At 40.8% G+C, this 126,091-nt stretch overlaps 8 protein-coding genes across 11 annotated transcripts; 1 reads left to right on the top strand and 7 right to left on the bottom strand.

Moving 5' to 3' along the window:
• Positions 1 to 4,392: 4,392 nt before the first annotated feature.
• rab38c (RAB38c, member of RAS oncogene family) lies at positions 4,393 to 7,852 on the bottom strand (the record flags this gene model as incomplete). Its single annotated transcript, XM_080436079.1, has 4 exons — positions 4,393 to 4,560; positions 6,453 to 6,590; positions 6,809 to 6,939; positions 7,660 to 7,852. 4 exons carry the CDS (start codon positions 7,850 to 7,852, stop codon positions 4,393 to 4,395), a joined length of 630 nt encoding a protein of 209 aa, XP_080292205.1.
• A 2,025-nt stretch (positions 7,853 to 9,877) lies between these two features.
• LOC308091062 (ras-related protein Rab-39B-like) lies at positions 9,878 to 19,624 on the top strand. The gene is made up of 4 exons (XM_080436369.1): positions 9,878 to 10,116; positions 12,395 to 12,623; positions 13,881 to 14,151; positions 16,630 to 19,624. Exons 2-4 carry the CDS (start codon positions 12,409 to 12,411, stop codon positions 16,783 to 16,785), a joined length of 642 nt encoding a protein of 213 aa, XP_080292495.1. The 5' UTR covers positions 9,878 to 10,116; positions 12,395 to 12,408; the 3' UTR covers positions 16,786 to 19,624.
• Positions 19,625 to 20,725: 1,101 nt separating this feature from the next.
• Positions 20,726 to 42,979, bottom strand: LOC308089706 (cationic amino acid transporter 3-like). Of its 3 annotated transcripts, none has more exons than XR_013933538.1 (13): positions 42,842 to 42,979; positions 33,338 to 33,944; positions 33,040 to 33,201; positions 31,854 to 32,034; positions 31,628 to 31,743; positions 29,884 to 30,106; positions 28,715 to 28,854; positions 26,824 to 26,926; positions 25,911 to 26,143; positions 25,578 to 25,744; positions 24,508 to 24,616; positions 23,034 to 24,058; positions 20,726 to 22,979 (listed from the first exon to the last, which is right to left on the bottom strand). XR_013933538.1 is itself a non-coding variant. In XM_080434575.1 (12 exons), exons 2-12 carry the CDS (start codon positions 33,702 to 33,704, stop codon positions 23,910 to 23,912), a joined length of 1,950 nt encoding a protein of 649 aa, XP_080290701.1. In that variant the 5' UTR covers positions 33,705 to 33,944; positions 42,842 to 42,979; the 3' UTR covers positions 20,726 to 23,909. The 3 variants fall into 3 exon arrangements, 1 of the variants encoding a protein (XP_080290701.1); XR_013933539.1 differs by having other exon boundaries at positions 23,042 to 24,058; XM_080434575.1 differs by having other exon boundaries at positions 20,726 to 24,058.
• A 9,791-nt stretch (positions 42,980 to 52,770) lies between these two features.
• LOC308091202 (sorting nexin-12) lies at positions 52,771 to 67,878 on the bottom strand. Its single transcript, XM_080436639.1, has 5 exons — positions 67,438 to 67,878; positions 63,940 to 64,035; positions 59,823 to 59,947; positions 58,224 to 58,314; positions 52,771 to 53,803 (listed from the first exon to the last, which is right to left on the bottom strand). The coding sequence occupies exons 1-5, from the start codon at positions 67,600 to 67,602 to the stop codon at positions 53,717 to 53,719; spliced, it is 564 nt and encodes a 187-aa protein (XP_080292765.1). The 5' UTR covers positions 67,603 to 67,878; the 3' UTR covers positions 52,771 to 53,716.
• A 1,118-nt stretch (positions 67,879 to 68,996) lies between these two features.
• LOC308091201 (cytokine receptor common subunit gamma-like) lies at positions 68,997 to 76,839 on the bottom strand. The gene is made up of 8 exons (XM_080436638.1): positions 76,743 to 76,839; positions 74,217 to 74,304; positions 73,658 to 73,833; positions 72,738 to 72,874; positions 72,333 to 72,492; positions 71,604 to 71,712; positions 70,621 to 70,699; positions 68,997 to 70,205 (listed from the first exon to the last, which is right to left on the bottom strand). The coding sequence occupies exons 1-8, from the start codon at positions 76,816 to 76,818 to the stop codon at positions 70,014 to 70,016; spliced, it is 1,017 nt and encodes a 338-aa protein (XP_080292764.1). The 5' UTR covers positions 76,819 to 76,839; the 3' UTR covers positions 68,997 to 70,013.
• A 3,005-nt stretch (positions 76,840 to 79,844) lies between these two features.
• On the bottom strand, positions 79,845 to 84,837 carry LOC308090805 (cytokine receptor common subunit gamma-like; the record flags this gene model as incomplete). Its single annotated transcript, XM_080436078.1, has 8 exons — positions 79,845 to 80,387; positions 80,721 to 80,800; positions 80,966 to 81,064; positions 82,019 to 82,187; positions 82,555 to 82,691; positions 82,996 to 83,168; positions 83,578 to 83,665; positions 84,771 to 84,837. The coding sequence occupies 8 exons, from the start codon at positions 84,835 to 84,837 to the stop codon at positions 80,214 to 80,216; spliced, it is 987 nt and encodes a 328-aa protein (XP_080292204.1). The 3' UTR covers positions 79,845 to 80,213.
• Positions 84,838 to 88,704: 3,867 nt separating this feature from the next.
• LOC308090804 (cytokine receptor common subunit gamma-like) lies at positions 88,705 to 98,951 on the bottom strand (the record flags this gene model as incomplete). Its single annotated transcript, XM_080436077.1, has 11 exons — positions 88,705 to 88,792; positions 89,665 to 89,821; positions 90,048 to 90,184; positions 91,086 to 91,173; positions 92,149 to 92,314; positions 92,634 to 92,702; positions 92,992 to 93,125; positions 93,253 to 93,428; positions 93,665 to 93,755; positions 95,621 to 95,914; positions 98,885 to 98,951. 9 exons carry the CDS (start codon positions 98,949 to 98,951, stop codon positions 90,082 to 90,084), a joined length of 1,188 nt encoding a protein of 395 aa, XP_080292203.1. The 3' UTR covers positions 88,705 to 88,792; positions 89,665 to 89,821; positions 90,048 to 90,081.
• A 10,612-nt stretch (positions 98,952 to 109,563) lies between these two features.
• Positions 109,564 to 123,240, bottom strand: LOC308091061 (protein-tyrosine sulfotransferase 1-like). 2 transcript variants are annotated; one of them, XM_080436368.1, is made up of 6 exons: positions 123,027 to 123,240; positions 119,510 to 120,255; positions 118,386 to 118,544; positions 117,333 to 117,589; positions 113,826 to 114,027; positions 109,564 to 111,573 (listed from the first exon to the last, which is right to left on the bottom strand). In XM_080436368.1, the coding sequence occupies exons 2-6, from the start codon at positions 119,918 to 119,920 to the stop codon at positions 111,562 to 111,564; spliced, it is 1,041 nt and encodes a 346-aa protein (XP_080292494.1). In that variant the 5' UTR covers positions 119,921 to 120,255; positions 123,027 to 123,240; the 3' UTR covers positions 109,564 to 111,561. The 2 variants fall into 2 exon arrangements, with proteins under 2 accessions (XP_080292494.1, XP_080292493.1); XM_080436367.1 differs by having other exon boundaries at positions 109,564 to 111,502.
• Positions 123,241 to 126,091: the final 2,851 nt, after the last annotated feature.

The raw sequence follows: 126,091 nt of genomic DNA, 5'->3' as shown, positions 1-126,091 counted from the left end.
CAGAATGCTGCTGTTACTTCAGTGGGTTTTCTCAACCCTTTTCATATCAAGGTCCATTATTTAATTCGGCATTTGAGCCACGGATCCACCGTTTGATGAGATTTTGACTCTCAGACTCAAGACTTGGAATATTTTGTTGTCGTTGGATACGATTTTGTCCACAATTCCATGCTGTATTGATGTGGTGCTATAGGAGTGATAACAGGCAAAATGTTGATTAAAACGAATACAAATTCTTCTACATTCTCTAATTGTGTGGACTTGTAAATTAAGTAATGCAGATGTTTAACAATTATTTAACTCTTGACTCTTGAGAGTTAAATATCTCCCTAATAGGCATATAGGTCCATTTGGTTTCATTTTGCTCAAGAGTTAAAAATCTATACCTAATAAGGGTCCATTTAGTTTCATTTTACGCTCTCAAGAGTTAAAGATCTACCTAATAAGGGTCCATTTAGTTTCATTTTACCCTCTCAAGAGTTAAAGATCTATAAGGGTCCATTTGGTTTAATTTCACGCTCTCGAGAGTTAAAGATCTATAAGGGTCCATTTGGTTTCATTGTACCCTCTCAAGAGTTAAAGATCTACCTAATAAGGGTCCATTTGGTTTCATTTTACACTCTCAAGAGTTAAAGATCTATAAGGGTCCATTTGGTTACCAACCGTTCCATCATTTAGCTGGGGACCACCTGGAACCTCCTCAAGGACCACTGGTGGTCTCCGGACCACTGGTTGAGAACCACTGTGCTGTTTGATGGAGGCAGCCTCACATTCAAAGTCTCTCTAATTGCCTGCTGTCCAATAAAACACAGACACATGTGGGGAGGAAAATCCATGCATAAAGGTCTATTACAATGTGATCAACGCATAATTCATGTCAAGGACCCCCTAAATTATATGTATTTGGCCGCCGACAAAATATGTTGTTCCAGGTACCCCCCAGAAGCAAAGATTCTAGTTAAAAATGTTCTCTTTAAAAAAATATAATACTCAAAGATTTGCACACATTTTCACGATTAAAAAAAAATAGCAGATCGACAAGCTCGTAGCTCTTATAAGCTTGTATATCTGCTATTTTTGAATAGCCAAAGTATAAAATAATGTCCAATTATGCTGTCCAATAAAATCCATGAATAAGGTCTATTACAATGTGATCAATGCATATAGGCTAATACCACGTTTTATGTTTTCTGATCATTATTCTGCTGAATAATAGAACCAATTATAGGGTGCTTTACAGGCTGAATGTTGCTGTCCTCTTATGTTACTTGATAGGCCACATCAAGGTCAAGGGTGATGTAAAGGGTGAGATGAGGCATGTTGGATGACAGGAGATGACATGCCCCATATACCGTCCCTGTGTCTCCTATTTTTTCATTCAAAATTCTCCCAGCCAGCAATATTCTTAAGGTATAAGACACTGATAGTAAAGAATGATAATAGGTAAGTGAAAAAAAACATAAAATAAAAAACAAAACATAGGGAATAAAAGAATAAATAGATAAAGTATAGCCAGTGTTGATCTAAAATAATACTATTATTATTATTATTATTATGAATTAGTTCATTTGTGGCACCAAATTGGAATGCAGTGCAACGTTGATTAGAGCCTGGATAGGTCAGACAATAGAACATTAGCCTTGTCATCTGACTGTGCATGGTTTACGACCCTGTTCAGGGGTGTTTTTAATATTAAGGAAGTAGAGTGTCACAAATAGCATTGAGCTTTTGAACAGAATGAAAGGATAACAGTCATAGAACACTGTCGTACCGTCACCTCCAGAATTATTGTCACCCGCACCATAGGAATTAGGAAACACCATAGAAGACAGCTGGATGCACCATAGGAAGCACCATAGAAGACAGGGAAGCACTACAGGAAGGAAGCACCATAGATGATAGGGGAGCACCATAGGACGCACCATATAAAGACAGGGAAGCACCATAGAAGACAGGGAAGCACCATATAAGACGCATATAATGACAGGGAAGCACCATAGGAAGCACCATAGAAGACAGGGAAGCACCATGGGAAGCACCATGGAAGACAGGGAAGCACCATAGGAAGCACCATGGAAGACAGGGAAGCACCATAGGAAGTACCATAGACGGCTAGACTCCTACAGAGCCACGCTGTGCATCACATGCTGGTTCATTTTTATTTTCATTGTCTAGCAAGGATATTCAGTCAAAGTGTAAAGTCACTGTTTTTAGTTGAGCTGCGAAGTGACTGCACAACTATTGTAATGAGGCTGTCAATGTGTATGTCACTCTGCACGTAATGACTCAATACACTGTATCATCATAACACAAGGCCATGAAACTTCTTATCAGCCCACAGAAGACCTCTCAATCCCTGTCTGCAGACTAGAATAACAACTCAAAGAAATACAACTTCACACATTATGGATGTGATGTGACTGTGGCTCCATGTAGGCAGGAACATAGGGAAAATGACAAGGGTCCTGTGGGGTTGTATATATTTCAAGAGAGGGGTTATGAAACTACAGGATCAAAGTTACAAAAAGGTGTCGCTGAGATCCTCCAGTGTGCTATGTTATGGATTATTAAAGTTTATACATTTGCAAATTTTATTTCTGCTTCAAAAGGGTTTTAGGTTTTTTGCAATGATTCTCACATTTTCTCAAAAAGAAAAGTTATCAATGTTCTCAATTGATATACTGTATTTAGATAAATCTAAGGTAATGATGCAATGTTGAATTCATCACTTGCTACATTTCCTTCCTTTACTGCAGAATTTGATTTGTACAAAACATATAGTCCTGCCCTCTGTTTTTTGTTTTGTGAATTATGAATTATATTATAACTCATATGCCAAATAGCAAAAATAGCAGAACTACAAGCTCACAAGATGTGATCTTGTAGATTTGCTATTTTTGCAAAAATAAAAGGCACATTTTGACACATTTTGACAAATCTTCACAAATGTTTAATTGGTTTAATGTGGTTAACATACATTTTTAAATAAATTGTTACATTGTGAAATTATTTCAAACATGCAGTGAAACACACATATCAAACATATCAGATAGTCTACAGTTCCCAAAAGAAAATGCATCTATTAAATTCAGTCTGAAAATAATTAGGGTTAAAACATATCCCCCACCGGTCATAGATATGAATGACCAGGGGATATCAAAAGCAGAGGCAGGAATCCCCCCCCCCCCCCCAGCAAATTGAACCCTGGTGCCATGTATTGTAAGTGTTTTGGAGTCACAAAAGTAATGCTGACCCTAAACAAGGAAGTGGTCTCTCATGACGACCAGGGTCTCCATCTCTCCTGAAGTATGAATTAACACCTTTATTCACAGTCACTAATTCTGACTGTCCCCAACTCCCCGGCCTGTGACAGTTACATTTATTTCTCTCTCTCTCTCAGGACAGCGACAGATTTCAGTTGGGTGTGTTAAATGGCATTAATGTAATTTTGCATAATAATTATAGAACTCTGGAGAGAACAGAGGGGGAGATGAAGGCAGCCTCCACATGGACTCCCCCGCAAGTTGCAAGGTTGCATGCCCTTTAAAGCGAATGCAATGTCTTCACAATGTTCAAGAGAACAGAGACAATGTGAACCACAAGAGGACTCCCTAGGCGAGTCTACTTCATGGTTAATGGCTCCAACATTTCAAACAAGTCTATCATAATAACTTTTCATTTAGAATCAGGAATGGAACTTTTAATTTTGTTGTATGCACAGTACAATGACAACAAAAGTCTTTCTATTCTATTCTAATATTTACATTTATTCCTCATGATTCTATAAATAATAGATGCAGAAAAAAATGAAAATGCTTAATTACTGCACGATGCCACACGTTGTGAGCTTGTACATCGTGTATTTTCGCTATTCGTCATAGGTTAAAGGAAAGTGCAAAAGAAGTGGAGAAATTAGTGACCTGTTTATTCCAGGCAGAGAGCAATGAGATACGTGTGGACTGGGCTCTTGAGATAAACGACACAGAATGAAGGGGTCCTGCACAGTGTACAATGGAGCTAAATGTACTATAGTGGAGTGCCAGTACTCAGCCCAGAAAGTCTATGCAGTCATTACCAAGGATGCACTCAAAACATTTCAGATGTGTTAAGATTCTGCACTCGTGTGTGCAAACATACCTGGCAATACAAACTATTCTGATATTGAATTATTTTCTTTGAACTTAACAGCAAATAGGGCTTTGTTTACATTTTAAAGGGCCAGGGGGGGAGAGGTCATATAAGTGTTGATTGTGAGTTGTTTTGCAGTTTTCTCGCTAATGTTTCTGGTTAGGATAGTGAATGTGGGAATGCTGCTCTATAATCAGAAGTCCCCTAAGTCCACTTCTCTCCCTGACCTGGTGGCTTTCCACTTCCTGATGGTCCCATGATAGGTCAGGATTTGGCACAAGGCGTGCAGCCTGGGCGCTGCTTGTTGGTGGTGCTGTTGTGTGACGAAAGGACCAGTGATCCAGCAGCTTCAGCCTGCGTCACTGCATGCTCCTCATTGGCTAGAATGTGTCCCACCAAGCACCTCACTGCCTCCTCTATGTTAGTGTTCTCCTGTCAGAGGTGGAAGAATATTTTTTTTTACTTAAATAAAAGTACCAATACCCCAATGTAGAAATGCTGTTACAAGTAAAAGTCCAGTAGTACTTACAGTACTCATGCAGGATGTCCCATTTCACAAAATCCTTAAAAAAATAGCCGATCTACAGGTTAACAACACATCGCATCATGCTGTGAGCTTGTAGATCATCTATTTTTTAAAGAGCCAAAGTATAAAATAGGTAAGTGGTTGAAGTATGTTTTGTAATAACTATAATCTAAATCTGCAAAGTAACTAAAGTATTCAAATAATTGTAGTGGAGTAAAAAGTACAATATTTGCCTCTGAGATGTAATGGGGTAGAAGTATAAAGTATTGAATAATGGAAATACTCAAGTAAAGTAAAAGTACCTCAAAATTGTACTTGACTAATTGTTACTTTCCACCACTGTAAACTGAAACTGTATAGAGTGAAAATGTGAAACTCTCATATTTGCTGCATGTTGTATGTCTTGTATGAAACATAAATTGCAGAAAAAATACATCACATGCTGATTAATTTTTCATGCCAAAAAGGACATAATCAAAGTGTAAAGTCACTAATTAGTTGAGTGTACGTGTGTCCGTGTGTGTGTGTATCCGTGTGTGTGTGTGTGTGTGTGTGTGTGTGTGTGCGTGCGTGCGTGCGTGCGTGCGTGCGTGCGTGTGTGTATGCGTGTGTGCGCGTGTGTGTGTGTGTGTGTGTCCCTCTGTCTGCAATGACTCAATACACTGTATCATCTTAACACAAGGCCATGAAACTTATTAGATTTCTAACTGAATATCTGACAGCATGGTGCAATTTGGTGGACAAAAGTCAAGAAGGTCAATTATGGATGAATTCATTGGCATACTAATTTCTGAACCATTCATCGTCACAGTATGAGACTGTCTGATTGCATTTGAAAGTCTTTCAAAAACAATTAGGGCACCAAGGTCATTTGGCGATGAGCCACACGGTTCAACTATGCACACCATAGGTTGACATTGTTTACATGTTAACTCTGTCCAATAGTTTCCTATGCAAACTAATAGCAGCTATGATAAGGCACATCTGTACCAACGTTTATATTTTGGAGCTACTCGAAGGTATTATTTTGTGCTGATTCAACACTACCATGGGCTTCCACTATTCCGCAGATCATATCTTTAACCCTTTGACACTGCTTTTGATTTAATTTTCCTCTTCAGTTTAGCCCTGCTATACTTAATGAAGAGAATTCATGACGTCAGTAGCTTTTGTGAAAGACTCAGTAATTGTATTAGTCTTTGTCCTGTTTGCTGACTGGGTCCACCTATTTATTCCATAACCAACTCACGCCTCAGTGTGTAACTCATTAGATAGTCAGTGAGGTTGAGTCAAGGGAGCACAGCTACGTTGGACTATGTCACACCAGACTGCAGACATTCCCCTGCCAGTGTCCAGAAAGCACAGCAATCCATGTGTCCTAACCCAGTGATTCTCAAGCTTTTTCATTTCAAGGACTCGTAGTTTGACATGCATGGACCCCCATTTTATATAGGGAATAGGGGAAAAAAGAGGCGGCGTAGTATAGATCCCCGATGGACCCCGACCAGTTTATAGGGTTTAAACTTTAAGTGGTTACATTTGTGGACCCAAAAATAGCCGATCTACAAGCTCACAACGCGTGTTGTCGTGAGTTTGTTGATTTTCGGCAAACTACACCATCAGTGTCAAATTATGCCGAAGAGTTACTGTGTACCTTTTCACACAGTACCTTTACTGTGTACCTTTACTGTGTACCTTTTCATCAAGCTTGTAGATCTGGCGAACGTTCCCCCCGGAATAGAGGCCGGGGTTAGAGTTCAAGTGCTTAAAAAACAATCTGACAACCAGATTACTGTACCTTGGCTGAAGTCTCGAAGCAGCCAGCAAAGCCATTGTCCTTGCAGAAGGTGTCCAGTTTGGGCATCTGGGCTACCATCTGGTCAGACTTGTTGGCCAGCAGCACGGCCGGGACGGGTATCCCATGGGGCAATGTCACCTTAGGACAGAGAATAGAGGCGTTGCACAGCTCATACACACACAGCATGCTTTGGCTGTGAATGTTAATAACTACAGTATGCATGCTACACCAGTGTTTCCCAACCAGAGGGCCATGACCCACATTATGTTGTGTGATGTTCGGACATGGTCATGGACAAAGACGGCCATTGTTATCATCAACCTTATTGGGCCCTGACTTCACGGTCGCAGACTGACCTTGGTGTCCAGGTCGTCCTTCCACTTGAGCACGGCCTCGAACGTGGAGCCCCTGGTCACGTCAAACACCACCAGAGCTCCGACCGCCTCCCGATAGTACACACGGGTCATGTTCCCATAGCGCTCCTGCCCTGAGAGACAGACAGAACGGACGGACGGACATGAGAACAGAGAGACAAATCGGCCATCCGTCACAGACACAGGCCCGACGCAAACATTGCTGCGTGACTACGGACCAACTTGGGTGTGTCTTCTTTTTACATGGATGTTCAAGTCCGTATCATTGAGATATTCACAAAGCAGAGTATTATTAGGAGCAAGGACAGGGACAAGCAGCAGGCGTCTTCATGTGACTGATATAACGAGCATATAGGACCCGATGACCCGTCTTGGTCATGTGTTTGTCTTTTTTACATTGTTAGATATGATCTGGTCAACAAAGTCCCCATTTTACCTCTCTAATTATATGTGTAATACATAAACTACATTTAATATAGCTGTGGACCCTCTTAAGGACCCCTAGGACCCCCAGACCCAAAGTTGAGAATCACTGCTTTAGAAATCAAATGACAGAGTGTAGACATGTGCATACATCTCACAATTGAAATGTATCAGTCATATAGCCTATTAGGTAGGCTATATGTCCATTTAGTGAAATGATTAAGAACTTTTAATTAAACAGTACGCTCAACAATAACTTTGTTTTCAATGATTCAGCATAGGAAAGCATTTAAAAAGTATTTAGGCTAATTAATAAATATAGTAGTAACACACACGTTTGTCATAGTTCTTATTAAGCCCTTCCCCTCTTTCTTTGTTGTAAAAAGATATAGGAATATTTTTTGACAAACCAGCTATGTCCCACAACTGCAGGCGGACCACTTCGTCATTGTCCCAGTGAAGCACCTTCAGTGCGAAGTCCACTCCGATGGTGGCGCGGTAGTGCTGGGAGTAGATCTGATGAACGTACCGCTTGATGATGGACGTTTTACCGACTCCCAAGTCCCCTATGACTAGAACCTTGAACAAATGCTCCTGTTGCATGACGGTGGAAACCGGCACACCCATGCGAACACTCTACTGTGCTCTGCACTTTTCACAAGTGCTGACGACTTCTCTGTCAAGTTGAGACTACAGAAGCGACTTGAGATCCTTGTACCAGCAAACTTTTCCATGAGTGACATACCAAACGCTTCTTATACAGTATGTCCTTCCAATCAACTAGCCTATCTGAGACAAATTGTTACGATCCGAGGCTGAATTGAAGAAGCCACAACCCACTACAGATATCTAGGCTAATCAATTTACAGCAGCAGCACCCATGCATCTGTGGAGCTCCACTCTGCGTGAACTCATGCTGATACAGTATGTGCAGGGGTTCCCAAGCTTTTTCAGCTTGACACCCAAAATAGACATTTGGTGTCTCCCCGGGACCCAAACATGTGATTAATCACTTAAGCCTGATTACAATATTTGTGAAAATAGGCTGACCATGATACTGACATCATGATACTGACATCATGATACTGACCATGATACTGACACCATGATACTGACCATGATACTGACACCATGATACTGACACCATGATACTGACATCATGATACTGACACCATGATACTGACCATGATACTGACACCATGATACTAACCATGATACTGACCATGATACTGACATGATACTGACATGATACTGACATGATACTGACATTATGATACTGACATCATGATACTGACATTATGATACTGACATCATGATACTGACCATGATACTGACATCATGATACTGACATGATACTGACATCATGATACTGACATGATACTGACATCATGATACTGACATGATACTGACATGAGACTGACCATGATACTAACATCATGATACTAACATGATACTGACATGATACTGACATGATACTGACATGACATGATACTGACATGATACTGACCATGATACTGACATGATACTGACCATGATACTGACCATGATACTGACATGATACTGCCATGATACTGCCATGATACTGACCATTATACTGACCATTATACTGACCATGATACTGACATCATGATACTGACATGATACTGACATCATGATACTGTCCATGATACTGACATCATGATACTGACCATGATACTGACATGATACTGACATGATACTGACATCATGATACTGTCTATGATACTGACATCATGATACTGACCATGATACTATCATGATACTGACACGATGATACTGTGATACTGACCATGATACTGACATGATGCCCTGAAGAAGACTTATATCAGGTCGAAACGTTGGCTCTATATTAAAATGTTTGTGCTCGTGGCTACGAGCAGTGCGGCCTCTTCCTTTCTTCACTGACTGACCATGATACTGTCCATTGTGTCCAAGCAGAGCTGTGCAGAGCAATGGGCTATTTTTACTACTTTAGAAAATAAGAAATGTTTCCCTTCAAAAAACTAAACTAAACAAACTAAAGTATTTACTTGCGACCCATAAAAATGTGACTCGAAATTGGGTCACGACCCTATGTTTGGTAACCCCTGTAAAAAGCTATGTGTTGCGCTGCTAGACGGGTGATTACGGTAGGCTACTGCGACTGTCTGGTACTGATGAGGGAGGACGGGTCAGGACTCAGGAGACAGTGAACAGCGTTGCCATGTCCGCTTATTAAGTTGCTTGTAGTGTTGTTTAAACCAGTGTTTCTCAAACATCAAGTCAAGGACCCCCATATTTTTTTGTCTGCGGACCCCCATCTGAAAACATTTTATGCCAGGGAGTGGGATAGATTTGTGTTGTTTTAAACAATATTCCACATTTTTCAAAATGTCTTCAAGATTCTTTTGGGGGAAAATAGCAGATCTACACGCATTGCGAGGCGTTGTGAGCTTGTAGATTGGCTAAATTCAAACAGCCAATGTAGTTTTGAGGGTGAAGGGCTCGCTTCTTTTGGGACTGTTTTCATAGACCCGGTTGCTTGTTTCTCTCGCAAAACCTGGCAACATTGACAGTTAACGTGATGCTATGATGTGATGCTGCTGCCATTTCAACTGCCGATCACCTGATCAATATCACCACACATCAAATCATATTCCTACTACATGTAATCTAGCCTATGCGTCTAACAGGCTATAGCTGCATGGTTTAGATGCAGATCAAGAGTTGGACAACAATAGTTTGGTTTGGATGAGGGAGGCCTATTAGCCGATTATTCCCGTGAACAAAACCTAAACAGACATTGTTTGTCATCATCACCATGGAGTTTGTTTTTTCCAGGCATTGAGAAGCATAGCCTGCAAGCCAAGGTAGGTCTTGACTTTTTTAGGCTTTGTCTTTCTTCCTGTTTTCTTCCTTTTTATGCATTTACTTATAGGCATATAGGCTATTTATTTATTTTTTCTTCCTTTTTATATATTTATTTATAGGCAAAATAGGCTATTTATTAATTTTTTCTTCATTTTTATGTATTTATTTATAGGCATATAGGCTATTTATAATTTTGTTTTCCTTTTTATGTATTTATTTATAGGCATATAGGCTATTTATTTATTTGTTCTTCCTTTTTATGTATTTATTTATAGGCATATAGGCTATTTATTTATTTTTTCTTCCTTTTAATGTATTTATTTATAGGCATATAGGCTTATTTATTATAATTTTTCTTCCTTTGTATGTATTTATTTATAGGCATATATATTGATATATAGGCTATTTATTTATTTTTCCACAAGTGGTAGACTTCGTTGTTCTGTTGTAGGCTATTATATTAAACATAATAGCCTACAACACAGTAGGCCTGGCTGATGTGATCCAACTGCTACCATGTTTATTTGTTTACATTAGCCGTTAGATGGTGAGTTATGCGTTGTGTCAACCAAGCCCCCACAACCGCGGAGAATGGTTAAGCCTCAGAAGCCTGGTGGCTAAATATGGTATTGCAGGACTTCCGCATTTGGGACGCTACTGCGCATGCTTCTATCGTCTGAAACGCTAGTGCGCCTGCTCTAGTGGCTCCAACGTTGGAGCCATTCCAGGAAGTAGATGTACATCCTAAATCCTAAATTGGAATAATTTAGAAAACAAAACAATTCTAACCCTAATACAAATCCTTTCTTCTGGGGGTCCCTGGCACAAAATCTTTTTTCAGATGGGGGTCCGTTGCCTGGGATCCTTGACATAAACACTGTGACTGTCCTAAATCACACATAGCCTATATGGGTCAATGGCATGACACTCATTTTGTTTGTGTCCATATGGTTTAGATACATTTAAAATGGTCACAATGAGAAAATAAACATACAAGTTATTTGCATGCTTTATTCCTTTTGAGGACCTAGTCTAAAATGTCTGGTTGTATTCAATATTTATAGTATATTTGGAGGAATGATGGCAAAGACCAAAAAACGACCAAATCATTGAAGGTTAAATTATCAATAAAACACTATCAACTATGATCTTACATTAGAACTATTTAATATTCAACAAAAGGAACGGATCACAAAAACATAATATAATATAATAATTAATTTGAGGAATAATGTCAGTCAAGTCAACTAACTAACTGAATTGTCAAAGTGGTGCAAACACCATTCAAGGAGCCATTTTGTATATTGTGCAAGAAGACCATGGTTGTGTCCGAAACCACATACTAACGTGCTATACATCCAACACAGTAGCCTAAGCTATTTAAAAAATATATATACTAAGCAGTGTTGAATACTACACAATAGCCAGAATGTAGTATGCATCTCACATACTATTTAGTAGCTACTAAGCTTTCGGACATACTTAAAAGTAATTTGGCACACTAAATAGGATGTTAGTATGTGATTTCGGACGGGGCCCATGTGGGCCCTTTAGTCTCTTATGCGGAAGATGCGGGCTCGGATCCCCTTTTAAGACGTAGAGGTTACTGATTGCAGCTTTAATTTATCACTTAATTTATCCCTTTGTACTAATAAAAAGACAAAGCAAAGAGAAAGTAGACTCTCATACATAATCCTCCAAAAATGATAGCATATACTGTAGATATTAAACATAATACAAAAGAAAAATTGCCTTGCTGATTTCGTTTTTGTTAGATTTTTTTCTTACCTTTAAAAAGTAACAAATCAACAGAACAGCAGTGGCTAGACATTCTGAGCTTCAGATCTGACTTTTTCCATCAACAGAAAAAAACACTCAAACACTTTGTTGACCGGGGTCTCCCCCAGGGCTCTATTTCTTCCCCACAAATAGCTGTTCTACAAGATCATCATGTTCTACAACATATCACATTGCGACGCATTGTGAGCTTGTAGACCTGCTTTTTTCAAAGCATGTTTGTTCCCAAGAATAGGGAAACTAGTGTTCATGTTAACACTTTTAACACATTAAAACCGGGAAAGCATCTGTGTCATTTTAGATTTTTGCGTTGGCTATTAAAAAGTAGCAGATCCACAAACATCTGCAATTTTTTTACATCTTTGAAAAGTCTTGAAAGTTTGAGAACTACTGATTTAGAAGACTTTTGTAGAATCGGCCTCAGGTCTTACAGTAACTTACAGTAACAATTAAGATTTGACTGTGTGCTGTTGTTCCCAGACTCTGGGGGGGGTATGGAGACCATCTGGTTGTACCAGTTTCGCCTGATCGTCATCGGAGACTCCACGGTGGGCAAGTCGTGTCTGATCCGGCGGTTCACGGAGGACCGCTTCGCCCATGCGTCGGACCCCACCGTGGGGGTGGACTTCTTCTCCCGGCTGCTGGAGATCGAGCCGGGGAAACGGATCAAGCTGCAGATCTGGGACACCGCGGGTCAGGAGAGGTTCAGGTAGGCTTTCATTATATTGTATGTGCTTTGTTTCTTGTTCTAAAGCAAGGGTTCTCAACCGTTTCAGGCCGCGGCCCCCCAAAATAATCATATTTGAACTGCGGACGGACCCCCCACCCCGACAAGCACTTGGAATTGTTGGAGTTGAGGCATTGCATTTTATTTGACTCACTTCCACAGATAAATATTGTATAAATAGAAGATCTACAAGCTCACAACACCTCGCAATACGAGGCGTTGTGAGCTTGTAGATCAGCTATTTTCACATTTTATGCCTTATAGTATAGTTTGCTGATTACTTTTGATGCAGTAATGGTCTTTTTTTTTAGGTTTTAAAAATGTCTTAAAAGTCCTTAAATTGTAATTTCACTGTCATCTGGGGACCCTCCAAAAAAATCATGTGGTGAAAGAGGCAAACATTGTGAAAATAGACAATCTACAAGCTCACAACACCTTGCAGTGCGAGGCTTGTAGTTCGGCTATTTTCACAATGTTTATCTGTGGAACCAAGTCATACTAAATGGAATGCCTACAATTCCAAGCGCTTGTCAGGGTGGGGGGTCTCCAGTTCAAATATGATTATTTTGGTGGGTCGCGGCCTCAAAAGTTTGGGATCCCTTGTTCTAGAGAACAGTAGGCCTACAGTAGGCTTAATATCAAGCACAATGTTTCAGTAAGAATCATTCTGTACTTTCATTCTGTACCTTCGTCCATTCATATAGCTCCACCTCCATCGCCATCTTAATTCATCCACATTTTGTTTCTTCCAAAACTCAGTGCCATTCTCTCAAGGTTTTTGTATATCAAAACGACATCATCTCTTGTCTCACGGCATCTTTTTCCTCACCGATGACCCTGTCTCTTGACTCGAATGTCCTGTCACAAACACTGTCCTGTCACAATCTCTCTCTCTCTCTCTCTCTCTCTCTCTCTCTCTCTCTCTCTCTCTCTCTCTCTCTCTCAAGGTTAATAACCAGGGACACCTGCCTTCTTTCCTCTCTGTCACAGCTTTCCTTCCTGTACACTTATGTCCCTCTTGTCTTCCTCTATCGCCTATCCTAGGCTAACATACATGCCCACATGCACCAGGTCCAGAAACAGAGCTTACTGTAGTACCTACTGGACATCTGAAGCAGTCTGATCCAGTGTTTCAACAAATGTGTTATTATTGTTACATTATTCCCCTTGGTGTAGAGGATGGGACTTTTTCCACCACTGGGTTTTAAGTGGTCAACTCCATCCCGTCCTCTCTCCCAGGTCCATCACCAGAGCCTACTACCGGAACTCGGTGGGGGGGCTGTTGCTCTTCGACATCACCAACCGCCGCTCCTTCCAGAACGTCCACGAGTGGCTGGAGGAGGCCCAGAGCCAGGTGCAGCCGCACAGCATGGTCTTCACCCTGGTCGGCCACAAGTGCGACCTGGAGGCCCAGCGGCAGGTCACCCGGCAGGAGGCGGAGAAGCTGGCGGGCGCGCACGGCATGCGCTACGTGGAGGCGTCAGCGCGGGACGCCACCAACGTGGAGAAGGTGCCCCGTTTTGTTTGAGGTGTAAAATGTTCGTGGCTTTACCTTGTGCTTGTTGATACGGGTCAAGGATGGAGGTATAGGGCCATGCTGGGAAGTATGCGAATGCTTCTAGCGTACTCAGCTTCAGAGTTGAGATTTCTCAGTTTTGTTTCTTTAATTTCTTTTATTGAAAATTGTAAATTTATCGTCGCATAACAGGTTTACACGTGTAAAAAAAAAGTGGGTGAAATTCCTCGTACAAATTCCCATCATTTTTAGTTTCCAGGAAAGGGAAGAATAGAGATAGAGGAAAAGGAAAACAGGTCAGATATTCCTGATATGAGTAGAATAAGATACATGCATACATAGGGTGCATGGTAAGGAGAAATGGTGATGGTATGAGGGAGAAGCCTATTCTATTAATCGGAATTTGTCAAGTTATATCTTGTCTCCTCGTCTCTTATCTTGTGTCAACACATAAGGTTGGACCCCACAATATTAATAAACAATATTTATAAAAAATTGATCTTTGTCGTGCTCGGGTTGTGGGTCTGAATCCACCGTGGTGCATCCGGCTTTGTCGAGCGTCTACACGAACACAATTGGCCCGTGTTCGGGGGATGGTGATATCGGTCATTGCACCTACGGGCTGGGGCGGCACCTGTCAGCGGGGAATGTTGGGGCGGGAGGAGTAGAACGAAGGCTCTGCGTCCTCCTGGTGGGGGCTCCTCACTGTCAGTAGAAATGTGTGTGGGGAGGAATCAATTGGCATAACGACTAAATTGGGGAGAAAAAGGGGTAAAAAATAAAATAGGCAGTGTAGTTCCCAACCGTTTTTGTCTTATGTAGACCTTGAGCTGATTTGCCATGCCGAATTGCCGATGTATGGTAACTCCTCACTCATGCGTTTCCACGATTCACCTAAATCCTTCGATTACCGTCCAACAATATTAGTGGACACTGTGTTGTTTGATAATGGAACTGTCTTGAGTGGGTTGGCTGCTTTCTTGTCAGTGCAGTTTCAGCCAAAACTGTTGCTGCAGGGAGAATGAGATTTTTTGACCCAAGAATGCAGCTTTCTTTTTATTAGCCACAAAGAAAACATTGTGGTTGCAGTGGATCATTCTGTAAACATACCGATGAACAGTGGTGGAAAAAGTACTCACGTTTTTTTACTTTGGTAAAAGTATCAATACTGCAATGTAGTATTGACAAGTAATATTTACTTGAGTAAAAGTACAAAAGTTTTGGTATCAAAATGTACTTATAGTACCAAAAGTAGAAAGTACTCATTATGCAGAATGTCCCATTTCACAAGTTTCAAATGTATGAAATGTACAAAAATGTACAAAAAGAGCTTGTAGATCGGCTATTTTCAAATGGCCGAAATGTATATAGGGCTGAAGTGGTTAATATATGTTTTGTAATAATAATAGAAATCTACAAAGTAACTAACTAGTAATTCAGTTTTCAAATAATTGTAGTAGAGTAAAAAGTACAATATTTGCCTCTGAGATGTAGTGGAGTAGAAGTAAAAGTATTGAAAATTGGAAATATTCCAGTAAAGTAAAAGTACCTCAAAATTGTATTTAAGCACAGTACTTGAGTAAATGTACTTAGTTACTTTACGCCACTGTTAGCCACAAAGAAAACATTGTGGTCGCAGTGGATCATTCTGTGTAGACGTACCAATGAATCCATATGACAATTATTTTTCACTGAACTGACAGTGTTTTGGCTTGGCTTCTTTGTCACTTTTCTCGTCACACTCCCCTGAACTTGAATCCAGAATGACAGCAAATGGATATTTGAGCTGTTTATCTATGTTTGCTTGTGCTATAGTTCAGTGAATCTACACCTTTTTCCATTTCAAGCTGCCCCAGTTTGAAATGCATTAGGCCACGGAACCCCATTTGATATTTTTATCTCTGGGACCCCAATCTACACTGTAAAATTACACTCTCTGAGTCATAGACCCGTAACTCCTCAAGGACCCCCTGGGGGTCCGCAGACACCATGTTGAGAACCCCTGCGCTAGTTGATTTGAGTGCAGATTTGACCTAACCTGACTTCGCCAAATGGAAGAAGCTTGCAGGTTAGATTTGACCATGGATGCATTGGTTTTTGACATGCATGATTGTGACCTCTTTTAAAGTGACACCTGATGACACCTGCTGGCGGGAAGTAGTTACTGCGCACACATGCCAGCTTAGAAATGACTTGGGATATTTTCTTGTGTTTCTGAGATAATTTGTAATAAATCCCCAATCCTCCCACGTACCCTCTGCAAGCTACTATGTTTAGAATGCAAAGACATTATTAGCGCATGCGCATCACTGTTACCGAATCAGCTAATAATTAGTTTATAAGGTAACAGTAATGCACTAATAATGTGTGCTCAGAAACCTATCATTCTGAATATATATCATACATATATTATATTCTTCATTTTACTGACATTTGTTCCACTTTTGCCTGCATTTCTGAATGTGTTTTCAGGCATTTGTAGACCTGACGAGGGACATCTTTGAGCTGGTGCACAGTGGTGATATCCAGGTCCAGGACGGCTGGGAGGGCGTCAAGAGTGGCTTGGTCCCCAACACCGTCCATTCCTCTGAGGAGGTCACCAAAGGCGACCGCCGATGCCTCTGCTGATTGGTTGGGTGGGTGCAGGGAGCACCGCAATCAGGAGGGGCAGATCGCAGATGGCCATGTTTTTAGTGGGGACTGTCTTTCGATGGGAGAATTAGGAGGGCTCCCTCATAACGCCACACAGCCACAATCCACGTGTGAAACCGAACATCCTTTGTGCTATATTCTGTAGTGCCAGATCCTGCCGTGATCTGGGAAGTCCCTGAATTGTCTAGTTAGAGTTTGAATGGGAATCACAGGGCCAGAAGCACAAGGCAGAGTCAGCCAGCAGAAATAGAGCTTTGAGGGTCCTTATAAGAGTGACCCTCTCCCTAACACAGACTGTTGTAGTTTTTTCTTCTTTTTTTCGCTGGCATGTAACAGACTGTAACAAACCTGCCAGAGATTCCACAACAGAAGACTGTAAATTGCTCCCAAACTAAGACGTTTTGACACTAATGCTAGCCGTCATATAACGGATTCCCAAAATCCCTCTCTGCTAGCAGCACCACCTGTATAATTACAGTAAATACTGGCCATTGAATATGTTAATAAATCTGTACTGTCATTGTAGTATAAGGATCCATGCATATGTACTGTATTGAGCAGTAGTGAAACAGTGTCTTATGAAACTGTGCATCATATTCAAAATGAGTTTGTTTAAAACCAATTTGAGGCAACATCACTGACCGATGCTGCTTAGACACGATGTCTCATTGCTTACAGTACCCTATCACTTGTATATGCATTGATTACTGAGATGGCCAGGCCAAGGGTACCTCATCAATGATTGTAGGTTAATGCTAATATTTCCTAGTGACTTGATAAATAAAGGCCTTTAGAGGGCTTCAACAGGCTGAAAATGTAGCCAGATGGCAAAAAAAGATAGCCTAGGAGAGAGAACAGCAAGGTGTTCTTGTAATGTCACAGACAGTGGTGGAAAAAGTACTCACATTTTTTGACTTAAGTAAAAGTATCAATACTGCAATGTAGAAGTAAAAGTCCGGAATGTTACAAGTAAAAGTCCGGAATTCAAAATTTCATTGAGTTAAAGTGTAAAAGTATCAAATGTGTATCAAAATGTTCTTAAAGTTCCAAAAGTAGAAAGTAGGCATTATGCAGAATGTCCCATTTCAAATGACCGAAATGTATATAGGGCTGAAGTGGTTATAGTATGTTTTGTAATATACCGGTCAAAATCTACAAAGTAACTAAAGTTTTCAAATAATTGAGTCAAAGTAAAAGTACAATATCTTCCTCTGAGATGTAGTGGAGTAGAAGCAAAAGCACTGACAATTGGAAATACTCCAGTAAAGTAAAAGTACCTCAAGTTTTTAGTAAATGTATAATTATTTACTTTCCACCACTGTAGATGGCAAAAAGGACAGCTTAGGAGAGAGAACAGCAAAGTGTTCTTGTAATGTCACTCACAGATTGAACCAAAGCTTGAATTTCTCATGTTGAGAAGGAGTTGAGAATGTGTGCACGCTGTGAACCTGCCTCACATTGCATTGGTGTTTTCTACTTTTGTTTTGCATTTTGTTGATACCTAAGGGAGTTTACTTTTACTTTCCACAGATTAGCTGCAGCGCCAGTGTGGATATATTGTCTTGCTCAAAGGCATTTTTGAATGATGGGAAACACGGCATTATCTGAGTATGGAATGAGGAAAAGGTAGATTAAAGGTCAGTCTGTCTAACCACTATATTACGCTAGGTTTCAACTGGCCCCACACCACACCACACCGACTACTTGTGCCGCCGTTTCCACTTCAAGGACCTGGGCTTAGTGGTGTCAAAGGGGTCTGAAATGCGTGCCTATTTTGGCACCACTCTGAGCTAGGCCAAACGGGGCCAAACACTTCATAATGACTGATCACTCACTGACTTTTTACATTTAGACCAGGATCATAGTTGTAACATCAATATACATTATAATAGATTATATTGTATTATAATCACTGTTATAATCTATTTTAGTGTATTATAATTATCATAGTTGTAATACATTATAATACTTTATATTGTATTATAATCACAGTTATAATTCATTATAGTGTATTATAATTATCACAGTTGTAATACATTATAATACTTTATATTGTATTATAATCACAGTTATAAGGGTCCATTTGGTTCTTACCAATAGCTGGAGGACCCCTGCACAGGTGATTTGCAGGAGTACCTGTGTTTCCCTTTGTTGATATACGTTGCAGTGTTTGCACCCTAGCTTTAAAGTTCAATGGGTATTGATATTATAAACCTCTGCTTAAGTCCTACAGATACAGCCTTTGATATTAATCCATTAAGACCTGAGGCCAATTCTACAAATGCCTTCTGAATCTGTAGTTCTCACACTTTCAAGATCCCCCCCAAAAAATAGCAGATGTACAAGCTTGTGAGCTTGTAAATCGAAAATCCATTTTTTTTCTCGGTTTAAATGGTATTCCACAAGACATGTAAAAGTTGCATTGTTCCCTTGCACTTCAATGATCCATAATGAACCATGTCCCTCTCGTAATATCGAGCAATGCCATATTTACCATTGTTGTTTCCAAAGAAAGAAAAGATATTTGTGTATACTGTAATGTTGATACTGAAGTGAAAATTTCAAATGATATTCTGTCTGTGAAAACAGCAGAGTGAATGAAATTTCACCACGGGTTCCTTGAAAATACAAATGTGTGTCCTGACTCCTGGAAGTGGCTTTGATGAGCTGAATATTATGAGATGCCCAGGGGCGTTTGTAGGCATAGGCAACCTAGGCTGAACATGACACTGACCAATGACCATGATACTGACGAGGTACTGACCATGATACTGACATGATAATCACATTTTACTGACATGATACTGACCATGACACTGACCATGACATTGACATGATACTGACTATGACACTGACCATGGTATTGACATAATACTGACTGAAAAAGGGTTGCACACCTGCTTATTTGTATTGTCAATGTAATAACATAATGGAAGGGGGGGGGGGGTGCTCGCCTAGGGTGCCAGGATGGCCAGATATATAGCTACTGACTCATTTGGAAACAAACATCTGGGTAAAAATTATGGTTTTGCCTGGGTCTCTGGGATCATTTAGCACAAGAGCCATTAATAATTAAAAAAAGATTAATAAAGATGCACTGAGTTGTAAAGGCTGGTAGCACGGTGCTCTTTACCATTAAAAATACTGATTCATGTTCCTTTTCTATGTATGAAGAGTTCATTGCAATGTTACATGCAACCACAAGAGGGCAGCATCGTTATGAAGTGGAGCAGGTAAGACAACCTAGGTCCATCCCCATAGGACAGCCATGCTTACGCACATTATTGCATCAGTTGTGGTAACAGGAGTGGCCCCATAATCTCTCTAATTATAGTATTAATCTTCGTTTCTCAACGAATGTGTCTGAACCCAATCATTGTGGGTTGTGACATGTACAATTGTACATTAACACGGTCATAGACAAAGAACAACTTTAAGAGAGGAACATTGTATTAAATATATAGGGCCTCGGATTGAAGGCCAGTGCAAAACTCCAAACCAGTCGTTTAAACTATTTGTATTTTCCCCCAATTGCAGAGATGCAATAAACGTTTATAGTTATCTATGGGAACTATAGAGCACACACACATTTGAAACGCATGCCATTAAAGGAGTAATTATGTCAAGATCAATTAAGACAAGGTAGTACAAAACGTAAGTTTATCACTAGGAGATCCTGGTATAACTTTAAAACTGACATTCCTGTTATACATTTTTCAACAAGTTAAAATAGCTCATCTACAAGCTCACAACGCATTGCCATTTGCGGATGCGTTGTGTTGTGAGCTTAACAAGGCGGGTCAGTGAGTCATAGTAGAATGAGAGTAGCGAGTCATAATATAGTTATAATAGAACCAACTGCTTGCATCCCTTGGTTCATACTGAGAAAGTCAAAGCGGAAGATCTACACACAGGCTTTCAATTTGTAATAAGCATGAATCATTTAATTAAAAAAAGACATTGAAAATACAGCTCATTTTACACAACAGCCATATTTACAAGATATAAAACTCAAAAGAGACAAAAATATATTGTTTGCGTTAATGAGACAGCATAGTGAGAGAGTTGCGAGATGAGTTGACTTGTTTAAAAAGGCACAAGGGGCGGGATGTTAGTCACATCTCATTCCCTTCCAAATACTCTTATAGATTAATACAGTCTGGATAAACAATGGAACATGTACAGTATAACCTGGCAGAACTCCCATAGGCTACCTGTGTAGGACTATGCCTAATCCATGCCCATGAAAGCAGTATTAGTAATGATTTTAAACACGTCTTGACCCATATCCTCTGTTTCACCAGCCCCAGAGATGCCGTTTTCTTTTTTGTCTTTTGAGATGTTGTATGATTGACATCTTTTACAAATACTGGCTGGATCTAAACCTACCCGGCCAGTAGCTCCCATCTCCAACATTCAAGTTGCCTACAACAGTACATATTTCACTTTGAAAGATAGGCGAGAGAAAGACAAAAGTTTAGCTACTGCAAAATGCAAGAAGACCGTGTAATCTACAAGAACGGGGAAAGATTCCCTTGAAAATATTAGATTGCAGAGATTTGTGTTACTGCATGAAAAGGCAAAGAAAATGAAAAATGACAAAAAGAAGAAACTCCCTTCAGTGATACTTTGAATTCATCTGTATAATTTACAGAATTATACAATGATAGTTATACAGAAATAATGTACAAACTACAGTAAAGTACTGTACTAGTATCAATAAAAAAGCAGAAAACCTCCATTGATGGAAAGTGGTAAAAATGTACATAATTTAAAGACCATCTTTTAGCAGTCATTCCATGTTATGGAAAATGTCATTTTCCAAAACACATTGATTTGTTTGAGCAGGGATCAATATAACCCAACAGGGTCAAACATTTGGAGATAAAAAAAAAGGACTTGAAATAAGAAAACAATATACATAGATATAGGGACAAAATCATTAGCTACTTAAAAACTGTACATGTAACACTTAAAAACACAAAGAAAGTACATCTAAAAAGCGTATTAATAGAGAATTATACGAAAAGGCAGAGAGATTTGTTTTTCTTCTTCAAAAAACGCATTTAAATATAATAGGTTCTAATTAACAGAATAATTGAGTCAATAAAATAATGAAACAAAACGTGACGACAACTCAACAACAGACCAAGTTTCAATGGAAACTAAACATAAACACCTTTGAGAAAAAACCCGGAGGGTTTTTCCACAAGGAACAAAATAAAATATATATACTAGATATATACTAGTGGTGATGAATTGACAGGCCCGTGTAAAGAAAGCAACTCCAGAGATCCCAGGCCAAAGACACGAGTGGAAATCTGAACCTGATAGTTGCCAGTTAGAAATAACTGACCCCCACTGAAACCGTATGCCGTTTCTTACAGCTTCCTGACCATAACTCAGTACAACATTCTCTAAAAGAAGAACAGGCCAGACATGGAGAGACTTTAACTTTAGCCGGTTTGTACAGAACCCGAGACGTTCACGTGAGCCGTCAGACTGTTACAGGTGACGCGGTTGGACAGTTTTCTTTTTCAAACTACGCCTCCAGGTTAAAAGCTTTCGCAGCAGACTGACTCAAGTATGCACAGATAAATCAAACTGGTAGCCATGCTGACCACATTGGATGCTTTTGTAACATCCATACTGACCTCAGTGTATATTCATTGGATAAAACCGGCATCCAACCCAGAGCTGGGTCAAATAGTATTGGCCAATTTTTTGTTTCAAACGACTTGAAGTGCCAGATGATTCAGGGCAATCACAATTGTGTTATCCTGACATTCATGATTCACTCATTACATTATATATACTGTACACACTAGTCTGGTACTCCATGAAGGTTCAAACAAATGCTGGCACTTGGAAATATTATTTCACTCAGCTGTAACCCCTCCCTGTCCACAAGAAAGGTAACAGTACGTTGTTTAAAAAAACATAGATATCATTGATGTAACTGACAACAGGTAGTCATTTCTGGTCTTATTTCATTGTGGACCCAAGTAAAAGTGGACCCAAGTAAAAGATGTTGGTTGCCCTTGGTAACAAGGGTCCAAATAAACAATAGACGATGCTACAGTATCCATTTCATTTCTGCAGCTCAGCTGTAAATATACTATATGATATGAGGTTGTGTTACGGGGTGCTGGGCATTAAGAAAAAAACACCTACAAAGCTTCTACTTGAGGCTTGGACACACACACACACACACACACACACACACACACACACACACACACACACACACACACACACACACACACACACACACACACACACAAGGTGTATTGTTAGTATACATACTTCAATACATGCCTACCATGTGCTGTTGACCTAAGCGCACTGGGGCTCTGACCAGCGATTGTAAACCTCACAGCCACAATGCTACCCTGTATACACACACAGCAGACAGACAGACAGACAGACAGACAGACAGACAGGTCATACAGTGTGACCCAGGATCAATGAGCTAGCCCAGGTGACATGGTAACACATTTCATGAGTACATCCATATCCAACATTTGTACGGCACTGGTGGTGCCTTGTGGGACATTTGGATAGTTGGAAGGCTAGCTCGTTGATGCAGTCTACTGGCTCAAGCTAACAGGTTTAGTAAACACTAGTCGACTGCTAGTGGCCACAAAAGTCGCGCACGCAAACACAAGCGCGCACACACACTGAGCCACGTTGCAGTAACTACGAAATCAGGAGGCGAAGACGATAAATAACTATTTTTCTGTTAATGCCGGTGGGGAAATTCTTCACAAGTATCACAGTACTCGTTGTTAGTCACTTCTGGGCAAAAGGGTTCATTACAGGCAGTTTATCTATCTCCGGACTCTAAATGCCTGGTTTATACTTGGTGTGCGACACCCGAGGAGAGGATGGGTTTAAGGCTGAACACAGACAGAGACCCATGAGGCACGCTGGTTTTTAATCAACCAAATCTACCGCAATGAGTCTGTGTGTCGACGTCAGCCAGCCTCCAGGTCAGAGGTAAGATGTGTGGTGGTGTGGTCTTTTTTTCTTTTTCTAGCCTCTTCTCCCTTTTCAATTTAGGCGGTTAAGGGGCGTTGGGTCCGGTGGCGGGTGGTCTATCAGTGGCTGCTGTCGCCTTCCATGTCGCTGTCGGGGGCTCCCCGGTAGATGGGGCTCTTGCTCTGGAGAGCGGGCTCGTACTTGCGCCCGGACGAGCTGGCCGCCTCGCTGCTGTTTTTGATACCGTAGAAGAAGTAGATGGCAAAGCCTGGAGGGGCAGACACGAGGAGGAGATGAAGCAAACGAGGAGTTACATTAAAAACGCCCTTCTTGTTCTCAGCAGCCAGAGAACATAGTCTATTGTCATTCAGTATTAAACCAACAGCCACTGGAAATCGTTAAAAATGAGGAGTCAGTGGCTGGCTGCTGAGAGGCAGTCAGTATGAAATTTGTACATACTGTACATGTACTGTAGATACTGTATATGTACTGTACGTACTGTATATATACGGTACTGTAAACAATATGTACTGTGAATGTACACTGTATATGTAATGCTATGCATTTTCCTTCCTACATTCAAGTATATAAATATTCTTTTTGTGCGTTTGTTTGTTGTGTAAGGGTTATCAATCTGCCAAATTAAATCTATTATTTGATAGACTCCATAGGTTACATTAAGCATTATGGTGGGGCATTATATTGGTGAGGACGTACCGATGGCCATCCAGACGGCGAAGCGGCACCACGTGCCCATGTCCAGCTGCATCATGAGGTAGATGTTGACGAACACACTGAACAGAGGCAGCCAGGGCAGCAGCGGAACCTGCAGAGAGGAGAAGGTCAGTACCAGAGTCTATGATGATCACCATTTATTCAATGCTTTGTCATGCAGTAAGTGATACACATTGGAGCCACACTGTTCCCATGGTTTAATGTTTATCTATTACCTTGAATATATCCCATAGACTAGAGGAAACATATCGTCGCTGTCGGGTAGAAATTTCCATATTTTCACTTTTTAATGTTTTCTTCCCAATGTAAATGAAAGCCCTACTTTGTCATACTTCAATGTCACACAAAAGTAGCAGAAATAGCAGATCTACAAGCTCAAAACGCACCATGGTGCGTTTTGAGTCACAGTTTTGTGCAGATGAGGTTTCCACCCGACAGCAACGATATGCTCTTGCTCTTTAACATCAATTTCAACCTCCAATTTCAGCCATGACCAACACCAGCTGCACGTTTTCCCTGCATCCAAAGCATCATTTTCTCCTAAATTATTCATTCTGGAAGTAAATCATTTTGTTGACATTCATTCAAACGTGCATCACTCTTTCGTTTTGAGCAGGCACAGGAAGAGAATCTATGATGTCATAATGGTCACACTGTCCTTTAGTCATGCGTCATACTCTCACTTTTTTGTATAGGCTCAGCTTTCACTTTCAGTGCGCACTCACATTTTCCTTCTCTCATTGGATCTGCGCGAATCACGTACGTGATCTATTTCTTATTCAAAACAGAGAATTCTGCCAAAAGGTGACAAGTTTGCATTGCTCAATGTGCGATGAGTCATGAGTGCTTTACTGATCTGCTGATCCTCCCCCGAGGTACCCTTCTTTCCCCATCTTTCTTCCCTCTAGTCTACACCAAATCTTTTGCCAAAAATGGCCAATCTATAAGCTCAAACCTTGAGCTTGTATCCTGTAGATTTTCGCCGAATGTTCACCTATTATTACAAGCCTATAATAGGGATCGATGCTCAGGTTCATTTAAAAAGGAAATACCGTGAAGGTGAGAGCCTCTTTGCTCTGGGGCTGTCTCCAGATGATGATGACGCAGACGGCACACATCAGAGCCAGGATCACGCACGTCGTCAACACGGCCGGCTCAGCCGCCAGCAGCTCCGGGAGTTTATTGGCCAGCACCACGCACAGGATGGTGATCAGCACCGCTGGGGTGAAGAGAAGAAACCACAGTAGATTGGTTACCTTTGTAGAGCAATGTGGCGCGCATGCAAACATGTAAGTGTGCGTCTTCTTCGTGATGAAGTGATTCGTTCAGAATCCAGAGGAGAGACCTCTATCTATGGTAGAGAACGCTAGGGCTGTTGTACTTACAGATAATGGCCGTGGTGGCGTAGACGATGTTGCCGGAGGTCTTTGTGGGCGTGTCCCCGCTGGGGCAGAACAGCAGCTTGAGGGTGAAGCTCTCACGGAGCGGCCGGTCCTCTGGCTCCACGCCGTACTCGTCGCCACTATCCCCTCCGCCCACCGCCACCTTCTCCCCTCCGACCAGCTCCACCAGTTTCTCCGACTGGCTGGATGATGAGTTAATGCTTCCTGGCTGGTACCTGGGGGTGAGGGGGGGGGCAAGGAAAGGAAATAAGAAAAAGTGAGGTGAGCCCGATAGAAATGTTGGTAGGAAGAAACGTACTACTACGTGTGTTTCGGTTTACCAAACGGAACAAGAATTAAGTTTGTTTGTAAATCCGAAGTAACTAGGGCACAACTATCCAATTGAACTGAACTCATTAAAAAAACAAGCGTAAATGCACTCCAATCTCTGCCCCAACTCCCAAATGGGTAAACCAAGTTAAATTTGTCACGGCTTGTGGGAAGACCTGATGGACGAATACTCAAATTAGTCCCCGTTTTGACACCCAGGCCGGATGTACCTGAATGTCATTCCCTAGTCTTGCTCTGCATTTCCTATCTCTGTCCACTGTCACCGTCAATAAAGGCTAAAAAACAATGCCCCCCAAATATCTTTAAAAAAATAAAGAAATTGTCACTGCTAGTGTGACAATGTTGAATTACAGCCAATGTTTTCAAGGTTTGTTCATATTGCTTAACTCTAGATGTATACCGTAACTGCCCTGTCGTGTTATTAAACTAGCATTCCCCTGTATCTGGAACTTTTACTGCAGGATCAATAAAAGTATCTTATCTATTCCCAACACGTGGTGACAACATTAGATGCCAATTACATCGTAAGCCTGTCAGTGTTACTACTGCAGGACAGACAGCCTACCTGAGAATGAGCACACAGATAGCCACCAGGGAGTAGGCCAACAGAGTCCCAATGGACATGAGGTCCACCAGAGCAGCCAGGTCAAACAGGAAGGCCATCAGGGCTGAAAAGGGGAAACCAAAACAGTGTTCATTTTGACGGCAAATTCCACGTAGTTTTAGTCATATTTTAGTAATCTGAAATGTTTTCTAGTCTAGTTTTAGTTGACTAAATATCATAAGATTTGAGTCTACTAAATCTACAGTTGATTTAGTCGACAAAAATGTGTTGACTAAATCAGCTCACAACGCGTGAGCTTGTAGATCGGCTACTTTCGGAGCGTGATACCCATGCACAGCCAAGCATAAAATCACTTTTCCACTAGTCCCTCCCTAACATTTTTGTCTAGTTTTTATTTGTTGATGAAATTGTCAATACATTTCTTAGTCATCATAGCTTAGTTTTTATTTAGTTTTCGTCAGTGAAAAAGGTAGTCAACGAAAAATTTTCGTCAGTTTTAGTTGACGAAATTAACGCTGGACCTGAGGCACACAATAAGATTAAAAGCTGTAATATTTTTCTCCTTTCTTAGTACGTTATCTATCCTATGGTATGTAATGCTGAATGAAACTTCCTGCCATTAGTGCTTGGACTGAAAAAGTAGGCCAGCAATATCCCCACGTAAACTTTCTTTTTAAATGCTAGGAGAGTGGGGTGTTATTGATCAAACAGACGCTGCCTGTCAGCCAGCCAGCAAGATAAATGGCTGAGCAGTAGTCTGGGTTGAGACCTTGACGAGCTAGAAAAACGAAAAAAAAAGAACCGACGTGAAGACAAATGGACTGACAGACAGCCTTAGAAATGAGAGCCGTCTGACAAAAGAAAAAGAAAGAAAAAACAAGCATGAAATCTGTGATGAGCAATGACCAGACCAGCACTCAGTTTGAACTGAAAAACCCACAGTCATACACAAAGAATACATTTTAAAAACTAGAAAATGTGCTCCTCGGAGCACAAGTCTCCGCCAGCAGACTATAGCAATTATATTATCATAGCAATAACTAATGAGATACAGTAGAGTAAAAGATATATACTGTACTTAAATAAAAAGGTGTATGTTAAAGAAATATTTATTTAAAAAAAAATGATTTAAAAATCATATTTTGTCTTCTAATGTTTAAAAATTCAACTCTAGTCCTCTTCTGTGTTACTGTTGTAGATGAGTATGCTTTCTTAGCTTTGGCCTTCTGCGCCTTTGCTTGACCAATGTCAGGTGTTCTCAAAGGGACACACACACGCACGGACGGGTGATTTGGACTAGAAGATACTGTTCCAATCAAGACTGATTGATCCTGTCTTACCTCGCTTCAAAAACGTAAACGGCTTTTTGAAGTGACACACCTTTTTATTATAGGATTGTATTTCGTCATGCGTCCCTCTAGCCAATCAGAGACATTGATGTCAACATATTGACACGTATTAAGAGTTCGGCTTTGTTGTGGGATCATTTCAACTCTAGTCCTCTTCTACGTTACAATTGTAGATGAGTATGCTTTCTTAGCTTTGGCCTTCTGCGCCTTTGCTTGACCAATGTTAGGTGTTCTCAGAGGGAAACACACACGCACAGACGGGTGACTTGGACTTACTGAAGGTACTGTTCCAATCAAGTCTGATTGATCCTGTTTTACCTCACTTCAAAAAGTAGGGGCTTTTTGAAGTGACACACCTATTTATAGAATTTTATTTCGTCACGCGTCCCTCTAGCCAATCAGAGGCATTGGTGTCAACAAATTGACACGTGTCACGTGGAGCTTGCCCAATGTTAGCTTGGCTAACAATGTTTGCTCACACAAAGCGAAAACATATTCTCCACCTTCGGCGGAGACAAAAAGGACAGTCAGTGTGAACCTACCAGCCACGATACCAGAGGCAATAGTAGCGATGAGAGGCGTCTTGGTGCGTTCGTTCATTCTGGACAGAACCCGGAACAGCAGCCCGTCCTCTGCCATGGCGTAGATCACCCTGGGCATGGGGAACATGGAGCCCAGCAGGCTGGAGCACGGCAGACACGTCAATATTAATAACAATAGACTTAATATTTGTGTAGGACTTTTAAAGTGGACACTTCACACAACTATCTATACATCTATATATATATATATATATTAATTCACAGTCTGTCTGTGCATCTGACGACAGCAGTCGTTTGATCGCCATATTTAGTCGATCAAACGTTAGTGGGTACTGCACTGGGTACTCTGAGAACGGGTAGAACAGGTATTCTGACAAGTACAACGGGTACTGCATAAACGGGTGGGGCATGCATTCCTGACTTCACTTATGTCAGTTAGCATCTCAACAAGTTTGTTTTTTTATCAGCAACAGAAACTGATGGACTAATTTGCGGACTGAGTGCCATACATACATGCATATACTGTACATATAAACGGATAGCCTCACTATTAATTACAATAATTCTGCATCGCCCCATGGCTTGATTAATTATTTCCGTCCGTAAACCTGAAAGGCCATTACATTCTTGGAGCTTCCCAGATTGCCCATCTATGTTCATTCACTCTGTAAGGAATGCGGTTCATCTTGTCTTCCCATGACCGTAAGCAATGGGTTAAAAAAATAACGTACTAATCCCACAATGACTACAAATGATTATGGCTACGGCTATGCTTCTGAAACCCAACCCAAGTCATAAGGACCGAAAGCCAACAGCAGTGAATCTACCAACACCTCCGCACATTCACAAGTTAATCTGATCAGTGAATATGTGTTACTAAACGGATTTGTTTCAGGTAAATGTGTAAATACTAAATATAATGGTTATATAATGGTATAACATTGTCTTTAGGGCTGCATTTATGGATCATCTTCTTAGCGAATATTCTATTGATTACCGTTTCGATTAATCAAATAATTGAGAATTTTGTTTTCATACCAACGAATCAATGCAAAAAAAATCGTACAAAATGTTTTAAGAATCTACTTTTTTTTTAAAAACATCGATTATGTTTTATAATCGATTAAATCGACTTGTTGGATTAACTGTTGCACCCCTAATGGTCTTACCTGGTAGAGAGGGCGCAGAGGGAGCCCACGGCCACTATGTATCTAGCCGGGGACCAGCCCACGTAGCTGAAGGCCTCCGGCAGGGGGCTCTGGGTGTTCAGTTGGTAGTAAGGCATCATGAGCGTGAGGGCCGCCGACACGCCGAAGTAGGCAAAGAAGCAGATGAGCAGCGACGCCACGATGCCTATGGGGATGTCACGCATGGGGTTCTTGGCTTCTTCACCTGAGGGGAGGAAACCAGGTCAGCATGATTGTAGAGGAGCTAAAGGCCCCCAAAAGGTTGAGATAACCCCCTACCCGAGGTAGAACCAAGCACAACCATGTTTTTTCATTACTTTCATATATCCAGTTTTTGAAGTGGACGATGATCAGAATGTCACATTTAGACTGTTTGTTTAGACCGTTATGCACTGAGAGAACATACTGTGTGTTGTCTAAATGCACAGTGACATCTGTCGGGACATCTCTTGCCCCATGCACAATATATCAACAATGAGTATGGTTTATGGGGGGGGATACTGTATATGCACACATCCCTATTCTGGCCATGTCATAATCTGTGAACGTTCTGCAAAATGGCAGATCTACAAGTTCTACATGGATCCCTGGGGGATTAATGAAGTAAGCTATAAGTGGTTAACATTATACGTTTAATGTATATAGTGTTTTATTGTGATGGCTGTGGCAGAAAACAGAAGTTCAACACATGCTGCCTAAACCAACCTTCAGTTGGAGCATGCCTGAGGTGTTGCATACCTCAACTCATCCAAGTTGGTACACTCAATGCCTTTCGCATTCTTGTGGTCTTGTGGATACAAGCAATGTGACTCCTCAAGATTTGTTGTCAAACCAAAAGTGACTTAGGCCTTTCAGTATCTCCAAGTGCTTCTGAAGGTTTGTGAAGGCATTTGTCTATTCTATTTTCACAGGTTGTATTGATTGGCACAAACTTCTTGTTGTCTTTACAGTATGACCTTAGCGAATTAGGACGTAAGCGGAGCCTTGCCTAATAGAAAAGAGCAAGAGCAACACAATGACGTCAGTGTCGTCACACTCGATAACTCGTGTGTGTCTCTTGGCGAGGTGGATGGCATGTGGCACTATCCTGGTGATCACCTCTAACGGATCACTTATCAAATCGGCCAGTCATTTGACATTGTTTTGGTCTCTTCCGCATCTTCAAAATCACCTGGATCTGGTTACGTAATTGCAAACAAAAGCCGAAAGAGCAGCTTTGTTGCCACTTCCTATCAAGTACCTCCTGTAACGTGGCACTTTTGTGTGCCCTGCCTTTCTGCAACGTGCGCCATACAAAAGAGCAACACAATGACGTCGGTGTCATCACACTTGATGACAGACTTGTGTGTGTCTCTTGGCAAGGTGGATGGCATGTAGCACTTATCCTCGTGTCCTTTAATGACTTTAATAATAAGTTGTTGCCGAGATCTTTACTTTATTGTATGCAAAAACATCCAATTTGGTGGCATTATGATCATTAATTACAGAGATGTGATAAGGCAGACACTGTCCCTTTTAGTAAGGCCTAAATTTGTACCTTTTTCGGTTTTGGGAGGACCCAAACATCAGTCAAATAAATACATTTTTGCAGGAAAATATTTTTACCCAACCATCCAACTAGACACATTAATGTTATGAAAATGCAAGGTTGTGCTTAGTTCGACCTTGGGTTGGGGTATCAAACGAAAGCCTTTCATGGACTTGTTTCTCTGCTAAAGCCACTCACTTGTTGTGGCGATGCAGTCGAAGCCCACAAAGGCGTAGAAGCAGGTGGCGGCGCCAGACAGAATGCCTTTCAGGCCGAATGGAGCGAATCCACCTTCGCCAAAGTTGCCTTCAACCCTGGGGAGGAAGCGAGATTGAGGGCGTTACCACCTGACGGGTTTGTGTGCCAATCGATAACGGAACAGGAATGTTTAAAGCTATATAAGTGACAGGTGTCAGGTACTGACGTCATGACAGTGTTGTTGGTTGAGTTGATGAAGTCAGTAAAGTTCGCCTCTGTGAGGTTCCAGTTGGCCGTGTCTCCCTTGACGAAGCCAGAGATGATGACGAACCCCAGAACCACCAGGTTGATGCCCGTGAAGACTTTGTTGACCAGCGCCGACTCACTCACGCCAAACGCCAGCAGGCCTGGGAGGAGAAGAACAACGAGAGAACGATATTTCATGACGTTCACACCCCTTATTATAACAAACATATATAAAACATATATAAAGTTACAATGACAGTATCTAGACTAGAGGATCTTTTCCCTTCTGAGAATAATGCTTTTCGTAAAATATGCAAATTCGTTAAGTGATTAATTTAGTCTTTAACCCATTTAGACCTGAGGCCGATTTTAAAAACGCTAAACGCTAAATCCTAACCTATGTTTTTTTTAATTCAAAACATTTAAGAAAATTCCTGTTGCTATATACATAGCATCATCTAAAACGACACAGATGCCTTCCCAGTTTTAAAGGTATAACAACGTATAGGCTTCCGAAAAATATAAATCCGTTTAACGACCAGTCTAAAACATAACGTTTCCTTTAGCTGTAAATAGCACACTAGAAATGTTAACATGATACATCACTAAACTGATTCAGTCAGATAACTCACAAATAGATTGAGACCAATAATAGCTTGAGAACATGTATTTATAAAATGTGTGATTTTTTTTTATCTTCAGCGTTCAGGCTCTGCAATACATCACTCCCCGCTCAGCACATTAGCAGAAGACCATTTAAGAGCAGGGAGATATACTGTACATCTATAACAAACCCCAGGGGAAGACAGACCCCTTAGGGAAAGCAGAGCCTACTGGTGGTGCTGGGGTGGTGGTGGGAGCAAACAAAGCACATACGATATCAGTGGTAGCCTGACAGACAGCAAGAGGAAGTGCAATGAATCAAGTGAGCTTAAGTAGACTGCCAATTTGGTCAGCTGCTTGACACGTCACATAAAGTACATCGCACATATAGTGCTGCATAAACCTCTCGAGTATACCTGCCTGAACCAGCTTGCAGGCTACGCATCATTTATTTGATTAAAATGCTATTTGTTTAGTTTTTCTGTCAATTGATTTATCGATTATTCCATTAATAGTTTCCACCAAGGTGGGAAAAAAGGTGGTTTCCAGCAATGCCAACTCACCAGTGAGCAGCAGCACCAGTAAGAGGGCGAAGAGGTCGGGGTACTCTGCGAGGACGTTCCCAGGAACCTTCATCGCCATGGCGGCTCGGAAGAAGCCGGAGATCTTTTGCTCCACCAGGTTGTCGAAGGTGGAGCTCCATGCCCTCGCCACGCTGGCCGTGCCTTAAGCAGGGGAGAGAGAAATACATGTTTAAAACAAGGTGCACACAAAGGGGGAAAAAACTAAGCATGCCTTATGCTTCCAAAACGATTATACACGAACAGAGCTCACATGTGAAGCACGCTCAATCCAACTCACCTATCACATACGACAGGATGAGATTCCAGCCTGTGATGAACGCCCAGATCTCTCCGACCGTCACGTAGCTGTAGAGGTACGCCGAACCCGTCTTTGGCACGCGGGCGCCAAATTCGGCGTAGCACAGCCCTGCCAGCATGGAGGACAGAGCGGCAATGAGGAAGCAGAGGACGATGGCGGGCCCTGCCTTCTCACGCGCCACCTCTCCGGCCAGCACGTACACGCCGGCACCCAGCGTGGAGCCCACGCCCAGGGCGATGAGGTCCAGGGTGGTCAGACAGCGGGCGAACCGTGTCTCTTCGCAGGAGCAGTCGAGCGCCCGCCGACGCAGCAGCACCTTGCCCAGGACGGCCAGCTTGGCAGCCATGTTACCGTTTGTGTGTGTTGGAGAGAATGAGGGTATTTGGCGTTTGGCGTGTCAACCCCCCCCCCCCGACGTGTGAGGTTTGTGTTTCAAATATAATTTGAACAGGTAGCCGACAGTGGATTGCAGTCTTCTGGGGATGTTGTGTGTGTTTTTTGCAGCAGCAGCAGGCACTGGAGACAAGACAGCAGACACAGGGAGCGGCAGGCTCACTCACAATAGCTGGCAGAAACAGAGGAGGACCTGGGAGGACAAAACAAAACAGGAGAAGCTCCGTTAGTTTGAAACATGGAGCTATCCAGTCAGTTTAACCACATTAACACAATCAGAGAGAGACCCTCACTACTCGAAATCAAGTTAGACGCTTTTGCACCCTCTAGTCTAAACACACAGAGAGCACTATAATAGCACTACCATCTTTAATTCCTGGGCTTGCCACAGGCTGTGTTTAAGTGCATGTTTCTCACATCTGTTTCCAATGAGGGCAGGTTAACACCAGAGAACCCGTTCTTGGAATGTATTCTACCCTCGAGCAACCTAGCAGGTGCTCGGCTCGCCAGCCAACCTAGCAGCAGGAAAGGGGGATAAAATGAAGACACATGCTCATTCACGCACCCCCTGCTTATGCAACTTCGTGGAACTCTCCCATCTCTTTGTAAACCCAATAAAAAAAACATGTGATCAGAGATGCAGAGGCCTTCGGGAAACAAAAGAGCTACCTGACAGCGTTGCCCCTACTGGGTTTCAAGATCAAACATTAAAATCTATAAGCGGACACGACAAAGCGCCTCTAGAGAAACACGAGGGGCAACACCTAGCATAGTTCTCCGACACACCCGCACGGTGAGCTGGGCGTTCCACTGCATGTGCTCTATTATTTCAGCAAGCAGACACCGATAGGGAGAAGCATGGGAAAGTCGTGAGGTGAGAGGGGGCAGTCAATTGAGTCAAGTCAACAAAGACAGAATGGTGATAACCGGTGTATTGATAAGATGGACAGAAGAACTTGAAAAAAGGCTAGTTATCAAGTGACCGGAAAATAGGGCATACGAAAAAACAACATTGTAGCGAGCTTCGGGCACCATCATTGAAAGCTGTTCAGTGTACTGAGCATGCTGGTACATATACACGCACCATTATCCCGATTATTGGGAATAATCAGGTTACGGCAATAATTTGACAGAAACTTTTGCATGCATGCACAGCATTAGTGCAATTGCAGCAATAACCCAGGTTCATATTTTACTCTAAGGCTTGTACTTACGGCTACGTATTCACACTGTCACACATACACGTTATGAAACCTGAAAGATATCTTACAAAGCAGTGATATATGACATGTCCACATAAATCAAAAGGTTTCATATCAGATAACTGGGGGAAAATTGGCATATTAGTGTGCATGTAAACATACTCAGAGCAACCACACCGACCGAAATTAGATTCTTTTTAAAAACAACGTACAGCTACATTCCTACTGCTATCTAACCTTTTATTTATTTATTCAATTTTATGTTATGTTAGCTGATCCATTTTTTTTCTTTCATTGTGAAGCACTTTGTAACTTTATCTTGAAAAATGCCATTCAATGTCAGTTTATTAAGTTCAATGTGTCAATCGTAATTTGTGACCACCTCACTGTAGGTAGAAGGGTTACGTCGGGTCCATAATCTTATCTAACCAGTAATTTAGTTAGCAAACTGATGTGCAGTTTGCACACACCAATTGCATTTTCACCACAGAAAGGACACGCTGGTCTGACATCAAGGACGTCGGCAGCCAATCAGCGTTGTTATGCTCAGTAACTCTGGGACGAGCAGAACAATAATATTGATTATAATGCACTAAGTCTCACAGTAACACACACACACACACACACACATTGGGCCAAGGCCACTCAGAGGGAGGACAGTGAGACAAGGAGACATGTGGTGTTATTGTTAATCTGTGCAGGTGGTTATACTCCAGGATGGTCACTCAAATACACCTGACGTCAATCTCCAACACACAACCAACAATAACACAGGGTTAACTACGTATGACCCCTTTCTACTTTGTTTTGCTCAAATCCCTGGCCTGTACATTACCGCACGTCCACGTTACTTAACACGCCACGTGCTGCCTAAAAAAATAAAAAATAAAAACAGAGGGCAAAGGTTTATGGACATGCAAAGATTCAATACCTGTTCAACTGGATGGATTGAATGGGTTAAACACAATAGTCAAATGCTTGACCTGCTTGTCCACATGGTCCATCACATTACTGTAAGGTAAAATGCAATGGCATTGGATGTGCTGGGAAATGCATACAGTTTAGTCAGCAATGGACCTCGGAGTTGCGAGGACACAGTTACGATTATGCAAAAATGTGTTGTGGGCGCAGCAGTCAGTGGTGCCGTTCATTCAATGATATAATATAAACCATTCACTTGTTTGCTGTATCACCCCATAATACACGTTCTTGTGTTGGAGCATGTGATGCACCGGGGCAAGGGCCTTTTGAACAGCTGATCCCACGGTCAGTCCCCGAGGGAAATGTCACGTCCGCCTAATGACACCTGAGCTTTCGGCATGGCTTGCTGAGGAGGCAGATGGACATTTCAGGCCTATTGGTCACTCTAAGCTGGACAGGCCGCACAAGACAATTCAAGTTTATTCACAAAGTCAAAAAAAAAGAATACAGATCATTTCATCATTTGGAACATGTTTTGTCCAAGAATTCTACATACATTTATATTGAAAATATTCAATATACCAAATTTCTCTTTTAAACCTATTATGCTATTTTGTGAGTTTTGTTTTTTTGCTGCTATTGCTGTCGATTCTCTTTCTTAACCCACAGAGCACAACGACACAAATTCTCACCAATTGTACTATTAATACTATTAAAACAACATAACCCGCGTTATCAAAGGGGCTTCGACCTCATACAACATCAGAAGGAGAATATCCTGCCTTGTACGGGTATGTGTTAGGTAGAAAAACAAACCGCATCAAACAATCAGGAAAAAGTGACGACGGCAACAAAAGAAAGAAAACCCGACAACCGCAACAATAAACGTTGGGAGCCTTGTGAATAAGGCGGGTGGGAAACTGGTACGGCAACGACATTCCGACGGCGTTTACCACTCCCATTACCAGGAACTGCGATCTGAGGGTGTAAATGTTATATCAATAAACATTCCCTACCACACTGCCGTGCCCGGCCAACTCTGATCTGCCCAGGGGGTTGGCTCTGCATTGGATATTCCGACAGAAAGTGGGACAAGAGTGCTTAATTCAAACCTGGGGATATGGGGTTATGGGGCACCTATAGCTAATGTAATTTCTTAGGAAAAGAAAAAGCTGTTCTTTGGGCGGAAGGTTATAGTTCACATTTTTATGTGAAACCACAAACTCCCCATTCAAAGTTCAAAAGATGTGATGCACCACTTCCTTCCATGTAACGTATAATCTCACAAATGACCTACCGGTAGGTTTCATTTTTGATTGGATCAGGCACAGAAAAGACTCACTTTAGGGTGGTCTCATTAGAACGATGCCAGATCCACTGATAGTGTAACTGAAAGGCCATTCTAGTACATGCTTCCAACACCTCAGCCTGTTACTAGGCTAATCCTTTCCTTGTGGTCTTCACGAGGGTGCCTGGCTGGCTCTGTGTATATACATGTGTGAACCAGGGCAGATTTTGCAGAATTTGCACCATGGCTGTAGATGAAGTCTATACTCTGGCACGGAAATGTACCGTCTGCAAACTCAGCCACACACCTACGTACAAACTCAGCCACACACCCACACCCCCCCACACCCACACACACACACACACACACGCACACACACGCACACACACGCGCGTGGATTTGCAAGCAAGACTGCATCCGCGCCGACAGTACAATCTACAATTTGCCCAAATTTTATCTTTAGAGTCTAGACCAAGTGTCTCCAACCAATTTTCATTTAGACATCATATTTGTTTCTCTAGACCAGTGGTTCCCAAACACTGGGTCGGGACCCATTTGTGGGCCCATTTGGTATGTTCTTGCTCTCTATTTCAATGACGTGACGCGCACGTCGCTTAACACCTACACTGCAAGTCGCACAATGGACAATTGATATGCATCTAGGCTTATTCCTATGTTAATTCGCTAGGTGTGAGTCGGGAACCTTTGAAAACTTTGTTGAGGTGCGAATTTAAAGTAGTTTTAAATCTATGCGTGTGCCTGCGCGTGCTCCTGGTAAAATAGGTTCCGGCACGGCGTGCAAGGCCGTCCAGTGAGCATTGCACCCCTGGTCGCGAGCAAATATCCCTTTATTTTTGGTTTTCCTGCATTTTTAAAATTTTTTATTATTGTTATTTCAAAGGATTTTTTTAAATGTCCAAAAGAATTCCCAATTTTTCATAAACTTACAACATATACTGCTCTAAAGTGACAACTTTCAATGGGATATCTCCTTCAGCTACACCACAATATTGTAGAGCAGCACTGAAGAAACTCACATAATTGTATTGACTTAAGCAAGGCAATGAGGGCATTCAAACACATCTTCTGTGGACTTAAGCAAGGAAATGAAGGCATTCAAAGATTTCAAACACATCTTCTGTGGACTTAAGCAAGGAAATGAGGGCATTCAAACACATCGTCTGTGGGGCTCCCAGGCAGCAAACAGCCACACCTAGCTACCTCCGCTCACGGCTATGACTGTGGTACAAACGTACTCTGACCAAAGTACTTGGTACAATAGACCTATAGGCATGCTAATGTTGCTTTTGTAAGATTTTTGTTCCAAAGGGGTCCTTGTTACTGGGTGGCGGGCTGCTGCCACAGCCTCTAAGAGGATTATAGCAGGACTAGCAAACCTGCTAAACTCATTACAGTCGGTTACAGCAGCCACTTGCCCCATCTGTCTAAACAACACGCAGCTTTGTTTGGGTTCTTTCTGTCAAAAAAAACAACATGGTTTGTACTGCTTATCTCTTGCTTATCACTGTCTCATGTCTACACAGACAGTGTCTTGTCATCAACCATCAGCTAAGCAAAGCATGCTGTAAAAAGACACGCTAAAAAAAGACAACTTTAGTCGCCACCGATTAGTCCAAACATTAACACACTAAAGACCATGGCCCTTATATAAGAGTCTTGCCTATTCACTTACATAACCTCACCTTAAAGGGTTAGTCCACAGACTGTAAAGCAGGTTCCCACAGTGTCAAACGTATTATAGTGCCCTTTGGAGGATTAAAAAATCCATGGAGAATGCAGACATTTCCCCATGCTCGCCGTTTCTGACGGGTTCAGGGTCACCCACGGACAACTCTGCATAACGTTCTGAATGATGATACTATGGTAGGTCCAGTATGGGGGGCATCGGGTGAGTTAACCCATTAAGACCTGAGGCTGATTCTACAAATGCCTTCTAAACCAGTAGTTCTCAAACTATTTCGTAATCCAAAATTATTCAACATTTTTCAAACACTTTCAAGATTTTTCTAAAATATTCAAAAATATCATATTGATGATGGCATAGTACTGCAACGCCGGCTGCTGTTGCAGCATCAAATATGACACAATTTTTCAGTTTAATTTAGGCTCAAAATAAATAAAAAGCTTTGCTTTGGAACCATTGGCTGATAAAGAGACTTCTAGGAAACCACCCACAAGGCAGTAGTCTAAGTCTACTGACGTCAGGTGCGCGATAAGATACAGTCGCTGTGTCCCAAGGCTTGTGAAGTGTAGTGCAGTGCATAAAAAAAACACACAAAATAAACATGTAAAAGGTCCATAATACAACAATAATTAAGCAATGCATTTATTTCTAAAGTTATTTACTTCTAAAGTATGTGCCATCATGGCTGCGGGGCCACAGGTGAATGGGAAAACCCCAACAGAGATCTTTGTGATCAGTAAACTCACATGCTAAGAAACACTAGTGAATGGGGTGAACGTGAACTCACCTAACCCCGATGTGTGTAGTGTTCTACACACTTAACAGCATTTCATGTGTCAAAGAGACAATGGCTGTTTGAAGTTATGGAACACTGTTTTTTTTCCGCCTAACTTAAAAAAGGACAGACTCTATATCCGTGTGTGTACACGCATGCGTATGGTGGTTGTGTATTTTGTGGGACTGAGCAGAGAGTTGTGCATGCATGCGTGTTGAGTGCGTGTGGACAGACTGACCGCTGTGACTGAACTGGGCGACCTTCTAAGTAAACCGACCGGGACGGGCGCCATCACCGCCAACAACCTCTGTCGCTGGGAAATGGAATGTGGCGGGCGCCGGGCAGCACAGCACACTATGAACTTTCTTTTGTCTGCCATGGCCGCCTGATACCATCACTTAAGACTACATAGTCTCATCATCACCCAGTGAGCCACGAATGGAGAAGCGCCTCTCGACTCCTCTACAGCCAGAACAAGGATACTGTGGCAGAGGCCACACCAGGTCCAGGAGTGATACCAAATATCCAGTCTAGTAAATGAACCACATGAACCCTCGCCATGCACGAACAGTGGGCAAAATGTGCAGATCTATAAGCTTGTTGTGCGTTGCGAGCTTGTTGATGTTCTATTTCTGACTACGAAAATTGGCCGAAGAGGGAAAAAAGGAGGGGGCCTAGTATAGACCCCTGGGGGACTCCTGACAAATAAGTATATTTGGTTTAAGTGGTTAATGAGATTGCGTTTTTTCATAAATGCTTTTTGCCAAAACACAAATTTGTCACCTTCACCGGGTCAGGTTTCTTCTTGCTTAATAACAAATAGTGATCTTCACCCTCCCTGTTATGAGTGTGTTATAAAGCACATTAATCCCGCCGACCTTCAATCCTCCACGTCCATTTCACAGGGCCAGCATTTCTGCTCACTCACTCCTCGTTCCGAGCACAAGATGCTGTGTGTGCAGGCACTGCACTATAGGAGACTGGCTGGGAGGATTGTGGCTAAAAAGGAGTCTCCCCCCCCCCCCCCTCAGGAACCCCTAATGCTTAAATCAGCTCAAATAGGCACAAGAAATAATGTATCACACAGTCCTCGAAAAATGTTGTACTTAGACCTGCATTTGATCAAATGTCCTTTCTGTTGTGGCAGAAATACACTGAAATGTCAACCAGCAGCAGCACAGGGTAAAAAGTAAATGTCAAAAGTCAGTCGTCTGCTGTGTTTCAAATACATCAATGATGCAGTCTTCTCTAAACGTGCTTCACCATCATTTAGCTCACCCATGCACACGACCTCCATGTGATATATATATACCGTAACTAATTACATACATATACTTTTGACATTTACTCTCACCCAGTGCTACTGGTTGACATTTCAGTGTATTACTGCCACAACATAAAAGGACATTAGATCAAATGCAGGTCTAAAGTACAATACAGAGTACGAGAGTGTGATACATCATCATATTCGTTAATTAAAACACAGGCATCACACACACTGACTGGACAAGCAGTTTGTGTCCAGCAGCCTATTATAAATTGTTGAGGAAGTCACTCAGTCAGAATGAATGCCATTAAAGCAACCGGATCAGGGCAGTAACCTGGGACTGGAGGGAGGCAGCAGGGCGTCTCACGTTTAATGTCACCCAAACAAGGACACGCACACACGACATGAGCGGGGCGGAGGATCAAGTGACACACAAGTCATCAACGACCTTTAATCCATCAAGACCGGGAAAGCATCTGTGTCATTTTGGATTTTAGCAAAATAGTGTTATTTTAATACTTTGGCTATTCAAAAATAGCAGATATATAAAGCTCATAGCGCGTCACTTCGTGCTGCACTGCGAGCTTGTACATCTGCTATTTTAGAAAAATCTTGAAAGTATTTGAAATATTTTGAATAATTTAGAATTTTTTTAACACAAATCTTCAAATCTTGAGATGGAGGTCTGTGGCCAAAAACATATTATTTTGGGGTCCTTGACATGAAAAAGTTTCAGCACCACTGCCATAGAAACATATGTTTTTCAGATTTTCCATTAAGCCTCAGGTCTTAATGGGTTAACACAGGTGGTTGGTCATGGTCACTCATCACATCTCTGACTCTATAATCATCATGTTACTGTCTGTCTGCACACACTCTGAAGATGATGCAACTACACACACACACACACACACACACACACGCGCGTGGGCTCCTTCCTTTGCACAACGCCATTGTCATTGCCACTCGCCGAAAATAGCAGATCTACAAGCTCACAATGCGTTGCGACCCGTGCAGATCTGAACATTTTCGGCGAGCGACATCCTAGTTTCAGTATAATGTCTGATTCTGAGTGGATGGATACCCCGTGTCTGTGTGTGGATACGTGGCCCCGGTCGGTGTAATCTCGCGTGATTCGGCCGCTAAACACACGGGTTGTGCTGGGCATAGGTGCTGGGTGCGATCTCGCGTGGCTTGGCTGTAACAACATACATACAGTATAACATGGTAGCATGGGGCTGGTTGTTGCTACTAGCTGCTGCCGGGTGGTGGGATAGAACCATAACAATGAATGGAGCCAACGGTCGACCTGATCACAACACTACGAACTGCTCGGCCTTTTTAACCAAAAATAACCCGATCCGGTTCTAAACGACGGGGTTTTAAATCAGGGTTTAACGCTATTATGTATAATTTTTTTCGATGAATTGAATACACAGGACCCCACTGGAAACAAGCCATAGTGCTTTCTTGGTTTTAGTCATTTTAGCATCCTTTCTGTATGAATATGTAACTCTATGCTTTTCTTTTGCAAATTGTTAATAAAGTATAGTAATCAATCAACCGCTTCCGCGAAGTAAAGTACTCTGTTTGGTTGTTGCCCGCTAAAAAATAAATTCAACTCAATCTGATACTCACTCTAGTGTATCATTTATATATGTTGTTAATGGTGAGTCTCACCATTAACAATACATATAAACGCTATATATTTAGACGTAAAGAGACACTACCATGTTGTACAGTAAAACAGTGAGTACAGTATAGTATGACAGCACGAGGCGGTATTGCGTCAGTCTATTACTATACAAGGTGAGTCTCCTGGAACCGGAAGGAAGGAAGGAAGCGCGACATCTTCTTATTACAAATAAAACTATCTCTTCTTAACACAATGTAATTATGTAATAAACCCTAAGTTATAAATACAATAGTTACCTGTGGTTGTGTTGTGTTGGAATGGAATGTGGGCAGCAGACAGGCAGCTCTTCAATAACCGTTAGGACTGAGACTGGTTCTTGTCTCTCCTCTCGTCGTTCTGATGAAATATCTATTCTTCTCCCGCCCGGTGTGTGTATTATGTGTGTGTGTACTTCTGCTTCCAGAGGGGCGGGGCGTGCGTTGCCAGGTTTTGAGAGAGAGAAACAAGCAACCAGTTCTAGGAAAACAAGCCCAAAATAAAAGAAGCAACTTTAAACGAAAATCTTGGAGGAAAAAAAGTGGACATTTTATATTTTTGAAAACACAAAGTCTTGTATGGGGGTCCCTGGCACAAAGTATTTTCAGATAAGGGTCCTTGGATAATTACATATATAAATACAATATTTTAGAACCATTAGTTTAATCAACATTAGGAAACAAGTCCAAAATAAGCAAATATCCTTAGTTTAATTAAAACAAGCCCAACAAAAACGCAACTACCTTTATTTACAAGCAACTTTACAGAAAAAGAAGCCCACATTAGCTTATAGTAAGCGGACATGGCAACACTGGGCGGGGTGTGTGTGTGTGCGCTTGAGGGGGCGGGGGATCATACGTGACGTCACCGCGTGTGTATAAACAAACCAAACAAACCACCGCGACCACAGGGAGTGTTGGGAAGGGGGCGGGGCCTGTCATTCATGAATGGAAATTGGTGTTACGATCTTTTAACCGAGCACTTTCACTCTGGCTGTCTTCTTCCCTATTGTCATTATTGAACTTGTGAGCGAAAAAGCAGCATGGATTTAAAGAGAGAGAGAGAGAGAGAGAGAGAGAGAGAGAGAGAGAGAGAGAGAGAGAGAGAGAGAGAGAGAGAGAGCTATGTGTGTGTGTGTGTGTGTGTGTGTGTGTGTGTGTGTGTGTGTGTGTGTGAGTGAGAGAGAGAGACAGAGAGAGAGAGAGAGAGAGAGAGAGAGAGAGAGAGAGAGAGAGAGAGAGAGAGAGGTGTTACCTATGGGGGTTACTGTAGTGGCATGACCATATATGGAAGCAGCGTCAGCTCCATGTATAAACTGTCTCCACTGGGTCTTTTGTCTCTCTCACATTATGAAGAAAAGGAGGGAAATCAGATCTAAACAAAACAGTACTCTCCATGTGTGCACCCATCCATCGCCCCTTAGGTGACCTGCAGACAGTGAACAATTGATTGATTGATTGATTGAACACTTTATTAACAGTTTGCAAAAAAGGTACAGAGGTACAGATTTATACAAAAGGTGCTAAAAGGATAATACAAAAAAAGCCCAAAGGGAAATTCCTATGAATTGAATACACATGACCCCAATGGAAACAAGCCATAGTGCTTTATTGGGTTCAATCCTTTTAGCATTGTATTTGTATTAAACTGTACTTTCTGTGCTTTTTTTGCAAACTATTAATAAAGCATTCATTCAATCAATCAATCAAAATGGCTTATTTCCATTGTGGTGTTGTGTTTTCAATTCATCGAGACATTTAAAGACAAACAATAATATGCAAAACATCATATAGTAATAGTAATAAAAAAAGAGAAAAAATATGTACAGTAAACAGTTGGGGGGGGGGCATTTCTGGTGATAAGCTTAGAGTGAATGTCCACTCCATTTATAACGTTCAGTATCTCTGTATCAAAGTTATTATAGTTAACTAAATCTAAAAACATGATAACACTATTCATTATAACATAAAAATGAACAGAAAATGTCTTGAGTTTTATTTTTTGTCCATTTGGTCAACTTTGTCCAAACAACAATGAGGAGGCAATAGCATTGTTTGTTTTCTTCCACGGAACAGTGCACTAAATGACCTGGTGATGGTCAATTGTCAGTTACTGGGAAGTCTAGTCAAGAAATTCCACAGAAAAGGGAGTTCGAATCTCAAGAAGGGGAAGTGTACCAGATTGCCTGATTGAGTCATCATTATTACCATGTTTTAGCTCTGGACCACTCGTATATTTCAGTTAAATAATGTCTGGGCTTGATATAATTTGTTGCACGTAGTATCATGCAACATATGAAATCAAGCCCTTAACAGTCACAAGTAAGACGCGCGAACACTGGAAGCGAATGCAGCCCTATAATTTTTTTGCCTATTAAACATTTTCTGACATTTGATGGACTTCTGAAATACTATTTAAACGTATTTTACTACATTTAACAAAGGTATTTTATTTATGTTTATTTACATTTTAAAACATTTTCCCATGGACCACCTGCAGGCCTAATTATGCCATGGACCACTAGTAGTCCGTGGACCATTGGTTGAGAAATTAATCTTAGCCCATATCTCCTCCCAACACAACGGTGGTCCCCAGGTTGATTATGAGTCAGGGTGGTGGTCCCTGGTTCACAATCAGTTGAAAACCCCTGCTCCAGGCAAATACTGAAACTAATCAAATCTAAACTAAAACATTAACAAAACATTTTTAAACAATAAAAACTAAACTAAAACTAGCAAAGTAAAAAAGAAAAACAAAGGAAAAATACAAAACTGCAATAATCATGCTCTGTCTGTATATCCCCCAACTGAATTAAATAAAACCTACTTAAATTGAGAAAAAACAAGCTAGTGAATTAAATGATAAAGCCACTAATGGATAAAGCCTCAGACTGGATTTAATACATGCATTAATTAGTTCTGAAAGTGCTTAATTTTAGCTTTATGTTGTTGGATTTATCCATCTAATGTTGCTGGCCACCACAAAATATATTATATCTTCCCTTCTATGGTCTATAAATTCCACAAATCTCTGTCTGTGTGTATCTGCCTGTCTGTGGTTTATGTCTGGTACTCTTCCACTTCTTGAGACAATAAGATGACTTATTGCATCATACTGATGATGGCACAATATGACACATCAGTTTCATTTTGAATGGCTTGAAAATAAATGAAAAGCTTTGCTTTGGAAACAACTACACAAGGCAGTCTAGAAAACATTTCTTCATTTGAGATTTGTTTGTGTGCTTGATTTTGCCAGGAAGTGGATTGTTTGACTACTGTTTAGAAACTAAATGGTATAGATTGACCACTTACTGTTTCTAAACAGAAGTTTAGATTAGAACAATTCTAAACAATAGTGATCAAGGAATAGAATGAACAGAGGCTAAGTAACTAAGTTAAGCAATCAGCATACCAATCATCTATCTAAAGTTTAGATAGTTACTTACTCACTGATTGAATTATAATTAGATTGATTGGGGCAGCAGTCCAACAATCAGCTGTTTGCTTATTGGATACAATTATACAGAACTTACATGGAGAAAGGTAAATTACAATGAGATAAATCTGTGCATACATTCAGCGCATTTCTTGGATTTCCATAAATGTAACCTATTTTTCCTGAATATTTAATTTGGTGACCTTCGCTTTACCCCAGGTATGGCATAGTACTCTCCTCACCTTTTGTCCATGCTCAGAGACACTGCTTTGCAGATGCTCTTTCAATTTACTTCCACTTCATCAAACTGACCCAACTGGGTGTCTCTCCAACTACAACAAGTGTACCGGAGGTCATCAAATTATTGGCTTAGGAATGCGATTATTGTCTTATTGTCTTAAACAAAACAATCTCCATGAATTCAAGGCTTCAAGGCTGTGTAATTGATAGAAAATAAGTCATTATTTGGGTGAACTACTCCTTTAAGTGTTAAACACCACACTTTCTCGATAGAGAGAGAGAGAGAGAGAGAGAGAGAGAGAGAGAGAAAGAGGGATAGAGAGAGAGAGAGAGAGAGAGAGAGAGAGAGAGAGAGAGAGAGAGAGAGAGAGAGAGAGAGAGAGATAGGTGTTACTATGGGGGTTACTGTAGTGGCATGACCATATATGGAAACAGCATCAGCTCCATGTTTAAACTGTCTTTGTCCTCTAGTCTCCGCTGGGTCTTTTGTCCCTCTCAGATTATGAACGAAAAGGAGGGAAACCAAATCTAAACAAAACAGTACTCTCCATGTGTGTGCCCATCCATCGCCCCTTTAGGTGGCCTGCAGACATGAGTGAACAAATGAAAGTTTACATGTCCACTCCATTTATTATAGTTTACTACATCTAAAAACATGACAACTCTATTTATAATAACGTAAAAATATACAGAAAATGTCTTGAGATTTAGTTTTTTTCCATTTGGTCAACTTTGTCCAAACAACCATGAGGCATTGTTGGAGCATAATATTGAAACTGGGATTGACTGTGAGTCAAAGTGATGTGTTCATTACACAATAAATACCTATTCTATAAATACATCTTTAACAAGATGTTCAGAATGTTCAGTCTCAATATTTGTCCTCCAGACAAATACTGAAACTAAACTAAAAGATGCAAACAAAGGAAAAATATTAAACTAATAATCTTGCTCTGAATTAAAACCTACTTGAATTGAGAAATAAATATTGATGCTACTCATGGTGACTACATTTCAAAGCGACCCATCTGCAGTTCTCAGACTGGATTTAGCATACATTAATTAGATCTGAAAGTGTCGAATTCTATGTTGTTGGATTTATCCATCTAATGTTGCTGGCCTCCACAAAATATATTATATCTTCCCTTCTATCTGTCTATAAATTCCACAAATGTCTGTCTGTGGTTTCTGCCCAATAAGATGACTTATTGCATCATACTGACGATGGCATAGTACTGCAACATCGGCTGCTGTTGCAGCATCAAATATGACGTCATGTTCCAGTTTCATTTTGAATGGCTTGTCTATATATATATATATATATATATATATATATATATATATATATATATATATATATATATATAATAAATGCCATACATTTGGTTTGTGACAAAGTGGAAAACATTTCCATTGAGACAATGACTGTTTCACTCTCTTTCAGTACTGACAGCTGCCTGCACTACATACTGTATGATACAGTCGCTGTGTTCAAGGCTTGTGAATTATTGCTCAAATAATGCAATGGGGAGATATTAATTAGAAGTTTGTCAGTTGTAATCAGTTTTAAACCAGTAGGCTAAAGCCCCAATAAATTCGGAGATATTTATTCAGTATTTTCCTGTTGAACTTGAACCACCTTTGTAAGTTAAAATGTGTGAATTATGTGTACACTGTATAGCATCTAAAGTGTCCACCGTGCAAATGTGTGGACCCACCCCTCTCTCTGCCATTAGCAGAGAAAAATAAATAGTGAGACAGAAATAACATGTGATATATAAATTCAAGCTGTTATTGAGGTCATAATTTCATAACAATTCATTATGAATATAACTTCAATTGAAGTCATGAGATTGGATTGGAATAGAATGATCAGACAGACAGACAGACAGACAGACAGACAGACAGACAGACAGACAGACAGACAGACAGACAGACAGACAGACAGACAGACAGACAGACAGACAGACAGACAGACAGACAGACAGACAGATATTTGTCTGTCTGTCTATCTATCTATCTATCATCCATCCATCCATCCATCCATCTCCTCTCTCTCTCTCTCTCTCTCTCTCTCTCCCCCCTCCCTCTCTCCCCATCCCATGAATCGACCAATGGGCGCGGCCGTTTACTTTGCATACAGCATTTAAAAAGTGTGCTTTTTAAAACTTGTACTGGAATTTGTTGTTAACCAAGATAAGCAATCAGCAGACTAATCATCTTATCTAAGGTTTAGATTGTTACTTACTTACTGATTTGATTGATTGTGGTAGCAGTCAAACAATCAACTGTTTGCTTATTGGATACAATTATACAGAACTTACATGAAGAAAGGTAAATTACAATGAGATAAATCTGTGCATGTACATTCAGGAACTGCACATTTCTTAGATTTCCATAAATGTAACCTCTTTTTCCTAAATATTTTATTGGCGACCTTCGCTTTACCCCAGGTATGGCATAGTAGTATTGTAGCTATACTCTCCTTACCTTTCCTTTTGTGCATGCACAGAGACACTGCTTTGCAGATGCTCTTTCAATTTACTTCCACTTTATCAAACTGACCCAACTGGGTGTCTCTCCAACTACAACAAGCGTCACGGCTGCACACTGGGCTGCTGTGTCAGAACCACTAAGAAAACAGAACCTAATCCCCTCCCTTGGTTCATTCTACCCATCCATTCTGCCTGCTTTCATTACACAGGACAAGGCCAGCAGATCAAAGAATGCCCAGTGCTTTTTTCCCTTTTTGTAGGTCACAGCCATCCAGTGTCTTTTCACAGTATGTCAGCTGCAGTATATAAGTGGACTTATCCCTAATTGCATGCTTTCAGTTGTTTATGTCATCACTATTCTAAGACTTATAGGTGTTCATACTAGAGATGCGTGATATTTACATTTTTGGCCAATATCCCATAACCAATCATTTCCATGTTTATTTCGTCCATTTTTGTTTGGTGTATGTCTAAAAAACATGGCCTTATTAGTACCTGTTCAGATTTTTTACTAAACATCACACAGTAATGTAGTACAAATCTGGCATCGATATAAGTCTCAACACCAATAACAAATTTTTAAGCATTTATGTGTTATTGGCTGATAATAATAAGCTGATATGCAGTGTATATTGTGGGTCCCTACATATAACTCAAGAGCTAACAATTATTCTGCAAGTATCATAATATAAGCCAGCTTAATTAAATGTGTAGTAACACAATGAGTAGAGACCTCTGCCAACTAAGGCCTAAAGATCTCCCGAGTTAGCTCATTTAACCACATGAACCCTACCGTCTCTATATTTCATAATAGACAAAAATAGACGATCTGCAAGCTCTCAATGTGTCGCAATGTGATGCGTTGTGAGCTTGTAAATCGGCTGTTTTCGGCGAAGATATTTGGTGTAGAGGGAAAACGGAGGGGGCCGAGAATAAGAACGGACCCCTGGAGGACAAAGTAGATATAGGATATAGGAGTAGTTAAAGACGGGGTGCCGTGATCCCCCCCCCCCCTAAAACATAATCATCAGGTATTATGGTTATACTGTTGTGTTATGATAATGCGGGGGAGGGTATAATTTTACTGTGTCATTAAAGTACTGTTTTTCTACTGGCACGTTTGACCCTCAAGGTTTCAGCCTCCAGGAAGAAACTCAAAATAGTCAGAGAAGACATAAAACACCATAAAAACACCACCAGGGGGCTTAATGAAGTTCTATCAACCTCATAGACACATGAAAAACAAAAAAAGTGCAAAACCATGGCACCACCTCTTTAAAGATTTAGCGTAACCAGCTCAGTGGTTAGAGTGTCCGCCATGAGTTTGGGAGGTTGTGGTTTGATTCCCCAGCGGGTCATAAACCAAAAACTATAACAATGGGACCCAATGCCTCCCTGCTTGGCTCTCAGCATCAAGGGTTGGATTGGGGGTAAAGTCCCTGTGACATACAAGTGTCATGTCCAGGGGGTATACTTGTACATCAAACTGCCTCACGCAACAGAAACAGGATAGGCTCCTGCCCCATGGCTTGGCAAGGCTACTAACTTACTTTAAAGGTTTAGCGTGAAGGTGTTGCTAGAGGGAAAGGCCACGGGGTCACCGAAATCAATAGTTCCCTCCTCTTGGGAGCATGCACGTGCACAGCAAATCTGTGTCTGTATGACTAAGGGGTGAAGAGACATGTCCATTCATTACTAAGTTGAACGTTCAAGTTTGGCCTGGTGGTGGCACTACTAGAGGAAAGGTCACAGGGTAACCAAAATCAATATGTTTCTTTCCCCTTGGGAGCATAATGGATGTGAAGAGAACATGTTATGGCAAGCTGGCCAATTACTTTTCGAGATATGTTGGTCACAGAGACCAAACAGACAGGGAAACATCAGTGGTGGAAAAAGTACTCAATTATTTTTACTTAAGTAAAATACTGCAATAGAAACAAGTAGAAGTCCAGTAATCAAAATGTACTTGACTAAAAGTACAAAAGTATTGACATCAAAATATACTTAATGTACCAAAAGTAAAAGTAGTCATTATGCAAGTTATCAGTCTAAAATGTATTAAAACATCTTTTGAAAATATCAGATCTACAATCTCTTGAGCTTGTAGATCGACTATTTTCAAATAGCCAAAGTATTATATAGGGCTGGAGTGGCATGTCTTGTAATAATAATCAAAATCTGCAAAGTAACTAGTAACTAAAGTTTTCAAATAATTATAGTGGAGTAAAAAATACAATATTTGCCTCTGAGATGTAGTGGAATAGAAGTCAAAGTATAGAAAATTGGAAATACTCCAGCAGAGTAAAAATACATAAAAATGGTACTTAAGTACAGTACTTTAGAAAATGTACTTATTTACTTTCCACCACTGGAAAACATAACCTCCTTGGTGGAGGGGGCAGTAACTGCAGCAGGACTGAGCAACATTTTACTGTATGTATACATTTGACTCTATGTATTATAATATGAGAGAACTTTGAGTGTTGATTATTGTAATATGTCATTCTGAAGTCCAATTACTGGTCCCATATTTTACACAAGTCAAATGTATAAGCCAATTACAATCATGTCTCATTTGGACGATGTGCAGATCAAGGACTACATGACATAATGACTATTCTGGGACAACTTTAATCCACCTTCGGCCAACATTCCCCTTTCCATGTTAATCCCTACACTTAATGCACAAAGCCATGAGGAAAAAGTTTGGAAGATGGTCATTTTCACAGTACAAGCTTTTTGTGAACTGGCAATTACATAGGGAAAAGGAAAATCACAATGCATGGTTGCTTTCAGTTAAAAGAATCACAATGCATGGTTGCTTGCAGTAAACTATATCACAATGCATGGTTGCTTGCAGTCATTTTAGGATTAATCAAACCACTCTACTGTAAGTACAATTGAACAAAGCATTATTAACTGATTCCTTGTGAATTGAATGTATTGGATGCAATTCATACAGTATATATGAAAGAGTGGTTAACCTACATTAAGGAGTGGACCAAGTGTAGAATCAAGAGACCTGAGAGACACAGGTCAACAAAGTATATAGGGTTTTAAATGGTTAACTCGTGTGTAGGATCAAGTCAAATGGCCAGAAAATTTGTTTAGTTCCCACAATCATTCTAGATCTCCCATGCTAAATTAGGCCATCCGTCAGTCTCTGAGAGGCATTTCTCTGAACTCCTTTTATGACCCCTCCTATAGGAAATAATGTGATTTAGTGTGGAAAGTACTATACTGCAGACATCTACAGTAGCCTATACTTTTTATGTTATAGCTCAACATAACCACACAAACCCTAGCATCCCTATTCTGCGGCAAACATTTGGCAAAAATAACATATCTACAAATTGTGAGTTTGTAGATCTGCTTCGGGGACGAGATTTGATGCAGAGGGAAAAAGGAACGGGCCAAGTATAGAGCAGTGGAGGACCCAGGGCTCTATATATATAGTGTTATACTGTTTTAGTATAGTATATATTGTTTAAATGGTTACCTTCTAAAAACACATAACTCTTAGCACTGTTTTAGTATAGTATATATTGTTTAAATGGTTACCTTCTAAAACACATAACTCTTAGCACCTCCTAAAGTATAATAGACACTGTTGTGTCATGACACAAGAACTGATTTACAAGTTATGTGGCGCGTTGTAAGCCTGTAAATCAGTTTGTCGGCAATCAACCATACATTTAGCAGCTGTATGTCAGTCGGTCCAACATTTTGGTCCTAAACAACATTTCAATAACTACTTCCTGAACAGCCATGCAATTCGTTGTGCACCATATTGGTTTTGGTGACCCCATGGCCTTTCCTCTAGCACCACCATTAGGCCAAACTTTGCACACAAGATACCTCAATCTAATGGATGAAAGCTACTGAGAACATAAACATGTTAAGTTGAAACTCTGTTTAACGGCATACTTACAAGGTATATACTATGGGGTCCATACCCTCAAGTAGACCTGAATTATCATCTCACAGCTGAAAATAATTATCTATTTGACAGGATACAGCAGGCAGCAGGGACTTTTATTGGTGGATACAAACAAGGAAGTTTCTATTCACCCATAGTGAAATTGCAATGATTACATGTAGGAGTATGTCTCACAATTATAATTATAATAACGAAAAAAAAGCATTACAAAATAAGGGTAGAACGAGCAATATTTCAGGTCAGCAAAGTAGTTGTAGATTACTTCCTTGAACAATCAGTGTTCACAATATTTAACCCCGTTGTCACAGTGCTTAGATGTGGGTATTTTACCTGACTTAACATTCCCAGTACACACTAAAATCCAGTGTTAATTGAACTCAAGAGAAGGTACAAATGGAACCAAATGGCCTGACCTGTAAAGGGTTCATTTGGTTCTCCGAGTTGAATTAACACAGAGGGTTTTACCGTGTTGCTGATTTGACACACAGCCAAAACGTAATTCAGTTAAAACTAAGACAGGGGTAAAGGAAGGGGGCAAATAATAATAATAATCACATGTCAGAAAAAAAACATATTCCATTTCATCTTCATGGAGAAAAAGAAAACGTTCACACACATGGAATGCTGTTTTATTGTCTGTTTTGGATGCTACATGTTGCTCAGCTTTGGAAGGAATCATCAGTACCAAATCTCTTGTTAGCAAAAGGATACACTTTTGAAAGCAGGGAATGACGCCTTTTACTTAAGAGCATCCAAATAATTCAAAAAAAGACACCCATAACAATGCAATATTCAATGTAAAAAAATAATAATAAAAATAAATTCTTGATATGATAGAATGACATATGGGAGTGTGGAATGTTTTTTTCTTCTTTTCTTTGTGATTATGAAATTCAAATTGTGTAATGTGGTGCAATGGCTAAAAAAGATAAACCATACAATTTCTATATGATACATTGATTTTCTTTACTTGGTTCTGGCTAGGAGAAACAGGATATTCTTTTCTACATCTTTAATGCTCATCAGCTCTGACATTTTCCACCAAGTTTAACGTGACATGACGTCGTAGAAATAAATGTGCATGGGACCGCTCCAGCAGCTTTCATGGTCTTTTCCAACCAGGGAGAGAGGAGAAAGAAAACACACAAGATAAGAATGCAGTCTCCCTTGAAACAGTCTCAATTAAAACAGATGTGTTTTATCCACTTTGACTCTACTGATGCAAGTAGATACAGTGTAGGGACCCTGTTAAGCACAATTTGTTTTAGTCATGGTTCCATAAAGGTGGAACCTTTATATGTTATAAAATATATCTCTCACACACACACACACACACACACACACACACACACACACGTTTTACAAGTGGAGTAAATTAGTTTTTTTTATATATATATATTAGTTTAAAAGTTAAAGCTCTATATTCAGATGGTAATCATTCAGTACACTGTACATCATTGATATATACAGTGTTTGTTTAGTAAAAGGGTTCGAACACCACATATTTTTCAGCTTCAATTTTATAGTGTTCCAGTTCCACTAGTGTTCTGTCTACCTACTTCTTTGTTTCATCACTTCCAGAATCACTTGTTTATCCTGTATGAGTTCCCTCTCCCGATTGTATTGAAATTGGTATCCTGACCTGAACATGTATTTTATGTTTACTAAAGAGCTGGAGAGGTGGGGAGGCTAGACCCCTGTTACTGAAAAAAGACGCATTACAATGATACAATCAGAATATAGAGCTATTTAACACTTATTTTAACAAAACATATCACTTATACCATCTTCAACATTTTACACAATTACACATCCTAATTCCCTGAGAGGAATTTGGTCTTTCCCCATTGTACAATGGAGAAGATTGGCTGTACTCTACTGGACACGACATAATCCACTACAGCTGAAGAATACTCTTAGTATTGAATACTCTAGGTATTGTTAAGAGAATACTATATTCCAAAATGTACAGGGACTGCATATACATGAATTACTTTTCCAGAATCCAGACAGAAACATTTAATAGAAGGAAATCTCAAGTTCAGACATGCGTGTTAGGCCTGCAGGCAACCCGTTTTGTTCAGAGCTAAACACACATTGTCACTTTCAGTGGCCAGATGTGCATGGGGAATTAGCAAATACAAAAAGTAAAATACAACTACAGGTAGCACAATCCTAGCCACTGTCTAAAGCTTAATTTAAATGTAATGCTATGTGATTTGAAAGCGTTTTTCAGTTATTATCTTAAAGTCACACAGTTGTCCGATGAAGAAAAAAGGCGATGCAGAGATGCACAGACAGCTGTTGTGACTATGTCCCTAAGTCCAGATAAGAGGACATCTATTCTCTAGAGTGAAAAACAAATAGGAGGTTGACCTAAAGACCAATCCTGGATAGGCACGGTATGCTGGGACAATTTGGGAATATAGCTCCTGGTCTCCAGGTTGGGGTCCATTTTTAAACAGGGAGGAAATGGAAAATCAGCTATTCAAATGGGTTTCCTTCAGCATGCTTGCACTAAATCCTATTTAAAGATTCCTAAATGAATTATTATTAATCAACTCAAACAATAAGTAAGAAATTACTCTGGAGCCTAAGCAAAAATCTGATTTGACTGCGCTGAAATGTAATTGACCCCTGTTCTGCTAGGCAGGCATCTGGCAAAAGATGATCACTGTAGCTAGTGGGGTAGGGTAGCATAATTAAACATAATGTTGTCTGGACCGACATGCACTCATGCAGTGTGTGTGTATTGAGTACCGAAGTCCTGACGTCACTCGTTCATTCCCTGGGTCACAGAAATAATTTCTCTATGGAGAATGACATTGGGTCATCTTAGAATCGTTTCATAGAAGAATTGTGGTCCAAAAATAAACCAATTGTCCCGGTGCTATTGTCAGGGAGGTGGCTCTGTATCGTTTACGATAGTCAGTCACTCATATTTGATAGTGTCTCGGGGCGGAAATTTGACTAATTTGGCGACGGTAACGTTAGCGTTTTCTTGCCGTCAGTTGATGCTTCATATCCATATGAGTCAAACCGCTGGGCTCATTTGTTTATTTTTGAAACACAATTCTTATATGACGCAATATTAAACACGTCTATGGGAATTCAGAATGGGGGGGGGGGAACCGTGACCCAGGTAGGATGTGTAAATTACATCAGACTTCGGTGCTCTATTGCTGATGCACATCTGAAGCTGCAGAACTGCAGTGGATTTCGGTAGTTTGCATTTTGTTGCTCGCCACCATGTGTGATCAAAACGTTGAGATGAAGTCTGCTCAAGACTCGTGTTGAGTGGTTTCTATGTGAGCTACAGAATATGTTTCTGGCAGAGGACCAACAAATGGGCAGTATGAGGAGATGTTCCGGCTATCCATTTTCGGACATTAATCTTTAAGTCTTCATAATTCTAACACATTAGTAGGATTTTTTTAAGTTTGATGTGAATTTGTGGGGGAGGGGGGCAGTTTGACACACTACACAGTCGGAAAATGCAAGGCTTTGAAAATAGAATAAATAGAATTTACATCTGAGGCAACAGCTATTATCACATGGCTACATCACAATGCTGTATGCCCTTTCAGACACAAAGAAATGTTTGTCTTGGCGCGAGACTGAACAATGCATTTCATTGATTTCGCAGGTCTGGAAAAAAATATTTTCAGCCAATTTAGGGATGGCAATCTAATTCAACGGCATGAATAACACTCACAGTGAAGCGTTAAAGCACACATTGTTCATGTTTAAGCCCCATTCACACTTCGTTGCGTGACGGTTTTGCACGACGAGACTAGCCGACCAACAACGCTGTTCTTGGCGTGCGACACAATCGCGCAACAGAGCAAGCAAAAACAGATCATCATCAAAAACGTGCAAACTTGCCATGCAGCTGGTTAGTAGTTACTAGCAACACATTTGTGAGAAAATTAGTAAAAAGATTTAAGAGTGCTCTACTTATGATGTATTCTTTTGTTATAAAACAGTGGTTAACATACAGGTACATACAGGTATTCTTATATTAAATATCAGTACATTAGATATTAGTACACAGAGAAACTTCTGCAAGCCACATTTGCCAACAGGTCTATCAATCATTTGTATGTTCAATTCAAACTGCAATGTCTAAATCTGAAATGTTTCTCTGCATGCTAACAAAATGGATTGCAAAACTCCCCACATTTCTCTGTGGGTTAGAAAGGTGTTACAAAATCCTCTCTTACACAATATCCTTTCATTTGCAGCAGTCTAACCGGCAGAATTATATATATTGTCGGGCTGGGTGATATTGATCAGGACAAAATACCATATCACAACATTATTTGGACTTTTGACTGTATAAAGTATGATGACATATACCGTATACTATATTGTCGCTGCCAGTTGGAAACCTTGTATGTTCACTGGATCCAATGTAGTTATTATTTAGTCACAAGCTCTTGATATTTTTCATTGGTTCAATATTTATAACACACAGATTTAACCACTTTCACTTCAAATAAATGTAAAAGTAAAAAATGTGACACGTTGTGACTCTTGTGAGCTAATAGATCAAATATATTTGCTACTTTTGTGTGTGTAGTATGACGAAGTAAGCCATTAATTTACGCAAACATATAAATATTGAAAAATGGAGATACAAGGTTTCTGCCAGACAGCAACGATATAGCAGATCGTAGTTTCCCCCCTCATTTCCCCAATCTTTTGTTCTCCGGGTATCTAGGTATGGGTACGCATGGATGTAAAGGTACTGTAGATTACAGCCAGAACTCCATAAGGACTATTAGTTTAGACATGTAGATCTTGCAAAGCAATAGATGGATCTGCATTTTTTAAAGTGCCCATGCAACCACCAGTGATTTGTGAAAGAAAAGAAAAAAGGAGGGGAAAAAAGCTTTTAGGGAAAGGATGTTTATAATAAAACAAACTTACTTCTTTCATACCTAAAAACAAAGAAGAGGAAAAAAACAGGATCAGAGTTAATCTACAGCATCTCTGCATGTCTGAAGTACACATTAGCGTCAACACAAATGCACATATTTCAATATTGTTCTACTTTATTCACATTATATTACAATCATGAATATATGACACTCTTGGAAGGAAAAATCTAATGTATCATACAATGGATTTCTTTTGTTGCTGTTGTCCCTGAAATTAGCGATTAGAGAGACAAGACTTAGAGAGGCAAGACCACAGCTTATTTTACAGTTATAAAACAAATGCAGAAGGGGGAGAGGGACAGAAATGTCTGAACACATATCAACATATCCTGATGTAGGACAGATGAATAAGTCGTACTTCGAGCTTAAAGTGAATATGACTTTACAACTGTATACAGAGACAGAGAGAGACGGAGGGAGAGCAAGTGAGAAGAGAGCGAAAGGCAGAGGCAAGGAAGAATACAAGAGAAGATAAAGAGGAAAACATTGAATGGAGACAGGGAAGATATAGGCAAAAATGCACTGTTCAACATCCCGACGTTTGACCACCCCCCCCCCCCCCCCCTTGGTAACCCTAGTGCCGTACTTTTCCAGGAATGTAGTTGCGGTCAATGCTCTCCTCCTGCAGAAACATGTGAAGACAGCGCTCATTCTGGGCCAAGGGGTGACCTGCAATTCTACAGGAAGAGACGGTACAGATCAAATTCACTCGATGCACATAATTATTAAATACCGCAGATGTCTCTTTTCTTGGACAGCGGCTGGAGGATTAGCTGGTAAGCCTCGTCTTGGGCTAGACATTTCTGGCAGCGTCTAGCTCTGTTAAATGTCTCCGTTCAAGCGGGAAATTTGTGTCTAGATGACTTTGCGGAAGACACAGTGATAGCTTTGATTCACCTGTGATCTGCAAACCACCTGAATTAGTTGAAGACCACCCAAACAAACTCTGAAACCGGCATGAAATGGTAGTATGTCAGCCTGATATTTTAGCTGTGCCAAAGAATGTGCGGAGTATACCTTCACACAAATCATATTTGATTTATAACCATTTCAGACCCACACATTTGCTAGGAAATATATTGTAGTAAGAGAGAAATGTCTATGGATTTTGAGGTATTCAAATTAGGTCTGAATGATATGAATTGTTCCATACGGTCATGTTTTTTTTGTCAAGTGAACTTTAGCCACTTAAGCCCTTTTTCAATTATAGCCGATTTACAATGTCAAAACACGCCGCAATGTGACATTTATTATATGCCTAAAATAGGGATGCCAGGTTAAATGGGGTTATGGAACACTGCCAACCTTCCATTTATTAGACATCTAGTTCTATAATAATGTCCACAGCAGCTGCCAATGTCCTGTGTATGAACTATGAAGCTGCAGCAGCCTAGTTCACCAGCACTGCAGGGTGACATTCTGATATTACTGGGTGTTGGAAGAACCACAACCAGTGTTGCCATGTTCCCTTACTATAAGCAACTTTGGGCTTCTTTTTCCTGTTAAGTTGCTTGTAAATATTGTTAGTTGCGGGTTGTGTTTTTTTTAATCTTGTTTCTTTAGTGTAGTTGCTTATTTGGGCTTGCTTCCGATCTTTTTATTTAAACCAGTGGTTCTCAAATATTCTCGTGTCATGGACCACCAAATTAATATGTATGTCTCTCCAGCCCCGCTACAGATTTGTGTTATTGATTTGATTTTTGCAAATAAATTCCACATTTTATTTCACGATTTTTTGAAAATAGCAGATCTACAAGGTCACAACACGTCGCGATCGTCTATTTTCAAATAGCAGTATACAGTAGGTTTTAAGTGCTCATGTGGCCTAGTCGCTTCTTTTGGGCTTATTTTCCTAGACCGATTGCTTATTTCTCTCTGGCAACACTGTTCACAACCTTTTTATGGATCAGGAAAGGTTGACCATCTTGACAATCTTGACAATCTTGAAAGCATCTAAATCCCCCTGACCCTCCTTGAAACCATCAGTAACGATTTGTCTTCCACAATAAAAGTGGCAAAGTTCCCCTGACACACAAACCATTAAAATAAGATATAGGATATCAAAATGTAATTGTTTGCGTGCTTAATTGAAATATACAGTATGTCTCGAGTCAATAAAGTCAATATACTGCCCAGCCCTAATTATAATACCAGTTTGACCAATTAATTATTGGGTAGCACTGACCTGTTGATGAATTGCTCTAGGCCAAATCGCCGCTCCTCGATGAAGGACTCCTCGAAGATGCCCTCATCCCCTCGGAAGGGCAGCTGTCTCTTCAGGGCCTTGCCTGGTAGAGGTGGTACTACAATCTGTGGGTGTCAGGGAGCACAATACACATTTAATAATAATAATAATTATTATTATAAACATTTAGATGTACACAATAGGGATACAAAAAAAATCCTGATCATTTAAATTCATACTGGAAAATTCATTTTATGAAGGAATGCTGCAGGGTCCTAGCTCATATCATGATCACACTGTGACAACTAGGGAAAGATGCTTGATGCACCATTTCCTTGGAATCCACTACAAAAAGATTTGAAGCTACTCAAGCTAGTTTCCCTCATTGGAATGGACACCAAAGAGTGCACATGTTTTTTAATTCTTTCTAACTTTTCTTTTTCATATGCTTCTATTCGAGTATCATTGTTTTAATCTGTTTGTTTTGATGTTTTTATGCTGCCTTCTTGGCCAGGGCCCACTTGGAAAAGAGATGGAAATCTCAATGTGGTATTATCCTGGTTAAATAAAATAAATAAAATAAAATAACTAGCGCCCGACTATATTTTGAAACAACTTCAAGTTGTCAGAAACTGTATTTATTAACCGTAAGTTACATAAATATATTTCCGGTGCCTATGTCATTTTAAATAGAAATTGGACGGACAAACGGACGGAGACAGACAGACAGACAGACAGGTTATTGTGAAAAATATACCTGTCAAAGATTATATAAAAAATAACTTTTGTTTATTTCAAAAAGTTACAGAGTATGACTTTAAGAGAATGCAGTATTTTAATAATTAAAATATGAGCAATTTAATCCTGAGATGTCACCTTTCGAAATGTGCTGCTCCATTAGTGTTGATCCAGAATCAGTCGGTGAAAACAGGTAGAATCAACCTCCTGCCCATATCACAGGCACTAGAACAGGGGGCACACCAATATTCTTTTGTCGCCCAACTTTCAGGAATTATTTAATTTGAAAATGGTTTTGCCAAGAACATCTAAGCCAGTATTGTTGTTGATAATGTCAGGTCTAGGACTAAACAGAAATGTGTATCCTATAATACATTGGAAAGATGAAAAGCCATAATTTCCCCGTGTCATTGTTTCGCAGTAAACACAACAACAACATATCACGTCACAAACAACACAAGCCACAACGCGCGCAATTAATTTACGGGTGGCGTAGGCTACTTTTCATTGCTCACCACACATCTGCCCCCTCGGAGCATAATTAATTGCGGCCAGCACAAACTCACAACATTACGGTCGACCATGTTGTTCCCTAGCGTCACCGCCGAGCACCGCCGAGCGTCACCGAAACACTGTGAGCCGGACAACATCACGGGTACACCATTTTGTTCCCTTTAGCGTGAGCACCGCCACCGACCGGCAGTCTCTTCAGACCGGCAGTATGGGTTGCCACGTTGGGAAAAGACAAGCAGCAGGTCAGTGTTGCCAGATGTGCGCCAGAAACAAGCAACCACCTTCATGAAGAAAAAAAAACCCAGCCGAAGGGGTCCGCGATGTTTCAGGGGGGTCCGCGGGGTCCCAACACTCCCAGGGGGTCCGCGGACTCCCAGGGGGTCCCCTATGTATTTTTTTTTTGTTTGAAGTTTTCTTTTTTTAACTTTTTTTTGGGAATTTTGTATCCCACGATTTTGGTACCCCAAAATAAGCGCGCCCTCGCTAGAGCCCCGTGCGCGGCTAGCGGGCTATTTGATTTGCGAGACAAACTTTGTCAGGTGTTAAAGGGAATGTTTCAGCCTGCAGTGTCCAAGCATCCAACAGCGTTTCAGTGAGTTTATGGCGTTCAGAGCGAATGCACACATGGCACTGTTAATGTGTAGTATCTATGTGGTACAATACGGCTCCGCAGCCTCCGCTGGCCCCTTTTAACTTCATAGGTCTGGTCTGAAAGCCAGAGTAGTCTTTAGATAGGCTACTTCACTTCCACCTGGCATGGTTTACGTTTCTCTTTATCTCCTAACTTCATCCAAGTCAAAGTATCCATGGCTTTTTACGCAACAGGCCACTGTCAGAGGGCACTGAGCAGACACATATCGTTGCTGTCGGGTGGAAACCTTGCATGTCCAAAAGCGGTTACTTGTCAGGAAATGGAAAAAAGAACCTGTGTTCCAATGTAACCAATGTTGTAGTTAGAATTCAGTCACAAGCTCAAGGTTCAATAACTATAAAACCCACAGACAGATTTAACCATTTTCAATTAGTCGAGCCGATTGGTCAAAACTGTTTTCGCTCGTCTATGTATCTGGCCCCAGCTTGGCACTGACCCCCAAATTGACACATATTAGCCTGCGGAGCCCCCCTTTGAAAAGATATGTCAGGGACCCCATAAGAGAAGATTTTTATAGCTACGGTATAGCAGTGATTCTCAACCATTTTCATTTCAAGGACCGACCCCCCCCAGTTTGATATTCATTAGTTTCACGGACCCCCATTTGATATAATTTTGATCTCTGGGACCCCTAATCTACAGTAGCATCATCAGCATTAATTTAACTCTAGCGTACAAATGGAACCAAATAGACCCGTTAGGGTCCATTTGGTCCTGAGTTACAGACACTACAGGATCCATTTGGTTCCTAACAATCAATCATTTGGCTGGGGACCCCCTGGAACTCCCTCAAGGAGCCCTGAGGTCCCCGCCGGACCCCACTTTGAGAACCACTGGCTTAGGGTAGGGCACCACCTGTGTGGGTGAGGGGCTGATTGTTTACATGTATGCAGTGCACCCTAATGCACACCTGCTACCATTCAGAGAATGTAGTTCCACATACTGCTATAAATGTTGCTATAGAATACTGAGAACAGACAGTATAGTACAGCAGTGACTGTTATTACTGAGGATAAACAGGCAAAGTAAGCAGGAGGAACAGCTTCACAGCAGAATACTGTACTACGTATAAAGTCACAAAGATAAGTCCAACGTGCTTCAGCCAGTTATGGGTAGAAGGGCTCGGTGCTCAGACAGCGAGACTAGTAAAAAAGAAAAATACCTGGGCACTTCAGAAGAGTCTACCCAAATAAAATACTGGAGCACTCGACTGGGTCTTTGCGTTTTATTCATTTACGGGGGTGACTGACGTTTCGACTTGCGTCTTCCTCCGACTGAGGAAGACGCAAGTCACCCCCAGGTATTTTTATTTGTATACTGTACTACGTATACTGGTCTATGGAAACATTCCGTCTGGGATTCCAAGACACTCTGAATGGGACATCTCAAGAGAGAGACATTCAATCCAGGACATTACACTTTGATCTCAACTGTTCATCATCAGAGAGAGAGAGTAGGATGTCATGGATGAAGCGTTGGTTTTTCTTTTATGTATCGATAATGACAGAGACGGTAATCTCAACACCTAGTGTACAGGGCAGTGTTGATTTTGACACAAATGTCGATTTAGTTTTAGTCACAGTCTTTTGAATACAATTCCTATTATTTTTTGTCATATTTGTGTCATCTGAAATGTTTTAGTTTTTGTCTAGTTTTAGTCGACTAAATATAAGATTATAGTAGATTAAATCTACAGTTGATTTAGACTAAAATGTATTTTGGCAGGCCTTGATGGCGTCGTAATGGCAAATTTTACACTTTTTTCCCCCCGCTATTTTCAGAGCGGTGAGAGCGCAACACCCGAGCGCAATCAAACGTAAAAAGACTTGTCTTTTAGTTCTACTGGATCTCTTCTCCACTAGTCTCTCACTAACATTTTAGTCTAGTTTTTATTTGTTGACGAAATTGTCAATATATTTAGTCTTAGTTATCATAGCTTAGTTTTTATTTAGTTTTCGTCAGTGAAAAAAGGTAGTCGACGAACATTTTTCGTCATGGTTTTAGTCGACGAAATCAACACTGGTACAGGGGAAGTGTAAAATCGGTTTTATACTGTGTGCTGTGTTCACCAGTGTCGTGCACCAGAAACAGCAGGCTATTTTCGGTGAAGCCACGCCAACATCATCTCTTATCGGCTCACGCTAACTGTCGGGTGGCACTGATCGACCCAAATAATTGCTACCTGGAAATGTGGCGTTATGCTGTGTGACTCACCTTACTGTCTCTTTCCAGCTCATTCTTTAGCCACTCAAAGTCACTGTATCTTCTTCTCACACAGGAATCCTTCAGCTTGAAAATAGGAAGGTTCGTCTATACGGAGAAGACACAAGAAACAAGACATGATGTGGCTTCTGTTGTGTCCTGAAATCTGTGCCATTGACAGAGGCCATGGTTACATAGATGTTAAGATTTGGTTGTTGCGACACATAAAAAAGGGGGAGAACACGTTTTTCATGATTACTGAGCTAAAGATGAATCTCTTTGGCAAGTGTTTTATTTATATGGTGATAGCTAGATAAAGTAGCAGGGTGATTTAGGGACAATTTGTGTCATTGTGAGAGGAGGCGGCTGTACAGTCCCAAGGAAATCGTACAGTGAGGACTGGGGAGTGGCTAGTTGTGTAGGGAGATGAAAACTGATTTTAATACCACTAAAAGAAAGTCCTTTATTATTAATCATACAACGAATAACGATAATAGCAGATCTACAAGCTTTTTTGCCGATAATGACATAGGGGTGCCACAGTCGACAGATCTACAAGCTCACAACAACGCAGTGCGATGTGCTGTGAGCTTGTACATCGGCTAGTATAAAATCACTAAGTATAAAATAGGAATAGGGATTAAGTGCTTAAATCAGACCAATCGATTTGGGCAATTGTAAGAAAATAAAAAGCTTTTTCACGTCAATTTGTTGATAGCATTTGCTGTAGCCCTAATGACATGCCCAAAATAGGCACGCCCGGTTTAAAGTGGTTAAAGGGAAATGGGGTTGGATGGGAGACATCACCAAAACATACCAGGAGTTGGAGTGAGTTGTGTCAACTCCTTCGCCTCCAGCTGCCAAATGGCTTTTTCACGCAGCCTTTTCAAAATGAATATTTGATGCCTGGCTTTAGCCACTGGTGATGCAGCTTTTTTTTGTTGTTTGCTGCACTACTGTTTGTATTTTGACTGAAATACTATGAGGAAGAGAGACCTAAATGAGGAACAGTCTATCACTATCGGGCAACCGAGGTCAATTATAATGCAGGTACTACGGTTTGAATCCTAATGAAGGCATGCGTTTAGTCAAGGTCCGAGGTTGGAACAGGGCAGCGTTTAACCCACTTTAACCCCATGTGGACGAGCGGAGACCCTCTGGGCTCTATACTAGCGTCTTTTCTGTTTTCTGATATTGTGGGGAAAGCTTTTGCTCAAAATAGCCGATCGACAAGCTCTCGCTCGTTGTGAGCTTGTCGATCTGCTATTTTCAGCGAAAGCTTTCCCCACGATACGGATGCTGGGGTTCAAGTGGTAAACCCTATATACTTGTTGACCGGGGTCCCCTAGGGGGCTATACTTGGTCACCTCCTTTTTCCCTCTATACCACAAATGTCTTTGCCGAAAATAGCCGATTTGGTTTTCATGTGGTTAACCTGAAACTATCACAATGACATATTATGTACAAAAAAACATATTGGGTTGCAAGAAACGAGGAACAGTGACCAGCATGGACTGAGTTTTGAATGTTAAGTATAATTTTCATGAAAAAACAACATCATCGTCGTCATCATTGTGGCTGAAACAAGACTTCTCTTGTATCTCTCATGAACATGGGCAAAATGAATGAATCAATGAATCTGATTAACTGCAGTGGATTCCAAAATAGTTATAACAAATGGCAATGCAGCAGTCTAGTTCTCTTTCCTATGAAGCTTCTTATACTCGGTCTGACTTGGGCTATTGGTGTGTTATAGTCCAGTTTAACACCAGGCATTGGTCGTGTTATTTAAACTGCCAATAAGCATTCTAGCCTATGGGTGTTTCATGAGAAAGAAAAAGAAACAGCACAGACATACCAAAGAAATAACGACATACCCTAGAAATAACTATAAAGCGAAGAAGGGCTTGTCATTTAACTCGTGATAACCATGCAGATCTCTGGCAAACTGTTGATCTCTGCTGGTTTTAATGGGGGTGATAACATTCATTTCCTCAACATGATCCAGCCGTTAGGTTTAGCTGTGTCAGTGGTTTTCTACCTCCCTCAGTCACTGTCATTCCCTTCTCATTGGGATGGAATTTCATTCCTGAATATTTGTTCCCTTTGGTTTGGTCTTCCTGGGAGAGAGACGTTTCCAGATTTCTCCACAAGTTATTACTACCTCTCCTCACAAACAGCAATGCTTATAGCATTACTGAACGGTTAATATCCACACATTCATGTCCATTATGAACATAATCTACACAGCCATCGATTATGAACCATGTCGACAACAGAGCACAGTGGCTCTCACATGTTAAAAATGCATTTTGAGCATTTCTATTGCACTGGAAAGCATTATTATTCTGGATCTGTAAACAAAACTCATTTAAATGGACCAGAGGTTGCAGATCTCCCATTATGTTCATGGTAGCGTGGTTGAGAGGATAATATAACGTAACTTCAACATTACCCCCAGGGGTCCTTGAGGGGGTTCCAGGGGGTCCCCAGACAAATGATTGATTGATTGTTAGGAACCAAATGGACCCTGAAGTGTCTGCAACTCTGAGAGTGTACAAATGGAACCAAATGGACCATGTACACTCTCAGAGTTAAATTAACACTGATGATAATACAGTGTAGAATGGGGGTCCCAGAGATTAACATGATATGATATGTAATGTGAAGTCATTATGGAGGTAGCCAGGGCCGCACAACAAAACCCCGGGCCTCGGGTTAGTATTTGCCGGGGTCATTGGGTTCCCTCCCGCCGGCTCAGGACAACGTTACAGCCCCGGTATGTTTTTAACTTCCATCCACATCCAGAGGAGGATGCTAACCAGGCTAACGGCTAGGGATAGCTCTGGTCCAGAGCGTTAGCGAGTTCTCTCTAACGCTCCGTTAGGAGTGGGTGCTGTTCCCATGGACTGACATTTCCACTACCGTGCGAGGTCTCCCACTTAAATAAAACAAATAAAAGGTAACTATTTCGCCACTCATCCAAACAAAGGCCGCTTTGTGTTGTTGAAAGTCTATTCTTCACGGTGGGAGACGCCTGAGGACCCTACCTTCTCTGTATAATACACATTTTGGGCAGAAAATAAAATATGTCCGCCAGACGGAAATTATTGTATTTACTCCACTGCGCCCTCTACAGAACTGGTCAATGGTAATTTAAACTGATCAAATCTGTAGAGGGCGCAGTAGAGTAAATACAATAATTTCTTTGTGGCGGACATATTTTATTTTCTTCCCAAAAAGTGTATTATACAGAGAAGGTGGGGTGCTGAGAGACATCCCACCCTGGAGAATAGTCTTTCAACGACACAAAACTGCCTTTGTTTCGGTGAGTAGCGAAATAGTTTTGTTTATTTTTTACTAAAGTTGGAGATCTCGCACGGCAGTGGAATTTTCAGTCCATGGGAAAGGCACCCGCTCCTAACGGAGCTCTGGGCCAGAGCTAGGCTAGGGCTAAACCGTGACCATGTTGCTGCTGCAGGCGTTCATTTCTCTCCGAACCAAACCTACCCTCATCCGAACTTCATAGGTGGTATACCGGGTCCGTCCGACCCCCACGGTCTGCGGATCATAAACGTCTATCTCCAGGAAATTACTCGGCGGCCCGTAAGCGTCCGTCAGGTCCTGGGGTTTGGAGTTCAGCCGGCGAGTGTCGGCCACCGTAGGTTCTGACATCTTTTTTTTTAAAGGTTGTTTTCCTTATTTATTTGGGAGCTATACCGACAACAACAACAAAAAAAAACCGTCACATTTAAGTAAATGACACCCCACAAAATGGACTTAGATCTCTTGAGAAGACATCGATGTGTTGTGGTTGTAGCTGATCGGTACAGCTGGATGAGGAGTAAAGTAGGTTGTTGTGTTGTTTCGGGGGCCCAGCCGCCCTGCCCTCCCTCTGAGACAAATGCGTTCGTTTCCCTGCTGCTGCTGCTGCTGATGATGATGATGTGTGTGGGACAGTGTGCGCGCCCTCTAGCGGACCAACGAAGTCACTGCGTGCGTGGACTCAATCCCTGCAATTCTGCCTTACAACAGTGGTTCTCAACCTGTGGGTCGGGACCCCCAGGGGGGTCCCCACATGATTTTTTTAATGTTATTTTTTTTTTACCATTGCTGCATCAAAAGTAATCAACAAACTATTGGGCCTACTATAAAAACTGGTCAAACATTGGCCAAATTGTCAAATAATATAAGAAAGTGGCAAAACATTTTAAAATAGCCGATCTACAAGCTCACAACGCCGCAACGCGTATTTTCACAATATTTATCTTGGGGGTCCCCAGTTCAAATATGATTATTTTGGGGGGTCACGGCCTGAAAAGGTTGAGAACCACTGCCTTACAATACAATGAAACACTTTATTTATCTTCTTCATCATCACGACTGGGAGATGGAAATTAAATCTAAAACAACTAAGACAATTAAGAGTGAGATTGAACAACGGTATATTGTAGAAAGCAATACGGTATATAAACCAGAAAATCATATAATTCTTTTGAGCAGTATACAAAAGGGCAAATTGAACTGTAGGCTATTATGGAAATTAGTGGTGATTTCGTTTTTTAGATTTTAGATTTTTATGACAGTAGTCAAGCGATTTAAAGAGATTACAAATTTTCAAAAGAAAACAAAATCAAAAGTGTAATATTTTGCACAAGCCCTATATAGGGCATGAGTGGTTAAAATAATAGAATGCAGTTTATTATTTTGTAAAGCACATTTCAACAACAAAGCAATTCAAAGTGCTTTACACAAACCAGCATTAAAGTGCAAAATAAACACATTATAAAAGGACACTTGAATACAGTTTTTAAAAAATGTTAAAGAGTAAGGCAAGGCAAGGCAAATGTATTTGTATTAACTAGGGCAATGCCCGTTGTGAATACACGCCCCTCCACTTAAGCAATAGCCAACCTGTTGTCAGAGTACCGACAGACAGACAGACAGTTCCCGGCCTCTACTACTCTACTCTACCCATTCAGCTATGGAGTAATATGATCCACTCATGGCATTAGTTAGGACTCAAGCAGCAGTGTTCTGAATATGCTGGATCAGCTGTCTGATTAGTCTTTTTCTTTTTTCTTTTTTAAAGACAATGTAAGGACACCATTACAAAGTATTTTCCTAATCCTGCTGGGTCATAATATTCTTAAAGTTGGAGTGTCACAGCTCACTGGCGACAGGCCTATTTTCTTCTAAATGTTGATTATTGTTTATTTATTACTGTTATCTAAACAGATTTTTCCATCTTCCAAAATCAATTCATTTAAGCGTTAAAAATCGGTATTCTAACTTTTCTAACTAACTATTCTAGCTTGTTACAATGTTGAGTAGTCTCACCAAAGCACATATCTTCGTATCAGTCTGTCTCCTACAAATAGTAATCTTTACATTTCTCCAATTAATAAAAATGCTTCACAACAGTGCTGGTGTAGTTAAGCTGCAAAAAATAGCTGCAAAATGTAGGTGCAAAAAATATCTTTTTACATGTGTGGATTACATAAACTATCAAGTAGTTCCACATTCTATTTACTACATCTTTCCTGTTTTTGTAGGTGTATTCATTCACAGCGGGCGTGACACAATTGTTTTGAGCAACATGATTCAAATATGATGGCAGGTACATGGTCCTCCTGATACGTCAGGAGTCCAGGAGTCTGTTCCTATTCACCCATTTCCCAGAGAAACTTGCAGCTTAACCGAACATACACACAAGATGTATTCGCACATTTTCTTCCTACTTTCTCCCAATTTAGTTGTTATGCCATTTCCTAATACCCCCAACACCCATGTTGCTCTATCACTGCTGACCACTACTGCAGTCTCAGTGCCTCAGAAGTTCCTAGCACCCCTTTCAAAACAGCTCTCTTGTTCCTCTAGAATAGATTAACCAAGTGTCTGGCTATGAATTTGGTTCGTTTGCCTGGACTGGCCATAAGAAATGTATGCATTTCGTGTCAGTTTCTGACTGAGGGGGATGTTATTTATATTTGCAACAAATACAATTTCTATGGACAGTTAACATTTTAAACCCATACATGACACTCTTCAGAAGAAGCAGGAAGTATGGAGCAGGAAGTGGAGAATCACTCAGATTCATTGGCTGAGGTGGCGACAGAGCAGTCGGTTTGGTCAGTGGTGACCGAGGAAGAGGAGGAACTATCGGAGCTCTCGCTGGCAGACTGGGGGACACGGCTGTACTCGTTAACAGCACAGGCACGCTCATTGTAATCAGCCTTGAACCCCTCCTTCAGGCCTTTGGAGATGTGAAGCCACTCCTTAAAAAAGAAAGTGATTTGTATTGTTTTGTATAGTCGAACATCGTATACAGTGTACTGCACAATACAATGCTTTACTGTCCATCACTGTTGCATCAAATGGAAAGTATTTGAACATGATCATCATAGTCTATATACAGTACTAATAATATATGCTAACATATACCAGAACCCCATATACATTTTTAAGTTAAAGTTTGAGGCATCCAACGATATACAGATACTATTTCTAAGGATAAAACTGGTTGCCAATGTTTTTTGCCTAATCAATTAATTAATATGTATCTACTGTATCTATCATTATATGTGATTCCTGGTAAGGCAACTTTTAAGAAAACCTTTTATGAATTTCTGGTGGCTCTAGTGGGTTCAGTTCCATACATGCTTAAATTACAGATCTCTAGATGTTACTAACCTCTACATTGCCATCGATCAGGATTCCATTCAGGTTCTTGCCTGGTTTTGGAACAACAGGGATGAGGATGATTCTGATCCTGTGAGATATAAACTGTTCAGTATAATGTGAACATAGAGACTTTGGATTTAATTTGATTTATTTGACGTTAGTTTAAAAGAAAACACATGACAGGCATGCTTCTCAAAAGGAAAGGACATCAAGGATAAAGAATTGTTTCCATTGTGGTCCTTAGTCTCGGACATACCAAACTAAAGAAAGAACAGGCATTAAGACCTCAAATCTAGATTATGTTTGTTTCCATATCCCTTTGCAAGTCTGGTTGATCTACTGTAAGGCTGTAGATCACTGAAGTCATCTGCTTCAGTGATTTATCACGTGACATTGGTACCAGGTTGGTGTCAGGGGTACGGATCATTATTTTAATTTGGATTCTATATTCCAAACAACCAGGATTTTTACCTTGGTCAGACAGAGGGGAACCCCCCTTGGCCAAGGGCGATATGCATCCCCCTTTGACCTCCTTCTGACTAGGACATCTGATCCCAGACGTGAGCCCATGTAACCACCTGGATTTGAACCCAGGTCTCCCACATGGGAAAACAAACTTCTACTTCATATTCAAAGGGGATTCATTCACCCTTGCCAATGGGTAGGATATATTAGGCTTCTGGTCATCAGGCAGGGCTACTCTGCACTTTATTTTTGCATCTGAATGTAGTTGAAACATCACACTCCAGTATGCACAGAAAACACAGTCCCCCACAGTTTCATGGTCCAAGTCACACTATAGATAAACACTATATAAAGTAAAATCGTGAGCAATTTAGACAAAACATCTATCCAGGACAAAAACTATGTTGAATGTGTGAATGTGAAAATGTCACGAGACAATGAACCCTGCTAACCAGGAAGCTATGATGAGCAGCCAGTCAACAACCAGCCTTAACTTTCTCATCTGATTTTCCTCTGGAATGACCCACCTGTCATGATGCACCAACGTGATGAGCACCAGAAGAAGAATGCAGGTACCCACAACTGAAAACACCACACTCCATACTGACATAGGCCCACGCTGCTGACGCCGAGTGTCTGAGACAGGGAAAGATGTATCTAAAATGTGGATATTCGATGTATAGGTCGCCATACCTTATTCTGCGTACTTGCTTATGTGCTTGCTTACTTTACTTGCTTACTCAATATTTACTTACTTACTTACTTACATACAATGCTTGCCTACTATTTTACTTATATACTTACTTTCTTTAGTCATTTACTTTCTTACTTACTTAGCCTACATACTTATTACATGCTTACATCCTTACATCCTTATTTACTTACTTGCTTAATTGCTTACTTGCTTACTTGCTTACTTGCTTACTTGCTTACTTGCTTGCTTACTTACTTGCTTACTTGCTTATGCTTCCTTCCTTCCTTCCTTCCTTCATTGATTAACTTAATCACTGTGCATACTGTATATGTTGTCCTTGAGTTAATACATTCTATGTATAAAAGCTGCTATACAATTACATTATTATTACTATTATCCTATGTATGGCCTAAATGGAGGTTCTGCAGTGGACCTCTCTCTTTCTCTTTCTCTCTTGTTTTTCAGCCCCATTAGTGAATGGCAATGTCAGTTTGTTTAACCCACTTTGTTCTGGTTAGGTTTACGTAGAGGTTATTTAGATAAGTTTGGGTTCATTATATACCTGGGCTCTTCATCGTCAAGTTGTAGACAAGTTGACTCCAGTCACTCCAGTATATGGACTCTCCACAGTGACTGGCCACCTTAAACCTCACCCGAAGCTCATAGCGAGAGTTACTGGAGGCCAGGTTGGTACAGTGACTCTGCCTGCTGAATCTAGAACTCTGAACACAAGGAGAAAAATGTACAGCTGGTTGGAGAGGTGGATGAGGGAGAATGTTCAGCTATAAATGAATGATTTGATAAAAAACTAAAAGAAAGAAAAAGAAAGAAAGAAAGAAAGAAAGAAAAGGAAAGGTGACAAAATTATGACAACAGAAGGACAGGATTATGTGAATCTATTGATATTCCTTTTGTAAAATTCCATCATGTGGGCTTTTGCTTATTTTCTTATAAATTTCATGCCTACCTCCCACTTGTTGTCATTGGTCCTGTAGCTAACTTCATTTTCCAAACATTGGTACCAGCCATTGGTGTGATTCCAATAGAAACACAGGTTGTTGGATTCGTTCTTGACAGTCATGTTGACTGGAGGATACAGCTTGACTAAAAATTTAACACAGAATTAATGAAAAGAGGCAAAGAACCAAACAGTTGAGGCCCTCAACTTGAGGGAAGTTCACAATAATAGCATAGGTTAATGATAATGAACATTAAAGTAAAATCTCCTATAAGGAGGGAAAGTTTAATGTTGCCGCCTAGTGGCGCTTTTGGAGAAGGCTTGCCATTTCAATGGCATAAGGCTTGAGATATGTTTACACAAGCTTAAAATTAAATGTTTAGTTTGAATCTTATCTGGGCTGCTAAAGACATTAGTCTATTACATATTATTTCATATTATTTCAAATACAATAATGTTAGTAAGTAGCCTATCGAACCAATGGTTCCTGAGCCATGGGAGCCATAGGTCAGCCATAGGTCAGTAGCCTATATCCTGTTTCCGTAGCGTGAAATACAATAAAGTAAGTAAGTAGCCTTGGGAACCAACAGTTACCGAGCCATGTGGCCTATAGGTCAGGAACCTGTCTCCTGTTTCTGTAGCTTCAGGCGAATTGATGTACATCCCCTGGCCATGATGTACAAGTACACCTCCTGGACATGACGCAAGTAGCCTATGTCACAGGGACTTACCCACAATCCAACCCTAAGCAGAAATTAATTGGGTATCATTTTATTGTCTATGGTATGAGCCGGCCGGGGATTGAACCCTGTCCCTGACCTCCCAACCTCAGGGCAGACACGGTCTAACCACAAGGCCACTGAGCTGGACAAATACAATGTGCTATTATAAATCAATGGAAAAACTCAAAGCACAAAAAATGTGCTTACCTTTGGTTTTCAGGTTGTGTTCCTGGAGAAAACTAGCATTGTCATGTGTCAGCTTTGTGTAAAAAGTAAGGAATCTCTGAGTTTCTAACTTGTTGTATGGCTGCATACATCCAGTAGTAGAGCCATTCTCTGAGGTATAGTTTGTACACTCTTGGAAGTTATTGTCCGAATGAAACCTAAACACAGAAATATAATCGGAGATCAGTCATTGAACACACACACACACACACACACCCAGTTCACCCAAGAATTCCTAATTAAAACTTGATTTGAGTGTGTGTGTGTGTGTGTGTGTGTGTGTGTGTGTGTGTGTGTGTGTGTGTGTGTGTGTGTGTGTGTGTGTGTGTGTGTGTGTGTGCGTGTGCGTGTGCACGCGCATGCACGCAAGCCTGGATTCATGTAAACTAGATAATACTTGCAAAAAGTCTGTGATGCAACACAATAAAATTGTTTACAATATCCTCATGGTCTACATGTCATAAGAAGTAATCACTTTGCTTCTATATAGTATTCATGATCTTCCAACCATCCACTTAAGCTCTGTGATGAAGACACTAACCTGCTGTAGAAGGTGTAGTTGACCTCTGTGTGCTGTCCATCCCAGCTACAATGAACATAGTCCAGATCCACCAGCAGACAGCTCACATCTACAATCACAAACATAGACAGTTAAAACCACAATACTGGGACACAAAGACATTGCTGTTTCATATAAATTGGTTACATATTACAATATTTCTGCACGTATATATATATAATATATGTATATATGCTGTGTTATGAGGTGTGAGTAAAGACGGGTACTGCAAATATTCTCCAGTTTAGCAGACTTTATTGAGAAACTTCAGTCGGGTGAGTACAGACAGTTGCTCTCAAATAACAACACGGTCTTATCTGATGCTGATTATAAACAATTGCTATCATTAAAGCACTCTCATCTCTGGCAGAGAATGGGAGACTGTGTCCGTCCATACAGTGAGCTCTCTGTGCCTGATAACAACTAACACACGGAAGTGCTGATGTCTCTTTATCAAAACCAGCATAGAACGTAGTACAGCTAATAAGAGTGTGACTAGAACATGCATCCAATCAAACTAGAAGGTAACTCAAATATACCCAGGTGCATTATTCCATATTACACACATACTGTAACACACACACACATCACAGAATAACGTTACACTGCCCTTCACAACAGAAGAAGACAAACAACGTATATGTGGTTGGCCACCACAAGTCACCAGAACAGCTTCAATGTGCCTTGGAATAGATTGTACAAGTCTCTGGAACTTTACTGGAGGAATACATTCTAACAACACTCGTTAGGTGTTTTGATGATAAAAACACGAGTCAATCCAAAATATTCCATTGGTGTCAATTGGGTTAAGATCTGGTGACTGCAAAGGCCATAGCATATGATTCACATAATTTTCATACTCAACAAACCATTCAGTGACCCCTCATGCCCTGTGGATGGGGACATTGTCATCTGAAAGTGACCACTCTAGCAGGATAGAAGTGTTTCATCATATGATAAAGGTGATCATAACTGAGAATAACTGTATTGATTTGCAGTGACCCTTGCCTATGTGGACCAAACCATTCCAGGAAAATGCCCGCAGAGCATAACAGAGCCACCTTAAGGGGTCTAGCATTCAGACCGGTACAATTCTCTTGGTGTACACAAAACATGCACTCGGCCACTTGTGGAGAATAATGACTTAGTTAGTTGACTACTTACACTTAACCAGGAAGTACACAATTATATCTGAGTCATTACCAAACTAAACCGGTCACAAATACCCGTATTTGAGATCGGGCCCTATCTTGGGCGCCGCCGTACCCCTTATTCCTAAACTTTTTTGCCATTTCTTACTATTTTGATTTTTTCCCCCAAATAGTTCAAATAGCCAATCTACAAGCTCACAACGTGTCGATGTAGATCGGCTAGTTGAACTCTTTTTAAATGTTTTTAAAAATAGTAAAACATGGCTAATAAGTTTAGGGCTAAGGGGTAAGGCGGCGCCCAAGATAGGGCCCGAAGCCTAATAGCCTGACTTATACCATCGTATGATGGAGTATAAATTAAAGGTTGGGTAAGTGTTATTTTTTGTAAATTTTTTTTGTTTGTTAAAAAGGTTAAAGTACTATATTCTGATAGTAATCATTGCTACAGAGCGTTTGTTTGGTCACAGGGGTCTCTACAGCTCTTTAGTAAACAGAATATAGTACATTTTCAGGTAGGTGACACAATTTAAGCCAATCAGGAGAGAGCTCTGAAAATGCATTTTCTGTTTAAGAACTGGAGAGACATGGGAGTCTCCTTTTACTGAACAAACACTCTATAGCAATGAGTACAGAATGTAGAGCTTTTTAACACTTATTTTAACAAAAGTAAATCACTTACCCTACCTTTAAGCATAATAGCAGAGGTTTTACTTAACTATTCAGCTGTAGTTTCTCTGTATTTGCCTAGCCTTATAGTGGTAATTACCCAACAATATAGTATAATTTACCATATACTGTATTAGGGGAATGGAAATGAAAGTATTACCCACATCCACCTACAGACGCGTTAATACTCAGTAACTGCAGTGCAGACCGACGTCATGGGGAATTTACCAACAGTTATTGTCTGGGAAAGGAAGCCACATTTCTCTTATCTTTATCTTATGACAACATATTAGCACAAGCCATCTGCGTTTAGCCTCGGTATGAAAACAATTTATTTCTCAAATAAAACGATATAAAATGTGTTATTTCTAACTACAACATTGGTAACATTAGATCAACATTAGATCAACTTTAAGCAAGTGGAATAGGATTTTATTTTAGATATTATTATTATTACTTTCTTTAACAAGATAGATATCCTGACAACGTAAGATAGCTGATTACACTGATGAACAAGTTTACCTATTTAATTACTGTAGGCTGGATGTACACACAGAGAGCTGAAAAAACCCTTAAGCAAGCAAACACATTTTGATTCAACACATTCACAAAATAGTTAAATAATATAATAGGTAAATAATAATACCAACTCTAGCTTAATCCTGAATGATTAAAAGATTTACTAACTTACTGGTTTGATTTACTGGTTTTCTGGCAATCACACTGCCAGTCAGGTAGAGAAGGAGAAACAATCCAACTGGCGCCATGGCAGAACAGAAACTATCTGATGTGCATGTGACAAACTGATGGGGGTAGTTGCATGCTCTCAACTTCACTTGGTTTTTCACTTCCTGTTAACGGAAACAATTCAGCAGTTACAGAGCGGGTGTTTTTTTTATGAAGCACCTACACAACACAAACTTTACCTTGAAATTCTGGGATAAAATCCTTGAGACATTTTGGATATATGTAGGGGTCAAGAGACTCTGGGAGGTCAGTCACTTACAGTATACTACACTATAAAAGTGTTAATTGAACTCTGACTGGAATAAATTGGTGTATTTTAGGTGTAGATACATTTGTCGTAAATTATTATTCTACTATTTGGTGGAGAATGGGTTGGCAGAAGTAGCCAGAGTGAATCAATAAGCTGATGGTTTTGTACTAGACCGTGTGCTGTGATAGGATAATTTATCCCCCCAAATGTTTTATCATAAATCCCAGTTTGTGCTCTCCCATAAAAGGCATTTGGAAAACGTGTCATGACCCATATACCAAGTCAGATAATGTTATTAAAGGTATGGAAGCCTTAAAATGCTGTTTACTTTACAAGGTTTGAAAGGAGAAATAATATCTCCGTCATGCTAGACACAGGGGTGTGTGTTTTCATTTCAGGTGTAGTTTGGCATGAGAACATCAGATACGTGTTCTTGTTTTTTTGTTTTCTGTTTTTTGCTGCTCTTAATTTCAGATGTGTGGGGTTTGTTTCCTGTATATGGGAGGCCTCTTATAGATATTCTATTTAGGTAAAATAGATAGAAAAGAGTACTATTCCCTTCAATTCACTGTACATTATTATTACTGTATGTCTGCCTGGTTTTAAATGATATTTTATATAAGGGGATAATGTACAGTATCACCGTTTGAAACTTTACTTGTGAAAGTATTTTTGCTGGCCACTGACTTGAAGAATAATGTGGATTTAACTTCAAAATGTTTTGACAATAATACAGTAAGTGTGGCAATGGACTCTGAGTAATGCGAATTAATAAGTGGTATTAATTGGTTGGAGGGAGGATTTTATAACGCTGTAGCTTCTTCAAATGAGTGTACATTTAACATTTATCTGTATCACTACTACCTCCACAAGACAGCACAGCTAATCTTAACCCACGCAGCTATGATAACAGCACAACGGAAACGCCACATGCAGACAGACACCACAATATCTAGCACCGTGCATCTTGCATCCTGTCAAATGACCTGGACTAATTCTGTGTTCTTTTCTGTGAAGTGAAGTTAGGAAATAAAGAAGCTTATATGAAGGGACTAAGGTGTAAAAATGCTGTATGCATAAAAATATGGACAATAAAACACCCACACGTATAGTGGCACAAATAGCTTTATTCAGGTCGTAACCCTCAACAGTTTCCCCTTTAGTACATACAAGATATCACCTAAACGGGAACCCAATAAACTCACAGGTGATTAATGCAAAGGATGACCATTAGATGGCTATATAAAGTGTATAGAGATGGAAGAAAAAGTAAAATTAAAATAAGAAAAATATATGTGAGAGAAAATAAGAACAAATGACATATGACAGTAAAAAATATAAATATTATATAATATACAATCTCTCGCCGGCTCTAACACCCGCCCCTCTATACACGAAATCAGGAGCGTTGGGGCAGTCTAATGCATTAGAATAACTGCAAAAAGAACTTAAACCAATTTCTTCAATAGTCCTGAATCCTGGGTATATTATATTTTTAATTATCAGTTTTACTGTAAAGCACTATGTAACTTGTTTTTTAAAGGTGCTATACAATAAAATATAAATACATTTATTTATTATGATTATATTATTATTATACTGTGACCTGCATTTGGTATACGGTAGATACAAACTTTCTCTCTGCAATTATAATTTTAGCTGTTAATATTATAAAATAGCTATCTTATTCCCCCAGAGTAGGCTACCAAGTATTGGTTTGTTTGCATGAACTAGAACAGGAATGTATGCATTTTGTAGTCGTTTTCGCCTTGGATGGGATGTATTAGACCAAAGTTCTATGGACGTTGAACATATTAACCATGTGAATTGTGAACCCTATTATCCATATTACGGGCATGTCTGATGTAGAGGGGAAAAAGGAGAGGGCCAAGGATAGACCCTTGGGGTACCCCAGTCAAATATGTAAGGGCCTTAAGCAAAGGCCATAGAGTACCGAAGTCCTGACGTCACTGCCAGTAGAGAGCGCTTTTCCGGGTTCGTGGCTTTACTTTTTGTGTTGATATCCTCATTGGGGAATCTTAGATCGCTTCATATAAGAACTGTGTTCCAAAAATAAACACACCATCCTGGCGTTTTTACTCATATGGATATGAAGCATCGACTGAAGGTGTAAATGTACACATTTACCCAAAGAGTAACACAATATCATAAACACTAGAAACTAGTCAAACAACCCAAAGACTACATTTCCCATGAACGCGGCTGCTGCAGGGACAGTGATTTCAGACCCGGACGTAGTAGTTCTTAAGACTTTTAAGGCAGAATTAATTCAATTTTTGCCAGAAACAGGCTGTATCAAATATGAATGAATATCATAAACGATGCAGAGCCACCCCCTGACAAAAACGCCAGGGTGGTGTGTTTATGTTTGGAACACAGTTCTTATATGAGGTGATCTAAGATTCCCAAATGGGGATTTCAACACAAAAAATAAAGCCACGAACCCGTAGAAAAGCGCCCTCTAGTGGCAGTGACGTCAGACTTCGGTGCTCTATAGCAAGACTTAACCCCTAACACTCCCCCTGAGCACTCATCATAACCATCTGAGTTGAACTGAGGGGAAAGATTGGGTTTAAGTTAGCTGTAGAATACAACTCTCGTAGACGTATTTATGATTCTGACGTTTTCAATCTACGAGAGTTGTAGACACTCTCCCCATTGTCACCGGGACTTTCAGCTCCTAGCCCGTCTGTGGCCGATTCTGTCGGAAGTTCCCAATGGGCGGTAGTGACGCGCCGCATCTGGTGAAACCTGGAATTACGCTCAATGTAAACAGGAAGTAAAAAATTGTGAACGACCACAGACGGGATTAAAACACTTATTTATTGAAAGATATGGATTATTACATTGCACTAGAACTCCGGACAGTTAGTTAACATTTGGGGCTTGGGGTGCACCTTTATTTTTGCATTTGTACATGTTTGGAGCCCCGGACAGGCTAGGAGCTGAAAATCCCGGTGACAATGGGGAGGAGTGTCTACAACTCTCGTAGATTGAAAACGTCAGAATCATAAATACGTCTACGAGAGTTGTATTCTACAGCTAGGTTTAAGTGGTTAAAAACCTTAAAACCCTACGCACAACTTTGTCCTTCTTTAGAAGAAGCGAGGAGCAGGAAGTGGAGAATCACTCAGATTCATTGGCTTAAGTGGCGACAGAGCAGTCGGTTTGGTCAGTGGTGACCGAGGAAGAGGAGGAACTATCGGAGCTCTCGCTGGCAGACTGGGGGACATGGCTGTACTCGTTAACAGCACAGGCACGCTCATTGTAATCAGCCATGAACCCCTCCTTCAGGCCTTTGGAGATGTGAAGCCACTCCTTAAAAAAAGAAAGTGATTTGTATTGTTTTGTATTGTAGAACATCGTACACGGCACAATACAATGCTTTACCGTCAGTCAGTGTTGCATCAAATGGAAATTATTTGAGCATTAACATCATAGAATGGACATTATTCATACCTAATATGAAAATCATAACCGGCTCTGTTTCACAATATCCCGTGATATACAGTACAGCTACAATTTCTCAGGATAAAACTGGTTGACAATACGTTTTAGCCAAACTACAGTTTATGTGAATCTTTCTGCTCTGATACCTAGTGATTTCAGCTCCAAACATGCTTAAGTTACTGATCTTGAGATGTTACTAACCTCTACATTGCCATGGATCAGGATTTCATTCAGGTTCTTGCCTGGGTTTGGAACAACAGGGATGAGGATGATTCTATCTCCTGTAAGGAGATAGACAACGTACGTTGTTTTTTTCAGGACAAACACAACGTATTTAAAATATTGTGAAACAAGGATACTCTGATGAACCATGTTAATCAGAAAGCTATGATGACCAGCCACTGCAGCCAGTCAACAACCAGCCTTAATGTTCTCCTCTGACCTACCTTTCATGACGCACCATAGGATGAGCAGCAGAAGAATGCAGGTACTACCCACCACAGAAAACGTCACTGTCCATTCTGATGTAGGTCCACTTTGAGAGTCTGAGACAGGGAAATATGTATCTAAAATGTGGATAATAGATTTATAGGACCACATATATCTTATTCTGCTTACTTACTGACTTCCTTTACTTACTTACAGGCGGCCGGAACAAGTAACAAGACTGGTTCCGAGACCAACAGCATTTTTTAAGTAAGACCTATAATTGCTTTTTGTTTGCCATCAGTTATTATGATTGTTGTTAAAGCTATACTAATTGTGTTAATTATTTATTCTATTGTAATGAGTCAAGGACCAGTGCTGTTTTCATATGGTTTACTGTTCTCAATGTTGTCCTTGAGCTAAAAGCTGCTATACAACTAAATTGTATTATTACTATTATCCTATCATGCAGCCTATGGCCTAAATGTAGATTCTGCTGTGGACCTCCCTCTTTCTCTCTGGTTTTTCATCTATTGAGAGCACCCTGTTGGCAATGTCAGTCAGATCAAACCACTTTGGTCTAGTGTAGCTAGCAGGGCATTTTAGACTTGTTTTTTATGGCGTGGCACTACAAGAGGCTGGCCGGAAGACATGCATGTGTGTGTGTGTGTGTGTGTGTGTGTGTGTGTGTGTGTGTGTGTGTGTGTGTGTGTGTGTGTGTGTGTGTGTGTGTGTGTGTGTGTGTGTGTGTGTGTGTGTGTGTGTGTGTGTGTGTGTGTGTGTGTGCCTCTGTTGCCAATCTTGCAAACCGCAGGTCGGATCATTGCCAAACTGTGTGGGCACACTGCCAGTAGGTCACAGAAGTGCCTTTACACTTTTAACTTTAACAAATTTGAAGCCAGAAGTTATAAATACGCCATAGACGACTGATGAAACAGATCACAGTCTGGACTGGACACATCCTATTCAAATTATATATGAATCCACATTGTAGCCAAGTGCAAGATCCACATTGGAACCACACTGTTTCTATGTGGATCCTGAGATCCACATAATTGGACTAGATTTTATACCTCTGTCGTTGCTCTTTATGGACCCCCAGTAGACAGGTTGACTCCAGTTACTCCAGTATATGGACTCTCCACAGTCACTGGCCACCCTGGACCTCACCTGAAGCTCATAGCGGGAGTTACTGGAGGGCGGGTTGGTACAGTAGTAACTCTGCTTCTTTATGGATGAACTCTGAAGACAAGGAGAAAGAATTACTGCAGAGGTTGGAGCGAGGTTGGAGCAATGAGTAGAGAAATGTATTCAGTTAAATCAATGTTCTCAAATGAATAGATTTTTTGATTAAAAAAAGGTTGACTTTTTGAATAAAAACTAAAGAAAGAAGGAAAGAGAGAAAGAAAGAAAGAAAGAAAGAAAGAAAGAAAGAAAGAAAGAAAGAAAGAGAGAGAGAAAGAGAGAGAGAAAGAGAGAAAGAGAGAGAGAAAAACAAACAAAGAACAGAAGGACAGGATTATGTGAATCTTATTATTGATATTCACTTTACTTTACTAAAATTGTATCATTTGGGCCTTTGCTTCTTTTCTATAAATGTCATGCCTACCTCCCATTTGTTGGAGTTGGTCAGGCTGTAGCGAATTTCATTTTCCAAACACTTGTACCAACCATTGGTGTGGTTCCAATAGAGACATACGCTGGAGTCGTTCTTGACAGTCACATTGACTGGAGGATACAGCTTGACTGAAAATTTAACACAGAATTAATGAAAATAGACAAAGAACCAAACAGTTGAGGGAAATTTACAATAATAGCCTTAAGTTAATGATACTGAACATTATCATCTCATAACTCATAAGGAGGGAAAGTTTAATGTTGCCCCCTGGCGCACTTGAAGAAGGCTTGACATTTCAATGGGAAACATAAAGTTAATAGTTTGAATATGTTGAGGGCTGCTGAAGACGAACATCAGTACAAATAATTACTAAAACAATGCGCTATGTCTCATTAAACCAATGAAATACCAGGAACCAAATGTGACTAATACCTTTGGATTTTAGATTGTGCTTCTGAATAGAACTGTCATTGCCATGTGTCAGCTGTGTGTGAAAATCATTGAACCTCTGAGTTTCTAGCTTTCCATATGTCTGGTTACATCCAGTAGTATAGTCATTCTCTGACGTATAGAATGTACACTCTTGAAAATTCTTATCTGGAAACCTGAACACAGAAACATTATCAGAGATCAGAACACACACACACACACACACACACACACACACACACACACACACACACACACGTGTAAATGGGCATTTAATTTTCTACCATCTCTTATGTTTCATCTCTTCCCTTAACACTTTCATTAGGAGTTAAAGGGATAGTTCGCCCAAAATCAAAAATATCCATGAATTCAAGTCTCCATGGGTGACTAATCTATAGAAACAAAAGTCATTTTGGGGGTGAACTATCCCTTTAAATGTCTTTCATCAACTGGTGGCAGATTGGTTGGTTAAAGTCAATATCACATAATAATTCTTTACTAAAACTTGATGTGTAAAAACAAATCCTTTGCTTCTATATTCATGATCTTCCAACCATCCAGCTCTGTGAAGATGAAGACACTAACCTGCTGTAGAAGGTGTAGTTGACCTCTGTGTTCTGTCCATTCCAGCTACAATAGACATAGTCCAGATCCACCAGCAGGCAGCTCACATCTACAATCACAAACAGTTAAGTTAAAACCCAAATAATGACTGGGACAGGAAAATGCACCAAAATGTTGCTGTGACATATACATTGGTGACATATTAAAATATTTTATGTTATACTGTATGCATGTGACAAAAGAGGAAAACATAGAAAAACACAGTACGGTGTTAATCGGCCACCACGAGCGGCCAGAACAGCTTATAATAATAATAATAATAAGTAATCATTTAGACCCCACTCCTTTGGAGTACTTTTTGTAACCTGTACATTTGCGCAAACGTGAAAAGCAGTGGGAGCTTCTACAACAGCGCCCAGAGAGCAGTTAGGGGTTAAAAGTTAGCCTGGCATGGCCAGACTAATATCACTGCGTAAATATTAGTCTGGAACTTCGGTGTGGAAGATTCATTTCCAAGGGGCGGTTACAAACAGATTCAAACATCACAGCAAAAGAAATCACGCTTTGAATAGTGGGCTTTGATTGGTCACCCACAACTCTGGGGTGAGTGAAATGTAATTCAAACGGAGTGCCAGACACATTTTTAGCTGTGGCAGATTTGTCTGGTTTCCAGGCTAGTTAAAAGTGTCTTGCTCAGAGACACTTCTACGCATAGACTGGGCGTATGAATAAAGAATCATTAGAATCAAGAATCAAGGTCTTATTTGTCACTATATGATGGTCTTAATGGACCTGTACCACTTCCCCAAAGAAAAGTGTTCTGAACGAATGGGTTTGTAGGACATGTAAAATACTTCTTTGTCAGTATAATTTGTTTTTATGTAACAATTTTAAAATGTTATAACATTTCAGACTACATGTGTTTTTTGTTCCTTCCTCTGACAAATCCTTGTCAACCACTAAGAACAAAGTGGATTATTTCATAAATATCATCATTATTGCTTTCTTTAATAAGATATTTCCAAGTTTAACATTAGACAAACAACCAAGTATCAGAATCAGACATATAGACACCTGAAAAGGCTCTAGATCAAATTGACCAACTTTGATTTAACACACCCCCAAAATAGGGAAATATAAGGGTAGACATAATATAAATAATAATATAATCTATAGCATAATCCTGAATGGCTAAAAGAACGACATTTACTTACCCGGGGGTTTTCTGGCAATCACACTGCCAGCCAGGTAGAGAATGAGAAACCATCCAACTGGAGCCATGGCAGAACAGAAACTGTCAGTGCATGATGTGCATGTGGCAAACTGACCGGGGGTAGTTGCTTTCAACTTGAGGTATACGTAGGTGGGGTTTTTCCACTTCCTGTTAATGGGAACTGTTTTGAAGTTACAAAGAATGTGCTATTTTTTATCTGAGACATCACGAAACACAAACTTTAGCTTGAAATTCTTTCTGGACATCTTTAGGGGCCAAAGGCCTCATGGATTTTGTTAGGTTTGACATGCCTTGTTTTAACTGTTGCAGTGAATGTTATCTGAATTTCAGTAGCTTATACTAAACTTGTAATATATTCATTTATCTCTGAGTTGTATTTTAGGAGTAGGTGATAATGGGAAATTATTATTGTAGGACTTGGTGGAGAATGGAGTAAGCTGGTAAGCAAATGGTTATGTTGACAGAATAACGTATGTATAGCTTATCTGAATGATCACACATTTTCTGTGATGGAATTTAGAATAAAGTTAGAAGTTTAACTTTATTTAATTTGTCTATCAACTCATGTCAAGGAACTAAAGTTGAGACCCAAGACACTGTCCACAGTTAACCCTAACCCAGGTAGATATGATTGTGTCACAGTTAAGTGGAAACAACCCACGTTAAGGATGTGGCAACAGCACATTATCAGAGGTGAGCGTGAGTGGTGTGTAGCCAAGGCTATACGCAGATGAAGACACCATGACCACCCAGTCACAATCTGTTCACGCTGCAACCATCTGGCATGTGATACCACTGAATCAAATGCCGAACAAACAGAATAAGGGACAGTTTCCACAGCTAGGCCATCAGGCTGCTATTTAGGCACCGAGCCCCGTCTAATAATGTCTGTACATTGCCACCCATATACCTACTTAAATTGTAGTAGGCTATCTGGTCCATTTGGTTCCACTTGTACACTCTCAGAGTTATGGCTTATGGGGGTCCTTGAAAGAAATAAAAAAAGTTTGAGAACCACCAGTGTAGATACATCCCATTCCAGCCACCTCTGCAAATGTATTATGCTCTGTATGTGTTTAATAAACTTCAGAACGTGTCGTGGGATACTGCCTGGTGTCATATTGTTCTCTAAGCTTGCTGCTTGCTTTCACAGGGGCAATTATACAACTGAATGATGAGCCACCCTATAGGTTGACCGGATTCCCAAGGACAATATTCTAGGCCCCCTTCTGTTTTTGCTCTATAGTAGATATCTTTGCCATGAATAGCCGATCTAACAGTACAAGCTCAGAACATCGCAACGTGACGAGTTATGAGCTTGCAGAACTGCTATTTTCGCGCAATGTTGTTAGCCCAATAGGGACACTAGGGTTCAAGTGGTTAATAGCCTAGAGGAAATCTTTTAATTAATTAACTTAATTCACATCAGCTATTTGTATATCGAAATATGATATTGATGTGACATTAAACTGAAAGTGAGTTTGTATGTGTACACATGTACCGTAGTATTGGTATTTTTAAATAAAGTCTACATCATGATCAATGGGGTGGCAGCATGCAGCAGCAGGTGCCTGTTTGGTTTTCAATGGCAATGAATATTACTTTTTGGACGTTCCCTTGCAACCCACCAGTCATTACTCGTTCACCCCACTCACCCGCCCACCCCTGCCCCACCGGTTAGGCTACTTGAATGGAACAAAGTTGTGTTGTTAAAAAAAACAAAATCAAGACAATTTTCAAAGAATGAGTATAATTCAGTATCACACCAGCATCCAGATAACAGTGCAAATGACAATAGCAGGCAATACTGTACAGAATTCTCAAATCAAACAACATAAGCATTAGGCTATTTATTGGACTTGCAGACTGTGAAAAAACATGAATAATATAGGCTAACACAGAAGCTGCAATCCATAACTTTCTGAGTGAATAAAACATTATTGTAACCAATCTGTATGGGAGAGTATGTAAATAAAATATAACTAACACAACTGCAGTGGTACATTTAGATCCTGTGGTCAGGCAGGACCACCTACATGATTAACAAGAGGTATTGCATGAAACTCAAAACATTTTGGCACTCGCCACCGGTCACCAGATTTGAATATCGGGTAAGACATGAAAATTATTAACCTGACTCAGCCAGATGGGGGCGGTTGAGTTTCACAATACTGTGAAACAAAATGTTTGTCGCAAGCTTCTTCCATTTGGCGGAGTCAGGTATTACAACTTTAATGAACTATGACGAATTTTCCTGACAGTGAAATTATAACTTTCATAGGGTTCATCGATCAACAACATGAATACAATATCATAAATGCAGTTTCCAGTATAGTCTGGCAATCGCTACAATGCTACCAACATCCTGTTCATCCAACCACATGATTTTATATAGAAAATCAGCTCTTGGATGTTTTCTAGTCTACAACAAAAAGGCATTTGTCTATACAGGTAACACATGAGGATATGAGGGCATGGGGGCCCCTGGTGATTCCGGGCGTCTTCTCTCTCCGTGTCTCCTCTCACCTGACCTGTCATACTAAAATACATACACACAGCCAGTCAAAACTATGAGTGTTGGACCAGCTTTTCTGGATCAGGGCCCTCTTGAAAGTGTTCGCGGCCCATCCATCTGACCACTTAACACGGGAGCCGATGGGTGGGCCGTGTGCATTTTCAGAGCCTGTTTAAGAATAAATACAAATTCATAAATGAATTCTATATAATCATAAAATGCTAGTATTTTACCAATTATTTGGGGGCCCACTTGCAATATCCCCATGGCCCACAGGTTGAGAACCAGTGGTTTAGACCCTGTACATCATTTTAGGCATGTTGTTTTCAGCAGCTAGCCAACTATATAAAATGTTTGCTGAGATGCAGTAACTGAATAGCAGGCAAAAGGACATAAAACGAGTATAACTGCCAGTTAATTTCAGTGTACAGTTCACCATATTACAGCAGGACAAAGAAAAATAAACATTTGTAACTAAGTAGGGAGTTAGTCATCAAGTCATGCAGTATCATTTTTAACGTTAGCTAAGCATGAACACCCTTTTTTTTCTCGGCTTCACAAGCTGTATTTCAGTATACAGGCAGCAGACACTGATAAGGTTTGTCTGCTGACTCAGCTGTCAGTTCCATTCCAAATGCAATTGGAACGTCTTCATGCATCTCTCTCCTTTACATGTTGGATTCCTCTTCTACTACCCTGCTGTCTGGATCAGCAGAGGAGATGAAGCCCTGTCTACGTCTACGACCAACACTGATGTTTACATAATCTGGACTGTCCTCCTGAAACATGAAAGCACAGTGTAATATGAATCACATTCATAATAATAATAATAAATCATAATATATCAAATGCCTCAGTATGAATAAGTGCAATCAATTTAGAATAATTTAGCTCTCCTCACTGCTTTGTCCATGACAGAGTGTTGCTTCCTTTAAATAAAAACAAAAAATATTATTTTAAAGAGGAATAACTGCATCTTTTAAGCTTTTTAGTGTTTGCTGGAATACTAACAAAGATGTAACTGTCAAATTTGAATGAGTAATGACAGGAAACTCACCACATCCACAACATAACCAAAGGAAACACCAGCACTGCCAACACTTTGACTCCAATAACAACACGCAGGATGATACGATCAACTGCAAGAACATTTTACATTAATAATCAAAGAAGTATGAAATTAATCAACATTGTTTTCAGTATATTTATGTTTTTTATGTTTTACTCACAGTCCATTCTGTCCCGGATCTTCAGCTGAATCTCAGTAGAGTTGTTGTTTTCTCCCTGTGAGTTCCAGGTCTGACAGAAGTACAGTCCAGTCTGGGAGGGCTGCAGAGAGGCCAGAACCAGAACCTCTTCTGACGCTACCTGGACCAGGGAGCTGGAGCCAGGAGGCCCAGTCCTCTTGTACCAGGTGTAGTTGTGTACTGGTGGGGTAGCACCACTGCAGGTCAACAGCACACTGCTGCCCTCTGCCAGACTGACCTCTGACAAAGACAAATAGACAATAATAAAACTAATATAATATATAATGTGTTCCTGAGCTTGGCCCTCTGCGTTTATACTGTACAGAGATTAGAATTTGACTCTGCCCCTATGAGGTAAATGACAGACACACACACTCTCACACACACACACACACACACACACACACACACACACACACACACACACACACACACACACACACACACACACACACACACACACACACACACACACACACACACACTTGTTGACGGATGTCAAATCTGTTGAGCCCATTAATTTTGTCTTTTGTAATGACCAATGCTATTTTCATATCATCTACTGTTATCAGGGATTACAGGGATTACAGTCATTTTAGCAGACGCTTTTATCCAAAGCGACTTACAATAAGTGCATTCAACATAGGTAGGGAACGAAAACTACTAATCACCAGAAGTCTTTAGTGCATTATCTGCAAAAACAAGCAACCAAGAGTATACCTAGCGCTAAGGTAAAAGTGCAATATATCAGCTACCTATTTCCTTAAACAGATGAGACAAAATAGCTAAATCAAATGAGCATGAGCTAAAACAAATAAGTGAATCGACTAAACAAGATCCAATAAACAAATAAGTGAATCGACTAAACAAGATCCAATAAACAATCCAATAATCCAATAAACAATCCAATAACCAATATCCAATAACAATGTTATCATTACCTTAAGCTTTGATCTATCAAAAGTACTTGTATTATCCTATCATGTAAAATAAGGTTCTGCTGTGGACCTCCCTCTTTCTCTTTTTTTCATCCCCACTACTGCATTCTGATGACAATGTAAATATGTTCAAACGAGTTTGGTATGGTTAAACTAGTGGGGCTTCTTTAATACCTGGGCTCTTCATGGACCCCCAGAAGACAGGTTGACTCCAGTCACTCCAGTATATGGACTCTCCACAGTGACTGGCCACCTTAAACCTCACCCGAAGCTCATAGCGAGAGTTAGAGGCCAGGTTGGTACAGTGACTCTGCTTGCTGAATCTAGAACTCTGAACACAAGGAGAACAATTTACAGCTGGTTGGAGAGGTGGATGAGGGAGAATGTTCAGCTATAAATTATTTGATAAAAAACTAAAAGAAAGAAAAGAAAGAAAGAAGGAAAGGTGACAAAATTATAACAACAGAAGGACATAATTATGTGAACCTATTGATATTCCTTTTGTAAAATTCCATCATGTGGGCTTTTGCTTATTTTCTTATTAATTTCATGCCTACCTCCCACTTGTTGTCGTTGGTCCTGTAGCTAACTTCATTTTCCAAACATTGGTACCAGCCATTGGTGTGATTCCAATAGAAACACAGGTTGTTGGATTCGTTCTTGGCAGTCATGTTGACTGGAGGATACAGCTTGACTAAAAATTTAACACAGAATTAATGAAAAGAGGCAAAGAACCAAACAGTTGAGGCCCTCAACTTGAGGGAAGTTCACAATAATAGCATAGGTTAATGATAATGAACATTAAAGTAAGATCTCCTATAAGGAGGGAAAGTTTAATGTTGCCGCCTAGTGGCGCTTTTGGAGAAGGCTTGACATTTCAATGGCATAAGGCTTGAGATATGATGTTTACACAAGCTTAAAATTAAATGTTTAGTTTGAATCTTATGAGGGCTGCTAAAGACATTATGTCTATTTCACATTATTTCCAATACAATAAAATAAGTAAGTAGTCTATCGAACCAATGGTTCCTGAGCCATGTGGCCCATAGGTCAGGAGCCTATATCCTGTTTCCGTAGTGTGAAATACAATAAAGTAAGTAAGTAGCCTTGGGAACCAACAGTTACCGAGCCATGTGGCCTATAGGTCAGGAGCCTGTCTCCTGTTTCTGTAGCGTCAGGCGACTTGATGTACATCCCCTGGCCATGATGTACAAGTACACTTCCTGGACATGACGCAAGTAGCCCATATATGTCACAGGGACTTACCCACAATCCAACCCTAAGCAGAAAGGAATTCGGTATCATTTTCTATCTTTGGTATGACCCGGCCGGGGATTGAACCCTGTCCCTGACCGCCAACTTCAGGGCAGACAAGGTCTAACCACAAAGACGCACGCACGCACGCACGCACGCACGCACGCACGCACGCACGCACGCACGCACGCACGCACGCACGCACGCACGCACGCACGCACGCACGCACGCACGCACGCACGCACGCACGCACGCACGCACGCGTTCTGTATTATAGTATTCATGGTATTCAGGGTATTCCAACCATCCACTTTGGATGGATCTGTGATGAAGACACTAACCTGCTGTAGAAGGTGTAGTTGACCTCTGTGTTCAGTCCATTCCAGCTACAATGGACATAGTCCAGATCCACCAGCAGACAGCTCACATCTACAATCACAAACATGTTTTGCTTTCAAATTGGTTACATGTCTGAATCTGTATGTGTGTACAGGCATGTCTGTACGTACATACATACATACATACATACATACATACATACATACATACATACATACATACATACATACATACATACATACATACATACATACATACATACATACATACATACATACATACATACATACATACATACATATACTGTACATAATATACTAGTGTGTGTGTGTGTGTGTGTGTGTGTGTGTGTGTGTGTGTGTGTGTGTGTGTGCGTGCGTGCGTGCGTGCGTGCGTGCGTGCGTGCGTGCGTGCGTGCGTGCGTGCGTGCGTGCGTGCGTGCGTGCGTGCGTGCGTGCGTGCGTGCGTGCGTGCGTGCGTGCGTGCGTGCGTGCGTGCGTGCGTGCGTGCGTGCGTGCGTGCGTGCGTGCGTGCGTGCGTGCGTGTGTATATATGCTACAGTACATGTGAGAAACAAGTACAAGTGAGAAAAACAGAACGAGGAGCGCCCGTTTTTCCGGCACGGGAGGCCAAGGCCAGGCCACGGCCGGGTCCCTCTGAGGCCGGGCCCCGCGAGGGAAACGAAATGCCCCCCGGCCGCGTCCTCGAGGCGGGGTGTGATCAACAATTAAAAATCCCCATTGGCTGTTGCAAACTGTGTGTCATGGCTGGAGCTAATTGAGGACGGTGGCTGAGTGAAGGGTGTCATTAATTACAAAGGCTTCAACTGGGGGCTTGCCTTGAACAGAAGCCAATGTACAGGAAAGCATGTGAGAGACTGTCTGGGGAACACAGTAAGGCGTGCATAGAGTCATGAATAAGGTTACACCTTGCACCTCACCTACTTGCAATATGACACTGAGCAAACTCTTAATATCTACTTCTAGATCTGCTTCAGCAAAATACTACCAGCATAACGGTTTGCATGAAGTATGTCAGTCCCAAGTGTCATTTTTGTTTTTATACCTGCGCCTATGATCTTCATGGACCCCCAGGAGACAAGTTGACTCCAGTCACTCCAGTATATGGACTCTCCACAGTGACCGGCCACCCTGAATCTCACCTGAAGCTCAAAGCGGGAGTTACTGGAGGGTAGTTTGGTACAGTAACTCTGCATGTTGGATCTAGAACTCTGAAAACATAGTAACCCGGACATGCATTGTGTGCGAACAAGATACAGATTTCCTATTTAATTCTATGAACTTGTTAGTTCTCACAATGAAATGACCAACATTAACAAAATGCTATTGCTACAAATATATTTTGTAGTGTTAACTGTGATTAGCTGATTGTTAATTTGTTATTTTGTATCTTTTGTGTGATTTTCTTTTAAACACAAAATACAATACTGTTCTCAGAACTATTTTGGTACAAGTTAAGGGGCCTGTCAAATACAAAACAAAGTAATCAAAATTAATATTTTAAACACAGGAATACTGCCCATTTCTCACCTGAACTTCATAGTGGGAGGTGCTGGAGGGTAGGTAGGTACAGTAACTCTGCATGTTGAATCTAGAGCTCTGAACACAAGGAGACAAATGTACAACAAAGAGAGGTTGGGGGGGAATGAAAGCAATGAGATTCTAGAGAAAAGACTCCAGTTAAATCTTCTAAATGAAGGCATTATTTGATCAAAAGGTTACCTTTTGAACAAAAACAAAAGAAAGCGAGAAGGAACGCAAGCAAGCAAGAAAGAAATGTGACAAAAATGCTGAGAGAAGGACAGGATTATGTGAATCTAATGATATTCCCTTTGTAAAATTCCATCATTTGGGCCTTTGCTTCTTTTCTTAGTAATGTCATGCCTACCTCCCAGTTGTTGTAGTTAGTCCTGTAGCGAACTTCATTTTCCAAACACTGGTACCAACCATTGGTGTGATTCCAATAGAAACACAGGTTAGAGTCGTTCTTGACAGTCAGGTTGACTGGAGGATACAGCTTGACTGAAAATATTACACCAAATTAATTGGAAATGGCATGAGTGCCGCTAAAGACATATACAAATACAACGTGCTAGGTCTTATTATACAAAGAAGAAAAGCTCTAGAAGCAGGAACCAAATGTGATTACCTTTGGATGTTAAGTTGTGCTCCTGGACAAGACTGTCATTGCCCTGTGTCAGATTTGTGTAAAAAGTAAGGAGCCTCTGAGTTTCTAGCGTTTTGTGTGGCTGTTTACATCCAGTAGTAGAGCCATTCTCTGAGGTATAGTATGTACACTCTTGGAAATTATTATCTGAATGGAACCTGAACACAGAAGCATTATCAGAGATCAGTCATTGAACACTCACCCACACCCACCCACCCATCACCCACACCCACCACCCACAACCAAACCACATAACAGTAAATCAACATGTACAGCTCTTACTGTCTCTTGATGTAACATCATTAGAAAGTAAATGTCACTTATGAACAGGTGGCAGATTAGTTAAGGTCAATATTACATAAGAATCTAAAATTTAGGAAATGTAGACTCTAACCTGCTGTAGAAGGTGTAGTTGACATTTGATGTGTTCTGTCCATTCCAGCTACAATGAACATAGTCCAGATCCACCAGAAGACAACTCACATCTACAATCACAAACATAGACCGTTAAAACCAAAATAGTGTCTGGAAGGGGCCATGAAGAGACACACACACACACACACACACACACACACACACACACACACACACACACACACACACACACACACACACACACACACACACACACACACACACACACACACACACACACACACACACACACACACACACACACACACACACACACACACACACACACACACACACACACACACACACAGAGAGAGAGAGAGAGAGAGAGAGAGACACAGAGAGAGAGAGAGAGAGAGAGAGAGAGAGAGAGAGAGAGAGAGAGAGGTTTTGATGGACCTGTACTATTTCCCAAAGGAGAGTGTTCTGAACAGATGAATAAAAGTATTTACATGGGCACTGACCCTTGAAATAAAACGAGCAGACTTGATGAGTGCTCCAGTGTCTTATTTGGATAGTGTCTTTTGAAGTGTCCAGGTCAAAGGTTTTTATTCATATTATTGTCCTCTACTGTTGCGCACCAGAGCCCTTCTGCTCAGAACCTGGCTGAAGCGTATTGGACTGTCACTTTGGAACTGTTTTGAACAGATGGTTGTATAGGCCAGATACCAACATTTCTATGTTAGTATGAATACAAATGTACACATGCGTGCATCTACAGTATGCGTTAACAAACACACAGTAACTGCGGCATCACATATCTAAATGTATCTTTTTGTAACTTGATTCAAATCACAATCTGTTTTAGAGCCATTTGCTTTCTACCATCTATTTCTGACATAAATGGTTAGTTGCTTATTTGTAAGTGAGAAAGCATTGGTAACATTTGATCAAATTTCAGCCTAATTGTGTTTTTTGTTCCTTCCTCTGAGAAACCCTTTACAACAAATAAAAACATGGTAGATTATTTTGAGAGATTATTGCTTTATTTAATAAGATATTTCCTACTTTAACATTTAACAACGAAACAACCGAGTATCACAATTAGCTGTAGACATTTGAGAGCTGAAAAGAGCCTTTTAACACATCCTTTGTCAACAGTGTCATTAAAATGTTGGCGTTGCCTATGGTGGCACATTTGGAAATGGCTTGAGGGCCGCTGAAGCAGGAACCAAATGTGATTACCTTTGGATATTAAGTTGTGCTCCTGGACAAGACTGTCATTGTCACGTGTCAGATTTGTGTAAAAAGTAAGGAACCTCTGAGTTTCTAGCTTTTTGTAAGGCAGTTTACATCCAGTAGTAGAGCCATTCTCTGAGGTATAGTATGTACACTCTTGGAAATTATTATCTGAATGGAACCTGAACACAGAAGCATTATCAGAGATCAGTCATTGAACACTCACCCACACCCACCCACCCATCACCCACACCCACCCACCCATCACCCACACCCAAACCACATAACAGTAAATCAACATGTACAGCTCTTACTGTCTCTTGATGTAACATCATTAGAAAGTAAATGTCACTTATGAACAGGTGGCAGATTAGTTAAGGTCAATATTACATAAGAATCTAAAATGTAGGAAATGTAGACTCTAACCTGCTGTAGAAGGTGTAGTTGACATTTGATGTGTTCTGTCCATTCCAGCTACAATGAACATAGTCCAGATCCACCAGAAGACAACTCACATCTACAATCACAAACATAGACCGTTAAAACCAAAATAGTGTCTGGAAGGGGCCATGAAGACACACACACACACACACACACACACACACACACACACACACACACACACACACACACACACACACACACACACACACACACACACACACACACACACACACACACACACACACACACACACACACACACACACACACACACACACACACACACACACACACACACACACACACACACACACCTGTGACAGCGAGCTGCAGTGTTTGTCGGTGCTCAACCTTGGGTATGTGACAGTTGTAAGGCCCAGTATCGTTCAGACCGACGTTCATCAGAACTAATGAGAAGTTCCCCTCCGAGTAGAGTTCAGGAAATGTACGCGTTCTGTTCCTGAAGCGAGGATCCTGATTGGACACGTCGGTTTCACCGGCAATGATGTCACAGAGGTTCAGAGTGTCTCTGTATCTCCAGAAGACGTTGAGGTTTGATGGCGTGGTGGATGTGATGTTGTAGGAACAAGACAGCAGAACGTCTTCACCTGGAGACACGCTGATCCTCTCTACACAATACACCACACACACACACACACACACACACACACACACACACACACACACACACACACACACACACACACACACACACACACACACACACACACACACACACACACACACACACACACACACACACACACACACACACACACACACACACACACACACACTTGAAATATTTATTTATGTCCACATAAACAGAAGTACAAGATACGAAGGACATAAACACTGCCAGTGCAGTCAGATAATGGGGAAACAGCCAGTTACAAAGTGCATGTAAGGCAGAGCATTGTTACATACAAAACAAAAGATGGCATACTTGTCGGACACAGCGGACAACAATCATGGGTAAAGGAAGCAACGCCTCCTCCAAATTGAGCGGCTTCCTATAATAGCTGATATTGAGCAGTACCTTGCTAATTGTTTAGCCCTCCCTTTGGAGAGGCCGGCCATTTGAAGACCCCTCACAACCAACTTGTGCACGTGCCCTATAGGCTTCCAAAGATAAAAACCAAAAGTTTACATCTGTAGCCTAGCTGAGAGATGTAAACTGCTCTAGCTGATGATATTTTAGCACTTTGGTTAGGAAGGCTTCCTCTAAGCTGTAATCAAAAGTACAGCCGACCTCGAGAATGAACACCTCTCTATGGTTTTCATTAACAACAATGACATCAGGGGTGTTAGCTGAAATGTTAGAGAACACAGAAGAGAGAGAGAGAGAGAGAGAGAGAGAGAGAGAGAGAGAGAGAGAGAGAGAGAGAGAGAGAGAGAGAGAGAGATAGGGACGTTTTTGGACCTGTACTATTTCCCAAAGGAGAGTGTTCTGAACAGATGAATAAAAGTATTTACATAGGCCCTAGTCAGTCACCCCTGAAATAAAACGAGCAGACTTTATGAGTGCTCCAGTGTCTTATTTGGATAGTCTCTTTTGAAGTGTCCAGGTCAAAGGTTTTTATTCATAATTGTCCTCTACTGTTGCGCACCAGAGCCCTTCTGCTCAGAACCTGCCAGAAGCGTATTGGACTGTCACTTTGGCACTGTTCTGAACAGATGGTTGTATAGGCCAGATACCAACATTTCTATGTTAGTATAAATACAAATGTACACATGCGTGCATCTACAGTATGCGTTAACAAACACACAGTAACTTTTTACTTAAAAAAAAAAGCATTTTTCAAATTTTTCATGGACTTTGTTTGTTTTCGTACTGAGTTTTAATTTCTAAATGTTGGCCCTTTAGTTTAGCCTGGTTGGGTCTATTATAATTGTTCTGTTGCCTATGCTGTTTTTATGCTCTGCTTTTAAATCTGTAGCACTCTGAGATTCGTAAGAATGTAAAGTGCGTTATAAATAAAATGTATTATTATTATTATTATTATTATTATTATTATTATTATTATTATTAGTAGTAACTGGCATCACATACAAAATGTATCTTTTTGTAACTTGATTCAAATCACAATCTGTTTTAGAGCCATTTGCTTTCTACCATGATCTATTTCTGACATAAAATGGTTAGTTGCTTATTTGTAAGTGAGAAAGCATTGGTAACATCAAATTTCAGCCTAATTGTGTTTTTTGTTCCTTCCACTGAGAAACCCTTTATAACAAATAAAAACAAGGTAGATTATTTTGAGAGATTATTGCTTTATTTTATTTTAATAAGATATTTCCTACTTTAACATGACAACGAAACAACCGAGTATCACAATTAGCTGTAGACATTTGAGAGCTGAAAAGAGCCTTTTAACACATCCTTTGTCAACAGTGTCATTAAAACTATGAACTATTTATTTTACTGATGCTTCGTCACCAATTATGGTTGCACTATGACAGGACCACACTGGAAATAAGAATTTCATTATACATGTGTTATATATGTGTTGTCCTGGGTATGATTTATATCGTGATTGTACTTTAGAAATTGCCAACCAAAATCAATCAATCAATCAATCAATCAATCAATCAATCAATCAATGAACCAATCATCCCCTAAATCGTAAAAATAAATAAATAATAAAAATAAAAATAATAAAAATCTAATAATATATATATAATCACCCATTCTTGAGAATTGGGACAATCATGCCCTACCAAAACATTTGAAATGATTACATATTAACACAGTAATTTAGAAAAAGTGTTGGGTGAAAATATATTCTTAAAGGATTTATATAACAAATTACATAATTATGATTTATACAAAGTTTTGGTCTGGTTTCCTTTTTTTGTTTTGTTACAATGCACTCTGCCAGAAAACACCCTTGTCTCAGACTTTTTTTTTTTTTGGTTAAAAGCATTAAAAAAAACTAGCCATGTGTATTAATAGGTCTAAGAATGTACTATTAATATCATCTTTGTTTAAAAATTAGTTTTTTTGTAAAAGTTTTTGCCCTTTAAAGTTGTGTCCAAGATCTTTGTCAACTCCGACAGATTTCTACAAAAACATAATTTAATCAGGCATAAACAGGTAGCTATATCCTATAGTCCCCTGTCTCACGTCCTGGTTTTAAAAAAGTCGGGAAAGCTGCGAATTTGTAATTGTAATTCTATTAGCATTAATAGAAATCTAAGCAACTTTGAAAAATAAATTGTCTACTATATCTGACTCCGTCAGATATGCCATTTTATGGAGTTGACATATTTTTATTTATATATATATATATATATATATATATATATATATATATATATATATATATATAGAGTATATATATATTAGTTGCACCTAATTTATATCATATAAAGTAAATATTTTGTTGTGTGTGTGTGTGTGTGTGTGTGTGTGTGTGTGTGTGTGTGTGTGTGTGTGTGTGTGTGTGCGTGTTTGTGCGTGTGCGTGTGCGTGCGTGTTTGTGCGTGTGCGTGTGCGTGTGCGTGTGTGTGTGTGTGTGTGTAATAAGTATAACTTAATCCTACAGTAAATTATTAAAATAACAACTTTTACTAACCTGGGGTTTCTCTGGCAATCACATTGCCAGTCAGGTAGAGAAGGAGAAGCAATCCAGCAGGTGCCATGGCAGAACAGAAACTGTCAATACATGTATGTGACAAACTGATGCACCCATCAGCCCACTTCCTGTTAACAGAAAGTTACAAAGAAGGTAATCTGGGAACCCATCGGCAAAAAAAGAAGAAAAAAAGCTGAGCCTGTCAACTTTTTACTATTGCCTTGTTAGTATCATACTACTGTTACTGTATGAACACACTAAAAAGAGCGCGTACATTGAACATGCTCATATTTTTGTGAAACTAGACCGGCGCTCGTTGTGGGCACCGGCCTACTCGGGAACGATGCAAGTTGGGAACGATGCAAGTTGGGAACGATGCAAGTTGGGAACGATGCAAGTTGCATGCCCCTCTTACGCAAACCCCTTGTGCGCGTTGTCAGTGTACCCGTTGTACCGGTCTGAATGTCTTTGTCCCTTTTATGGCCATATCTTGAGATTTCTTTATCTGTCTGTCTACGTCCCTTTAATGCCCATGGAGTCCAGGAACAGGTCTATGACGCCAGTACTATGATGTCATATTGATGGCATCAGGGTACTCCTTATGAGAATTGTTTTTATATTGCCCATATATGGGCATAGTGGTCAGATCGCCGGTTCTGGACAACCGGATCGGTATGCTGATCGGTATCGGACGGACAGAGATTTCACACATTTTTAGTATGTAAACTGATATGTTTTCAAGTGATGAACATAACCGTGAGCTTTGTTAACTCCAGCGAGAGTTAACTGTAGCAAGTTAGTGCAAAGACACTAGCAGGCCAAAATTCAAAATCCATGTATTCATTCATGCAGCACACTGATCCACACAGCAGTGACTGGGATCACTTTGTTTTGGAGATTGATCCTAATCACTTCATGTAGCCTCAGAGCAGCCAAGTCATTTGGAAGGCGTGAACCATTACTTAGGCCTACGCCACCTACCTGGAAAAAGAAGTAAACTTACAGTAGGCCTATATTACTTTAAATATCCAGTCATGCCTAACTCTAAAAATAAGTACTGCTATGACAGAATACCAGTTACACTTTCAGGGTTTACAGTAAGTACTTTGTCCCTCAACATACAGTACTTGATACGAGGTTGTATTGTATTTACCCCCAAATATGACTATGTTGAGGATATACTTTTCCCTCCCTGTCTTGTATCAACTGTATGTCAAGGAAAGTCCACATTTGAGACTCAGGACTTTATGGAATCACTACCTCCATAAGACAGCACAGCTAACCCTAACCCAAGCTGAACACCGTGCACAAATGCATTATAGAAGTTGCTCTGCAGGATAGTATTATAGCACATGGAGGAAACTAACCTGGACTAGTTCTGTGTCCGGGTCAGGTGTGAAAATGCTGTATGTATAAAAAATATAGGCAATATAACGGAATGATGAGTCACAGGCTCACAGTTAAGTGGAAAATGACCCACGTAGTCTGTGGCAAGGGTGTGGCAACAACCCCAGATGCCGCTAATTCCCTCCCAGACAAGTTAAAAAATGTTCTGCTCACTTCAAGATCACTGACCACAAGCCCTCCACCACAGCCACCTCCGCTGATGTACGCAGATGGTGACGTCACCCTCGGTGCCCCAGGAGGAGCCGAGAACACTGACAAGACCTGGCTGGATATACGGCGAAGATGTTATCATCACACCAGTGAAAGCTGAACATGTTGCCAAACACTGTACTAATTAGTTGCACCTACCTTATATTTCTCATCAATGCGTTCTCTCTCAAGGATGATAAAATGGCTGAAAGAGTCATCAAAAAGGTCAACCAAAGAACACGCTTTTTGTATAGGATTTCCTCTCTAGTCAGTAAGAATACTTTGAGGATTCTTTACAGGGGCCCTCATCCAAGGTCATTTCGACTATGCGTGCTTGCTTCTCATGGTATCACAACACCACTATTAAGGCCTTAAAAATAAGGCTCCAGACATCCCAAAACAAACTAGTAATGCTACTTCCTGGCCTTAAACATACAACCCATCTAACCCCTGCTCATTTTGCTTGGGTTGGATGGCTCAGGGTTGAGGACAGAGTACCTCAACCCTGAGCCCTTGTAATGGGCCTGGTCTACAAGATACACCACAACATTGGGATACCCATGTACCTGTCAAAATACTTCAAAAACGTCCACAATCACAACACCAGAGGCAGCTCCACTGATCATGTCCAAACCAGATTTGGCACAAACAAGGGAATGAACTCGTTCTCATACTATGCAACAAAAATGTGGAATGCCCTACCAAAAGGAGTAAAGGAGTGTAAAACCCTATTCACTTCCCTGCCCTGAAAAAAACACCTTCAGGAGGCTGCAATTCCAAACAGGCCCCTGTCAAAGTCTTAACCAGTGCGTTGACCCATGATGCAAGGAGGACCTGACCAAGCCTCAATATGTTATGAGTTGGGAGCTGGGAGTGAGAATGTGTTGCAAGGATAGATTTTTCCATCCCTGTCTTTTTTTTCCTTCATTTATCTATTATGTAATGGAAAATATGGCTAAATTTGAGACTCAGGACTATAAAATCACTACTACTTCCACAGGACAGCACAGATAACCTTAACCTTTATGACTGAGTCACAGCTAAGTGGAAACGACCCACCTAGTCTGTGGCAAGGATGTGGCAACAAACACCCAGCAAAGCAGCTGCCAAACCTTCCCTCCCAGGTTACCTCTACACTTTTTCTGATTGCTTCGAGATCACTGACCAGCCCCACACCAAAGTTTTTAGCTAACATCAGGGATGAAACCCACCATGTAACCCATCGTTTAAAATGTCCGTTTACACTGCATTTCCTTTAATGAGATGAGATACAATATTTTAAGCTGTATGAGCCCATGGCATAACAGTGTGATAGACAAAACGTTGTTAAAATAGCCAAATGGAATAAGACAAAACACACTGACATAAATGACCTTCTCACCTTGTACAGTGCAATGGGGACACAGGGTATTCAGCAACCAGAGGATGCTTTCCAATGAACCACAAAGCATTTCACAAGACTTCTGCCTAGAAAAATAATAAAGGAACTGAAATCACAACTGCACAACGATGGTGAAGGGAACTACACTTATCTTTCTGACAAGCCACAAAACATTTCTAACAGAGAGTGAACTGAGAAAATCAAAGGGGTCTTTTTGGTTCAGCTTCAGAAATTCAGCATCAGGCTCTGGAAAAGTGGGTCTCAGTTGACCCAATTCTGTGACCTTTGGGCCAATGGGCCTGAGCCCGACAGGCCTGTTCAAGGATCCAGCTCTGCACCTGCCGCGACTGTGAGTCGGTTTGTACTTTATTGTTACATCTTGTGTACAGGTACATAAGAGTAAAACGTATTTTGGTTTGGCTTCCTTCAGACAACTTTTGCAACTGGTCCTAGAAAAATCTTCCAAGCTTGACACCAGAAATGACCCCTCCCCAATAGTTTTCTGTACATACACTTTTATTGCTACTATTGTTGATGATTTCTTGTATTTTTATTGTATGTCTTTAAATGTCTTGATGAATTGAATACATAGGACCACAATGGAAACAAGCCCTTGGGACTTTTTGTGTTATCCTTTTAGCATTATTGTTTAATTGTACCTCTGTACTATTTTGCAAACTGTTCTGTCAGAAATTCTGTCAGTTGCCAGCGTCTCTGTATGCTCTGTATACAGTATAAATGTATTCTTTTATTTTACTGACGACACAGGTGGGTCCTAACCCTAAATGTCTCATACAAAAACATCATACTGTACCTCTCTCTGACCAATCTGGTCTTAAAACCTGTCACTATGTTTACTCTTAGTACAAAGATTAACTTTACATTTACTCACTACTATCCAATTCTAATAAAGAACACATTCTCCTATTGTACACACTCAGGTCACCATGAAAGGTTACCTAAACAAGTTAACTTTCATAATGACTAAGCTTTACCAGAATCATTGTGTATTATGTTCAGAAATGATCAATATTGTCAGAAATCCTCTCTAGACCTGCCCCTTGAGTCCCCCTTGAGTCCATATGTTGTGTTTACTAGTCTGTGACTAATGCAAGTCAAATGCTGCTAAAGGCTCAAGGCTGACAAAGGGCCCCTAAAGATGCCCCCATCTTTGTAATTGTGAAAGCATTAACCGGAAGTGAAGAAGACTATATAGTTAATAAGTTACAGTTATTTTTGCCTAGTTTCTGTTCTGCCATGGCACCCGCTGGATTGGTTCTCCTTCTCTGCCTGGCTGGCAATGTAATTGCAAGAAAAAACACAGGTTAGTAAAAGTGGTTCTTTTATTAATTCAGAATTGTTTTAAATTATATTAGAAATCCACCAGAAATAGATGGTTTTCATACTGAAGCTTAAAGTAAATGGCTCTGAAACGGCTTGTGGTGACATTTTGAATCAAGATACAAGATAAAAGTAGATTAGGGAACTGTGGCTTCCCAGATAAACTGTTGATAAATTCCTCTTGATATCAGTATATGCGCTGCAAGTTATGCATCTATACAGTAGGTACACTCATGTATACTTGTCATACTGACATAGAAGTATACCTGTCCTATAAACACAGTCAACGGACAACAATACTTTCCCTTGGGGGAAGTTTATAGGTCCATTAAGACCAACGCACACACGCACATGCCAATTAGAAAGCAAATGATGTGTCAAAGCCATTATTGTGGTTTTAACTGTTTATATGTTTGTGATTGTAGATGTGAGCTGTCTGCTGGTGGATCTGGACTATGTCCATTGTAGCTGGAATGGACATGACACAGCAGAGGTCAACTACACATTCTCCAGCAGGTTAGTGTCTTCATCACAGAGTTTAAGTGGATGGTTGGAAGATCATGCTATACTGTATAGAAGCAAAGGATTTGTTTTTATGACTAACATACGACCATTAACATATTGTAAACTATTTGATTATACTACATCACACACTTTTAGCTAGTATTAACTAGATTTCAGTGCGCACGCAAAAGCACAGTGTGTGTGTGTGTGTGTGTGTGTGTGTGTGTGTGTGTGTGTGTGTGTGTGTGTGTGTGTGTGCGTGTGTGCGTGTGTGCGTGTGTGTGTGTGACTAATCTTTGATCATGTTTATATGTTCAGGTTCCGTTCAGATAATCATTTCCAAGAGTGTACATTCTATACCTCAGAGAATGGCTCTACTACTGGATGTAAGCAGCCATACAACAAGCTAGAAATTCAGAGGTTCCTTACTTTTTACACAAAGCTGTCACATGACAATGACAGTTCTTTCCAGGAGCACAACCTAAAATCCAAAGGTAAGATCATTTGGTTCCTGCTTCAAGAGTTTTTTTTATAGGTTTATAATAGCACATTATATTTATAATTTTTTAGGTATTTTTCTTTAGCAGATTCAAACTAAATATTTAATTTTTAAATTGTACAAACATTACATATCAAACCTGCAATGTCAAGCTTCTCCAAGTGTGCCACTAGGGGGCAACATTAAACTTTCTCTCAGGGAACTAGTATAGTATAATAGGCCTATTCACCTATGCTATTATTGTGAACTTCCCTCAACTGTTTGGTTCTTTTCCTCTTTTAATTATTTCTGTGTTAAATTTTCAGTCAAGCTGTATCCTCCAGTCAACGTGACTGTCAAGAACGACTCCAACCTGTGTTTCTTTTGGAACCACACCAATGGTTGGTACCAATGTTTGGGAAATGAAATTCGCTACAGGACCAACAATAGCAACTGGGAGGTAGGCACGAAATTAATAAGAAAAGAACCAAAGGCCAAAATTACAGAATTTCACAACGGGAATATCAATAAGATTCACTCATCTTTTCTTTCTTTCTTATGGATCAAAAGGTCAACCTTTTATCAAATCATCTATTCATATATAACATTTAACCGGAGACATACAGTGCTCCCTCATTATTCAATTACAATCCAACCTCTCTTGCTGTAAAGGTTTCTCCTTGTGTTCAGAATTCTAGATTCAGCAGGCAGAGTCACTGTACCAACCTGCCCTCCAGTAACTCCCGGCCTAGAGCTCCAGGTGAGGTTTAAGGTGGCCAGTCAGTGTGGAGAGTCCATATACTAGAGTGACTGGAGTGAACCTGTCTACTGGGGATCCATGGAGAGCAATGGCACAGGTAGGCGTATACAGAATGGAGATTATGGGAATGCAGAATGCAAAGTCAAATCATTATCCTATACACCAACCTGGTACCATACAGTACACACTACACAGGGTGGTCTCTATGATCACATTAGTTGCTGAACAGTTTCTCTCCTCACAGGATTACAATCATTTTTGTTCCTTTTGTTCCTGTCGTGGATATTCAGAACTCTGCTAGCTTAACCTCAGGGAACAAAAACTCAGAAACAAAGACACAAGAACCATATATTTTTTTTAATTCATAATTTTTATCCCACGATTTTGTAACCCTTATTTTTTCACCCAGTGCCAATGCCTAAGCTGTAATCCTGGGCGCTACTCTTCCTCTGCCAGCCTGGGGAGAGCCCTTAAAAGAACCATATCTTAAAACATGAATGATTTGTACTTATTATTGCAACAATTAAGACGACTTACAGTACACTGGTACATACATTTAAACCCCATGTGACAGCACATTCTTTTCTCTGTATGGTCCCATTCTATTCATGTACCTAACCTATCAATAACCTGCTCTGACACCTATTTGTATTGACAAGAACACATGGTAGTAATTTAGTTGCCTGGGTCACAGGTCCAGGCTACAGGTCACTAGATCAAAGCTTACTACAAACTGCAAACTGAAGACACTGATGGATACAGAAGAAGAGTTCTTAAATGATAACATCATACCATCATATCATATCCACCTGTTTCTGTGGGAATTTACTGGGGCACAGGCCCTATGCACAGGCCTGGTGGGGGACATATCCGGCAGAGGCACCGCATATAGCCTACAACCGGAACTGACGCCCACTCTACACTGGAAACTTGTGGATATATTCAGAAATTCTTAACATTCCAAACTCAGGCAAGAACCTGAATGAAATCCTGATCCATGGCAATGTAGAGTAGAGGTTAGTCACATCTAGAGATTTGTAACATACGCATGTATGGAACTGTAGAGGCACCAGAAACTCACAAATAGTTGTCTGAATGGTTAAAGGAGAATTCCGGACAAATTAAGTGTTATCTTTCATGTCTCGTTACTCACCTAGCGACGTGAAAAGTGGCGTTCTTTTTTTCCATATATTCCCCTGTCGTCATTTTTTAAACCCCCTCCGTTGTCATAATGGGAGCACGTGGGTAAGGGAAATTCGTCTATTATAACCGACGCAAAGTTGTTTTTTTCTCTACTAGTATTCATAGTAGAGTCTCATGATAGTCAAACATGAGAGTAGCTAGCCTGAGAGGCTAGCGCTACTGCCGAACGATTTAACACTGGATGCTTGTTTCTTTCCAGAACCTGGCAACTCGTGTTGCCAGAATCTGGAAACAAGCAACCAGTGTTAAATCGTTCGCCATTGACGGCAGCCTCGCAGATAGTTTCAACGCATGTTTGACTATCATGAGACTCTACTATGAATACTAGTAGAGAAAAAAACAACTTTGCGTCGGTTATAATAGACGAATTTCCTTTACCCACGCGCTCCCATTATGACAACGGAGGGGGTTTAAAAAATGACGACAGGGGAATATATGGATAAAAAGAACGCCACTTTTCACGTCGCTAGGTGAGTAACGAGACATGAAAGATAACACTTAATTTGTCCGGAATTCTCCTTTAATGTAGCCTGACTAAGAATCAAATATATTGACAGATATAACTCTAGTTTGGCAAAAACGTATTGGTAACCACTTGTATCCTGAGCAGTAGCGGCCTTGGCTATATGTTTCAACTGGTTCAATTGAAACAGGCTCCACCCTTAGGGGGCCCCTGACTGTCAGGCCCCCCTCCTGCATGAGAAATAATAGCTGTATATCACCGGATGCCCAAAACAGAGCCTGTTGTGATTTTGATTTTAGATATTGGCTGGTGCAATAAAACCCATTGATGTTAATGCTCAAATAATTTCAATTTGATGCAACAGTGATGGACAGTATTGCATTGTGCAGTACACTGTACACCATGTTCTCCTATTCAAAACAAGACCTAACTTTCTTTTTGAAGGAGTGGCTTCACATCTCCAAAGACCTGAAGGAGGGGTTCATTACTATGAACTAAAATCTCAATTCAAACATCCTTCAAGGATTTAACACAAGATCAATTTAAAATAAAACACCTGGCCTTTCCTTTCCTCTCGCCTTTTACCTGATTTAATTACTTTGATTTAGTCATGATGCATGATACATTTTAACTTTTAAGTAACAATGTAACAACCTATCTGCACTCTTTCACGCACACAAATACATAATATACCGGTGTGTGATATTTGTCTTTACATTATAGATTTCTTTTAGTTGCTCAGCCCCCACGTAAAGACCCCAATTATTCTGGAGGAAAAAGGACTGTGCCGATATATGGACTGATGGACTACCCCTTCCAATGGACATTGCCTCTAGTGGGACTGTGACATTTAATGATTATACTTTTTAATCATTGTTTTGCATTTTGGCAATAAACTTCTTTAATTGCACACTTGCTGTGTTTTTTTTTACTTTGCTTAACCCTGGTGTATATTGGAGTTCCTGGGCTCTATCGTCCTCCAGGTGGCGTATAGTCGGCCCCAAATGTTATATATTTGGCTATTTCAACCTTGCCACAATTACAGCGGGGTCAACTGTCAAGAAAGAAGAGGAACAGAAACTAACTAGAAAAAGTGCTCCTCGGAGCACAGGTCTCCGCCAGGTCAGGTAGGTTATTGTGGCCTCCTGGTGGCACTATAGTAGGCCAATGTGAAAAGGGTGCCATTTCTTCTTAGGCCTTGCACGGCAATCGGACATTGCATTCATGATTTGAGGCATTTTGTTAAAAATAATTGTTAATTGTTTTGCTAAATAAGACCTGCTGGTGGCGCTATAACAGGCCAATGTTAAAAGGGTAGCATTTGTTCCTCAACAGTGTGAATGTGTGTGCAAAGTTTGACCGCAATCGGACACTGCGTTCATGATTTGCAGCATTTTGTTCAAAACAAGCCAGTACTGCAAAATTTAGATGTGAATCTTAGCCAATCAGGATGGAATATGAAAAATGAAACAGATCTGTCTTGATCACATGACTATAGAGATCATGTGTACCGATTCGCGTGAAATTTGGATACAATCGGAAGGAGTAATATAAAGAAATATGTTTTACATCAGTCGGCCTCTTGGTGGCGCTATAAAAGGCAGATGTGAAAAATGCAGGGCAAAGGTTTTTCCTTGACCACTAGGGAGTGCATATACAAAGTTTTACACAGATCGGTGCAGTTATAAGTAAAAACACGAATCGGCCTGTTATAGCGCCACCATGAGGCTGATTAGAACATTTTCAAGTGGCATTTCTTCCTCGGCCTAGTGGGAATGTGCGTGCAAAGTTTCACGGAAATTTCATGCTGTGTGCATAATTTGAGGCATTTTGTTCAAAACGGAGCAGTCCTGCAAACTTTGGTAGCCATTTTTAGCCAATCAGGATGGAATATGAAAAATCTGAAAGACCAGTTTCGTTTAATGACTATAGAGATACTGTATACCGATTTGCGTGATGTTTGGACAAAATCTGTAGGAGTACTGTGAAAAAATGTGTTTTGCAAAAAGCGGCCTCCTGGTGGCGCTATAACAGGCCCATGTGAAAGAATTGGGGCAGAGGTTCTGAATTGGCATCCAGGGAGTGTGTGTGCACAGTTTCGCTGCGATCAAGCCAACGGTGCGGGAGATTAGCTGTTCACAGACGGACGGACGGACACACGGACACACACACACGGACGGACAGGGGGTAAAACATACTCTCTCGCCATGCCTTTCGGCCTGGCGGAGACAATAAGTAATACCTGATATCTGGGGGCGATGATTCAAGAGAAAAAACATGACATATTTCTTAGTAGGTATATTTCTCTTCAAAGGACAAGAAGCTAGGAATTGAGGGAATCGGCATTGGAAAGGCTCTGACTGGATTTAATTCTAGGACAGCAGGCAGTAGGCTATATGTGGTTCTGGTCTGGACATGAGTAGCCTACTGTATCCTCCTAACCTCCATGCCAATGCCCCAGCCAATGATGAGAATGGTGGTATTGCTCAGTATTTTAACAACCGTAACCACATGAAACCTACAGTGACATCCCTATTCTAGGCATGTCATAATAGCACAACATTCAGCAAAATTAGCACTTCTACAAGCTCACATCCATCGCAACATGACGTGTTGAGTTTGTAGATCACATACAACAAAGTATGGGGTTTACTGGCTTATACTCACTGCGTCCTATAACGAATAGCAAAAATATCCGATCTACAAGCTCACAATGCATCGCATTGCACTGTGAGCTTGTAGATCTGATATTTCAAAAAATAAATTAAAAAGTAAACTAAAGGTTTAAAGTGGCTAATGGACATCATTTCCATTTATTTATTTTTTTGTGGAAAATACCCAACACACAAGTGAATGAAATGGGTTTATTTTGATAAATATAATCTTGACCCTTCTGTTCATCATATTAAGTAATATGGCAAAAATTAAAAAAGTCTTACAGTCATAGAACAAGCAATGTCAAATTCTTTAATGAATGATCGACAACAAAATAATTTATTAAGAAAATAAACGTACGTCTTCAAAAATATACAGTCATACTCTGAACCGTTACCGCCCTGTTAGAGAGTAACAACGGTCTAAAAGCACATTCATATTGGTGGTGAATTGATTACAAATTACCCTCATGTTCAAATACTTTCAGATACACTTTGATTGAGAAAAAATTAAAAAAACAAAACAAAGTTGAATAGGATGTAACATTGTTGGGACAAGTAACTTCCCTGAGCAGAAGTCCAAGGACTGAAGCCTGCAGCATACTCCAAGCCAAGTCAAACATTTTTTCAGCGTCAGCAGGTCAATGAGAACAAAATGACATCATTGCTGAGAAAACAAACAAACACATTGTCCTGCCGAAGTTCATTTCAGCATTTCTTGCACCTCCAAGAATTGTCTAGCCGAACATCGCCGCAGAGGCACCAATGTGAACACCTTGTGTGATTGGTCACAGACTGTGAGATTGGTCAGACACACAATTTGCTCGTGATTCGTTATCGTTTTCTTTCTACAATCTAACCAGTGTTGCCATGTCCGCTTAATATAAGCAACTTCCTGGGCTTCTTTTTCTGTAAAAGTTGCTTGTAAATATTGGTAGTTGTGCGTTCCTTTGGGGTTTTTTTTCCAGCTTGTTTCTAAAGTGTAGTTGGTTATTTGGGTTTGCTTTCAAATGTTTTAATTATCATTTAAACCAATGATGTATTCGTCCCTAGCCCCCCATCTGAAAATGTTTTGTGCCAGGGAGCCCGTACCAGATTTGTGTTAGAATGTTTCCAAAATCTTCCAAATATCTCACATTTTATTTATTAATATCGATGTGACGCGTCGTGAGCTTGTAGATCAGCTATTTTCAAATAGCCGATGTAGGCTATATAGGTTTAAAGTGCTCATGTGGCCTATAGTCGCTTCTTTAGGGCTTGTTTTCCTAGACCTGGTTGCTTATTTAACACTGAATCTAACAGCAACGTACCATGGACTGGTCTGAAGATAGGGTTGTCTGAGGATGTACAAAGACAAACGATGTGTCGGAGTTTATGTAAAGCAAACAGTGGAGATCCATGGTAAAAAAACACTGTTTCGGCACTGTATACAGTGAGCGGGTCTAACATTCTGAACCCACAGTGGAGCTGCAGTGAGTATAGAAGCCCAGTTTGCATGCTCGAAAGTTTTTAGTATAGAAGACTAGTAGTTTGCGTGTGAGCATGAAATTGGCTATTTTCAAAACGTTTTGATTTTATCTATTGTTTATGTATGAGAAATGTTTGACACACTTTTTAACAATTTGGTAAAATGTGGTTCAAACACCAGAGGTAGTTCAATTAGATTATAAAATAGAATGCCGGAGGACTTTCGCCCATTCTGAGCATTCTGTAAGTCAAGTTATTTATTTTTGGGTTCAGCAAGGCCTGCTGCAGCTGAAAGAAATTCGGCTTTGTTTGGAGTATTCTGCTAGCTTAAACCCACTAAAACCGGGAAAGCATCCATGTCAGAGTTTAGCGTTGGCTATTCAAAAATAGAAGATATACAAGCTCACAGCGCGTCACTTCGTACCGCGAGCTTGTACATCTGCTATTTTTTTTTAATCTTGAAAACTACTGATTTAGAGGCCACAGGTCTTAATGGCTTAAGACCAGCTAAACTATCGCACAGTCACAGAGGCCTCCTACTGACTAACACAAACCTACAAGTGACATGACATGAAACCAAATATAGCTATGGCTGATGACCAAAAAACTGCGTGGAACACTTCAAAATCCTCTTGTAAGGGTGAGCTGGCTGGTGAGCTGGCAGTCAGAGAGTATGAAGCAATATAATTTAGCTGAAGGCCATTCCAGCAAGTTCCTGGCAGAGCTGCTGGTTTCTTAACTGGGATGCGGGGCTTCTGTTGCTCTCGGACTCTGAGGAGAGGGAAGATATCGGTTGCTGTCATTACTGGGATCATTGCAATGCATTACATTCAGGGTTTGATCTGCAAAAAGACAAAAAAAAGAGGGGGGGGGGTTCTTAACCACTTAAGCCGTTTATACTTACTTCATCGTACAACAAATAGTGAAAATAGCCAATCTACAAGCTCACGCTTGATTTACTCTTTTTTCTTAAAATAAAATAAAATAGGGGTGCCAGGGTTAATGTGATTAACATACATTTATATTATGAAACATAAAAGACATCTGACTGGAAGCAGGGATAAAACATATCCCCACCAGAGATAAACATCAATAACCAGACGGGGTGATATCAAAAATGCTCTTTCGATTTTCAACTTTTATTTTCCTTTCTGGCCAAGATATGCACTTCTGTGCCATCTCATACTTTGTTTCATGAGATGAACTTGAAAAACGAGTTCCATGGGTGCATCATAAGTGTCCTTAACACATTCACTGCCAGAATGTAGCCATTCACGGACATATCCATGATTTAAAATCCACCCTTTATCTGCCAATCACGGATATATCCGTGATTTTAATAATGATAAATAATTTGAATGATGTACAAGCTCACAGCGCGCTCACAGCGCGCTCACAGCGCGAGCACAGCGCGAGCTTGTACATCTGCTAATACGTTTATAAAGTAAATAGCCGACTCTCACGTATAATGAAGAGAATAAGAAGTTTGTTTACAGTTAAACCTCATGAACAGGCTATTTAAAAGGCTAATAAAACTTGGAATGGATATTATATTGTTACGTCCCCATCTAGGGGGAAAAGAGATGCAACATAAAGTGGGAGTGAAACCCGTTTTTATTTAGAACTTAATATATATTTACATGCCCTAGGCATTAAATAGACTTAACGTGCGTGTGCGGGCGATGGCCTCCATAAGATAAAACTGCCAGGTAAAATCCTGCCTAGGGCACCAGATTCCTCAGGGCCAGCACTGTCCGTGCTTAGTAGTGCTGTCAGAATTGGCCAAAAATGACCTATCAAATCTCTAATTTGGCTACGGTTGGTGCTGAGAAGCGCTCGCTCCTGCGGGATAAAATGAATGATTCTATTCTATAGCGTCATTTAATAAGCCTGTAAGGTTAAGCCCAGACTTGTCCAGGAGAACGGACGCTCCGAGGATCTGAGCCTGTGATGGAGGAACAATCTTTACCTGTCCTTGACATGAAACGGGAACTTATAATCAAAAGAATCTCTTCAGTCAGATGAAACGTTTTTTTGTTTAAATAAAATTAAGGTAGCCTACATGAGAAATGTGACAAGTAGTATAGGCTAGCCTAAGTTTTACTGTGTCTGGTACCAATACAAAAAAAGAAACTGGTCTGAACTTGTAGATCTGCTACTTTCGCATTAAAACGGCGATAACAAAGGAACACAGGCTTGCACCGCATACAACGCTGCCTGGCCAGGAGTGGGTGCGTTGCTTCCTGGCCTGCCTACGACCGACAGACCTCCGCCGCGGAGGCACAAGGGGGCTATTGCCTCCTCCCATGCTCACCAGGGGAAGCTCCGCCCCGGGTAGTGGAGCCGGCGGGCCCTGATCCATACCCGGGCGTAGGCGGGAACCACTTTGCGCATGTCAAAACAAAGTTATATTCCGAATGAATGCTTTGGGTCATGTAAACGAGGAATACTTTTATTCAGGTCCCATGTAAACAGGTGAGTGGAACAGATTATGAATCTCTATTCGGAATGAGTTCATTCTGAATGAATACATGATGTCCATGTAACCGCAGCCACAGACACCCACCTTGGTGGAGAGCTTGGTTCTGCCTGAGGTTTCTTCCAGTCAAGAGGAAGTTTTTCCTTGCCACTGTCGCACACATGCTTGCTCAGGATGGGGGGGGGGGGGTGAACATTAAAGTTTCCCACTCTCAGACTAGAGGCCCACAATTTTTTGTAACAAAGCAAAACAATCCATTTATACATCTCTGAAATTACAATGTACAGTTTGAATTGGGACTGTTGGGGAACAAAGTCCCAAAATTCAAGTTTGGTAAACATCTCTCTGTTGTTTCCCCTGATGGCTCAATAAGGTACTTTGTACCACAGACCACCCACAAACAGCCAGGAATTGAGTCCGGCTCATGGCCTGCATCGCATATCACCCCCCTTTGCCCCTCCACCCTTTGCCCTGTTACTCTCCACTGTACGGTCTGATAAAGAAGACATATGCCTCAAAATAATCTAATAAACATAAAACATTTCTGAATAACACTGCACATTTTGGGTATAAGCATCACTCCTCCTTGCTCAGATGAGCACCAGAGTCTCTGACCTGTGAGTAGTTGAACATGGAGTTGATGGGCTCGGGTTTGGTGTAGTCGGGAGGGTTTGCCATGGGGTCGTAGCCCAGTCGAGCCAGCATGGGGGCGATGTCAGCCATGTCGTTCACCACGTCGTGTGGGATGTGGCCCACCCACTTGGAGAGGGCGTCCGTGTTGACTGGTCTCATCACCTGGTCTGTGGAACGTTCCACCCTGCACACCACAAAGACAGAACCACACCCAGCTTTATTATTATTCCCCGTGGACGTCCGCATGTACCAGGATCTTTGGTGTCAAAATGCAGTCATGCACGACACATGGCACTCAGTTTACACACACTAGGACCACAATGGAAATAAGCTCTTGAGCTTTATTGTGCTTTATCCTTTTGACAGATATGTACACATGTATGGTCATGTATAAGCATTTTTGTCAAAAAGTAAACATCATTTAAAAATAAATTGAAATTGGATCATCCAAAACTACTTCAAGCCATATTTTGTACTTCAGCTATTCGACAATAGCCGATCTACAAGCTCACAACGCGTCGCATCGTGTTGAGAGCTTGTAGATCGGCTATTTAAAAACATTTTATTTTTTCATGTATGAGAAATGTGTGACACATTCCTGTGTGACACAATTTGGTTAAATGTGGTTAAAACACCAGAGGTGGTTCAATTATAAAATAGAATGCAAGAGGACTTTCACAGCATTCTGTAAGCCAAGGTCTTCTATTCAGGTCCAGCTCTACCTGCTCTTCTGGCCTGAGAGGAAATCCTGTGAGTTTGGAGGCATTCAATCCCAGACCCAATTTGGGCCACGCAAACACAAACCTACTGTAGATTCCTGAACCCTAAGGAGTTGCAGGTTAAAGGGTACATCAAGCAGAGTAGCAAGGAAACATAATCTTCCAAAAACACAAAAACCATACAGAGATGACCGAGATTAAAGCTGGGAACCGGGACATTTTTAAACGTTTAACTAAAGAAGTTCACACACGACTAAAGCTTGCATTAAACTCTGATATCTGCACAGTGTTTTAAGTGTGCGGCTGCCGTTTGTTCCATTTTACATTTTAACGTATAAAAGGTGACTCCGTTGACAGCGGGTATGGATTTTAATGATGTACTGTAAATATTGACCTTCTTTCTAAAGGATATATACAGTATATTGTATGTTTATGAGGAAGTGTATTATGAGGAAGACAAGAGCCGCAATCCACATGCCTTTTGCGTGGGAGAGAGAGAGACGTAATTTTAAGCTCTGTAATGACAGGTGCCAGAACCAGATACGCTGGCTGGTTCTCAGACACCCAAGACTAAAAGTGGAAGTGCACAATGACTGCATTCTAAACGGCATACAATATACACTTACCAACAAAGGGTGATGTAAGAGGAGTTACGTATTGTGTTTACACCATGTAGTGTGTCTTCAAGCAACGGGTGTGTATGAGCAGGTTACTAATTGACACCTTCTCCTGAAATACATGGCTTCAACCAGGCTTCACCCAAACTCCTAACCGGTTAGGAGGCTGCCAATTTACTGGAGCCAGTTGCAGAAGCTGACTAAGCCCTGTGTATGTGTCTATTCATATATATATATATATATATGTTACAGGGAGATCGAAGAACCAGGGAGATTGAAGAAAGCACGCTCGTTTTTACCACCCAACCAGCAATTCTGTAGAAAAAGCACTAGAGGGAGCCACGAGCCAGGCTTTCCAACTAAAGTGCACACAGATATATGGCCGCAACCACACACACGGCCACGCGCTCATGCTTTCAATTTAGAAACAACACTAGAGGGAGCCACGAGCCAGGCGTCCCAACTAAAGTGCACACGCAAGCCGGGATTTTTTCTTCAATTTGGATTATTGAAAGCATGACTGTTAAGATACTTTTATTGTGTTCTGGCTTTTGTTTTAGTTTCTCCCTGACACACACACACACACACACACACACACACACACACACACACACACACACACACACACACACACACACACACACACACACACACACACACACACACACACACACACACACACACACACACACACACACACACACACACACACACACACACACACACACACACACACACACACACACACACACACACGAAAATAAATATTCTGTCCCTATCGGTTCACAACTCGGACGGCGCTGATTCGACTCAGCAGAGCATCAGCCGGTCAGCGCGGGCACTCGCGCCTGGAGGCGCGCCTCCTCTGCCTTAAGCTCTGCTGAGTCGGCGCGCCTCCGTCATGGACAATAACTATTATCACGTGTGCGTGTGAACGCGTGTTCAGCGTTCCCCTAGCGTAGCTTCCTGGTTGCTATGTGGGGGGGAACAACAAAAGACAGGTCTGCGTCGCATCAAAGCCCCGCCCCAAAGCCCCGTGCCTAAAAACGAGCGCTCTGTCTTCAATCTCCCTGGTTCTTCGATCTCCCTGTGACATATATACTGTGTTAAGTTTGTGGATAAATAAACACACATTGGCACACGCACATACACTACATGCCACAAATACATGTGCTCACATACACTAATGTAATTAGCCTGACCGATGCCAGATTTTGGGATTTGATGCCCATCCCGATTTTGGAGTTTCCTGGATTACGGATTACCGATATTTAGTCCAAAGGGGCAAACTCAATTCTAATCAATTTGACAAACTTCATTAAAGTTTGAAAATAGAAAACACAAAAATAGCCAATCTACGAGCTTGCAGATGTGCTAATTGTTGGAAAACGTTTGAACATTTTCACCTATCGTGCCCAAAATAGGGACACCATGTTGAAAGTGGTTAAATGTACTCCAACGGGCTGTACATGTACTCCTACGGGCTGGGGCGGCACCTGTCAGCAGGGAGTGTTGGACAGGAGGAGTAAGACGAAGGCCCTACGTCCTTCCGGTGGGGGCTCCTCACTGGCAGGTGAGTCGGTGGGTTACAACAGCAGTGACAACACACAGAAATGTGTGTGGGGAGGAATTAATTGGAATAACATTGTTTTGGGCTACTCTAAATGTAATCAAAAGAAATAAAATAATCTAAGACACATGGCAAACTGACTCACTCAGACTGTACATATAAACTTTACCATGCACACAAACTCTCCCGTGCACTAGGGTTGGGATCCTTTAGGATTTTAACGATTCCCTCATAACGGTCCGACTCCTTAACGGTTCCCTTTCCCTATAGGGGGGTTCCAAATGGACTGTTACAGGTCTGTACCTCTGAGAGTGTACAAATGGAACCAAATGGACCCTTACAGGTCCATTTGGTTCCATTTGTTCACTCTCAGAGTTATGCTGGTCCTTGAAATTAAAAAGTGTGAGAACCACATGATATGTAATTCTTTAGCAGGCGTGAAGTCCACATACCAGCTCTGACAGTGTGACGATGAAACCGGTTCCGGGAACGGTTCCAAACATGATGGAACCGATTCCGGTTCCTCAATGTTGGATCCGGGTTCCGAATCCCAACCCTTAACGTGCATGCTGCACACACTCACTTGGACAGGGACACTCCTCCAGCTTTCCCGATGAGATCTTCGTGGTGCAGCACCGCCGTGTCCCAGGGCAGCTCCAGGAAGTGCAGCAGCTTGCGCATCTCCTCCTCGGGATGCAGCACCAGCTGCTCGTAGCGCACGGGCAGACAGCGGCCCCCTGACGCCCCCCCCTGGCACTGGCTGAACATGGCCTCCACCGCACCGCTCCACTTGGTCAGGCAGTCTCTGTGGCTGTTCAGGTCAAAGCCCGAGATCGTTACCTGTACAAGGAGGAGGAGAGGAGAATAGTGTTGGTGGTTTCTCTACATTGTTCTGATCTGATAAAAGCCCTGAGAATATATATAATGTTGGGCAGAAACCTAATATGTCCATATTTTGTATGCCCTACTTTATTGTACAAGTGTCAAAAGTTGCAAAAATAGCTGATCTACAAGCTCACACTGTGTTGCGTCATGTATATGTTATTTTTGGGCGGTGAAACCGCCCCTATAAGTGAGGTTTGGATATTTGTACAATTTTGTACAATTTTATTTGTACAATTTGTACAATGCACCGTGATTGGCCAATCACAGTCTATTCAGGACTGTGATTGGCCAGTGTCACATGACACATGTGCATAGCCCTATATAAGAAACCATAACTTGAAAAGAGTGTTTCAATAAATGTATTTATTTTTTGTACATGATTGGTTGACTCCATTCAGTATTGTGATTAGCTAGCAAGACACCGCCCACTTCACACAGGGTGTGATTTTTTAATACATTTTGAAAGTGAAAGTGGTCTATCTGAACAGAGAGATTGTGACTAAATAATAACTACATTGGATCCATAGGAACACAGGTTTTTTTCTCCCATTTCCTGAAAAGTAACAGTCTTGGAAATACAAGGTTTCCGCCCAACAGTGACGTCGTCAAATAAGAGCACCTTCCATACACATGAATGTACTGGGTATTCCTCACAGAGATGAGAACAACGGGCAAAGACGGTTTGTTGGTAACATAAAAGTTGTAAGGACGTTGATCGGACGACAGCCCTGAGGAACGACCCTGAACGCACCTTTCGTGAGATCATGGAATGGACGGTCGCTCGCCCGTCTCGCAGCATAAGGACAAATTTCGCCTTGGGGAAGATACGCGCGAGGTAACTGAGGGACTTGAGGGCGAATGGGTCCTTGTTACAGAGACGAGCTGCAGGCTCCCCGTGACCCACTATGATCTGGAATACACAAAATCATGCAGAATATCACAGTTGATATTCGGTTAAAACAATCTCAACCAGTATATATAATAAATATATATATATATACAGGGTTCCCACACATTTTTAACAATGAATTTTCATAACGTTTCCGTAACTTTTCCAAAGTATTTTACCCCATTTCCAGGCCTATAGCAATCATATGCTATGAGGCTCTTACTCCAGTGTGCCATCAATGCACCAAGACACACTCGAGCAAAGGTGTCACGTGACAAAAATAACACATCTACAAGCTAACATCCTGTATACATTAGGCCACACGTATTTCTCGTAATGCTAGACATATTCTAGACAAAATCAATAGCCAAAAACTATGTACATTATATCCAAACATTTTCCAAAACATTTGATTAATTCCAAACTTTTTCCAGGCCTAGAAAACAGTTTTTGTAATTTCAAAACTTTTTCCAAGAATTTTATGACCATGGGAACCCTTGTATATAATTCAACAATAAATGATTGTGTTAAAAGTATACAAGGCTACGCTTTCAAATTAAACTACTGTATGTTTTAAGAATGGTAAATGGTCTGCATGTCTAAGTACAATGTACAAGGTGGAAGCAACCAGTTAGGGGTTCAATGGGTCAGTTTATTGCTGGGCCAAGCAAACAGGGTTGAGTGCTGACCATAAGCTCACCGGCTGTCATGTCAAGTTGGACGATGTGAAATTCATGGAGAATTTAAAAAAAAGTGCTTAAGCGAACTGAAGGACCAGTTTTTTTTTAACTGCAGAAAATAGAGCATAGATGTCATTGAAATATTGAATATTATTATTGTGAGTGCTGAACTTAATTTCTTGTTCCACTGCAGCTGTCATTGAGGCAGAAGGCACGTACGTAGTTACACACATGCTCAACGCACATTCTTTGTCACAGAATCTCTGCCATGCATTTGCATAATAATAGCTGTGAATTTCATCTCACCTCTAACAAGAAGGCCCTTACGGCCGAATCCAACACCTGGTCCGTGACTCCAGCCTCGTCCAGGCGCAGCCTCTCCTTGGCCGAGCGGCTCCAGGTGGCCCGCATGCCCAGGAGCCGAGGGATGACGCGGGTCTCCTCGCCACAGCGCACGGCGCCGTGGGCGTCCAGCATGGCCCGCATCAGCGTGGTGCCGCTGCGGGGGAAGCCGCCGATGAAGATGAGCGGCGTGTCCTCGGGGAGGAGGCCGGGCGCCGACAGGCTCTGGTTGGCCGAGCCCTGTCCGAATTCGGCCCAGCGGTGGTGCCGCCAGCTTTTGGGCGGACACTCCACCCCACTCATGCCCAGGTACAGGAGCGAGACGGAGCAGAGCAGGACGCAGCCCAGCAGCACGGTCCACCTGCTGTTCCTCATGGTCGTGGTCGTGGTCGGGGTCGGGGTGGGGGTGCGGTCGGGCTCAGGGGTCAGATCGACATCAGTAATTCCATGGAGAACACCGGTAGAGGACTGAATTCTAATCCGACTGGTGGAGAAGGATGTCTTATTTCTACCTGACGGCCCAGGAGAGGTCCACAGAGAAAAGACAGCGAGGGTGTGGCCTCTGGTATGCAGACAAAAAGGTGGGGTCAGGGCCGAGAACACAGTGTGAACCAGATACTGGTCCCCGGGGGGATTCTTCACCCTCCTCCTGAGGCCTCAGCCTTGGGGTTTGTCCATGCCTGCTAGGCTCCACGGCTCACCTATCACACCTACATGAGACAGCAGAGGAATAATGTTACACATAACAGGTGGAGCGAGGTATAATATATATATATCAATAAAATGATATAGTATATATATATAGCATAAGTGAGCTGATATCAGCATCAGAGTCTACTGCAAGGCCTCTGTGGAATTTTCTTCCACACAGCCAAGAGCTGGGCTGAAGGCTGTCCAGTAATACTGCACTCTTATAAGCCATTTTGCATTTAGGCAGACACCGACACAAACGGCTGGGCTGTTTCAACGTTGACTCGGACACACTCACACGGTGTATGCAAAGCCACTAATTGCTACCTCCCTGTGTTTTCGTTTTCAGTGACAGTCTAGACCGCGCTCGAACGCGAAGCAAACTGTTTTAAGATCATGTTTCAATTCACTGAGCCACGCTGCAACTTCACACATTCACTTCTGCAATCTGCAGCATGAAGGTTGTTTCCCACATGCTTCTGTTAGCAACATCTGTGAAAGCCTATTTATACATTTTGAGTCAGTTAAATATCGTCTGAACTGTCTGATGCATTTGTACTACAGTACTTACAGAACTATGGCAGGCCTTGGTGACACTTGTGTACAAATGTCATTGAGGAGAATATTACACACAGTACCCGGACTATCTGCTCATCCATAACCATTATGCTTAGACGTACAATGGTGTCACACAAAATAGCAGATCTACACGATTACAATATGTGTGTGTCTGCTATATTTGAACTTTTCTTTTTAATGCTTTCCTACAATGTCATGCTTCCCACCCCTAACCCTTTTTTCTAAGAATCAATTAAAATAGATTGGTTTGATTAACTGATGCACCCCTACACTGCATCATGTAAAGAAGAAGAGTATATACTATATTATTTTCTGTGCATTGGGTGGGAAGATAGCCAGGCATATGGCAGACATTTGTGTGTTTGGAGAGGTAACCGCTCCTCTCCAAACTGGCTAGAGCAGTAGTAGCTCATGCGTCCTAGTTCTGATGTTAAACATAACATAAGCATCTGGAACCAAGGACAGCACACATAGGTTTGGGAAACTATACCGTTTGATACTAAATCTGCTGATAGCCAGGAGCTGCAGATGTTCAACACATTTTCATGCAGAGATTTAGCCAACGTATGTGAAGTATGGAGAGACATACCGTAGGCCCAAGTAGTGTAAATACCTTAGTCACACAGCATATTTTTCAACAGAGTAGGCGTTACACAACTACTGTTGCACAGTTAAGTGGTTATTTGTGTGTGTGCTCTGATGAAACTAGGAATTGACCTAGATAAGGCTACAGCATGTGTTGATCTGATATAAGCCAGTCTACGAGTCTGTTAAATAGAATGCACTAAAGATATGGATGTTTATGTATTTCAGCTGCTACAACATACATAGGATCCTTGACTACATTTGGTGAGAGCGCAAATACGTGGTGCATGTTAAGTGTCCATATCATAACACAAGTATAAAAGGTAGTGTAGGAAGGAACCCTTTGGGTCACATTTGTGTGTGTGTGTAGACACAGACAGGGATTATGAAAGCCTGATGGCTCATCTAATACCTTTAACATCTGGCTGTGGGTGATGCTAGACAAAGCTCCTATATAATACCTTGAACATCTGGCTGCGGGTGATGCTAGCTAGACAATGCTCAGGCAAAGCTCCTAATATATATATATATATATATATATATATATATATATATATATATATATATATATATATATATATATATATATATATATATATATATATATATATATATATATATATATATATATATATACACACCACCTTCGAACATCTGGCCATGGGAGATGATACACAGTTAAGTCCTCCTCAGTCTTAATGCATCCATTTTTAACTCTCAGAGGGTACACATAATGGAACCAAATGGAACCTAACCAAATGGCCCCAAAACGGTAGAAATGTGGTTACATTTGTACCATCTGTTATCAGTGTCTACCTTAAACATCTGGATGATGCTAGTATAGACAAAGCTCTAGGCAACGCCGCGGCCCAGTCTGACAGCAGGAATGCAGCCACCAGCCAGGTGAACGACCCGACCAGGCAGCTATCACCAGTTCACCACTAGCCATGGATCACACGACGGTCGTCTGTCACGACCGTCTTGGCGAAACTTCAACATAGTGTTTGCACTTTCTCCCTTTTTGGCCCGTACATCAACATAAACGTTCAGATTATAATTGTAAAGTGCTTACCCCATGGCCACGGATGTTACAATTTTGTACGGGCCCTCATAAGCACCCGAATCTTCCGTATTGTTCAATAAAATGCATTTTAATCCGATCGGTGGTAATTTTTTCGCCCTATGCTTTAAACAACGCAAACCTATCGGTTGGGAGGTGTATTGCACTCTGATACATTATAACTCTATGAGAAAATGGCCACCAATCGGATTAAAATGCTTTTCATTGAATAATACGGAATATACTGGTACTTCTGAGGGCCCGTACATAATTGTAACATCCGTGGCCATGGGGTAAGCACTTTATATTTGAAAACCGAACTAGTATGTAGATGTACGAAACAAAAAGGGAGAAAGTGCAAACACCAGGTTGAAGTTTCGTCATGACTGTCATATAATATATGGCAGTCAGGTTTCAGGGCTAAGTTCACCACACTGAAAACGTTATCTCCAAACAGTCTGCCGAGGATCCGATGTATTAAACACAGCCGTTTTACCAACCTAACCGTTGTTCTAGGCCGCCGCCGGGGTCCGAAAACCCACAACGATGGCAACAAAAACAACTCACCCATGTCTGCACGGTTCTACAGGAGATCTGAAACGCGTTCAACGATTGAAATGCAGCTGGATCGATTATTCCGTAAACCGGTTTATTGGCAATTGCAGATCAAAATCGCATAAAGGATAAGAGGCCGACGTTGTGTGTGTTGCCAGCAGCACACAGCAGAAGTTACAATGTATCAAGTCAGAAGAACGTTGGGTCGTGCAGAAGTGAAACGAAACGCTGCTGCTGTCTGACTGTCTCTGGGGTGGGGGGAGAGGGGGGTGGGGGGGGGGGGCGGAAAATCGGTCCCTGATTGGTGGACAACCGGGCTGGAATCCACAGCACATCTGTACCGATGCTCTCCATTGGTGGAGTGGAGGATGGTAAAGGGCCACTCCACCGTGTTTATGGTCGGTGTGGGTGTTGCTGGACTTGTGCTGTCAGGAAATAACAGGGGAATTGATGCTGTCAATCTGATGGCTTTACAACTCACTCTCTCTCACTCACTCACTCACTCACTCACTCAGTGTGTGTGTGTGTGTGTGTGTGTGTGTGTGTGTGTGTGTGTGTGTGTGTGTGTGTGTGTGTGTGTGTGTGTGTGTGTGTGTGTGTGTGTGTGTGTGTGTGTGTGTGTGTGTGTGTGTGTGTGTGTGTGTGTGTGTGTGTGTACACAGATAGATGGATGATAGATTTTAGTAAAAATAACACTTTTACCACATCTCTGTATACCAGTGCCAGAGTGCCTATATGGTGCACCAAATGGAAAATATATCCAAAGCACTTTACAATGCGCATTACATTCAAGTTACATTTCTTTTCATTTTGTGACACACTTACTGACCTCCTGGCCTGGCTTGATGCACATGGACCTCCTGGAGAGGCTCAAATCTAATATGCATGACTGTATTTAGAAGCTGAAAAGTATTAAAATATGCATGTAAAAAACAACATTCAGCTTGATTAGATTCTTTTTTCAGCCCTGTCTTGTTTACAGAGACATTAATTGTGGGATCTCTGTAGGCCTATGTAACGGAAATACAATTTATATTCCTTCTAGGCTATTGATTTATCGATTATTGAATACATTTAGTATTCATCTTACTTCAGTTATATTAATATATGACTGTATGCTGATGTGTCTGAATGTAATGTCCCAAGGGAAGTAAATTAGTGTCATTATGTCTTGATTCTATGAGTTTAATGAGTTTAGTACACCCTCAGTGTACTTATTAAGCAGCAGGCTCATACAGCAAGGTCAAGTAGCTATTCCTCTGTAGGCAAGCGACAGACCTAGACAGCAAGGCGACGAGTTATAAGGTTTTATGAACACAAGGTGAATGTTTCTCGAACCAGCGTCAGTATTCTGGCTAGGGCAGGGACCATGGCCTCGGCATATAGCAGTGGGCCTTCCATTCTCAGTCGATGAGAATGGAACACATGTTTATGGTTGGTCAGGGTAGTGTCGCCGCTCTTGAACGCTGAGCATGGAGCAGCACATTTAATAGTCAGGCAGAATTGACCTTCCATACTCAAGTGCTGATGAGAACACATCTTTTGGTCAGACAGAGGAATGCCAGTCCTCAGAATTATCCTAACAATGTGTATATATCCTTGTAGAATCTGTATTTAAGCTGCCCCAACAACCAGAAGCAGATAGGAAAAGCAGAAAAGGAAACTGGTGGAACCTGGTGGAAAGAAAAAAGAAAAAAAAGAAACAGGAAGCAAAAAAACGCTGAAAGATGTGTCTTACTACCCACATGTCCTTCCTCTACAAACAGCACCTCCCACTCACAAGTGCTCTCTTGTTGAACCTATTTATATTTGGTGTTCTGTTTGGCTTTAATGGAGAGCCAGTTAAATGTTTAAAGTCTTCATACTCTTCTCTCCCAATACTAGGATTAAAATAAACTGTAATCTCATTTTTACATACTGCTTCATATATAGACAACAATATTAGTTTATTTTTTCATTAAATTAATATGGAAATGACAAAAGGAGACGTTTTGAATAGGTTTTGATCCTTGAAAGGAGAAGTGGGAGGATTTAAGCCTCACTTTAAATTTTTCATTGATCCTCTAGCTAGCCCAAGCTTAGAGAAGACAGAGATAAACAGTATATATATATATTTTTTTTATCACAGCCCTACTATTGATGACAATGATTAAAATTATAGGCTGTGCATTATTGTGATTAATATCCAGATCCTTCTGTCATGCATGGGCCGCTGGCCATTTAGACTTTTGTCATTTCTACCTACCTTAATTTTGGCTGATGTACTTTCCCCCACCCTATTTACAAAGTAATGAGCTAACATTTTAGTAAACAGTACATGGGCCCAAGGGTTAGTCAAGTGTGTAATGTTGCATCGTATGCCAAAGCAAATAAAATAATTGTCCAGCTTCTTTGTTTGTTTTATGGTTTAAATGAATGTTACTGTTGGTGAGGACAAAGTTGAAACCAGTCAAATGTAGCTGAATCGCATTTGAAAATGCTTGGCTATGAATGCATGGTTTCATAAATAGTTAATAGAAAATGAACACATTTTCTCTTTTTTTCCCTAAATATATTGATAATCTAATAATCTCATAGGCTCCTGTTGAGGATTCAAAGATACAAAAAGTAGAATTCTGGGACACTCCCCTATAAGTGTGCTGTCCAACAGCTGTTCCTGTTCGTATTTCCTCTTTTATTCTTCAGCACGTCTCAGGCAGCTCCAAGATCTTTGGTTTCATAGTGATCGAGAGCAGTTTCTGTTCTATGATTCACTCTGAAATTTGATATCTGCCGTTTTATGTCTCACCTGCACGTGATACTGTTATTTGTTTTTAAAAATATGCACCTTATGTATCTGTTACTAATATCTGCTGCTATTTTAACTGCCTCATTCCATCGCCATCTTATTAACCATGCATCTTATATTAACTTTTCTCCCTATCTGTTATTATTATTCATGAATTATTCATGACCGTGTTTGAAATACTATTGAAGACCATCTTCTTGACAAGTATAGATAGAAGGAACCAGGTCAAGACAGTGGAAGATTTGTTCGTAGCTACAATCCAGCAATGTTCTGAGATGTTAGTGAATTT

The sequence above is a fragment of the Gymnoscopelus braueri genome (genome assembly GCF_963280865.1).
Source record: "Gymnoscopelus braueri genome assembly, chromosome: 8".
NCBI lineage: Eukaryota > Metazoa > Chordata > Actinopteri > Myctophiformes > Myctophidae > Gymnoscopelus > Gymnoscopelus braueri.
This window is presented reverse-complemented; position numbering and strand designations above follow the sequence as displayed.

Excerpts from the sequence above, each read along its gene's own strand:
- LOC308089706 (XM_080434575.1), bottom strand. The coding sequence starts at position 33,704 with ATGGCTGCCAAGCTGGCCGTCCTGGGCAAGGTGCTGCTGCGTCGGCGG. Across the intron at positions 33,202-33,337 it reads CATCCTGTCGTATGTGATAG|GCACGGCCAGCGTGGCGAGG; the intron begins GTGAGTTGGATT and ends CCCCTGCTTAAG. Across the intron at positions 31,744-31,853 it reads ACCAACAACACTGTCATGAC|GGTTGAAGGCAACTTTGGCG; the intron begins GTCAGTACCTGA and ends CTTCCTCCCCAG.
- LOC308091061 (XM_080436367.1), bottom strand. The coding sequence starts at position 119,920 with ATGAGGAACAGCAGGTGGACCGTGCTGCTGGGCTGCGTCCTGCTCTGC. Across the intron at positions 114,028-117,332 it reads GGAGGAGTGTCCCTGTCCAA|GGTGGAACGTTCCACAGACC; the intron begins GTGAGTGTGTGC and ends TGTGGTGTGCAG. Across the intron at positions 111,503-113,825 it reads CCATGTTCAACTACTCACAG|AGTCCGAGAGCAACAGAAGC; the intron begins GTCAGAGACTCT and ends CCCTCTCCTCAG.
- LOC308091202 (XM_080436639.1), bottom strand. The coding sequence starts at position 67,602 with ATGTCAGAACCTACGGTGGCCGACACTCGCCGGCTGAACTCCAAACCC. Across the intron at positions 58,315-59,822 it reads CTAGAGCAATTCATCAACAG|AATTGCAGGTCACCCCTTGG; the intron begins GTCAGTGCTACC and ends CTCTTCCTGTAG. Across the intron at positions 53,804-58,223 it reads GCAACTACATTCCTGGAAAA|ACCATGAAAGCTGCTGGAGC; the intron begins GTACGGCACTAG and ends TGGTTGGAAAAG.
- LOC308091201 (XM_080436638.1), bottom strand. The coding sequence starts at position 76,818 with ATGGCGCCAGTTGGATTGTTTCTCCTTCTCTACCTGACTGGCAGTGTG. Across the intron at positions 71,713-72,332 it reads CTTGACGATGAAGAGCCCAG|ACACTCGGCGTCAGCAGCGT; the intron begins GTATATAATGAA and ends TCCCTGTCTCAG. Across the intron at positions 70,700-71,603 it reads ACGTTGGTGCATCATGACAG|GATCAGAATCATCCTCATCC; the intron begins GTGGGTCATTCC and ends TATATCTCACAG.
- LOC308091062 (XM_080436369.1), top strand. The coding sequence starts at position 12,409 with ATGGAGACCATCTGGTTGTACCAGTTTCGCCTGATCGTCATCGGAGAC. Across the intron at positions 12,624-13,880 it reads GCGGGTCAGGAGAGGTTCAG|GTCCATCACCAGAGCCTACT; the intron begins GTAGGCTTTCAT and ends CCTCTCTCCCAG. Across the intron at positions 14,152-16,629 it reads ACGCCACCAACGTGGAGAAG|GCATTTGTAGACCTGACGAG; the intron begins GTGCCCCGTTTT and ends ATGTGTTTTCAG.